We start from the raw sequence: 104,580 nt of genomic DNA on the forward strand, positions 1-104,580 counted from the left end.
AGTATGGCACTACTTATGTACTTATGTACTGCAGCTTGGTAAAACGGTCCCTGAGATTGTAAACAATAAATAGTGCTGAAGGTTCACGCTATCGTATTATCAGCAAAACTAAGTGAACAAAATGTAAGGGAACAGATGGGAAAACTGTAAAAATAACAATCAAACCTCCCAGACTGTGGTGGAAAAAAATAAATTTTAAATCAGTCAGATGCCTAGAAATGCAAAAAAAAAAAAAAGTGGCGATAAAGTTCTCAGTTAAATTCATCATAACTCTGGGGTCCAGTAAACAGCCCTAGAAAAGAATCAGAAAAAAATTCACATTTTAACAATAATTAGAAAATAGCAACAATATCAAATGTCCATGAAAACAAAAAAATTGTTAAATACATTTGCCAAAATCAAACTTATAAACAAATAATTATTTTATTTATTTAGATTTTGCTCATACCTTCCTCAGTAGTAGCTCAAGGTGAGTTACATTCAGGTACTCTGGATATTTCTCTGTACCAGGAGGGCTCACAATCTAAGTTTGTACCTGAGGCAATGGAGGGTTAAGTGACTTGCCCAAGATCACAAGGAGCAGTAGTGGGATTTAAACCAGCCTCCTCTGGATTGCAAGACCGGTGCTCTAACCACTAGGCCACACTCCACTCCTTATGAGCACACCTAACCCATTTGGAGACACTGCCTCTGAGGAAAACAAACATTAAGCAATTATCAGAACACAACCAGCATATGTACATCGTAACACTTGAAGAAAGACAAGGTAAGATATTATCTTTTGGGGAGATGGAAGTTCTCACACTTAATACTTATTATTTATACTGTGCCATCATTGTGTGCAGTGAATACTCCCTGCCCTCCAAAATATACACTTTAATCCTGAGGAGAGGGAAATGGAGTGACACACTGAAGACCTATGAGTGGAGAAGAAAGGAGACTTGAAAGAAAAGGTATTAATGTCTACTATTACAGTAGTTACATTAAGTTTTTACTTTCTGAAACTTTCCACAACAAAAGCTACACTGTGCAGATGGCGCCTTCTTGTGGTCTCAGGCATGAATGTATTCATCACTCGGATAGACATTTTTAAGCAACATGTTCTACATGTTAAGACCCCTGGTACAAGGGCTTGCCACGTGCCAATTAGAGAGTTGCACGGGGACAGAAATCTTACCTGTCCCCACTGGAATCTTACCCATCCCTGCAAGAATTTAACCCATCCCCGCAAGAATTTAATGGTACATTAAAATAAATTCCGGTCAGCTCTCTCGGTCTCTCTCTGGGTTCAAGCCGCAGCACTGCAGGCATGGAAGGAACAGAAGTTGGAACTTTGAACACTATGGTGCACACATTTAAGACTTGTCTCTGATTCACTGGCACTGTGTGCTGAGAGGTCGCCACATGCATGCGCCAGTAGATCAGGTGACATCTGATGCTTGTGCCTGTGTCAGAGCTGAGGTCTGTGCTTCAGCCCAGGAGCAGAAAGGATTAATAGTAACATAGTAAGTGACAGCAGATAAAAACCTGAACAGTCTAGTCTGCCCAGTAGTCATGCTCATTATCAATTCATAATTAAATCAATAATGAACGTGATATTATATACTTGATTATGGTCTTTCTTTGGCATTTCTAGGACATAGACCATAAAAGTGCACCCGGCCCTAACCTTATGTTCCAACTGGGGTCTGTTACTCTGCCATGTGCATAGGGAAGGCTTTGGTCAGCTTCCCAATCCCTTCCAGAAATGGATCTCTGAATGCAGCTGCCTCTGCTGGTCACTCCTCAGATATATTCAGTGCTTCAGCACCTGTGAGATCAATAGCTCACCCCTATGGAAATGTGCACCTCTGTGGCATCCTCCCAGGTGATACTTCCTAGTTATTCAGGACATCTTCCCTGAAGCCCACCAATGGGTACCAATGACATAGAAAAATATGGGAGGGAGGTTCTGGGAGCCAAATTTAGGTTCCTAGGTAGAAAGCTAAAATCTAGATCCTCCAGGGTAGCATTTTTAGAAATGCTCCCTGTTCCACGCGCAGGACCCAAGAGACAGGCAGAGCTCCAAAGTCTCAATGCATGGTTGAGACGATGGTGCAGGGATGTGGGATTTAGATTTGTTAGGAACTGGGCAATATTCTGGGGGAGGGGGAGCCTGTTCCAAAAGGATGGGCTCCACCTTAATCAAAATGGAACCAGGCTGCTGGAGCTAACATTTAAAAGGAGATAGAGCAGCTTTTAAACTAAAATGGGGGGGGGGGGGGGGGGGGGAAGAGACCAGTCACCCAAGAGCCCATGGTTTGGTGTGGAGTATCCTTGAAGGATACTATTGAAACAGAATCTTTAGGGAATCCCGATAGAGAGGTTTCAATAATAGTGAAAAAAAACTAGGATTGCTCAACAGGAGAAAAGAGTAAAGGATGTACATTATCCCCATTAACTTCAAAGCAGCGTGTAAATGCAAAGAAAAATGACAATTTGAAGTGTCTATAAACAAATGCTAGAAGCCTTAAAAATAAGATAGGAGAATTGGTGAATATAGCACTAAATTAAGAGATAGATATAATAGGCATTTCATAGACCTGTTGGAAGGAGGACAATCAATGGGACACTGACCTGCTTATTTTCGAAAGAAGAAAAACGCCCATGTTCGGGAGATGGGCTTCTGTTTCCCGTGGGCGGCCAAATCGGTATAATCGAAAGCCGATTTTGGTCGTCTTCAACTGCACTCTGTCGCAGGAATGAATAAAGTTGACGGGGGCGTGTTGGAGGCTTGGTGAAGGCGGGACTGGGGCGTGGTTATCGGCCAAGCAGAGATGGGCGCGCTCGGCCGAAAATGGAAAAAAGAAAGGCGTTGTTAGCGAGAATTTAGGACACTTTTTTTGGACACTTTTTTCTCACGAACAGGTCCCAAAAAAGTGCCCTAAATGACCAGATGACCACCGGAGGGAATCGGGAATCACCTCCCCTGACTCCCCCAGTGGTCACTAACCCCCTACCACCAAAAAAAACTCACTTGCAAAAACCTTATTTCCCAGCCTCTATGCCACCCTCAAATTCCGTACACACCTCCATGACAGCAGAATGTGTTCAATCCTCTCATAGCCTTTCCCTGGGTCAGATGTGGCTCTCGGGTGCACTGCGGGGTCACATCAGCATTGCATTGTGGTGGGTGTAGGGTATTGGGCTCCGTGATTTCACTAGCTTGTGTTACAGTCTCACGATGTTGGTAGTTGGTAGGCTCTTCTCCCATGGTGCTTTTCCCTCTGCTTACTGGGTCAGAGTGTGCCCTGTTTTGTTTCCGGTAGTCCACAAGGTAGTGGCCATTTTTGTAAGTCCATTTTAGATCCCTTTCGTGTGTTAGCCATGTTACAGAACTTAGTTCTTACCTTGAATGTTGCTGAAAGAGGGCATTGTACACCATTCTACTGCTAATCTTAGTACCAGGGAGACTCGTTGCCAGTGGGGCACAACCTCTGATCTGCAGTTAACTGTGAGTAAACGCGGTTATTGAAATAAAGGACATTTTCAGCGAGATTAGTCTTACGGTGTGAACTGCTGTGCCAAGGTTATACAGCAGCAACAAGTCCTGTCCCTGGAGCACTTTTAGTGGGTAATGCAGTGCACTTCAGGCAGGCGGACCCATGCTCATCCCTCCCTACCTGTACCACTTCTGGTGGTAAATGGGAGCCCTCTAACCCCCCCCCAAAACCCACTGTACCCACATGTAGATGCCCCCCTTCACCATTAAGTGCTATGGTAATGGTGTAGAGTTGTGGGGAGTGGGTTTGGGGGGGATTTGGGGGTCTCAGCACCCAAGGTAAAGGAGCTATGCACCTGGGAGGTAATTTAATGTTTTTTCTTATTTTTTAAAAGTGCCCCCTAGGGTGCCCTGTTGGTGTCCTGGCATGTGAGGGGGACCAGTGCACTACGAATCCTGGCCCCTCCCATGACCCAATGCCTTGGATTTGGTCGTTTTTGAGCTGGACACCGTCAGTTTCCATTATCGCTGAAAAACGAAACCGCCCAGCTCAAATCCGCACAAATCTGATGCATTTGGCTGGCACAAACCGTATTATCGGAAAAAAGATGGACGCCCATTTTTTCCGAAAATACGGTTTGTCCCGCCCCTTCACGTACCCGTTCTCGGAGATAGATGCCCATGGAGATGGGCGTTCACGTTCGATTATACCCCATCTCTTCCTTAGACCACAATATTGACGGGGGAGGGGGGACTTAAACAGATTCAGGGGAATCTAATATGAAACAAATAAAAAGGAAAGGCTTAATGCCCTAACAACCACCACCTTATATTTACTATACTGCTATTATGTCTCAACAATCTTTTTCAGACTTATGAATTCTCTCAATTGGTTTGGTACAAAAAATATATGCTTAATACCCTGATATTTAACAATGCATTTGCATGGATATGCTAGTAAAAAGGTTGTCCCCAATGACCTCATTTCTTCTCTCATTTCTAGGAATTGCTTTCTTCTTTGTTGTGTTATTTTTGTAACATCTGGGAAGATCCATAGTTTCTGACCACAAAGCTTTGCTGAGTATCCTTAAAATACAACTTTAAAATTGCATTAAAGTCTTGTTCGAATACAAAGGAAATCAAAAGAGTAGCTCTATTTGTTACCTCAGTTAATGAATCTTCCAAAATTAGTGAAATGTCTTTCAATTCTTCAGATTTTTCTTGTTCCATATCTCCAGGGATCCCATCTTGGTTTTTCTTTGTAGGAAGGAAAAAAATCTTATTTATTGGAGGAATATTTTGAGGAGAAAATTTTAAGTTTTCAACGGATGAAAATATGTTTAAAGAAACTAGGAAAGCTGGCAAAATGGGCAACATTATAATAATGGGTGATTTCAATTATCCTAATATTGACTGGATAAATGTTACATCAGGGAGTGCTGGGTGGGGGGGGGGGGGGGTAACATTTCTAGATGTAATAAATGACTGCTTCTTGGAGCTACTGGTCCAGGAACTGACGAGAGGGGGAGTTTTTTTGGATCTAATCTTTAGTGAAATACGGGGCATAGTGCAAGAGGTAGCAGTGTTGGATCTGCTGGGAAACAGTGCATCATAACATGATCGAATTTGAGCTGAAGTGACTTCACTAAGAAAACCTAGTGTAGAAGCTTTTTATTTTCGAAAGGGTGACTATGACAAAATGAGTAAAATGAATAAAAAGAAGCTGAAAGGGTTGGCCACAAAGGTTAGGACTCTGAATCATGCGTGGATGTTGTTTAAAAATACCTTCATGGAAGCCCAGAATAGATGTATTCCACGTATTAACAAAGGTGGAAAAAAGAGCAAACAACAAGTTGAGGCAAAAAAGGCTATTAGAGCCAAAAGAACATCCTTCAAAAAAATGGGAAAAGAATCCGAATGAAGAAAATAAGAAATACTGTCAAGCTAGAGGCAAAGCACTAATAAAGGAGGCTAAAAGAGAATATGAAGAAAAACTTGCCATGGAGATGAAAACTCATAGTAACACTTTCTTCAGGTATATCAGAAGCAGGAAGCTTGCAAGGGCATCTGTGGGACCATTAGATCAGGAAGGAGTAAAAGGGAGGACAAAGCCATAGTGGAGAGATTGAATGAATTATTTGCTTCAGTCTTTACAGAAGAAGATGTAAGAGAGCTACCTGCACTGGAAATGGTTTTCAGGGGAGATGATGGGCAGGAGCTGAAAGAAATCTTAGTGAATTTGAAGCTGTACTGAGCCAAATTGACAAATTAAAGAGTGATAAATCACCTGGACTAGATGGTATACACCCCAGGGTATTGAAAAACTCAAACGTGAAATTGTTGATCTGCTGCTAGTGATCTGTAACCTGTCGTTAACTCATCTGTAGTACCTGGAGGGTGGCCAATGTGACGCTGATTTTTAAAAAAGGTTCTAGGGTGATCCAAGTAATTACAGACCAGTATGTCTGACATATCAGGCATATGTCTTCTTTATCAGTGCTTTGCCTCTGGCTTGACAGTGCTTATGCTGGGCAAAATAGTGGAAACTATTACAAAGAATAAAATTACAGAACACGTAGACAAACATGGTTTAATGGGACAGAGTCAGCATGGATTTAGCCACAGGTTGTCTTGCCTCACCAATTTGCTTCATTTCTTTCACCAATTTGCTTCATTTCTTTGAAGACATGAACAAACAAGTGGTTAAAGATGAGCCCGTTGATGTAGTGTATCTAGACTTTCTGAAAGCTTTTGACAAAGTTCCTCATGAGAGATTCCTCAGAAAATTAAAGAGTCATGGCATAGGAGGCAATGTTCTGTTATGGATTAGGAATTGGTTATTGGACAGAAAACAGAAAATGGCCATTTTTCTCAATGGAGAAAGTGAATAATGGAGTGCTGCAGGGATCTGTACTGGGACCGGTGCTATTTAACATATTTATAAATGATCTGGAAATCAGAAAGATGAGTGAGGTGATTAAATTTGCAGATGACACAAAACTATTCAAAGTTGTCAAAACGCATGCGGATTGTAAAGAATTGCAGGAAGGCCTTAGGAAACTGGAAGACTGGGCATCCAAATGACATATGAAATTTAACGTAGACAAATGCAAAGTGATGCACATTGAGAAGAATAATTTGAATCATAGTTTATTGCTATGGTTCACTTTAGGAGTCAGCACTCAAGAAAAAGACCTAGGTGTCATTGTAGACAATACGCTGAAATCATCTGCCCAGTGTGTGGCAGCAGCCAAAAAAGCAAACAGGATGCTAGGGATTATTAGGAGGGGGGTGCAAAATAAGACCAAAAATATTATAATGCTTCTGCATCGCTCTATGGTGCGACCTCACCTTGAGTATTGTATTCAATTCTGGTCACCGTATCTCAAAAAAGATATAGCGGAATTAGAAAAGGTTCAAAGAAGAGCAACCAAAACAATATAGGGGATGGAAATGCTCCTGTATGAGGAAATACTAAAGAGGTTAGGGCTCTTCATTTTGGAAAAGAGACAGCTGAGGGGGGACATGATTGAGGAATACAAAATCCTGAGTGCAGTTGAACGGGTGTAGGTGAAATGGTTTTTCTCTTTCAAAAAGTACAAAGACCAGGGAGTACTCAAAGAAATTATATGGAAATACATTGAAAACAAATAGGAGGAAATATTTTTTCACTCAAAGAATAGTTAAGCTCTGGAACTTGTTGCCACAGGATGTGGTAATGGCAATTCGTGTATTTGGGTTTAAATTTCCTGGAGGAAAAGTCCATAGCCTGCTATTGAGAGGGACATGGGGGAAGCTACTGCTTGCCCTGGGATTGGTAGCATAGAATGGTGCTACTAACTGGGTTTCTGCCAGGTACTTGTGACCTGGATTGCCCACTGCTAGAAGCAGGATACTGGGCTGGATGGACCATTGGTCTGACCCAGTATGGCTGTTCTTATGTAAAGTTTCTACCGGATCTTCCACTGAGTCTTCTGATTCCAGAGTCCTACCCTCCTCCAAATCACACTCTGAATATAAATGTAGCCACTTAGCTCCTGACAGCCCCTCCTGAAGGATCATGCCTGCACTTGCTGCTTTTATTCCAGATCCAAACCTTTCTCTAAACAAAATGCCTGGTGCATGAGTAATATGAACTCTGGGCTAAACACCTGTTGCTGAATCTGTTTGCTTTTCTTCAGGACCATATTATCCAGGAGCTCCATGGGGGCCAACAACAGGGGGTCCCTCTTCCCTGCCCCAGCTAGTCCAAAAATGACAGTTTCTCACCAAAATTAGGTACCAGATTGTTCTTCTGCTCTCACTGAGCACCCACTCCGCATCTACATTGCATGCCACATTGCTGGCTGCCCTCTACTGCCTCCTAGAGCCACGCTGTGGGACTCCACCATTCATCTTCATTGCTGCAGAAACAGCCAGTTGCCAAAACTACTGTGTGATGACTGCTATAGGCTGAACAGCATCAGTCATGCATACTTGGAGCTGACATTTTGTGTTGCAGCTCTGCTGGTGCTGTTCTCAATAGTGGCACTTACAGTGGGGCTCTTAGAAATGGCCCCGAGACTTCCTCCAGGCTCTAGCTGTGTGACTCACTCACCATATTTAAACCGTTTGTTTTTCTGTTGTTTTCTGCTCCTGGTCTCAGGCACTCAAGGGACCCCTCCCAGGAGAAGGGGAGGAGGGCTAGGACTCCAAAATGAAGGACTTTACTGTCCTTATTGGGGGGAAGGGGGAATGGACCCAGACCACCACGTTTTGCATCCCTAGGGTGTGTGGTCCATTCCAGCCAACCTTAGCCTGCTTCTCATTGTTTTTTTCTAATGAGGTCCAAAATATCCCAACCAGAACCTGCCAGCAAAAGGTGGTCTCCCAATTACCCTCTCACTCCCCAGGCCAGATCCAGATGGCGTAGGCTCACTCATGTACCATCTGCTACAGAATGAGAAATTCTGGCTAGTTGCAGACTGCACAGGACTGTTTATAGGGTGAAGGTTTTGATGTGCAACTACTGAACCAGATCTACCCACAGCTTTAAGTAAACTGACTGCCTATCCAGTCTGCCCATCCATGCTACCTACTCCCTTTCACTCCCTTAGAGATCCTATGTACTTTTCATAATATCTAAAAAATAAGCAAAGTAACCAATCTTTATCCAGTGGCAATGCAAAATAACTTTCTTTAGGGAGACTTCTGAATCTGTATGTCTCAAAAATATACACCGATGGTTTTATTTTCATTAGCTAGGAGCGACTGTCTGGAATCAAATAAATAAAAGCACCCCCAAAGAATGAAAGTAATGATGATGTTCTTTCGCAGATGGAATAATTAATTCTATTGTCACCACATTTTTATCTTGTAAATGAAAGGAGCTGGTCTGCATCCAGATAACTACATCAAATTCAGAGTGTTTCAGGCAAAGCACAATCAACCAGGAAATTTGCAATGGTTGCTAGGCAAACTGATATCCTGAAATACTGGATAAGGTCTATTTTAAATGGCTTGAAATTAATTCAGTTTTTCAAAAAATGCAGACTCATGGCAGTAGCCCCATGGATAATTTATGACTTCATATGTTTTATCTAGTAATACACGTGAATTAAAGTAAAAAAAAAAAAACCTCACTCATACAATTTTACCAAATGTCTAGTGTTATTTATTTATTTATATGATAATGAAAACAAAGCAGTTCACAAATGAAATCACCACTGAAAACTTCCCTTTCCCACCCTCCTTAATAAAACCTTAATTTCCTGGTTACAAACATTTCCCCTATTTCCTGACCTATCTCAACATAACCCTTTATTACTATACAATAAAAACAACATAAAAACCCACACCTACCCCAGTATATCCACTATCCTGACATTATGGGTAAAGCCAAGTTTTTAGTGCTTTATGAAAAGACCCACAATAGTCCAGCAGGTGTAATTCAGGAAGCATTTTGTTCCACAGCATGGGCACCACTGTTGAGAATGCTCTAGACCTCCAGAGGTCATTGCAAGATTTGTAGTGATGGGCCTTCCAGTTAGCCCCTTTGTCTAGAGCACAGATTGCGTTTTGAAGCATAGGGCACTAATTACTGGACCAGATATCTAGGGGCACCATCATGAATAGCTCTAAATGACATGCACAGTATCTTGAATTGTGATCAGGCTTATACAGGTAGCCACTGCAATAAATCCAGTAGTGGACATGCTGAAGCCAAGTGTGGTACCCTGAAGATTAATCTAGTAGTTGCATACTGGGCTACCTGCAATCAGTGTAGTAGGCATCTAGTCAATCCCATATTAAGAGCATCATAACAATCCAAAATAGGAAGGTCTGATAAAGGGGGATTGGACTCCTTTCATATAAGGGAAGGCTAAAAGAGGTCAGAGCTTTTTAGCTTGGAAAGGAGACAGCTGAGGGGAGATATGATTGAGGTCTACAAAATCTTGAGTGGTGTAGAAGTGAATTGATTTTTTACTCTTTGAAAAAGTACAAAGACTAGGGAACACTCAATGAAGTTACATGGAAATCTTTTTTAAAAATAGAAGGAAATAGTAAACTTCAAATTCTAACAGACTTGATGTGTAACCATGATTTGATCTTGAATGTGGATATCTCATAAACGGCAATAAAACCAGAACACAGACCCTTGTAGTCTCACAAACAAATCAAACACAGCGAGGGCAACAAAATGACTGAACAGCAGACAATGTCCAATGTATTGAAGCTTTATTTACAACATCTGAGACTTGACACGAGTTGTGTTTTGGCATTGCCTCAGGAGTCTTCTATTGGATGTATGGACTTCCTAGCTAGCCTCTTTGAAAATACATATAGTGCTGTATACCTTACTGCTGATTCTCCATGAACAAGCGTTAATGCTGGAACTCTCAAGACTACAGGCTGAAAAAACAACATGTGCTATATGCAGTACCTCAATTCCTTAGAAAACTACTTCCATTACTGAATGATTTATAGTAACTGGATTCTCGGTGTGATGATGCTTTGAAATTTAACTTAGGGCTCCTTTTACAAAGCTGCGGTACTAATTTCCGGTATGGTAAATGCGACAAAGTCCATTCAATTCCTATGGGCCTCGTCGAATTTGCCAAGTGGGAATCAGTACCATGGCTTTGTTAAAAGGAGCCCTTAGAACATTGTGAAACCATGTTTGGGTTTTTTTCCCCCACCTTTGGATGATACATCAGTTAAAACCTACATAAGTACATAAGTATTGCCATACTGGGACAGACCAAAGGTCCATCAAGCCCAGCATCCTGTTTCCAACAGTGGCCAATCCAGGTCATAAATACCTGGCAAGATCCCCAAAAAGTACAAAACATTTTATACTGCTTATCCCAGAAATAGTGGATTTTCCCCAAGTCCAATTTAATAATGGTCTATGGACTTTTCCTTTAGGAAGCCATCCAAACCTTTTTAAACTCTGCTAAGCTAACTGCCTTTATCACATTCTCTAGCAATGAATTCCAGAGTTTAATTACACACTGAGTAAAAAAACATTTTCTTCGATTCATTTTAAATTCACTACTTTGTAGGTTCATCGCATGCCCCCTGTTTTGAATGAATGTAACTTATTGAAAGTAGTACATGCTTTGGTCACTAGCAGGTTAGAATTTTGCAATTCTCTTTTTCAAGGACTAAACAAAACTAGTCTACAAAGAGTACACTTGGTGCAAAATACCACAGCTAGTCTAATAAGTGGAAACAGGAAATATGATCCTCATGCCAGTTTTACGCCCATTACATTGGTTCCAGTGATGGCTCAAATTCTGTTTAAAATATTGTGTCTGGTCTACAAATCATTTTATCTGGGATTTCCAATTTATCTTTTAGAAAAATTACAGAGATATAAACCTCAATCCCAAAATTGTCTTCTACAGCTTCCTGCTCTTAAAGTGATACGGCTGTCTACTCATATAGGGCATTTGCTCTGGAATTCTCTACCTGATGAGATTCGTAATGTATCTTATTTCGATTTTTTAAAAATTTTAAACAATTTATTTCAACAAAGCTTTATTTCAATTGGTTAAATTTTATCATAATTTATTGAACATTCTCTTATACAGTATTGTAATTTTATATTATGTGCAGTGAACCATTTTAACACTTTGGTAAGAGGCAGTATATAAAGTTAATAAATCTAATCCAATTCAAACTGCAGAATTCTGAGGATGTTTTAGACTTTGTTGCTTGTAAGGGTCCACAGTTTGTGAAAATGGGGGCACAGGTTTTCTAATGAATAGTCCGAGTATGATAGGTATTTATATGAGAGTATGTTTGTTTTCTTATGTCATGTTTCTGTTATCTGAATGATTTTTTTAAATGTTTATAAGTTTCAACATTTTTATTGACAGAGCAAAAGAAACAGCACCAACATTATAAACATCTTCATAAGGCCAAGAATAAGTATCCCACAAGAACAACAGTTGATAAAGCACGTCATCAACTTTTAACAGTTTTCCCCCAAACTCCCCCTCCCCCTCCCCTATCTCTGCCAAAAATCCACTCCCGCCTTCTAGTGAGATAAGCAGAGTTGAACCTGTAAAATAACAAACTATCCCACTCCATAAAGTTACATTTAATTAAGAACCCCAACCTCACAACACCCCCCTCACATGAACAATTGGTGGCACCAACCGCCTGGTGTCTTATAGCGGATGGAGACCAAAGAATCTACACCAAACTAAACCCCAACACCCCCCCTCCCATTACCCCAGAACACAACCCTCCGAGCTGGAATTGTCGGTGTTACAAAAGACAAAACAAAAGACCAGGCCCCAAAGTGACAATATATCAAGATACGCCTCCCACACTTTGAGAAAGTGAATCTTCCTTTTGAAAAAACTCCTCGCCTTCTAAGAGGCAAGCAGATGGACTTGATTCCGCCAATGCCAGGTCGGGAGTAGAGGAGAAACCCAAGATTGCAATATAAATTTTTGAGCTACCAAAGTAAGCTTAAGGAACAACAAAGTGTGTTCCTTCAAGGTTCCTCAGAAAATGCCTGACTGATCCAATACCAGCAATTCCACTGAGCCTTGGATAGAACCAAAAATAAATTCCAAAAAGCGCAACACAGAAATCCAAAAAGCTTGAATCATCCTACAACTCCAAAAAGCATGTAAGAAAGCACCAATTGCATCCCCACATTTAAGACACAACAGTGAATGCCCTCTTCCCATCTTTGATAGCTGGAGCTGTGAAAAGTATGCCTTGTGAATTGTCTAAAAGTAACATTCCTGAAGCCATGCACCAGAAATAACCTTACGAATCCTGCTAATGGCAGTTTGTATATCCCAGCCAGCTAAAGCATGTCCCAAATCCTTTGCCCACTTATCTTTCAAGTCTCTACAACTTTGGTAGCACCCGTTGAAGTGCCTTATATAAGCTGGAAACGGAGATGCCCTGTGCTGCGATACTGTGAAAAAAATCCTTCAATTTGGCCCCCAAACCCTTCCACAGAGTTCCTCCCTCTAATGAAGCAACATAATGTTTAACCTGATGATGTGCAAACCTGTAACCCCAATAGACCTCCATCTGCTGCTGAAAATCCTCAAATGGAAGAATCCCACCCTCTGCCACTAAAACATGTTCCAACCAAACTATCCCGAAGTTCTCAATCCAGAAAAACTGAATTATCCATCCCAGGTGCAAAATCTCTATTCCCTCTAAACGGAAGTTGATCTATGACACTAGGATTCCCCCCAGCAGTTTAATAAGACCATTCCACACACATCTCTCAAAGGTTTAAGGAGAACACTGTGCCGCAGCCACCCTAAGAGTCTAGCTGACAGAGTGTGGAGCAGGTAAAGACAGTTGTAAGGGGCAAAAATCCTTGTTCCTATTCCAGCGGGGTGAACCTTTGCTTCAAGCATAACCAATTTCTCAAATAGCGCAGAAGGCAAGCCCTATTATACCATTTGAAATCCAGAAGACCAAAGCCACCCCTAGACCAGTTGCCCAACAAATGTGACAGCCGTACTCTCACCTTCCTACCCACCCAACAAAAACGATTTATAAGCCAATACAGACAATCCAAGTCTTTACATTTCAGACTGAGGGGAAGAGTCTGTAGACAATAAAGCCACTGGGGGAATATGATCATACGAATGAGGTGAATTCTGCCCAACAGAGACAATGGTAAGTCCCTCCAGCTCTCCAATTGCGAACACGTTGCCTCCAACACCCGCAAGATGTTAAGCGAATATAAAGTAGACAGGTCAATGGGAAGTTGAATGCCCAGATATTTAAATGAAACTTCAGCCCATCTCAGGGGAAACTGGGACTCCAAAGGTCGCAAATCTGCTCCGACGACGCCAATGCTTCGATTTATGTAGATTTAAACTAAAACCGGAGTAATCACTATATTCCTGGAAAAGTTCTAATAAAGCCACCATAGATTCCATAGGCTGGGTAAGATGAACCAATATATCATCTGCGAAAGCCGCCGCTTTAAAACAAACAGCACCAATGGGAACACCGCAGATGTCCGGACGGTCATGGAGATCTCTTAATAAAGGGTCCAGAGTCAACACAAAAAGAAGGGGAGATAACAGACAGCTCTGATGGGTGCCACATAAAATAGTAAAACAATCCGAGGGGCAGTCATTAACTGAACCATATGCTCTTGGATCAGAGTACAGAGACCGTCTCGCTAAGACAAAGCGACCCTGGAAACCATATGCCTCCAAAACAGAATACAAAAAATTCCACCTGACCTTGTTGAATGCTTTTTCAGCATTGACACTGATTAACAAAGATGCACTCTGACCCCGTACCCTCTGTTCCAATGAAAGGAGTATCTTGCAAAGATTTTCAGTGATAGAACATCTTTGAACAAAACCAACTTGAGACTCATGTAACAGGAAGGAAACACTTTGGCCAATCTATTTGCCATGATTTTGGCTAGCAATTTAGTCTCAAAATTGAGCAGTGAAATAGGTTGATATGATTCAGGTAATAACAAATCTCTCCCGGGTTTAGGAAGCACTATAATTTTGCCCTATTAAGCAAAAGGAGACACTTCTGCATCAACCATGACATTAAACATATTGGTAAGGGGTTTCACCACTTTCTCCCCAAGTAATTTATAAAATTTGGGCCGAAACCCGTCTGACCTAGGGGCTTTCATCAAGGGGCTAAGCTGAATAGCCTCCTGCACTTGTGTCCTGAATGGGTTCATTCAGGCAGGACAGCTCTGATGGCTGCAAGTTAGGAAGGGACAAACCCGAGAGATAAAAGATGAGCTTGAAGACCCTCATCCACAAGGCTGGAACATAAACGTGCATAGTAAGCAGCACTGCTGCCTAGAAATTGCTTAGTGCATTAAATACTGATATGAACCCCAGCAAAATACTCCTAACTATCTACTGTCTCACCCTACTCTCACATGCATACACAACCCACAACACAGACAACAACAACCCCACAACTCACAAATCGCACATCACTTACACACACACAATGCCCTCCCAAAACAATAACAAAGACCACGACAAACCTAACGCCCATGGACACCAACAAAGGACATCAAAAGAAGACACCAAACCCACACATCAAGAAAACAGACAATTGATAAAAATCACCACAAACCCAAACCCAAGGAAGCAACACCAATTAATACAATTAGGATACACTAACACCAGATCAATAATCAAAAAAACTACAACAATAACCGACTGGATAACGGCAGATAACCTTGACTTCCTTCTCATCAATGAAACTTGGATCCATGACTCCAAAGACCCAATAATCCTAGAGCTGTGTCCACCAGGATACAAAATCACTCATTGGACAAGAGAAGGAAAAAGAGGCGGAGGTATAGCTATAATTTATAAATCCCAATTCACAGTTACAACAACAGCTGTATCGATCCTCCCCCAACTCGAAATAGCCACAGTCAGAATCACTCACCCTAACCTACATGATCAACTAAATATAATCCTGTTCTACAGACCCCCGGCTAACTGGCAAGACACACAGATACACTTCACAGACTTCATATCAAATACTTGTTTGTCCTCTCAGAATGTCCTCATAGCAGGAGACATAAACCTCCTTCTTGAAGACACCAACTCAAATAACGTACACGAATGCAAGGAATTCCTCCAACTATGGGAGATCCACTGGCCTCAGAAGGCAAAAGTAGAGACTAATAGACGATTCACCACTGGAGACGTGAGTCCAACAGTCTTTATTATATCAAAGATAACGACCCCACACAGGCCGTGTTTCGACGCTAAAAAGCGTCTGCATCAGGGGTCAATAAATACACTACAAATCAAAACATATAACATATAAATAATGCCAATAAAAACATATACAGTGGTGGAAATAAGTATTTGATCCCTTGCTGATTTTGTAAGTTTGCCCACTGACAAAGACATGAGCAACCCATAATTGAAGGGTAGGTTATTGGTAACAGTGAGAGATAGCACATCACAAATTAAATCCGGAAAATCACATTGTGGAAAGTATATGAATTTATTTGCATTCTGCAGAGGGAAATAAGTATTTGATCCCCCACCAACCAGTAAGAGATCTGGCCCCTACAGACCAGGTAGATGCTCCAAATCAACTCGTTACCTGCATGACAGACAGCTGTCGGCAATGGTCACCTGTATGAAAGACACCTGTCCACAGACTCAGTGAATCAGTCAGACTCTAACCTCTACAAAATGGCCAAGAGCAAGGAGCTGTCTAAGGATGTCAGGGACAAGATCATACACCTGCACAAGGCTGGAATGGGCTACAAAACCATCAGTAAGACGCTGGGCGAGAAGGAGACAACTGTTGGTGCCATAGTAAGAAAATGGAAGAAGTACAAAATGACTGTCAATCGACAAAGATCTGGGGCTCCACGCAAAATCTCACCTCGTGGGGTATCCTTGATCATGAGGAAGGTTAGAAATCAGCCTACAACTACAAGGGGGGAACTTGTCAATGATCTCAAGGCAGCTGGGACCACTGTCACCACGAAAACCATTGGTAACACATTACGACATAACGGATTGCAATCCTGCAGTGCCCGCAAGGTCCCCCTGCTCCGGAAGGCACATGTGACGGCCCGTCTGAAGTTTGCCAGTGAACACCTGGATGATGCCGAGAGTGATTGGGAGAAGGTGCTGTGGTCAGATGAGACAAAAATTGAGCTCTTTGGCATGAACTCAACTCGCCGTGTTTGGAGGAAGAGAAATGCTGCCTATGACCCAAAGAACACCGTCCCCACTGTCAAGCATGGAGGTGGAAATGTTATGTTTTGGGGGTGTTTCTCTGCTAAGGGCACAGGACTACTTCACCGCATCAATGGGAGAATGGATGGGGCCATGTACCGTACAATTCTGAGTGACAACCTCCTTCCCTCCGCCAGGGCCTTAAAAATGGGTCGTGGCTGGGTCTTCCAGCACGACAATGACCCAAAACATACAGCCAAGGCAACAAAGGAGTGGCTCAGGAAGAAGCACATTAGGGTCATGGAGTGGCCTAGCCAGTCACCAGACCTTAATCCCATTGAAAACTTATGGAGGGAGCTGAAGCTGCGAGTTGCCAAGCGACAGCCCAGAACTCTTAATGATTTAGAGATGATCTGCAAAGAGGAGTGGACCAAAATTCCTCCTGACATGTGTGCAAACCTCATCATCAACTACAGAAGACGTCTGACCGCTGTGCTTGCCAACAAGGGTTTTGCCACCAAGTATTAGGTCTTGTTTGCCAGAGGGATTAAATACTTATTTCCCTCTGCAGAATGCAAATAAATTCATATACTTTCCACAATGTGATTTTCCGGATTTAATTTGTGATGTGCTATCTCTCACTGTTACCAATAACCTACCCTTCAATTATGGGCTGCTCATGTCTTTGTCAGTGGGCAAACTTACAAAATCAGCAAGGGATCAAATACTTATTTCCACCACTGTATGCACATCAATATAGAGATATAAAAATACAATAGACACTAACTTTCTGATCAGAAGTCAATATGCTCAAATATGCTTAACCATTAAAACAGCATACATATATTCCAAAGATTTAAAAAGTTTTTGGCTTCTGCTAATATAAATAAAAAAATATATAAAAATATGAAAATATAAATATTATGTGTATTCCAGGTATATGTATATAATTTTGGACTTATATGCCAGCTAAAATATGATGTATAAGTGGTTGTTAGAAAAAATGAAATAGGGTAATAAATATTAAATGCATGTGCACTTTTATATATTAGTATCATGCAATGACAATATACTAAGTAGTGGGTAAGCATGAGGCTTTGTTTTTAGTATATTGTCATTGCATGATACTAATATATAAAAGTGCACATGCATTTAATATTTATTACCCTATTTCATTTTTTCTAACAACCACTTATACATCATATTTTAGCTGGCATATAAGTCCAAAATTATATACATATACCTGGAATACACATAATATTTATATTTTCATATTTTTATATATTTTTTTATTTATATTGGCAGAAGCCAAAAACTTTTTAAATCTTTGGAATATATGTAAGCTGTTTTAATGGTTATTAAGCATATTTGAGCATATTGACTTCTGATCAGAAAATTAGTGTCTATTGTATTTTTATATCTCTATATTAATGTGCATATATGTTTTTATTGGCATTATTTATATGTTATATGTTTTGATTTGTAGTGTATTTATTGACCCCGATGCAGACGCTTTTTAGCGTCGAAACACGGCCTGTGTGGGGTCGTTATCTTTCATATAATAAAGACTGTTGGACTCACGTCTCCAGTGGTGAATCGTCTATTAGTCTCTACTTTTGCCTTCTGTGATTCGTCATCGTAGAGAACTTTTCCTGTTCTATACTTTAGATCCACTGGCCTAACATGCAACCCACCCACAAAAAAGGACACACACTAGATATCATAACTCACAAATTTTCTCAGAAGCGAACCTCATATTCAGGGATACAAAATGGATAATCACACCATGGTCAGATCATTACAAGGCAACCACCTCCCTCCTTTGGAAAACAAAAGAGAAACAACAAAAACAAGAAAAGAGAACCTACACTACGAGAGGCAAAATAGACCCTCTAATATTCTGGCAACAAATATATGCCGAGGAATGGACTACAACTACAGAATCTCCCCAATTTCTACAAGAATGGAATAACAGATGCAGAACAGTGTTAGACAAAATAGCACCGCTCCAAACTAGAACCTCACATAGGAACAACTCAATCCCAAGGTTTAACGAAGAACTGAAAGAACTAAAAACATAGGTCAGAAGACTAGAAAGAGCATGGAGCAAAAAAAAAAGATGAACACACACTCAGAGTGGAAACAGGCACAAAGAAAATACAAATATAAAATCAGACAGACCAAAAGAACGCATTACAAAACTATAATAGGACCAAACTACAAGGACACGCACAAACTCTTTTCACTTGTAAATAACCTCCTAAACACCACACAGGTCACCTCGAACAGCACAGACACCCCATCGGCAACCAACCTAGCGAACTATTTCAACGAAAAAATCACAAAGCTCCGACGCATGATACCAAGTAACACTACTGAGTACACAAGTACCCTTGAATGCTTAGACCCAAACCCTGGGGAATACCCAGCCGATCGATCATGGACCAATTTTGACCTGATTTCAATAAATGAACTCACACACTGGCTCAGAAAATACGCCAAATCTCAGTGCAAACTTGACATCTGCCCTACCAGCCTAATAAGATCCGCACCCAAACAATTCATGCAAGACCTCACGAACCAAGTAAACTATAGACTCATAAATGACCTCTTCCCCACGGATAATGGAAACATCCTACTCACTCCGCTGCCAAAAGATGCCAAGAAAAGCACAATGGACTTAACCAACTACCGACCAGTCGCTTCTATCCCACTCACAACAAAATTGATGGAAGGCATAGTGAGGAAACAACTCACGGAATACCTGACCAAACACTCAATTTTACATGAGTCTCAATCAGGATTTCGATCAAATCATAGCACTGAAACTGTACTAGTGTCGGCAATGAACTCATTCAAAAAAAACGATCGCAACAGGCAAGAACATACTCATACTACAAATCGACATGTCTAGTGCCTTCGACATGGTGGATCATGAAATTTTGTTACACCTACTAGAGTACTTCAGAATCGGAGGCCCAGTTCTCAAATGGTTTGAAGGATTCCTCACCACCAGATCCTATCAAGTAACAACGAATATGGACAGATCACCACCATGGATACCGGAATGTCGAGTTCCTCAAGGATCCCCCCTCTCACCAACTATCTTCAACCTAATGATGATACCATTAGCCAAACTCCTAGCCAACCAAAACCTTAACCCCTACATATATGCCGATGATGTTACGATCCATATCCCGTTCAAAAGTGACTTAAACGAAATAACCAACGAGATTAACCAGAGCTTCCAGATCATGCACTCGTGGGCGGACTCATTCAAGTTAAAACTCAATGCAGAAAAAACTCAATGTCTAGTTCTCACCTCCCAATACAACACAAACAACTACCCTACAATAACCACCCCCTACTGCACACTTCCTATCTCAGAAAACCTGAAAATTCTTGGAGTCACCATTGATCGAAACCTCACTCTCGACACCCACGCGAAGAATACAATTAAAAAAATGTTCCAATCGATGTGGAAACTCAAAAGAATAAAACCTTTTTTCCCAAGAAACATCTTCCGCACCCTAGTACAGTCATTAGTACTAAGCCACTTGGAGGCTTATTTTCAAAGCACTTAGCCTCCCAAAGTTCCATAGAAACATATGGAACTTAGCCTCCCAAAGTGCTTTGAAAATATGCCTCTTGGACTACTGTAACGCTCTGTACGCAGGCTGTAAAGAACAGACCATCAAAAAACTCCAAACAGCCCAGAACACTGCAGCCACACTCATTTTTGGAACACCTAAATACGAAAGTGCAAAACCCCTAAGAGAAAAACTGCACTGGCTCCCGCTCAAGGAACAAATTGAGTTCAAGATCTGCACGACTGTACACAAAATCATTCATGCAGATGCCCCACTCTATATGTTAAACCTAGTGGACTTACCGCCCAGAAATGCCAAAAGATCAGCCTGCAAATTCCTCAATCTGAACTTCCCTAGCTGTAAAGGAATGAAATACAAACAGGCTTATGCTACTACCTTTGCGTACAAAAGCACACAGTCTTGGAACGCACTACCCATGGCCCTGAAAACCATAACCAATCTAACCAGCTTTCGCAAAGCTTTGAAAACACATCTCTTCAACAAAGCCTACAAAAGTCACCCTCAATGAAACAAATCATTCCTTAAACCACCCAAGTACACCAACAAACACCTCTCACACGACCTTACCTAACACCTTCCATCTAAATCTTCTTTCACCTCTGCTTATGATCAACTATTTTCTAAATCATGTAACGACATTATCATATCTATACTCTGTAAGCCACAATGAGCCTGCAAAAAGGTGGGAAAATGTGGGGTACAAATACAATAAATAAATAAAGATTTTACTAATAGATGAGTCCCTTGTGGCCTGCCGGCCAGTCTCATCTTTAAGTGTCAATACCCTGCGGGTGCCCCAACTACAAGACAGTGACTTAGCCAAAAAGGAGCCCTCTTTGTTCCCAAATTTATAAAGCCGAAATCGATAAAAATTCAAAGATTTCTTTGCCCATTGGTGAAGAAGTTTGTTCAGGGCTATCTGCACTTCCACAAGTTGTTGGCGATTAACCAGGTAACGAGTGTGACCAAATTGTCTATGCAACCAACACAAAGAGCTTTCTAAATGCAAAATCTCTTGATCTCTGGCCCTTTTACAATGACTCACATAACTAATAATGTGGCACCTCAAAACTGCTTTTGCAGCCTCCCAGAAGAGAACTGAGTCCTGTTCATGTTGCTGTTATATAGTTTGTAATCCTGCCACCAGGACAGCAGTTCCTCTCTAAATTTATAATCCATATACAATGCCATCAGAAAGGTCCAAGAGCGGCACCTGGACAAATTGACCACAGATTCCCAGTCCATCCAAACCCAGGCATGATTAGAAATAGCACAAGGCCCAATCTCCACAGAAATAACTACAGGCAGGTGAGACTTAGAAATCAACAAATAATCTATCCTTAATTGTGTAGAGTGCACCCTGAACACATGGGTGTAATCCCTAAGGGGTGTAACACCCGCCAAACGTCCACATATCTAACACCAGACACATGTTGGGAAGGCCTATAGAGTCTCTACTTTTCTCCCCCCCCCCCCCCCCCCCCCAGAGAAGACTTGTCCAACATCAGGTCCCATACCATATTGAAATCTTCCCCCACTATAAGCAGGAGTGGTTGTAAGGACAACATGGTGTCAGCATTCGTTGTCTAGGCATGGTCCCGGGTCCAGTTCACAGAGGTAGTGGGTTCCCACAGAATACACAATCCACACGGGTTTGGATATATATAGAAAGTATATTGTATGTACATATATAGACTCACAGCACTTAGTACAGGGAAATAGTACAATGCTGTATCTGTGTTTAGATGGGCATCAATGAGAGAAAGGTAAGAATGGGGGGGGGGTATGGAAAAAGAGGGAAGATTTGAGGTAGGGCTGAAGGTGTGTGTGTGTGTATGTGGAAAAAGAAAGAAAGCAAGCAGAGCCATCTGCCCTGAGAAAGCGTTTGAGTAGGGCTACAGGAGAAAGGGGGGGCAGTGCCAGGGGCTCCGGTGGCTGAAGATGGGTGTGTGCAGAAAGAAAGAGAAGTGAGAGCAGAGCCCTGTGCTCTGCTTTATATATCTCAAATAACTTCTTTTCTTCCCAGCCTTTGATTTCAGCTCTTTCCTTTACAAACTCCAGTGTACCTTCTTGAGGCAAGGAAGGTGACCATTTTCACAGATTTTCCTCTTTGAAGTCCCTAGTTCTGGAGCCTGTCTGGCTTTGGTTGTTCTCAAGCCCTGCTCCCAGATATGACAAAAGGTATGTTAATCGGGAGTAATTAAGAAAACACTGGGCTAGCAGGCAGCTGAGCACCATTTGGTCCATTTGCCATCCTTAGTGATTCCTGAAGGAGGGGGGGAGTTCTCAGAAGTCAGAAGCTGGTTTCATCAATCCTGACATGCAGCCATCCTGACATCTCCACCGCTTTTTTTTTTTGTGCATGGAGGCAAGATGGAAGCAAACCTGGATACCTGATCTGTCACTGTAGTGATGACTGTTCATGTTCCCATACCTCCAGTTATATTGCTCCTGCTAATTCTAGCAGGTCCCCTGTCCTGCTTATTCATGTCTCCACAATAGTGAGATGTTTAAGACCCCTTATGCCTTATGAGTCCAAGCCTCATGCCTTAGGTTGGGCAGTGACTAGTGGGCGGGGATAACCCAATATGCCACCTCTTACCCGTCTTGGAGAATGGACAGTGCTTACGAGATGAAGGCATTTTGGAGGTTAAGGCCTACAGGTACCAGGATGCCCGGTATAAAAAGCCCAAATTAACCTGCCAGACTAGAGTGGCTCCAAAGTAGATGATGGGACTGTTAAAAAAAGCCAAATTATCATGCCAGATTAAAATGTAAATGCTGGGAAGTAGTTTAAAATTTTTTCAGATGAGAAGGAAAGTAGTGTGTGTGTGTGTGTATAGCTGCCTTATAGGGGTGAGGGTATTTTATAGGTTAAACTTTGCAAAGAGTTGTACATATGTCTAAGTTTACAACACATGAAAATCATAACAATGCATAGCAATACTTGTACACCAGTTAAAATGATAGGGTGAATTAAAACATTAAAGACATGATCAGCTGTAGGTGAATATCCAAAGAATTCCCATGCTGAGACATGGGAGTCTTATAGCAAATTTTGAACAGTTTGTCTAATTTGTCCATTCTCATAGGTGATGGTATGATTCACTTCTGTGGAGGTTGTTTTCAAATGGTCCATATAGGCATGGAGTTCAGTAAAGTTCATTAGTTTGTGTAAAGTCTCTTCTCCTATGCCCAGAGGGAGTGGATGTACAGCGTATGGAATAAAATCTGGAATGTCAATAGAGTCATTGGTAACCAGAGGTGCAGAATATGTTGTCTCATTAATGGTGATGGAGACCAGCGGTGTATGACTGCACAAAGTATTGTTCTGTAAACAGTTCGAACTGTACAGCAAAGTGTTCTTAGGGAGGCGGATGTCATGTACTTGGGGAGCAATGGAAAAAGAAATAGTTTGAGGAAAGAACAGATTAAAACAAAAGTGTGCAGCTCCAAGGTAGTACACCCTATGTGAGACAGTGGGTGAATACAAAAGTTCGGCAGTCACAGTACAGGAGGATGAATTGTTCCAGCAGGAGCTGTCACTCTCTTTAAACTGATGAGGTTGACACTGGAAATAAAAGGGCGTCTGCTGGCACAGGCTAGGGTCCATTGGTTTGAATGATGTCCAGTCATTGTCCAGGGGCTGCACCCATTCGAGATGGTCCAAAGGATACATTATCACATTATTAACTTGCACACCAATATTAACAACAGGGTAAATAACTGTATGTTGTCCTGACCATGAGATCAAAGTACAGATAGAGCATCCTTGTTGTAAACAGATTGGAACACTAACCGTCCACCAATCAAGGTGAGCTATAGCAAATTCTGGTAATTTGGTGCTAGCTATCTGAACAAGAGATGGTGGCCAGTGGCCTTAGACGTGATCAGAATTTCCTTTAAGATAGTAATAAGCTCGATCTGTATTTGGTCACAGGCCATAGCCCATGAAATATTCTTTCCCAACCTGTATTCTTCATGTGCTAAAGTCACAATTTTCTGTTCTATAATGGGTGATATAAGAGTAAAGGTTTCTACAATTACATTAGTTTAGCTGAAGCCTCATTAATAATATGTTGTGAGGTAAACCCTTCAGAAGCATGTTGAGCTGTGGATCCCATCTTATTCCGGAGCACCTCTATATCAATTGTATTAAGGGCTCCCAGTGCAGTTCCTGTGCCCCCTAAAATGGTATCCAATAATTCCCGCTTGTATCTAGAGGGATTGGCTGGGCGTGTGGCTGACTGCATATCTAACCACGTATTAAGCATATGTATGTGGTTGGCAACAAATTGAGAGCAGTTTGGATATTTGGTAGTGACTAGAAATATTTTAGGAAACAGATGCCAAGTAAGAAAGTGGTATTCTACATCATATAAAACATCATGGGGTGCATCGTATTTAATCTGAAATGGTTTCCCTTCTTGGAACAAATTAATATCTGAGAGGTACAGAATGGGAGGAGGGGTGGTAGGTAAACAAAGTACATCAAAAAAGAAAGAAGTCTCAGTAATGTGCCGTTGATTACTTTGAATCCACATATAAGTGATCTGCCAAGTCCCTTTATCCTGACAGGAAACATTGTACAGAATCAAGGCAGGAGGGCCTAGAAAGTATTTCTCTGGGGGTGCAATCAATTCTTGTGTTCTTTCTAGGGAAGTGGAAATTGGTGGAGTCCACTTCACGTGCGTGATGTTTAGAGAATAATAGACTGGTCTGTCTTGCACCGAACAGAAACTCAGGAAAACCAGGTCTTTTCCTTCAGGGAATGGTGGGGGTAGTTCTTGATAGCGATATACCCCATCTGTGGAATTGGCCCAACCAATTGTGCATAAAACAATCAACGAAACAACTATCTTTCGCAAATCCCTCAAGACGTATTTCTTCAACAAAGCTTACAATGAAAACCCAGAACTGTACTAATCCACCTCTGAAAACCCATCGTCTAAGAAAACCCATCGTTTAATATTCCTACTAAATTCCTTCCTTCTTCTCTCTACTTCTTCCCCTAACTAATCTCTGCACAACAATAATTGTACCTGACATCCAGGATTAACTGTGTATAACAAAACTATGTAAGCCACTTTGAGCCTCCAAATAGGTGGGATACAAATGCAATAAATAAATAAATAAATAAATATTCGGACGATAGTTCCTTTTTTCTCCTCCCTCTGAAGTTTCTACTGAGGAAACTGCCCTTCTTCTTTCCTCCTCTAAATGTACTACCTGTTCATCCGATCCCATCCCCTCATCTACTTAGCACTATCTCTCCTACTATCATCCCTGTCATCTGTCACATCCTTAATGTCTCACTCTCCACTGCAACTGTTCCTATGGCCTTCAAACATGCTGTTGTCACTCCACTCCTTAAAAAACCCTCACTTGACCCTACCTGTCTCTCCAACTATCGCCCCATCTCCCTTCTTCCTTTCCTCTCCAAATTACTTGAATGCGCTGTTCATCGCGTCTTGACTTCCATTCTTCTCAACCTATTCTTGACCCACTCCAATCTGGTTTCCGCCCTCTTCACTCTACTGAAACTGCACTTACTAAAGTCTCTAATGACCTGCTGCTGGCTAAATCCAGAGGTCTCTATTCTATCCTTATCCTTCTTGACCTATCTGCTGCTTTCGACACTGTTGACCACACCATACTCCTAGCTACGCTATCCTCGATTGGATTCCAGGGCCCTGTTCTTTCCTGGTTCTCCTCTTACCTCTCACTTCGCACTTTGTGTTCACTCTGGTGGTTCCTCTTCAACCTCCATCCCACTTTCAGTTGGTGTCCCCCAGGGTTCTGTCCTTGGACCCCTCCTTTTCTCCATCTATACCTCTTCCCTTGGTACCCTGATTTCATCTCATGGCTTTCAACACCATCTTTATGCAGATGACTCTCAGATCTACATCTCCACCCCTGAAATCGCAACCGTAATCCAAGACAAAATTTCATCCTGCTTGTCTGACATTGCTGCTTGGATGTCTCAACACCATCTGAAGCTAAACATGACTAAAACTGAACTTCTCATTTTTCCTCCTAAACCCACCTCCCCTCTTCCCCCATTCTCTATCTCTGTTAATGGCTCTCACATCCTCCGTCTCCTCAGCTCGTAACCTTGGAGTCATCTTTGATTCCTCTCTCTTCTTCTCTGCGCATATTCAACAAATCGCTAAAACCTGTCGTTTCTTTCTCTACAACATTAGCAAAATCCACCCCTTCCTTTCTGAATACGCTACCAGAACCCTTATCCAAACCCTTGTCACCTCTCATTTGGATTATTGCAATTTCTCACTGGTCTTCTTCTCAGCCATCTCTCTCCTCTCCAGTCTGTCCAAAATTCTGCAGCACGACTTATTTTCCGCCAAAACCATTATACCCACACTAGCCCACTCCTCAAGTCACTTCACTGGCTCCCTGTCCGCTTCCGCATACAGTTCAAACTTCTCTTACTGACCTTTAAATGCATCCATTCTGCAGCCCCCCATTACCTCTCCACTCTCATTCCTCCCTACATTCCTCCCCGTCAACTCCGCTCACTGGACAAGTCTCTCTTGTTGTCCCCCTTCTCCTCCACTGCTAACTCCAGGCTTCGTTCCTTTTCCCTTGCGGCACCTTATGCCTGGAATAGACTTCCTGAGCCTATACGTCTAGCTCCATCTCTACCTGTTTTCAAATCTATGCTGAAAACCCACCTTTTCACCACTGCTTTTGGCTCCTAGCCACTACTCAATTGCCTCCCCTTGTTCCTTCTCACCCAGTACTTCCCTCGACCTTAATTGTCTTGTCTGTCTGTATTATTTTAGATTGTAAGCTCTATTGAGCAGGGACTGTTGTGTCAGGTGTTCAGCGCTGCATGCGTCTGGTAGCGCTATACAAATGTTAATAATAATAATGAGCCTTGGGAAAAGGAGAACACATACCACACTAAACAGAAAATGTGCCATACTAGAAGCACACTGATTATTACAGTACAATAACTAATCTACTTACTTATATAACACCTCAACATAAATAAGGTTTACTATTGTTTACCAAGTATTATTTTCACTATTGAATGTGTGTATCAACTATACAGATAGGCTATACATCATGAGTGACTACTATAGTTACCACTCTTCCAACATCTTTTGTTCGGGGGGCAGCCTTCTGTGCTGTTTTCCGCAATCAGTCGTCTGTGCTGTATTCAGGTGGAATCTGAGAACAGACACTGGTAACCTCTCATTATCCATATGGTTTAACTGAGTGATGTTTCCAACATTGCTGGTTGTCTGGCCTTAGGATCTGATATAGGCTTGGGCCTAAGGTATCTGTAACCAAGTATGGTCCATCCCACTTTGCTATGCCAAAGGGGAGGTTTGGTCTAGGGTTTAGGAGCATGACCTTACTCCTCACTTTGAGTGGTCGTAAATCAGAATCTTTGGCCTGCACCTCCTGTAGATAATCCCTGGTCTTTTCTGTGTTTGCCAGCACAGTGGTCTGGATTTCTTTTAGGTGTTCTTGCAGGGATTTCATCCATTCATTTGCAAGAACTACAGTCTGATCCTCCGGGAGAAAAGGGTGTAGCAGGTTTTCCCATCGAGGCATTGGCCTTCCCATTAAGGCTTCATAGGGGGCAAAACCTGTGGACTTACAGACATTGGCTCTGATATGCATAAGGACCAAAGGGAGGGCCCGATCACGATTTTTCCCTGTCAGATTCAGCATAGGGCTGAGATGTGCTTTGATTGTTTCATTCATACGTTCTACCTGCCCCGCTGCTTGGGGATAGTACGAAATGTGCAATTGCTGTTCTATGCCTAGAAAATCAAACAATTCTCCTTGACTAGCTGAGAAACAAAAGCAGGACCATTATCAGACTCAATAGTCTTAGGAATTCCGCCATCCTGACACATGGTTACTGTTTTATAAAAGGTTCTATCAAATTGGTTGGGAGCATATATTGAACATAAGCGTCTGATGTACAGTAGAGACCTGACACACCAGAAATCGACCCCTCAGGTCTGCTCGCAATACTTCAATCTGTCCCATTGTCCCTTTTTGAAATAAAATCACCATACCTCCTTCTTCTCTTGGGCTGCCGCCGAGACACAGTCACCCACCCACCATCTCTGTAACTTAGCATGTTCTTCTGTATTAAGATGTTTCCTGTAAGAAGACTACATCCACCCGGATTCTCTGTAATTGTTGTAAAAGTTTTGGGCACTTTACCGGAGAATTAATTCCTCCAATATTCCAAGTAATAACCTTCAGTTAAAAAATATCCAGTACCTGGACCAACCAGAACAAGACCAAAGAACCTCTCAGGAAGAGAGATCATCCCAGCCTCCAGTCTCCCCAGTTCCCACGGCATAGAAAAGGCACAGCAGAACATTTAGCAAAAAAGAATCTATTCCAGCATCGGAGAAAGAAATTCAACAACAAACAAAACCACCCCAAAATATGACCCCCCCCCCCCCCCTCCAACACCCCTGTTCCGTCTTAAAGCCAGGCTCAACCTACAGGGCCCTCACATCAAACGCCAGCCCTCCTCCAATCCCATAAACTCTGACAGATTGTAGATCCCCCCCCACCACAGTCAGCTATCCGATATATATACACACATAGTTCACACATAACCACCCCTACATACACACAAGCAATTGCACAACCCCATATTGTCTGATATTACATATAGGCAGATCCGTAACCCAAAGCTGCGGGCCTGTGCTTGCCTACATAATAAATCCCCTCAAACACCACAGCCCCATACACACCAAGACCTTCAAACAGCCCTACAAGTGCCCCACCACCAACAGGGGCTGCCAGCTTATCTGGAGCAGCAAAAAATTGTGCCATACTGCTCAGCTCAAAGATATCAGAGTGGAACCAAACCAACATTTATTTGTAATAGACATTCAAACCCATACGGACTCCATCCAAAGCAAGCACCCAAAAGTCACACACAAATAAAAACAAAACTGCAGAAATGTCTTTGACCACTGAGGACCCGACTACGGTCACACAGGACCAGAGACTCCCAGTACTACCAAAAATCCTTGTCTCTCCAGTTGGCAGCAGTCCAAAGGTCCTTAGTCCGTTAGACAGAAGCTTCCCCAGTATTCAACGGTGCACTCAAAGACCCCAGAAATGTCTGTGCTGCGTCTGGTGTAACTATAAAGTGCATGCGCCCCTAATATGTGATTTTTAGGCATGCTGGATACTGTAGGGCGAAGGGGATCTTCCTCTCGAACAGCTGGGAACACACAGATAAAAAATGCTTGTCTTCTAACAGCAACCCCCACAGAGTAATCCTGAAAACAAAGGATTTTTCTATTCTCATAAGAAAGCGTTTGCCCACCATGAATAGCATGCAAGATGGCCACTTTGTGCATAGTTCAGGACTTTCAGTATGACCACATTGGGGCGCACACCAGAAGGCTGTTGGGTTCCCAACATGTGGGCTCTCTCAATACATAAAGGACCCAAATGGTCAGATAAGTTGACTTCTCTCATAAACCTGGCCTCCAAAAATCTAAGGAGTTCAGGTTCCAAAACAGACTCTGGGAGCCCAACTAGGTGCAAATTGCTCCTCTTGGAGTGATTTTCCAAATTTTCCAAGCGCTCATGGTAGACCTCGAGGACCTTCTGTGTCTGTGAGAGCAATTCTTCCGCCACCCGGACTCAGACCTCCAGCTCCCCGGTAAGCTGCTGTTGCTTTAAGAATTCATGTACCAAATCCTCCAGCATTCCATGGACCTTGCTAAGCTTATCTTCTAGTGGCTGCAAGCGTTTATCCAACGATGTCTCCATCAATGAATGTATCTTCTTAATGAGATATTGCACTCTCCAGTCACCCAGCTCTGAGATACTTCTGTTCAACCATTTCCCACCTCTGCAATAAAGCTGCCTCTCTTCAGATTTCTACCTCCAACCACTGATACAGCTCTCAGAATTATGGAGTCTCTGTGCCCTGGGGCAACACTTCTGAACATCATGACTGTGAGTAAATTATCTGTATCAGAAAATAATAGAGACTTCAGGTGTGCTCTGGTGTGCCAAGGTTATACCAGTAACAAGTCTTAAGAGGCTTGACAGTATCATCAACAATGACTCCTAGATCCTATTCCTGGTCGGTGACTCCTAACATGAAACCTTGCCATCACGTAGCTATAGTTCTGGTTCCTCTTTCCCACATGCATTACTTTGCACTTGCTCACATTAGACATCATCTGCCATTTGGATGCACAGTTTCCCAGTTTTGAAAGGTCGTCTTGCAATTTCTCACAATTCTCTTACAATTTAACAACTTTGAATAACTTTATGTCATCGACAAATTTAATTACCTCACTAGTTATTTCCATATTGAGATCATTTATAAATATGTTAAAAACTAGCGGTCCCAACACAGACCCCTGCAGAACCCCACTATCTACCCTTCTCCATTGAGAATACTGACCATTTAACCCTACTCTCTGTTTTCTATCCAGTTTTTAATCCACAATAGGCCACTACCTCCTATTCCATGACTTTCCAATTTCCTCTGGAGTCTTTCATGAGGTATTTTGTCAAATGCCTTTAGATACACAATATAGACCGGCTCACCTTTATCCACATGCTTTTTCACCCCTTCAAACAAATGTAATAGATTGGTGAGGCAAGATTCCCTTCACTAAATCCATGTTGACTTTGTCTCATTAATCCATGCTTTTGAATATGCTCTGTAATTTTGTTCTTTAAAATAGTCTCTACCATTTTGCTCGGCACTGACGTCAGGTTCACCGGTCTGTAATTTCCCAGATCACCTCTGGAACCCTTTTTAAAAATCGGCGTTACATTGCCTACCCTCCTATCTTCCGGTACCATGATTGATTTTAAAAATAAATTACATATTACTAACAATAGTTCTGCAAGTTCACTTTTCAGTTCTATCAATACTTTGGGATGTGTACCATCCAGTGCTGGTGATTTGCTACTCTTCAATTTGTCAAATTGTACCATTACATCTTCCAGGTTTACAGAGATTTGATTCAGTTTTTCTGACTAATCAGCATTGAATACCATTTCTGGCATTGGTATCTATCCCAAATCTTCCTCAGTGAAGACCGAAGCAAAGAATTCATTTAATCTCTCCACTATGGCCTTGTCTTCCTTGAGTGCTCCTTTTATCACTCGGTCATCTAGCAGTCCGATTCTTTTGCTGGCTTCTTGCTTTTAATATGCCTAAAAAAAGTTTTTACTATGCGTTTTTGACTCCAACGCAATCTTCTTTTCAGTCTCTCTTTACCTTCCTTATCAGCGCTTTGCTTTTGACTTGCCATTCTTTATGCTGTTTCCTATTATTTTACATAAGTACATAAGTAATGCCATACTGGGAAAGGACCAAAGGCCCATCAAGCCCAACATCCTGTCCCCGACAGCGGCCAATCCAGGTCAAGGGCACCTGGCAGCTTCTCAAACGTACAAATTTCAGTTGGATCCTTCTTCCATGTTCTGAAGGATTCTCTTTTAGCTAATAGCTTCCTTCATCTCACTTTTTAATCATGCTGGCTATCGTTTGGTCTTCCTTCCTCCTTTTTTAATACACAGAATATATTTGGCCTGGGCTTCCAGGATGGTATTTTTGAACAGCATCCATACGTGATGTAAATTTTTGATCGTCACAGCTGTTCCTCTAATTTTTTTCACCATTCTTCTCATTTTATCATAGTCTTCTTTTTGTAAGTTAAATGCTAATATGTTGTATTTCCTGTGTACTTACTCCAGAACTTATCAAATCTGGTCATGTTATGATCACCGTTATCAAGAGATTCCCAGCACCATTACCTCCTGCACCAGATCATTCGCTCCACTAAGGACTAGATCTAAAATTGTTCCTCCTCTTGTTGGCTCCTTATCCAGCTGCTCCATAAAGCAGTCCTCAATTCCATCAAGGAATTTCACCTCTCTAATAAGCATTAATGTTATGTTTATCTAGTCAATATTGGGATAATTGAAGCCACCCATTATTATCATGTTCCCCAGTTTGTTAGCCTCCTTAATTTCTAATAACATTTCTAGATGTCTGTTCATCCTGGCCAGGTGGACGAAAGTACACTCCTATCACTATCTTTTCCCCTTTACACATGGACTTTCAATCCATAGGGATTCCAAGATGTGTTTCGTGTCCTGTAGAATTTTTAGCCTATTCGATTCAAGGCCCTCCATAACATACAATTCTACCCCTCCACCAATTTGATCAACCCTATCACTACGATATAATTTGTATCCTGGTATGACAGTGTCCCACTAGTTATCCTCCTTCCACCAGGTCTCAGAAATGCCTATTATATCTACTTTTTCATTTAGTACAATATATTCTAACTCTCCCATTTTATTTCTTAGGCTTCTGGCATTCGCATATAGACATTTCAAACTGTTTGTTGTTCCTATTACATCTTTCTTAGTAGATGACAGTGATAATGAGCAATCTTGAAAATATGTCTGCTTTTTATTTAAAGACACCTGGTCTACTATGCTCTCTATTGCAACTTTGCTATTGGGATGCCCTATCTTCCCCTTTGAAAGATACCTTATTCCGAACCATGCGCTTTTGAGCGACTGTTGGCCTTCGCCCAGTTTCTAGTTTAAAAGCTGCTCTATCTCCTTTTTAAGTGCCAATGCCAGCAGCCTAGTCCCATCCTGGTTAAGGTGGAGCCCATCCTTTTGGAAAAGGCTCTCCCTTCCCCAGAATGTTGCCCAGTTCCTAAGAAATCTAAAACCCTCCTCCTTGCACCATCGTCTCATCCACGCATTGAGACTCTGGAGCTCTGTCTCTTAGGCCCTGCAAATGGAACGAGAAGCATTTCTGAAAATGCTACCCTAGAGGATCTGTATTTCAGCTTTCTACCTAGGAGCCTAAATTTTGCTTCCAGAACCTCCATCTCACATTTTCCTATGTCATTGGTACCTACTACTACTTATCATTTTTTTATAGCGCTACAAGGCGTACACAGCGCTGTACACTATACACAAAAAAGACAGTCCCTGCTCAAAGAGCTTACAATCTAGATAAGACAGGCAGACAGACAGAACAATTAAGGGTAAGGGAATAAAGGGGTGAGGATACATGTACTAAGGCAGCTGGCTCCTCCCTAGCACTATCTAAAATCCTATCCTGGTGACACGTCCGCCACCTTCGCACCAGGCAGGCAAGTCGCCAGGCAATCTTGACGTCCACCAGCCACCCAGCTATCTACCTGCCTAATAATCGAATCACCAACTACAACACCCGTCCTAACCCTTCCCTCCTGGGCAGAAGCTCCTGTAGACACATCCTCAGTACGAGAGGATATTGCAGCCTGGCTGGTCCTGGCTACAAGATTATTTCCAACTTCACCAAGGTGATGCTCTCCATTTAAGAGGCCTCTCTCCTCCAACGCAGCATAGAGACTGTAGGCCTCCTCTATGTACCTCTGTCTCCCTCAGCTCCTCCAAGTCTGCTACTGTAGCCTCAAGAGAACTAGATTATGTAGCCTCAAGAGAACTAGATTTGTAAGAATTTCATCTCTACAAATACACTAACTCTAATGTGGTTTTGTAACCTGAAAGTTGCAAGTTAATCAGTAGCTCAGAAAGATGAAATGCGGCTGTGTTCTTCATCCAGAGAGAACTGTGAATGACCCTTCAACCTTCACAGCATCTGGTACAGGTCACAGATCCTGCTATGTGAAACACTCACAATCCCCTCAGCAACCTGTGCTTAATGTACACAGATACTGCAAATATATATATATATATATTTTTTAATCTACTGTTTTTCAAGATATCAGGCTTTTTGTCTGTCATTACGCTATACAATACAGTTTTATCCTCTATCTTGTTTAATTAAATCAATAAGTATGTATGACGTATACACTGGATAGTTTGACCTTTTCTGCTGAAAGATACAGTCTCACTTCATATGAGAGAAGGGTGGAAATATGTCAAGCAGGGGCTGGAGTTTTTCAGCTCCATTAAATAATTCCTGGAAATATCAATAACAACACATTTTTCCCATACAGAGCTCAACTGATTTTCCATTTTATGAAAACTAGCAAAACAGCTAAATTTGACCATTTTGGTGCATTTACAGTCCTTACCTTTGCCTTTCCCCTGCCACCTTTTATCTTCTATTCTTGAATCTCCAAGAAATGCTGTGGAATTTGAACATCCAGTCACATTTCACACATGTTTTCACAGATTTATAAATGTTTCATTATATTTGCAAACATAACTGTGAAATGAAAATGTTTCATTTACACATAGCTTAAGTAATAAGAATAGAAAAAAACCCCATTCATTTACAAATGAATTACTGAGAATATATCCACATCTCAATGCCAGGTATTAACATTTTAAAAGGGTTATCACACATTGCTCTCTAATTTAATTACTTATCTCTGCCCCAAAGTCAATACAAAACTGCATTTTACAAAGTGTATTAAATCGTTTCACCAAATAGATATGATATCCATCAGGTCAGGCCTAGTGCAACAGTATTTGGTACTAGAGAATGACACGGGGACAAGTTTTGTCCCTATCCCAGCCCCCATGGGTTCTGTCTCCATCCCATCCCAGCTCCGTCCCCATGGGCTCTGTCCTCATCTGCAAAAGCCTCAAACAATTATGATTTTATATTTAAATCTTTTTATTAAAGTATAAAAGGAACAATATGCTGTGCAACTATTGTGTATAAATTATAAATAGAAAACAATAACAACAGTGAGCAGCTATAATAAACCTCCTCACCCCCACCCTCTACCCTTCCAACCCCAATAGCTAATTTATACTACCCGAAGGAATCCTAATCCACCATGTTAAAATGTCCAAGGGTACAAAATACAACCCGTTCTGTATGCCCTAGAGGGGAGAAATATGTCCTATGAAGCACTGTTATGATTTTTTTAAATCTATGGATGAATAAGAAGTAATCAACAATCTCAGGATTCAGTCTAGCTTTCCTGTCTTCCACGGTCCTTCCTGCAATAGATGTCTTCTTAGATTTGCTGGTAGCAGGATGTACAGGATTCCCCATGCAAATATTGCTAGTTGTGGCCGACATGTTGGCTTGTTTTTCCGAAAAATCAAAATATTGTCTGCGTCACTCAAACATAATTAACAGTCCAGTTCATTAACAGGCTTCAAAGTAGAAAATGACACAGGGACAAACTCGTGGGCTCTGTCCCCATCCCCATGGTATCTGTCCCCATCCCCATGGCATTCTCTATTTGGTACTCCTAGGTGAACCTTCTGCCTTACAACCTCCTCAATTAAATGTCAGGCCCATAATCTACCCCCCAAGAAATCATGCTTTTAAATATTAAACTTTGTGTGTATATATCACATGCACACAAATAATAAGTGTAAATTCTCGAATAGTCATTTAATCAGTCAAAGGGGCAATCTGAAAACCACCAGCCCTTCCTGAGGGCAAGTACTGATGGATTTTTGAATTTCTATAGCTGTCAAGATCTATCGTTTTGCTTTGAGTACACTTGCTCTTTGCTGCCCTCCAGCAGCGGTTGCCTAGTCTTGTCTGATGTTTGGACCAACCCCAAAATCCACTGCACTACAAGACGGCGCAATGTTTTCAGCACTAACATAAATGAAGTCGGCCCTGCAGCAGATTTGATTTCACTCGTTGGCTGGCTGCACAAGAAAGTTACAATCTGTCAGGGCTATGCATTTACGCCAACGAAGGATTATCCGCAGTTGATCCACTGCCTCTGTTTTGTGCTTCCCTCCATTGAAACCAACTTCTTAAAATTACCCCTTCTTGCACAAAGTGAAGGCATTTGCTCAATATCGGGATCCTCAGGCACCCACACAGCTAGCAAAATGCCTCCCTCGTAAGTCGTCAGATGAGGAGATGGTCTCTGGATCTCAACAGTACGTAAACTATAAAAGAACAGTGCCAATTCTTAATATCCAGCGGCAGTGCACCCACCCTAGGAGAAGGGGCTAATATGCAGCTGCTGGCAAGTTTCCTAAGACAGATTTTATTTATTTAGATTTTGCTCACACCTTTTTCAGTAGTAGCTCAAGGTGAGTTACATTCAGGCACTCTGGATATTTCTCTGTCCCAGGAGGGCTCACAATGTAAATTTGTACCTGAGGCAATGGAGAGTTAAGTGACTTGCCCAAGATCACAAGGAGCAGCAGTGGGATTTGAACCGGTTGCAAGACCGGTGCTCCAACCACTAGGCCACTCCTCCACTGTTTCAAAAGAAATTTGCCAGAGGTATCGTATTTTGCACCGATAGAGATCGGTAGCTAAAATCGTGCAGTTTGGATCCCCGAAACAGGCTTCTCCTGCAGTGCACGCACTGCTTCTCTTCATAAACGCCGGCATTTCAAGGTGACTGGGGGTGTCAAACACAATACAGATTACCCCTCCCTCCCAGGACACAGTGTAGGTGCTCCCTCCTTCTACCCGTACTCAGAGTTGGCTCCTAGTTCTCCTCTTGGCCCTTTAGATCTAACTTGGCTTCTTCAATGCTGAAAAAGAAAGCTGCCAAGGGCTTCTCTGCAGCACACGCGTGCCTCTGGCTTTCTGCGCCAGTGGGGGCTTCTCCCCCTCTGCCTCTCTCGTTGCTATGCTGCCCCCCCTGACTCTGCACCACCACCGAGGCTTCTCTCCCGTTGCTACGCGGCTGCCCACCCCCACTACAGACAGACAGGTAACACTGCAGCTTAGTTGTGCTGCTGAAGCATCAACCTAACAAACTTCACAGAAGCGCCCTAAATTCTACGTGCGCTCTAAGCAGCGCCCTATGGCTCCCAGATCGGAAGTGTTCGCCGCTTCCAGATTCCTCGCGAGCTGCGGCCGGAAGTGCGTGTCCCGAGGCTCCGTGCACTAGCGCGACTCGGTACCTCAGGTTCCCTGGCAGGGGCGGGGTGGAGACGTGGCTCCAGCGGGTGGGAGGCTTGGCTGTCCGGCACACAGGGCAAAACACTACAGCTGCATGGCAGGGGCAGAGTGTGATTCTCAGCACGGTAAGAACAGAGAGGATACTGTACATACCACCCTCTCCCTTTCTCCTCAAATCCACTACTTCCTCCTAATTTCATAGTCACCTCTGAACCCCCTCCTGTTGTCCTCTGCAACTTCTCATCGTCCACTGATCCTTCCATCCCATCCACCCTCTGCTGTATTTTCCATCGCCTTTCTCAATCTCTCTTTCAGACTTTGATTTCTCTCTCCTCTCCGACCCATTCTTCCTCGTGGTCTAGTTTCTTGGACTCCATCTGGCCACTTTTGTCCTCCTTAACTTGTGATGCTGATGATGCGAGGAAGAGACACCGAGTGGTTAAATCAGCAGGCTGAGAAGCAGTGTTCAAATCCCACAGATGCTTTGTGTTATTTTAGACAAGTCGCTTAACTCATGCCTCAGGAACAGATAGATTGTAAACTCTTTCGGGACGGGGGGGGGGGGGGGAGTAATACTTAGCTTACCTGAATTTAACGTGCTATGAACTACTACTGAATAGATGTGAGCCAAAATCTCTGAAATCCCCACTCCACATCACACAGACGTCTGCTGTCCAGGTACATCATTTTTTCCACTGTTTTCTCCATCCATTATTGAAACATAGGCAATGATGGCAGATATAGATAATAACGCCTATCCAGTCTGCACATCCACATCATTTTTTTTATCCCATCACCCATCGTTTCAAAGCCTCATTTCTGAAAAAGACTTATCTCTTCTTCATTTATACCTTGGAGGTGTTTAAATGTCTGTATCTTATCTCCGTTATTCTGCCTATTTTCCAGTGTACACGTTTAGATCTTAAAGTCTGCCCCATATATTTTATGAGGAAGACTGGTGACCACTTTAGTAACCACTCTCTGGACACACTCCATCAAGTTAATATTCTTTCAAAGGTACTTATCACCTGGATTAGCCACTGTTGCTTAATATGAAGTATTGTGTGGTGAAAAATGAGGAACAGTCATTTATTTGGCAACTACCATGTGGCATTCCTCAGTGTTCCTTATTTCCTCAGTGCTATTTAACATCTTTATGAACGCTTTTGGCAGAGGGGGGAGATGGGAGACAGCTTTTATTCTTATGCTGATGACATCTTTATATTTATTACTGTTTATCAGGATTTAAAACAAACATATGCAAAGAAATCTAACTGTATTGATAGAATTAAAGTTTGAGTACTTTGCTAAAGTTGAATACAAATAAGATGAAAATTCTTTGGTTTAGTGGTTCTCAGGAATTTATTCCTACCACTATTTCATTATGTCAGAGTGAGTTTCTAACAATGGATCAAGTTTCTAAAATTTTGGGAGTAATTTAGCTTCTTTGCTATTAATGGAACCTCAGGTAAATAATCTGATTAAGAAAGGGGTTTTTTGAGGGGAGGTTAATGCTCATACAGTTTAGAATTGTATGTTCGTATTTTTACAAGTGTGGTTTACATCGATTGGATTATGAAATTGTAACCTTGTATAAAGAGATTAAGCAGTAAGTCTTAAGGGAGGTAATAGCATAATTGTAAGGAGTTGATAGGCCGTCTTTGAGGAGTTAAGAGTGTGGGGCAGAGAAGGAAGATCATCTAGTGCATTTTGGGAAAATGAACATTTTATCACTTTGCTTTGTTGGTTTAGAGTTTGAGATTTTCTCAGACTGACTACTGTAATTCTGTAGATATGTGAATTTCTGATAAGCATTGTAAGAAACTTCAACTTTTATAAAATACAGCTGCAAGTTTGATTTTAAATCAAAGAGACATAACAGGGTCACTCCACTATTATTACAGTTCCACTGGTTTTCCTTTCCAAGCTTGCATAACTTTTAAGATGGCCTGTTTTGCTTTTAAAACCTTACAGTCTGTCTTACAAAGGTGATAAGTGCATCATCCTGCAGACATAGTTTTCACATGTCAGATCATTGCTTGTTAATTTTTCCCTTGACTAAGGGGCCCTTTTACTAAGGCACATTGCCTAATGTGATAAAAGGACACTACCGTGGAACTGGCTGAGGTATCCCGCTGTAGTTTGAGCAGCAGCGCTCACAATGCCTGTGGTAAAAAATGTTTATATTTTGCCACGAGAGGCATGTGTAGGGGCAGAGAGTAGGTGTGCCTGCACTAATCGGGTATCATGGGCATATTACCACATATTATCTGATTAGTGCACAAGCCCTTACCGCCTCCTAAATAGGTGGCAGTAAGTGCTCCCAGTGGTAATGGCCACACACTAATGGGGAAATCAGTGTGTGGCCATATTTTTTAAAACCCTACCGCAGCCATTTTTCAGACACGCTGAAATTGACCGGAGTATTCTTATCCTTTTATCCTCACCTCTTTATTCGCTTACCGTTAATTGTTCTGTCTGTCTGCCTGTCTTATCTAGATTGTAAGCTGTTTGAGCAGGGACTGTCTTTTTTGTGTATGGTGTACAGCGCTGTGTATGCCTTGTAGCGCTGTAGAAATGATAAGTAGTAGTAGTATGTGGCATGGCTTAGTAAAAGGACCCCTATATGTTTTAAGAAAGTTTGGGGTGACTCTTTTTCCTTCCAAGCAACTCAAATTTGGACTGAGATACCCCTATCTGTTAAGCAAGCAGTCACTTCATTTTCTGTTTCAGAAACATTTAAAAATTACTAATTTTGTCAGTTTTGAAGTGTCTGTTCTTTTTTAAGCAATTGTTAATCCCCAATATATATCTGGTTAATCTTATGTGAACTGCTTTGGACCTATTAATGAGGATGAGTGGTCTGTACATGCCAAGATTAGATTAGGATACTGGGCTTTATAGAACTTGGTCTGACCCAGTATTGCAATTCATATATTCTTATATGTGGTGTCCAGAATTGCAGACAGAACTCTAAATGAAATCTCACCATAAAGTTGTACAGAGGCACTATTATCTCCTTTTTCCTGCTACTGTAGCTGTTCTGCTCCTTATGCTTCTAAGAATGCTTCTGGCTTTTGCCGTAACCTTTTCACTCCCTTTTCTCTCAACCATTATTCCCTCCTTTTCCAGCTTAACAGGTCTCCAGAATCCTGCATGTTGCCTAATGTTGTTTACTGGTTCCACATTTGCCTGACAGATTGGTCCAGTACTGGGTTTACCCCATTGCATGCAGGGACCTGTAGTTCTGATTTCCCAGTTGCATTCCCTAAGAAAACAAGTCCCTGCATATAATGGGGTAGACCTCGGCCTGGATCAACCCTGTTGGGTGAATCTGGAGCCAGTAAATTCTACCCAGGTGACTTTAAAAGTTCTTTAGCCTTTTTTCTGGGGATGGGTAGGTGAGCAATAGTATTTTATTCAGTCTTAGGCGGTAGTCTGAGATGTTTAAGGATCCTGTTAATACTGGTGGATTTTTGATGCAGTTTGTTTCTGGTTTTCAGGCACTGGTGAGTCTGCAGCAGAGGTCCTGTGACGTTTGGAAGGATGGGGCAGTTGTGTCCCATACTTTTGCTACTGCTGTTCTGGCTCTGTCCAGAATGCTCCCCTTGTATGGAAGGGTCCAGTGCCAGCCAGTTGTGTGAAAGGGGCCAGTCATCCTGGGCAGATCTGTTCAGTGCAGAGCGACTGGATGCTTGGGTATATTCTCTGCTTGGCTCTCTTGTGGTGGGGCTCAGTGGGGTTCTGCCTCTGCTCGTGATTCCCATGGAAGCTGGAACCACTCTGAAATCCAAAGGTGAGACATTGCTTCTTCTGACCGTGGTTGCTTTTTCACGACCACAACACTTTTTTAAAGTTGAATTTCTCTTTTTCTTTCAGAAGGGTCCCAGAATTTGAAACAGCTTCTGAGTTTTGCAATTGGTGGGCTTCTGGGTGATGTATTCCTGCACCTCCTTCCTGAAGCTTGGGCATACACCTGCAGTGCCACTTCAGGTCAGACATCACTTCTTCCATTGTACACCTCTGCCAGTGCATACTATATGTGGGCTCTAACCTGCCTCTGTCCTTCTCCTCTGCAGTATCACCACAGGGAACTTCTCTCCTGTGACTCAGTTGCAAAAGGAAGGAGTGAGTGATAGTTTCTCTGTTAGTCATTCTGTACAGTTAGGACTTGTAACCTGGGATAAGCCCAGTTTGGTACTTCTGCACATGACTGATGGTCTTTGGAAATAATTCATTCGTTTCCATACTGTGACCTACTTGTGAATGCTGTAAATATATTGTTGAATCAAATCAATATGGCTTCACTCTAAACAAATCCTGGATTTCGCCACAAACACACCCTGGATATCAAATACTCTTCCAAGATACCTGTAAATCCAGAAACAACAAAACTCAATGTGTTGGTTAGTGAACCTCAGTAGTAATACGCTGTGCCTGGTCAAGATCTTGACCACATTTGGCGAATGTTGGCAAGATGAATGGTGGCTGATATTAGGGGACATTCTTGAAAAAGCATTCCAACGAAACATGTGCTGTGCTGGAGAAGAGTGCCCCTAAGCCAACTATAAGTGCTGCATTTTAAAAATGAGTACAAAGTAGTATAGAACAGTATAAAGCAGTCTCTTAAGACCATTCTAAAAAGCATTTCTTGAACAATCAAAAAGTGTGTAGGATGGTGGCGGCTATTGAACCAGTGACGATTTGAATATGTAAGACACTGTACATAAGTCTATAAAGGTACAGCGCGTTACTACTGATGTTCATTAACCAACACATTGAGTTTTGTTGTTTCTGGATTTACGGGTATCTTGGAAGAGTATTTGATATCCAAGGTGTGTAAATATAATGTTGGCACTTTGCAAAACTCTAGCAGGAAATCCATAATACCATGTACATAGTTATGAGTGTATGTTTGTATGTATGTGTGATGAGAGGTAGAAAGCAGAAGGACAGATACCCATCTCTTCAGTTATATGTCCTTTTTAAAAGCTAACCTCTGTATTGTCCAGCTCACTTTTATCCACATGTTTATTCACATCTTCAAAGAATTCTAATTGACCACAAAGACACAACCTCCCTTTTCAAAATTCATGCTGGCTTTTCCCTGTTTGTTCATATATAACCAGTAATTTCAGAGTGGAGGAGAAGCCTAGTGGTTAGAGCACTGGGTTTGACTTCCAGAGGTGCCTGGTTCAAATCTCTCTGCTGCTACTTGTGATTTTGGGCAAGTCACTTAACCCTCCATTACCTCAGGAACAAAAATTAGATTGTAAGGCCTCAAGGGATAGGGAAATACCCAGTGTACCTGAATGTAAATTACCTTGAGCTACTACCGAAAAAGGTGTGAGTAAAAGTCATATAAATTAAATAAATGAAAATATCATATAGTCTGTACATATTTGCATCATTTCAGTGGAGGACAGGAAGCATCTTTTCCCTCAGTCACATTATAGTATGCACAGGTGCATATCTGGTGGGCAAGAGCTTGTAGGGATGAGAATGATGAAGGGGAAGACATTGCTTTCTTGTTAGGAGGGGGAAAAGCCTTGGAACATGTTACATGAGCTGGATAAAACCTCAAGAAGGGGAAAAGCATAAGGTTAAATCTAATTGACCTTTTCAGAATGGGTAACCAGAGCTGGAGGGAGGTGAAAGTACTGAAGACGGTCCTAATGAGGTGCTGTTTATTTCCTCATCACACAGGAGGCGTACAGACCTTGCAGCAACAGCAGCTCCTGGGCCTCTGGGTGATCGTTGGTTTTGTCAGTTTTCTCATTCTGGAGAAGACTTTCCCAGATGAAAGGTCATTATCTGAGCAGCAGGAAACTACATTCTCAGCATTGGTGAGTCTATATAGAACAGGGTACAGATCTGTAGGTAATGCAGGCTGGACATCGTTCCCAAATCTCCCTGCCTCTCTAAGGCCAGGAGAGAACCACACCCTGTTGAGACTCTGAAAGGAGAGAGCTGGTGGCACAGGCTGGGAGGCCAGGTTTTGAAAAAAAAAAAAGTTCAAATTTCATCTGTTGTGAAGAATAAACAAACCTAATATAAAGACCACTGGATCTCTCTCTGCTGCTGTAACTTTCCAGGGCAGAGCACATGTTCTCATCTATGCTCCCTGCTAGGTTTCATACCCACTGCAGTATGAGCAGCAACAGTTCAATTGTTCTTTGCCATTTTGTCTTTCTGTTCTTCAGAGTTTTTCCAGCATAGCAGACATGTTTTCAAATAGACCCTGCTTCCAAAGAAAAGAGATCATCAATCCCAGGAAAGCAAAGGCCAACAGCGAGCACTGCAATGGTTCTTCACGGCAGCCCCAGCATACACACCGGCAAGACAAGATTAAGGTAAGTGACATCCACAGGGGCTTGGCTCATAACAGTATTTTCTTCTACCGTCCTCCCCCAAAACGGATCTCACCGCCATTTCAGTGTTCATACACATGTTCCTGCTCTACTTTTCCTTAGGATCTAGCCTTCCCTCTCTTTAGCATTGTTTCTGTTTTTTCCCATTAGATAAGTGGATACCTTAACCTTTTGGCTAACATCATTGACAACTTTACACACGGAATGGCTGTGGCTGGGAGTTTTCTTGTCAGTAACAAGGTAACACAGCAGCATGGATTTTCTGTAGAGTGTATTGTTTAAAAAGAGTGCCTTGTATTCTCCCCTTCAGCACTAGTCCTTGATTGAACATTCACATGCACACACGGGTTGCTCTGATATATGTGTAGAGAGATGGGCAACATTTGCTCACATACACAAGTATTCACAAACACACATTAGGTATATATACCACTGTACCACACTTAACGATTATAATTAGGTGTGTAATCACATAGAATGCATAAATAAATATGTAAGTGTATTGAGACAGGCTCAACCACATCTACTGAGATGGGTGGACACTCAGATATACACACAGAGAGACATGTAAATACTTGGTAAGACTCCCATTTATGTACAGGTAGGCACTTGTACATACATGTATGGAAGCAGGAGGGAGCTTATTTAGATATGTAGAGAGCGGTAGACACACAGATGTTTAGAGACAAGGAAGCAGTTATGTGCACATTTGATAGATTCATTTTCTGCTCTCTTTTCCAATTTATTAATTAATAAGTTAAATATACCACTCCCAGCAGAGATTGCCTCTTTCCATTGGGAAAACTGACTATTTAATCTGGTGCATTTTGCTTCCTGTATTTTAACCTGTTGGCAGTCCACAATAAAATATTGCCTCCTTTTACCCTATGACTCTGATTTCCTAAAAAGTCAGTCATGAGAGACTTTATAAAATGCTTTCTTAAAATCCAGATACATAAACATTGACCAATTCATCTTTGTCCACATGCTTATTTATACCTTCAAAGAATTCAAATAGATTTGTTATGCATGACCTTCTTTTTCTTTATCCATGCATGCTGTTCCCCATTAAGCAATTGTTTATTCATATGATCATTAATTTGGTTCTTAACAATAGCTTCCCTCATTTAGCTTGACCCAGATGTCAGGCTCACTTTTCTTTAACTTGGGTAAACATAGCAAGTCTTATTTGAGTTCCTTTAGAACTCTGGAGTTAATAGCATCAGATCCCAGTGATTTGATACTATTTAGTTTGGTCTAGGACCTCTTCCAGATTCACACTGATTTATTTTAGTTTATCAGAATCATTTATTTATTTTATGCATTTGTATCCCACATTTTCCCTATTGGTAGGTTCAGTGTGGCTTACATGATTATGAAGTAAATTGGCTACAAATAGAATAGAACAGGTTACAATTTAAATGGAACAAGAAAGTCTGTCGTAGTTTTGTTACAGTTTGTGTGGTGCTGGGGTATGATTTTTTTTGACCAAAGGGATTGCATCTAAGACAGGTTAGTGTGTTTATGTTTGTGTTGGGTTAGGTAATGGGCTTGGTTCAGTGTCCAATTCGGTAGTCTAGGTATTTAAGTTGTTTCAGTTGGAGTGAACTTTCTGAAGAAGTGGGCTTTCAGATGTTTTCAGAAGATTAGGTAATTGTCCTTGAGTTTTAGGTCTTTTGGTAGTGTGTTCCAGAGCTTAGTGCAAACATAGGAAAAGCTGGAAGCGTATGATGATTTGTATTTTAGGTCTTTGCGTCTGGGGAAGTGGAGTATTAAGTAGGATCTGGCTGAGTTATTTGTGTTCCAGATTAGTAGGTCTATTAGATCGGTCATGTAGCCTGGTGATAGGCCGAAGATTATTCTGTAGACCAGGGAACAGATCTTGAAGGTTATTTGTGCCTTTATCCAGTGTAGTTTTTGGAGAAGTGGTGTAGTGCTTTTGAACCGGGTTTTTCCAAAGATGAGTTTGGTTGCTTTGTTTTGTGCTGTTAGTAATTTTTTTTTTATTTGGTCTTTGCATTCTGTGTAGATTCCGTTGCAGTAGTCTGTATGGGCCAGAACTGTGGTTTGGATCATGTTGCAGAATACATCTTTTGGGAAGAGTTGTTTTATGCATTTGATTTTCCCCATTGTGTGGAACATTTCCTTTGTAGTGGCCTTAACTTGGTGGTTCCGGCATGGGCATCTCACCACAATCCTCCACATTAAAGATCAAAGCAAAGACTTCATTTAAAATTTCTTCTGTGGCTCTATATTCCCTGAATGCACTTTTTACCCCCCCCCCCCTTTTTTTTTTATATTAGGTTTTGCCTCTTTAGCAACTTTTTCCTCAAACTTTTTGTTGGTCTGCTTTAAGAATGCTTTTATATCTAATTTGCCAGTGTTTATCTGCCTCCTGAGAGCATAAGATGAGCTATGCTGAGCCAGATCAAGGTCTGTTGCACAAAGGATAAGTGATCACTTTCACAAATCTGCTGGGCTAATACTATTTTATGAACTTTTTCTCCAAGAACTTGGACAAACCTCTTTTTAACCCTTCTATGTTTGTCGCCTTGATCACATATCTGTTTGCTGTCTTCTAGCCACAGTAGGGCATTATCTCCTATCCCATGACTTTATAATATCCTGAGAAGTCTCTCTTGAAGGACTTAGGCATACCTAACCCATTTTAGAACACTAGCACAGAGTTATTTTGACATGTCATAATTTAGGCACACTCACTCACAACAGGTCAGTGGTTGGAGTAGACTGGCACAGCTAAGTGCACTATGCAATGCCATAACTGATAATGTTCTATAAGTTGTGGACATCAGTTGGGGATACACCCACGGCTACGCCCCCTCGCAGTTATACATTAAAGACTAGATTCTATATTTGGTGCCTAAACAATCAGCACTGAAACGAAATACACCTAGGCGTACAACACGAACAGACCCACCAATATAAACACCCCAGACTACACCCTTCCTGTCTCAGATAGCCTGAAAATTCTCAGAGTCACAATCGACCGAAACCTCACGCTAGAAAGCCAAGCGAAAACTACAAAAAAAATGTTCCAATCAATGTGGAAACTCCAAACGAGTAAAACCTTTCTTCCTGAGGGAAATATTCTGCAGCCTGGTGCAATCAATGGTACTAAATCATTTAGATTACTGCGATGCAAAGAACAAATCATTAAGAAACTCCAAACTGCCCAAAACACCACAGTCAGACTCATATTTGGAAAAACAAGATTCGATAGCGCCAAAGCCCTATGAGAAAAATTGCACTGACTCCCAATCAAAGAACGAATAGCGTTCTAAATTTGCACCCTGGTCCATAAAATTATTCATGGGGAGACCCCGATATACATGGCAGACCTCATAGACTTACCAACCAGAAACACAAAAAGGACAACACGCACATACCTAAATCTTCACTACCCAAGCTGCAAAGGACTAAAATATAAATCAACCTACGCATCCAGCTTCTCTTACATAAGCACGCAACTATGGAATGCACTACCAAATGTCACGAAAACAATGCATGACCTAACAACCTTCTGGAAATCATTAAAGACCAACTTGTTCAAAAAGGCATACCAAAACAATCCAACTTAAACACCAGAAACATGCAACACAACAAAACCTATAATAGAACTGGACAAAACTCAACTCCTCTACTTAATTTACTATACCACTCTTGAACTCTAATGCAATTACCATTCTTGAATTCTATACCACCCTTGAACTCTAATGCAATACCACTCTGTATTTCTCATACCAGAACTGGCGATCACCATCACGGTACTATGTAAGCCACATTGAGCCTGCAAATAGGTGGGAAAATGTGGGATACAAATGCAACAAATAATAATAATAATAATTCTATAAAATATACCCAAAATTTAGGTGTACTTTATAGAATAAGCCTACATTTCCTCACGGTTTGTAGAATATGCCAAGCGCCTGTCCACACGCCTAAATATAGTCGCAGGCAGTTACACCAAGTAAAACTTGGTGTAAATGCTGACACCTTAATTATGCGCGGACAGGGTGTATTCTGTAACCATGGGCATATATTTGAGAAACGCCCATGACCTGCCCATTCTATGCCCATGGCCACACCCCCTTTGTAACTATGCGACTTAGAATTTACATGCATCATGTTATAGAATACGCTTAGACAGTTCTGCGTGTAAATTCTAATGCCAATTGTCAGTAATTGCTTGTTAATTGGAAATTATCAGCCCTGATTGGCTTGTTAACTAATTAAGTTGCGTGCGCAAATGCAGACTATGATTGATTTTCTGCATGCAACTTAAGAAAGAATCCATGGGTAAGTGACTTTGTTGCATACTTTGTACAATCGCACCTAACACTTACACGAAAAGCCAATTATTTATGCCTCTGACATTAAGTGTTAACATTCTTTAAACCACATGTGCACTTGGTGTCTAATAGTAGGTGCTGAGTTACAGAATGAGGGGCATATTGCCATACCAACACCACTTCTGTGCTATCCCACTGGTAATCTTTTCGACTAGGCCTTTGAGATGCTTATTATTTCAACATCTTCAATTAATGTCATATGTTCCTACTCCTGTAATTTTTTTAGAAAGATAGGTGCTTGCTCAGACAGGTGTAGGGATAAGCGGGCACTTGCTCAGGTGCATGTAGAGAAACGTGGACATTCGTTAATGTACACACATACACATGTGTAAATACTTGCTGAGACACATGTGTGAGGAGACAGATAGGCCTTCATCCAGACACACATGTAGAAAGTAGGTTGGCACTGCTCTGACACATATATAGAGACAGCAGGCAAGAATACATGTTTAAACACATGAAGAGACAGGTGGGCACTTATTCAGACACAGATATGTACAGAGACAGGGAGACACATATAGAAACATATGTGCCTATACATGTGCATCCAGAGCACACACATGCAGGGTTCAGGCACCTGCGCTAATTTGTTAAATGCAAGCTTCTGAAAGCTGTAACTCGCTTCCCCAGCCTGCCTTCTGCTAGGACTGTAGAGATTACGTGAAGTGTTGGTGCCTGGATTTGGGAGAGGTCTTGATCTATGTTTTTTCAGTTTTTTGTGCCCTTTCATATCTCATATCACAGTGTGTCCTTCAGTAGAATAACCAATGTTTAGAAAATGGATCAGGACAAGGAAATCATAACACTTTCAGCTCCCAGTGTATACTGGGCAGATTTATCAAGCAAAAATTGGTCCAGGTAGATTAATGAAGCTTTTCCAATATGGGAAAAACTGGAGAGAGATTTGAATATGTGTTTGTCTCCCAAAGCGTACTTTGTGAAACAAGCTTCTCTGTAGTCTGCATATGTCCTTCTGTTCCATACAGGTTGGGATATTGACCACGGTAGCAATTTTACTACATGAAATTCCTCATGAGGTGAGTTATGGGCTGTACTGCAACTTTTCAAAATTCATCTCGTCAACTATTCCTCCATACAGAAGGGGTAGTGTTTCTTTCATTGTGATCATGTCTCTCTTGTGTCCCCAATTTCTCGTACAGGTGGGCAATGTGTGTGTTTGTCTCTCTCTATCAGTATGCATACTCTTATGTCACTTGCTTGTAAAAAGACTGTTCAAATTCTGATGTCTTCTCAGTATATGTGACAAACTTCCTCTATTACTAGACAGTCTGCTGAGTAACCAAACCCCACAAAGAACTTGCTCAGCACCTTATAGTAAACCTGCCATACTAGAAGAGCACTAATTTTCAAGATTCACAACAGCAACAACGATACATGTGGAATGGCAACACTGCAAATACTACAGTGGGTACTAGGACACCACTTGTTTGGATGCAAATTGGAAACAAAAAAGGCCAGACTGCTACACCTATCTACAGAGAAACAGCATGTCTCTATCACATAGCGGAAGACAGACAAGCCCTCACCAAATAAATATTTAGTGACCACGAGTTAGAAATATGCAGCCAAAAACTGAACTGGAAATAATGAGAAGCTAGACTGTGTGTGAGAACAGAAATAAATATTATGGAAAATACAAAGACAGCAGGGGCTGATACAGACAAGCCAAGTCTTCCCACTGATGGATGAATGGGCAAATCTCTGTAAAATGCTGAAGGAATCGAGAGAAACGGCAGTTGTAGCAGCAGTGTAATGTTGGGCCCAATATTCAAAACCAGTTATGTGTTTACCAGTGGCTGATAAATGTACAACTGTCCTATCCATGGATTTTCATGGATAGTATCAGCCCGCAAATCTGTCTGAACAGCCCAATACTATCTGTATAATCAAAGGGTGGAGTGAGGGCAGGTATAAATGGCTAAATTTAGGCCGTCTGGATACTCGGCACTGCTGCTTATATTGCATCCCCCTCATTTTGTAATCTTGTACGCACATTTTCACGCACAGCATGCAAAATTGCGCACACACATTATAGAATAGTGCCAGATATGTGAATAATCGCTGATAATTGGTGCTAACTGGCACTAATTTTTATTCTAGAAACGTAGCGTGCAAAAGCTGTAGCATAGGAGGGGCATGAGCTGCTCAGCACTTATGCACTAAGATTCTAGATTACTGTCTATTATGTGTACAATTGCAACATTTAGTCATAAGAACATAAGAATAGCCATATTGGATCAGACCAATGGTCCATCTTGCCCAGTGTCCTGTTTCCAACAGAGGCCAATCCAGGTCACAAGTACCTGGCAGAAACTCAAACATGCTACCAATCCTGGGGCAAGCAGTGGCTTCCACCATGTTCATCTCAATAACAGATGTGGACTTTTCCTCCTTTTTTAAACCCGGATACACTAACCGCCTTTACCACATCTTCTGACAATGAGTTCCAAAGGTTAACTATTCTTTGAGTGAAAAAAATATTTCTTCCTATTTGTTTTAAAAGTATTTCCATGTAATTTTGTTGAATGTCCCCTGGTCTTTGTACTTTTTGAAAGAGTGAAAAATCGATTCACTTCTACCCATTCTACATCACTTAGGATATTATAGACCTCAGTCGTATCCACCCTCAGCCATCTCTGTTCTAAGGATTGTCCATACAGACTTGCTCCCAGTTTGAGGAGGTGCGCAAAGCTTTGTCAAGCCATTATGCCATTACCCCCGAGACTTAGACTAAAAGTTCCGGACTTTGCAAAATGGGGCGGATGATACTCACAGCGAGTTTGTGATTCAGCTAAGATACCAGCTCAGTGGAGCTGAAGTTAAAACCCTAGAGGACTGCCAAAACCTGATGGTCCTGGAGCAGTTTCTGCAGTGTTGTCGTTTAGAGGTGAAGGAACATGTTCAAGATCACCAGCCCCATACTCCAGAGAAAGTGGTTGAGTTGGCCGACATCTTTATGGCTAACCATCCCTGGTTGGCAAAGAGAAGCTGTCCTTATCCGCAGCAGCCAGGATCTAAGGGCAGCCAGAGCCCTAAGCCACATATCCCTGCAACCTCAGAGACTGTCAGCAAACCCTCCAGTGTTCCCCAAAAACCTAAAGACTTCAGGCATGAACGTCCTTGTTACCAGTGTGGGTACACAGAACATTTCAAAGCGGATTGCACAGATAATACCAAGCCTGCACTAAGGAACATTCCAGTTCCTGCACCTAAGCTGGCGGCTTTCGTGGGTGGCTCCAGTACCATGAAGGAGACTCGCACAGTTGCCACAGCACAAAACATTACTGGCCATTCATCATGCAAGGAAGGAGATGGACGTCCCCAACACTACAGCACCCCAGTAACTGTGAATCAGACCCAGCTGGCTGGGCTTGTGGACACTGGCTCTAGTATAACTTTGTTATGACCAGAGTTAGTGCCAGAAGATGCTATTCTACCAGGGTGCACTGCAGAAGTAGTGCTAGCCAAAGGATCCAGAGAAACTGAATCCATTGCTCTAGTATTCCTGGATTGGTGTACCAAGCCTGGATACAGAGAAATAAGCATAATGAATAACATACCGGTACCAATGCTGTGTGGGACCGACATGGGTCCAATAAAACCTTGATAGTGGAGTCAACATTTCCGCTATGGTGACTCTTAGTCTGGCCTCTGCGGCCCAACAAGCAGAAACAGCAGAAATCACCTCTCCAGTTCCAGATCCTGAGCCAGTCCAGGTGGGACCAGCTGACCAAGTGACAGGAGGAGGCGCTCCAGTGCTTCCAGCAGCACCAGTTCCAGAGGTGACTCAGGGCCATGAGTATGGAACAGCCTGACTTAACCGACACACCTATTGATCAGACTGATGACCCTGATTTGTCAGAGTCACCAGCAGAGACCCTTCCAGATATGGATACTGATATAGGACAGAGACATGTTTTTCAGGAAGCACAATGCTCTGACCATGACCTGGAAGTCCTGAGGCAGAGGACTGGTCAGCCAACCAATGAGACTGGTAAAGATTGTATCCTATGGAAAGGGAGCTTGTGGTACAGATAAACCGATCCTGCTGATCCTATTAGGCCCTGGACAGCAGGCAAGCAGTTTATAGTGCCCTGGGCATACAGAGAAGAACTTCTACAGATTGCACATGATATTCCACTAGCAGGACATTTGAGCACATGCACTAGAATGACCCAGAACTATTGCTCAGGAGTATCTCAAGCCATAGCTGACTATTGTCGAACCTGTGATGCATACCAAAGAGTGAATAAGACCCAAGATCACCTCCGAGCTCCCCTGAAACCTTTACCCATTATCAGTGATCCCTTTGAAAGAATAGCTAAGGATATAGTGGGCCGCTAGCTGTCCCTATCCAAACTGGGAAAAGATATATATTGACAATGGTAGACTTTGCTACCAGATATCCTGAAGCAGTAGCCTTATCCTCCATAGAATCAGAGAAAGTTGCTATTGCCCTGCTAGAAATATTTTCCCCGGGTAGGATATCCATGAGAACTAATCTCAGACCAAGGGGCACAGTTTATTGAGTTGATCCAGAATCTTTGGGCACACTGTGGAGTGAAATCTGTACGAACCACACCATATCACCCTGAAACTAATGGGTTGGTGAAGAGATTTAATGGTACATTAAAACACATGTTAAAGACTTCCGTAGAATCAGGAGACTGAGACTGGGAATACTCTGCCTATTATTTTCCTAGAGAGAAGTACCTCAGAAGTCTATAGGGTTCTCCCCATTTGAGTTGCTTTATAGCCGGAGGGTGAGAGGGCCCCAACCTAATAAGAAAACAGTGGGAGGGAAAAGTTGATACCTCTGACACCCCTGTAATTGAATATGTAGTTAACATGCGGCAGAGATTAGAAGAACTTGTGGCTTTGTCAGAGATAACTTGCAGGCAGCCCAAACTAAAGACCTGGTATGATCATAAGGCCCATAACAGAGAGTTTTATGAGGGCCAGCAGGTACTTGTTTTAGTCCCAGTTTGTCAGAATAAACTTCAAGCTACTTATGACCTTGTAAGGTCCCTCCCAATTAGCTTGAATTGGGAGGGACCTTACAAGGTCATAAGGAGCCTGAATGATACAAACTATGTTATATCTATGGACTCTCAAGACAGAAAGCAGCATACTTGTCATGTAAATATGTTAAAGGCCTATGCAAATCGCACTGCTGTGGTCCTAGCTGTATGCAGTCTACCAGAACAGTGTCAGGATAGTGAGCCCATACCTGACCTCTTAGCAGACACCTTACCAGAGGGATCTATACAACAAATTGTAGTGGGAGAGCAATTAACCCCCACCCAGAGACAGCAGTTAGAAGTAGTATTGCAAAAGTATGCTGATATGTTTTCCACTAAACCAGGACTTACCCATTTGGCTAATCACAATGTAAACACGGGTGACCATGACCTGCTTAAGCAGGGTCTCTATCGAATATCTGCTGAGGTGGGGAGGCAAATGAAGAAGGAGATTGACGAGATTTATTTATTTATTTATTTGCATTTGTATCCCACATTTTCCCACCTATTTGCGGGCTCAGTGTGGCTTACAATACATTGTAAAAGATGGAAGTGCAGTTGGTTGCAGTACAATACTGGAATACACTACCCCGCAGCCTGAAAATGACCTACAAACTGACCGACTTCCGCAAACTACTAAAGACTTATCTCTTCGAGAAAATCTACGGCAAGGATCAAAACACATAAAGCCCATACAATCTCATAGACACGCACCAATACACTCTCTGAACCTCTACTCCCGCGCTCTCACAACTTTTAAACCCTACCCACTGACAAAACTGTCAGACCTCCCTGTTCCCTCGATTATGTTTTGCCCCCCTCTCAACTCACCCCTGTTATATTCCACTGTTCGATCCCCTAAGAATATCCTGAACTTACTCTGTCTTATATAATTCTTCACAATGTAACCCATAATTGTGTGCTCATGTATGTGAAAGTCGATCCGTGCAGTGCTTTGTATTTTATGCCTTTGCATTTAGGGAAATGGAGATTGAGGAAGGTTCGGGACGATCTTTTAGCGTTTCTGGGTGGCAGGTCAATTAGGTCGGACATGTATGCAGGGGCTTCACCGTGAATGATTTTGTGGACTAAGGTGCATACTTTAAAAGTGATGCGTTCCTTGAGTGGTAGTCAGTGTAGTTTCTCCTGTAAGGGTTTTGCACTTTCGTATTTTGGTTTTCTGAAGATGAGTCTGGCTGCTGTATTCTGGGCTGTTTGAAGTTTCTTCAGTATTTGTTCCTTGCATCCTGCGTATAATGAGTTGCAATAGTCCAGGTGACTGAGTACGAGTGATTGCACTAGACTACGGAAGACAGATCTTGGAAAGAACGGTCTAATTCTTTTCAGTTTCCACATGGAGCAGAACATTTTTTTTGTTGTGTTGTTCGCATGAGTCTCGAGAGTTAAGAGGCGGTCGATAGTGACTCCAAGGATTTTTAAGGTTTCTGAGATTGGCAGATTTAGTTTAGGTGTGTTGATGGCGGTAAATTTGTTCGTGTTGTATTGGGAGGTAAGTATGAGGCATTTAGTTTTTTTCTGTATTCAGTTTCAGTCGGAATGCATCTGCCCAGGTATTCATGATGTGTAGACTTTGGCTGATTTCGTTAGAGATTTCATTGATGTCTTTTTTGAATGGTATATATATCGTTACATCATCGGCATATATATGTGGATTGAGGTTATGATTAGATAAAAGTTTTGCCAGGGGGGTCATCATTAGATTGAAAATAGTTGGTGAGAGGGGGGATCCTTGCGGTACTCCACAATCAGGTGTCCATGCAGCTGACGTAGTTGAGTTTGATGTGACTTGATATGAACGTGAGGTTAAGAACCCCTTGAACCAGTTTAGAACATTACCTCCGATGCCGAAGTATTCGAGAATGTTTAGTAGGATTTCGTGGTCTACCATATCAAAGGCACTTGACATGTCAAATTGTAGTAGGAGTATATTGGTGCCGGTTGCAATCATTTGTTTGAATTTGTTATCAAGAAGTCTTATAGTCCCTGGGCCTCTCCTGTAGTTCTGGTTCCCAAAAAAGATGGCACAACCCGCTTCTGTGTGGATTACAAGAGACCATAATTGTACTGTATCTGACGCCTATCCGATGCCTCGGATGGATGAGTTACTAGACCATTTAGCTGGGGCCCAGTACCTGACTACAATGGGCCTTAGCCGAGGGTACTGGCAGATCCCCCTAACAGCTGCTGCTCAGGAGCGATCAGCATTTATTACCCCATTTGGTTTGTATGAGTTTACTGTAATGCCTTTTGGAATGAAAAATGCCCCTGGTTCATTTCAGTCCTTAATGAATTGTCTGTTAGATGGACTCTAAGAGCATGCTAGGGCTTATCTTGATGACATTGCTGTTTACAGTCAGACTTGGGATGACCACCTGATCCATTTGAGTGGAGTACTGGACCAGATCAGGGAGGCCCGTCTGACTATAAAACCCAGCAAATGCCAGATGGGGATGGCAGATGCAATATTTAGGGCACAGAGTGGGAGGTGGACAGCTGAAGCCTGAACCAGCTATACAAACTTGGCCCACTCCTCAAACTAAAAAACAAGTGTTGGCCTTCCTTCGAACAGCGGGGTATTACAGGAAGTTTGTGCCTCACTACAGCACCACAGCCAAGCCCCTAACTGACCTGACTAAAAAGAGACTACCCCGAATAGTTACCTGGTTGCCAATGTGTGAAGCAGCCTTCCAGTCATTAAAGACAGCATTAGCTACCGATCCAGTACTAGCTGCACCTGACTACCAGCAAACGTTTGTGGTACAGATGATGCCTCGGCATATGACATTGGGGCTGTACTCAGTCACGTGAATAGCAGAGGGGAGGAGGACCCCATTGTGTATCTAAAATGCAAGCTCCTTGACAGAGAGGTAGCCTATGCCACTATTGAAAAAGAGTGTGTGGCCTTAGTGTGGGCCCTCAAGAAGTTATAACCATATCTGTATGGGCGAGACTTTACTGTCATCATAGATCACAATCCATTGGTCTGGCTGAAGAGGGTCTCAGGAGATAATGGGAAGCTATTCTGGTGGAGCCTGTCCCTGCAAATGTACAACTTCACCATACAGCGCCGGAAAGGCAGTGAATTCGGTATTGCTGATGGCCTCTCCAGAAAGGAAGAGCCAGAATCACCCTGACTGGACTATCGAGACCCGATCAACGGTCTGTAGAGGCTGCAGTCTGGAGTCTCTTAAGGGGGGGAGGTATGAAGAAACAGTGTTTTAAGCCTGTAAAATGTATTGGATAGTTCCCTGTTTTAATTATGTCTGAAGTGTATTTCTCCTATTTGGCCAAGAGATGGTGCATGTTTATGCTTAAAGCTGTTATAGGGAACTGAGTGTTCTTTTTCTTTAACACAAGCAGGAAGCAAGCAGCAGTATACATTTAAAACTTGTTGACTGGGCCTGGAGTTTGAAATTATCCAGTAATGCTGACTGTTGCTTCAGTCTTAGCCTGGAAGAAGAAAGAGGCAGATCTTTGTGCTAAGGCTCTGTGAACAATTATATGTCCTGATCTTCCCAGGTACTCTTTAGACAGTATGCAAATGTTTTAGGGCATTTTTTTACTAAGGCGCGCTCACGTTTTTAGCGCATGCTAAAATTGTGGGCGCGCTAAACTTTAGAGACGCCCATAGGAATGCATTGGCATCTCTAACGTTTAGTGTGCGCGCCAAAAACTTGTGCGCCTTAGTAAAAGACCCTCTTAGTTTTCTAATTGATCCATACTTCAGTTACCTGTTATTGTTTGCCAATTGCACATTTTTGTCCACTGTTCCAAGTTCTGAGAATAAACACATTTGTTTGTTCATTTTCCCTGTCTGGACTGATAAAGAATCCTGGTGGTTTGTGTGTTGGGTCTGTGAGTGCTTTCTGGGAACTGTGGGACCACTGGGATTGTGGCTCCAGTAATCTAGAAATCACTGAGGCTAATTTGTGAGCAGGAGACTTGCCCAGAGGTGGTTGTGACCCAGTTGGTCGGAGTGAGCTGCAGGTGCAGGCAGACCTGAGGTGTTCTGGGAATAGATCTTCCAAGTAGCCGTGGGGTAACCCCAGGTGGTTGGCTAGGCATTTTGTGACAGAGGGCAATCATTTTTCTTTTTAAAGTATCTTTATTAAGTCAAAGGTAGGTACAATACATTGCAACCAACCATCAACGAAAATACAAACATATCCGTACACAAACCTTGATGTGCAAGAGTACAATAAAAATATGAACATTAAAGTGCAAATATGATGAACCTCCTCCGATCAATTTCTTATTTCTCCCCCTCCCCCACGCAGCAGAACACATACCCCCCCCCCCCCCCATCCAGGTCTCCAGCCCCAGACAAGGTATTGACAGATACTCAAATGCCCCCTAAGTCTTCAGTGGGTTCTGTCGGGTACAACCTGGAGTACTGCTCCAGAGGTCTCTATACAGGTGGTGTCCCCTCAATACTGTGAAAGAATACTGGAGAGACACCCACTTCACCATTTCTCTCATTAGATTGTGCCACTTAGTATTCGGAGGAGGCACCGGGTCTGCCCAAGAGTGTAAAATGTTTTTTAACTAACAGTTCCGCTGCAAGAATAAACCTGCATTCAACCCATTTCTCCTTAACTTCTCCCCACAATAAAGAAGTAGTGCAGCATATGACCTTTGAAAAGGGCACTGCAGGGTCTTCTCAAGAACTGCAAGAGAAGGGTAAAAGTGCTGGACATTCCAGGAAAGAATGGAGGAGAATGCCCCTGGCAGAATGGCACCTCAGGCAAATGTCATCATCCCAGTGACCCATGTCCCTCCCCCGCTGTTGTGTAATGTATACTCTATATAGAATTTTATATTTGATATCCTGAAGCGCAGAATTTGCAGTAATCTTAGGGATATTCTCAAATGCTCCCCGCAAAAGATCCTGGGAAATCTCTTCTCCCAGATCATCATTCCAAAGCTTAGTCAACTGTTCCAGATGAGGAGCTGGCCTATTATCCCCAATTAGGTGATATCATTGGGACAATATGTTTAAAGAGGTAGGAATGCTCAAAAGCATTTGGTCCAGTTGGGTAAAGCGCAGTGGGGAACCCACACAAAGCACCACGGAAGAATAATCTCTCATCTGGAAAAAATGAATAAAGTGTGAATTTGGAAGATTCCTCGTTTGCTTGATTTGGTTAAAAGAGGGGAAGTGGGAGCCACCCAGTTCAGTCAGATGCCCTGGGTATCGGCAGCCACCCCGTTACCACTGCTGAAAAACACCCTGTCCCATACCAACCAAGAAGTCAAGATTGTTTACCAAGGGTAAAAACGGATTCACCTTCCCCACCCCCACCCCAATAGTAATCCACCACCTCCATGCCTTGCCCAACGCTAGAATAAACTGATTTCTACCCAAGGGACCCAACTTACAACTCAGCAATCTGTTCAAAGCCGAGAAAACATTGAAAGGGGCACACCAGCTATGCCAAAATCCAGAAGGAACATAATGTGCAGATGTAGTGTGCGATTCATGGATCCAGCGCATTAATGAAGCTACATTGTAAAGTCTAAGATCTGGAAGCCGCACTCCTCCTTTGGCTCTGCTATGTGTCAATTTAGAGAAGGCAATACGAGGCCACTTAGAGTTTCAGAGAAAAGAGCTAGTGACACTGCGATAGAGCCCCTCCTCCTAGCCATCCACAGGGGTAGCATTTAGAGCGGATATAACAGCTTAGGAAGGAGAACCATTTTAGTGAGAGCTACCCAGCCTAAAAAATTCACTGGAAAATCATTCCATTGTACACACAACCAATGTACCATCTCCAGTCTCTCTATGACATTTTTCCTGTACACCCACTCGAATCAGCACTCAAATGGACTCCCAAATATTTAATCTCTGTATGCGCCTATGCCAATGGGAAGTCTTCAAGGGACGTACACATACATGGGTTTGTAATAGGAAGGGCCTTGTATTTCCCAAAGTTGATTCGTAAGCCTGCAAAATTCCCAAAGTTACGTATTATCCACATAACAATCGGGAATGTGATGGTTGCGTTATTAATAAGTAATAGCATGTCGTCAGCAAAGAGATTTATACAATATTCATGTTCCCCCACACGAATGCCCTCCAACCCAATCTCCTGCCGAATCCGAGCAGCCAGAGGCTCCAGAGAGAGCACAAACAAGAGAGGGGAAAGAGGGCACCCCTGGCCTTGTTCCCTTACCCAGAGAGATAGGATCCTTAAGGACATTGTTAATAAGAAGTTGAGCTGCAGGGTTGTTGTACAGCACTCTCACCCAGTCCAGAAAGGCCCCAGAGATGCCAAACTGCTGAAGGACCCAAGACAGGTATTGCCATACCACTTTGTCAAACGCTTTCACTGTGTCCATACTGGCTAAAATCGCATCTCCCCATCTTCCTACCCCTCCTGAAGTATTTGACAAACCTTTAAGATATTAGCCGACGCATATCTACCAGGAACAAAGCCCACTTGATCAGGGTGGAAAAGGATTGGAAGGAACTTCCCTAATCGGGCTTCTAAAACCGCCGCCAGAATCTTAAGATCTTGGTTCAAAAGGGAAATAGGCCGAAAAGAACCAACCAACTCAGGATCCTTCCCGGGCTTCGGTATCACAGAGATGTAAACATGATTCAAGGTAAAACCCATGATCTGAGATTCCCGAATATCATCACACATATGGACAAAGGGCGGAACGAGAAGATCTTGAAGAATGTTATAAAATTCTGAGCCCAACCCATCTGGTCCTGGGGCTTTGGCCAATTTTAAATGTTTAGTAGCCTCCTGCACTTCCCTCCCATCTATTGGGGCATTAAGAGCAGTCGCTTGTTCCACTGTAAGACTCGGTAATTTCTAGTGTCGGAAGAACGTGTCGCAATCTGGACCAGAAAAAGGGCCCAAGTCATACAAAGAAGTATAAAAACAGGTGAATTCCTTTTGTATATCAGGTAATGTAGTGCATGTATTCCCTTTAATCCTTGTAACTTTTATTGGATCTGGATCTCACGCAAAATGCTAATAGTTTACCCGTTTTGTTGCCCTACGTATGTAATCTATATTTATAGCGTGATGTTATACAAAGCCCACGTATCCAACAGACTCTGCAATTCCCTTTTCTTTTCAAAGTACAAATTTCGGTTCTGTTCCATAGGCCACAACATAGAAATTTGGTGCAATTCACGTAACCTAGGTGCTACTGTTAGTATATCCTGCTTCCTCTTCTTATGACGTGCCAAAGTGACAGCAAAACAGCAAAAGTAGAGGCTGACAAATGTGCAAACCAATAGGGAGATAATCTCAAAAAAACAGTTTATTCAGAATATTCATATCAATATCAAGGACCCGACACGGTCCGTGTTTCGGCGCCAAAGCGCCTGCCTCAGGGGTCACAATCAACTTTCTACAAAAAAAACAGGACAAATTAAAAACATAATATTAAGAGATTTCAAATAAAATATATCCGCCTTAATAAATATGTAGCCAAACATATACGGACATTCATAATGTTATTTTAAATTTGTGAATGTATACTGATAAATTATGTAAAAAAAGTTAATATATTATAATTATGTGAGCAGATATTGTGGACAGAGAAACACCAAACAATGAAAAGTGATAACTATCAAATAAATGAACTGATAAATGAAAGGCATAGGTCGGGCTGATGAAACATCAACATATCTACATATATATTTATCCTGATCTAATAGTAAAAAATACATTCATACAACTTGAACAAGTAAAATGCTTCAAGACATCATGATCCGACACCATTTAAAACTACATTACATTTACATATTAATTATAAATATAATTCAATGAAATAATGTCAAACCTCTGAGGAGAAGCTGATAGGCTTGAATTCCTTTATATATGCAAGTTAATCCACTGTAAAAGGATAAAAGCATTTTTAAAAATACTACAGAGGGATAAAATTCCTGTTATTTCATAAAAATGTAAATAAGTTAAAATGGGCCAATCTATATATATATATATATATTTAGACCATCATCTTTATGCAAAACATAAGTGTAAAGCATGTATTTATGTCTAAACAGGCAAATGTGTAAGTAAACTATTGGAATGTGTTGTGCACTGTAATACCTAAAATTGCTGAATATGTATCATTCGCATGAAACATTCCAAAATAGAGGGATAAAGAGTATATGTCACCTATTGACACTAGCTCACATTGCCATCAAGATGTGAAGAGAACGGGAGAGCTATACAGTACACCAAAAAATATAGAGTGCTAAATGAAATGACTGAAAAAAAATAGTATAAATAAAATGCCTTCCACAAAAAAATGTATATACACAAACATACCAAATGGATAGGTATACAGAGAAAAAAACATACCGAATAGATAGGTATACAGAGGAAAACTACAAACAGACCCATTGCACCAAAAGGCAAACAAAGTGTGACCAATAAATGGTTGAAGAACAGAACATACTCTGAGTCTAACTTAATTCGATAAAAACAATGAAGCAAGAAATAAATACTCCAAAAAGGGTAAGAGAAATGAAGACCACAAAAACAATCCTGAACAAACAAAAAACTTGGTTTGCGCATTTGTCAGCCTCTACTTTTGCTGTTTTGCTTTGACTTTCCGTGGAGGCTCCTCCTGTCTTCTTGGATGTGCCAAAGTGACAGCAATAATTTTTACCCAGATAACCACTTTAGTTGCTTCCCAAAAAATCTGAGGTCCCACATCCTGTACCTGATTATCTGCCAAATAGTCTAACCAGGCTTTTCTAAGGTACACCTTAAAATCATTGTCCTGATAGGAGGATTCATTTGCCACCATGGAGAATGAGAGAAGTCACCCCACACTGGGGCGTGATCTGAAACCTCAGCATCACCTATCAGTGCCCACACCGCAGAGCGGAACATCTTCCGAGAAACCAAGACATAATCCAAGCGAGCGTGAACCTTGTGAGGGTGAGAGAGAAAAGTAAAATCAAGTTCCTCCATGTGAAGCAACCTCCAAACATCCAACACCACCAACTCCTCGATCAAGTAGTTGACTCCCTTGTGTTTGTGATCCCCCAGGGGCTGTCTAGGTGGTCTACAGGTTAATAAGGGGTCACTGGTGATGTTAAAATCTCCCCCTATGATAAGCGAGTAATCATCAAACATTGCTAAGCGTACTCGTATGTGACTGAAAAATGTATGTAAACGTTAGGGGCGTAGATACTACACAGCGCTACCTTGGTCCCCAGCAACACCACTGTCACCACTACAAATCTCCCCTCAGGATCTTGATAAGAGTTATGAAGTGTGAAAACCAGAGTCTTTTTAATCAATATGACCACCCCCCCCCCCCTTTGCCAGTTGTTGAATGCTGCATAAGAAAGCTTCCCAACCCACTCCTGCTTCAATTTCTAGTGTTCCAGTTTATTCAGATGTGTCTCCTGCAGTAGCGCCACATCCATGCGCATTCTCTTCAAGGCTTGTAAGAGCCTGGTCTGTTTAGGGAGTGTACACCATCCACATTAAGGGACAAAACACGTAAACTAGCCAAGCTTATAGGTTATATCTACCAAACACAGCTCAATGGTTATATATATCTGACGCTCCGAAGGGGCCTCCCAGCTAGGCCCCGCCCCCGGCTCCTGATTGCCCCTCAAGGGCACGCAAGACAAGCAATGAAAAATTGCATCAGTCCATCTACAGAATAGGCCACAGCTGGAATTGTGTAGACCTGGAAAATCTGAAAGAACCTCCTCCCCTCCCCTCAACACCTCAAATTTATCTATGTATTTACCTATGTAAGATTTTGTTTCATTCGCATAGACTCCTGAGGCAGGCACACATGTGCCGAAACCTGGTACCGTGTCAAGTCAGATTTAATAAACATCCATATTTTGCTTTGGCGTCCTGAGTCTGTTTTTGAAGAACCTGATCTGGTTCCTACTCCTTGCGTTTTGAAGCCAATAATCTGGACATTATTACACCAGCTCCTGTTTTCCAGATCATCTATTAATTGTAGCAATTGATGATTCCGAGACTGTGCTGTGGCAAGATGGGCCTCCATGGATTCAGTACGCGTCTCCGCCTGTTGAATCCTCAGGGCTTGGCATTCCAAGTTCTCTTTAATATCATCAACTGAGGCTTGCAGTTTGGAGAGTCGATCATCTAGTACTGCTGTAAGCTGTTTTGTGAGCTCCAGAATCACCTCTTTTTGTAAGATAATCACAGAGTGTGCTGCATCGGCATCTTGGGGCTCACGGTCTGCTTGCAGTCTTTACCAGGCCGTGTTGTTTTCGCCAGCATGCCGCAATGATCAGAGATCAGGATCTTCGATAGCCCCGCCAGTAAAGTCCCCGCCAGGGAAGTCAGAAAAATATGCAGGTAACAGTGTGAGTAGAGCGAAGCAGAGCTGACGAGCATCTACTCAGCCAAGTCACATCACGTAACCCCGCTTCACTTTTCTATAACAGCTTTAACATAAACATGCGCACCACCTGCTGGCCAAACTAGAGAAATGCACTTCAAGGTTTAATAAAGGCAATTTTACAGGTTTAAAACACACTGTTCAGTCACACCTCCCTCCTCAAGAGAGAGACCCCGGACTGCGGCCTCCACAGACCGCTGATTGGGTTGCGATAGTCCAGGGTGGTTCTGTCTCTTCCTTTCTGGAGAGGCCATCAGCTTTGACACGTTCATTGCCCTTCCAGTGCTTATAACAGAAGTTTTTAACCATACTCGGTACACATTAACAGTTTAATCCTGTATGCTTCATTTTGTGGATAGTGAGGAGTATCTTCTGACAGAAGCTTTTATTACATTCAGCACATGTGAATGGTTTTACTCCTGTGTGTATTCTCTGGTGCTTTGTTAGTGTAACATGGGGTTAGGGAAAGAAGAAAAAAACAAAGTGGTAAAATGTGGATTTACTTGTGCTGACCGCCAGTCAGCAATGTAGCTTAGAATTTTGAGAAGGGTTTTGGAATGGGAAGCTAAGGAGGGGTTACCTGGGAGACGGGGCTGGCTGGCAGTTGCAGAGAGGTTCTGGCAACTGAAGAGAGTGGATGTGCTGTTTGATGTGGGACAGGCAGTGTGGAATTGAAGGAAATTAAAAGTTTTAGGAAGTGAGTTTGGCTGGCAGTGAAAGTATTTAGGTGAGAGTGATAGTAAAAGTGAGATTGAGAAAGGGAGATTTGGGAATTTTGTGTAAATGTGGAGTGAATGGTGAAGAGAGTGTGTTGGACAGTCTGAGAGAGAGAAAGGTGTACTTGGTGATGTGGAGAATTTTATGGTGTTTGAGAGTTTTTAATTTGAGAGATTTTATAGTGAAATTGGTTAAGGCTTAGTGGGAAGGTTACAGGTTAAAAGAGAAGATTTTTAGGGTGTTTTAGTGGGAATTTTGGGATTTTTGGGGTTAAGGGGCTAATTATAAGGGAAACAGGGGAAGGGTCTAGAAAGGATTGTTTAGGAAATAGTGTATTTAAGCAAGAGTTAAGCATATAGAAATAGGGGTTAAGTAGGGGTTAAGTTGTGGGTTAATAGGGGCACAGCTTAGGTTTAAATTGAATGGTTTGTGAAATGATGATATGTATTGTGAATAAATGGTGAAAAGAAGAAAACTGCCAAACACACCTATGTTAGTGCTAGTTAGGGAATAAAAAAAAGTTTAGGTAGAGAAGGAAAGGATCTGACAGAGAGGGAATTTGAAATTATTTTTTTATTTCTTCAGCTAGAAGGCCACAGTGAAAAAAAAACATTTGCTTCCCTGAAGTGCAGAATCCTTATTGACTTAAACAGAGTAGATAGGGTCTTGCTTCCATTTACTTTAAATTTAAGGAAAGGTTTAGGAAGAAGAGTCGTGCATACATTCTTCTGAAGACGACTGCAAGGGCCCCTACGCAAGAAAGATTTCGCTGCACGTTTGGGAGAAAAGAAGTCTGAAGCATCAGCAGCTAAGTGACTGTGGGGGGAAAACAGGACTGGGGTAAAGGATAAGGGAAAAGTGAGAGAGACTTACCTGGGAAGGGAAAAGGAAAAGAGAAAGAAAATAAATAAAGCACTTACCTGTTCCTGTAAAAAGTGAGTGGAGACGTCTCCTGAAAAACATAAAAGTTGACACAAAGTATCAAATTCAGAAAGAAAGTTAACCAAAGGGGCATTAAGAAGAGTTTAAAAGGGAAACAGAACTAAGAAAAAAGAAATGTAATACTTATCTGACTTCTTTAATCTGATGCAGAGGTGTGAACTCCTGGAAAGAAAAGAAAGTATTTGTTTTAGTTAACTGTTGGGTTTGTTGTACAAATTTTAATTGCATTGAAATTACTTTGTCTATTTCACTGAAAAAGGGATACTAATAAATGTTACTTTGTTATTGATAAAAAAAAACCTGTTGCTGTCTGGGTTTGTACGCTCAAGCAAGCAAGTATCCTGAAATTTAGTTTCATTTCCTCACTGAGTCCGAGTGGCTGAGTGACGTGGTTAGTTATTGTACCCACTCCTCATTCTTGGTGTCAGGTGTTCCGACCAGGCTGGCACGACTACAACCATCAGGCTGTTGGAACACCGTCATCTTATACGTCACACTCAAGAGTGTGGGGGTGGGTAACATTAGCTGTGATTTATGAATAAAGTTTTTTTCTACATTCAGTGCATGTAAACGGTTTCTTCCCTGAAGGGATTCTGTGCTGCTTTGACAATAATTTTTGGCAACTGACACTTTTCTTACGCTCCGTACTTGAAACGTCTCTCTCTTGGGTGAAATTTTGCATTTCTTGTGGAGCTTTCTTCCTGGTTGAAGCTACTGTCATAACCAGGACATGAAGATATTCTATTATTAGTGTTTTTCTGATATTCTGTAATGTTTGCTTTATTGATACAGCTTTCCCATATTCTATTCTTGTACATATTCCAGTTTCTTTACTATTTTTCAGGTGCTGCATTAGCTCCATTTCCATACTGAAATCTTTCTTATACTCAGAGAATGTAAAATGTGTTTCTTTTATACATGTTTCCTGTTGTTCTAGTTACCTATTTTGACTGAAATGTTTCCACAGTGTGTACATGTAGATGGTTTCTCTTCAGTGTCAGATCCCTCTGGTAATGTCTCTGCTAGGAGGTCAGGTATGGGCTCAATATCCTGACACTCTTCTGGTAGGCTGCACACAGCTAGCGCCATAGCTATATGTTCTGCATAGGCCTTTAACATATTTACTTGAAAGGTACGCTGCTTTCTATCTGGATAGTCCATAGATATAACATAGTTTGTATCATTCAGGCGCTTTGTGACCTTGTATGGTCCCGCCCAATTAGCTTGAAGTTTATTCTGACAAACTGGGACTAAAACAAGTATCTGCTGGCCCTCATAAAACTCTCTATTTTGGGCCTTTCAATCATACCAGGTCTTTTGCTTAGTCTGAGCTACCTGCAAGTTAAAGCCACAAGTTCTTCTAATTTCTGCCACATATTAACTACATATTCAATTACAGGGGTGTCAGAGGTATCAACTTTTCCCTCCCAATGTTTTCTTATTAGGTTGGGGCCCTCTCACCCTCCAGCCATAAAGCAATTCAAATGAGAACCCAGTAGACTCCTGGGGTACTTCCCTGGATGCAAACAGTAGGTAGGGTAAGTATTTTTCCCAGTATCGGTCTCCTGTTTCTACGAAAGTCTTTCTCATGTGCTTTAATGTACCATTAAATCTTTTCACCAATGTATTAGTTTCAGAGTGATATGGTATGGTATGTACAGATTTCACTCCACAGTGTGCCCACAGATTGTGGATTAACTCAAACATAAACTGTGTCTCTTGGTTTGAGAGTATTTCTCGTGGATATCCTACCCGGGGAAAATATTTCTAGCAGGGCAGTGGCAATTTTCTCTGATTCTATGGAGGATAAGACTACCGCTTCAGGATATCTGGTAGCAAAGTTCACCACTGTCAATATATATCTTTTCCCAGTCCGGATAGGGACAGCTAGAGGCCCTACTATATCTACAGCTATTCTCTCAAAGGGATCACTGATAATGAGTAAAGGTTTCAGGGGAGTTCGGGGGTGATCTTGGGTCTTACCCACTCTTTAGCTCACTGATAATGGGTAAAGGTTTCAGGGGAGCTTGGGGGTTGATCTTGGATCTTACCCACTCTTTGACAAACATCACAGGTTCAACAATAGTCAGCTACGGCTTGAGGTACTCCCGGCCAATAGAAGTTCTGGGTCAATCTAGTGTGTGTACGTGTCACCCCCTGCTGTCCTGTTAGTGGAATATCATGGGCAATCTGTAGAAGTTGTTCTCTGTATGCTCTGGGCACTATAAGCTGCTTCCCTGTGGTCCGGGGCCTATTAGGATCTCTCTGTACAACAAGCACCATTTCCATAGGATATGATCTTTACCAGTCTCATTGGTTGGCTGACCAGCCCTCTGCCTCAGGGCTTCCAGGTCAGGGTCAGAGCGCTTTGCTTCCTGAAAAGCATGTCTCTATCCTATATCAGTATCCATAACAGGAAAGGTCTCTGCTGGTGACTGTGATAAATCAGGGTCATCAATCTGATCAATAGGTGTGACAATTAAGTCAGGCTGTTCCATACTCATGGCCCCGGTCACCTCTGGAACTAGTGCTGCTGGAAGCACTGGAGCGCTTCCTCCTGTCACTTGGTCAGCTGGTCCCACCTGGACTGACTCAAGATCTGGAACAGGAGAGGTGATGGAGGTCTTTGCTAATGTTAGGTAGCATGTAATGTTAGACTTATAGTGGCCATTTGAAATTTGTCATTGTGTCTCATGTTTCTATTCTTCAGTATTTTGGATCCTTGTGGAAGAAGACTTAATCTCCCTGACCAGGTTAGAAGTGTCAGGGTGCTGTCATTAAGTTCAGTTATTTATCTCTGATCCCCTCTTTTTCCAGGTAGGGGACTTTGCCATCCTGCTTCGGGCTGGCTTTGATCGCTGGAGTGCAGCCAAGATGCAGCTTCTCACAGCTCTGGGGGCGATCTTGGGAGCCTGCTTTGCTGTCTGTGCTCAGTCCCCAAAGGGAGCAGGTAAGGAGCGGAACTGCTTTGTTTCCAAAAATGGAAGGGCTGAGTATGGAGATGGTCAGGGTAAAGGGGAGTTTGAGATTCTTAACAAGCCCTATATGTCTGGAAAAAGTTTAGGTCTGTGTAGGGAGACCGTTGTTCCATTCTTTGTTAGTTCACAGTTAAAATAGTGTTTTCAGTTCAGAGTTCTTATGTTACCTAGAAGTCACACACGTGATATATTATTGTGATTTTTCAGGACCCTAGGTCAGTATGGCTGGGATACCTGGAATTTGGTGAAGGGCCTCTTCACTGCTGTCTGTGGTGGAGAGTGGACATTAGCAGGTATGCTTTTCACTTAGTCAGTCATCATCTCCTTTCACAATTGGCAGGGGAAACCGTGGCCTGGATCCTACCATTCACTTCAGGAGGATTCCTTTACATTGCACTTGTGAATGTGCTGCCTGATCTCTTGGAAGAGAAAAACCCAAGGTGAGTGGATGCTTAAAGTGAGCAGGAGAGGTCTGCACATAGCAATCGGCATGGGAGCTGTATTCATAGCACAGAGATATAATGTTTCACAAAGAATATGATAGCAGATAAAGAATGTAAGGCCCAGCTCATCTGCCCAATTTGCCTTCTGGTGCAGTGCAAAAGCTGGGCTGGCATAACCATCAGGCAAACTAGGCAGTCACCTAGCGCAGCAACTTCTGGGAAGGAGGCAGTGAAGAGCAGTATCAATCAAAGTAAAACAGTAGATCTGGACAGGCACACAAACTCTAAGGACCATGAGTATATACTTTACACACAGGAAGGGAGAGCAGTCTTTAAGCAGGCGTTTACCCATGTCATCTTCACTATGTATATAGAAAACAAAGTTTAATATTTCAAAGTATGATTTCCAGTCGTGTGGTTTTACAGGATCTCTTTGGGAGGCTGTTCAATTGATCATGATGGCTGAGTTTAATTATCAAGATCTTGGAAAAGGAGAGCTAGGGCCTGAAACTTATTGGGGGGGCGGGGGAGTAGGGTGCAAGGCTAAAGGCTCACCTAGGCTCCTAATACCCCTGTAGTAGGTAAAGGTTAAAAGGTCATGGATTTGATATACTTCCTTTCTGTAATACAACCAAAGTGGTTTATGGGTTATTATATGCAACTACTAAGATTTTGTACCTAGGGCAATGGAGGGTTAAGTGACATGCCTAGGGTCACAAAGAGCCAAAGTGCGAATCAAACTCAGTTCACCAGGTTCTCAGGCCACTGCGCTAACCATTGGCTACACTCCCTTCATTTCTTCGCATGTAATCTACAACAAACACTGGAATGAGCAGAATATACATTTTTAAAAATTAATAAATAAGTCTCTACCCACCTTCTGCTTTCTTGAATTCTGTTGCTGCGTTGGCCATGATCACCTCTTCTGGGAAGGCCATTCTATGTATCCACAAAGAATAGTAACAACTTTTCTTTACCCTGTGAAAAGTAAAAATAAAACTATTGTTTGAAAAGTTAACAGTTTTCAGGATATCCCTAATGAATACAGCAAAAACAAGAGAGGCTCCTCTGATCAGGTGCCTACTTTTTGGAGGTGTGCTTGAGTGCCTCCAGAGACAAGATAAAAAAATAAACAAAAAGAAACTGAAAGGATTGGAAGTCGTCATCTGCTGCAGCAGCCCAGGGCAATGCTTGCAGTTTGGGGTTTTTTTGGGGTGGGGGGAGGTGGGGGTAGATACTTGGTTCCCGAAGCTTGTAAGTTGTAGCATACTCATTTGTTCAAATTCGACAATATGACCAACGCTGCACACTATGTGGCACTTGCCACGCTGTTATTTTTGCTAGCAGCTGATGCGATGTGTGCTGGCCATCAAGACAGTTTCTGCAGCCAGCATGGCTGAAGAGGAAGGGCCATGTGAGAGTGAGGCATTCTGCAGTCATATTGAGCAGAGTTTAAAAAGGGGTTGGATGGTTTCCTAAAGGACAAGTCCATAAACCGCTACTAAATGGACTTGGGAAAAATCCACAATTTCAGGAATAACATGTATAGAATGTTTGTACGTTTGGGAAGCTTGCCAGGTGCCCTTGGCCTGGATTGGCCGCTGTCGTGGACAGGATGCTGGGCTCGATGGACCCTTGGTCTTTTCCCAGTATGGCATTACTTATGTACTACATATGCAGTTAGAGGAGTGCTGAAATGGCAGAGGACCTGTCTCAGTTATGGTCCCCAGAAGTTGGATGTCAGTTTTGGCTCTTGTCTGGTTCTGGGTTCCTTTCTTTTTGTCTTTGGTCCACTTCTTAGTGGCAGTGGGTTTTGTAGCACCATAATACAACATACAGGTGTTGCTTGGAAAAAGGTATTTTATATAGAAATAGACTTACAGCAGGGCAAGAAGATATTGCAGTACTGCTTCAGTGTGTCTTTTTGGCTGTTTCTGTCAGTGAATTAACATCTGTCTTTCTGTCGAGGATCGGGAGGAAGATGTGTGTGAAATGGCTCTCCTAGAAAGAAGGTCTGCAAGAATGATGGGATGTGTGGATCTGAATGTGTGCTTGTCTCCTGGGTGTGAACTGTTCTTCTATATCCCTGAACTCTTTATGTGGCATATTCCTGTGCAATAATTTGGTTTGTTTGATCTGATGTCTCTTGATTACCCAAGAGGTGTGGATTCCTTTGAAGCCAGTTTCTTGGAGACCAGTTGTCAGGGTCCTATTGTTCTGCTGAGCAGTGGTTTTGGTTTGTTGCTTTGAAGCACAGGTTTTAAGACCTGTAAACTACACCCAAAGGGGGTAGGAGATACCTGTCTATCTATATTGACATCACCAGAGATCAGACTAGAAGGGGGGGGAGTAATATCATAGCTGTTTGCATTATTTCCCAGAGGCCTCTGGGTAGGGCCTGAATCTCCAGTTAGGCAAACTTTTGGGCTCTGAACAGCATAATGCTGACAACCTGTTCCTTGTCATCAGTAGCATATGATTCCAGGAACTGGTGGATTTATTTATTTATTTATTACATTTGTACCCCGCGCTTTCCCGCTCATCGCAGGCTCAATGCGGCTTACATAGTAACAAGAGAATGCAATCTATAGTAAACAAATCAACAAAGGGGGTATGTGATAGGACAAATGAGCAAGGAGTAAATGGGGATAGAAGAGGTATGAGAAAAAGGATAGGGATAGGTAAGGCGGTGGAGCGATTAAGGAGAAAATGGGAAGAGCATGGAGGGTAAGAAGGTTGGTAGGAGATATTTCTGAGTCATTGTAGATAGTGGTTATTTGAACTGGTAGATAGATGGTTTGCTTATGTTTGTTTATGATAGGTCAAGTCACTTGGGTAAACCTGTTTGAATAGATGGGTTTTCAGTTGTTTCCTAAAGGGAAGATATTCATTAATTGACTGAATGTATTTAGGTAGAGCATTTCAGAGCTGGGATCCCAGGAAGGAGAAGTTAGATGCATGGTAGGTTTTGTACTTTACTGTTTTGCAGTGAAGGTTAAGGTATGATCGTGAAGATGTTGACATGTTTCTGTATGGAAGGTTTATTAGATTGACCGTGTAACTTGGTGACACTCCATGGATGATCTTGTGGATTAGTGTGATGGCCTTAAAGTTGACTCGAGATTGGATAGCAGAGCCGGTAATGGGAGGCGGGGCAGACTTATACGGTCTGTGCCAGAGCCAGTGGTGGGAGGCGGGACTGGAGGTTGGGAGGCAGGGATAGCGCTGGGCAGACTTATACGGTCTGTGCCAGAGCCGGTGGTGGGAGGCGGGGATAGTGCTGGGCAGACTTATACAGTCTGTGCCCTGAAGAGCACAGGTACAAATCAAAGTAGGGTATACACAAAAGTAGCACACATGAGTTGTCTTGTTGGGCAGACTGGATGGACCGTACAGGTCTTTTTCTGCTGTCATCTACTATGTTACTATGTAAACAAGAGCAGATCACAAAGAGAGAAACTTGAACAAGGTTCCTTTATTCATAAACGCATCCAATGTGGCCATGTTTCACCCACCACTGGGGTATAACTAAATCACAACATATAGAAATATCATTCTGAGAAAAGTTTCAACAAAAAAGTACACTAAAAAAAGATAGAGCTAAATAACAATAATACATACATAGTGTTTGGGAACTTGCTGATAAAGTGTACACAGACATGCTATAAAATATAATACATAAACAGTTCAATAAAGATACAAAATATGACATTCATAAAACCAAATAAAATGATTGTGCAGCATGACATGCCCTCTATTCTGTGTAAAAGGCACCGTTGCACAAAGTTAGAACAAGAACAGACTTGATGCACCTCCTAAAACTTCAGTTCATTGCTAGTGTGTGACATTCAAGTTTACAAAGAGGGACGTGCACAGTGTTTCTTACTTCTCAGCGTAGGTGGTAAAAAAAATTGAAGAATATATAAATGAATAAAATGTATACCAGTTGGAGGGTAGAAAAGCAAATGCAAAAGTAGCCAAGAAGTGAAAACACAAATTGTGCTAAAAGGCTGATAAAAACAATAAGTAAAACTGATTAAAAGGTTAACATTAAGAAGCAGAATGTACCTAAAAATTAAAAAAGGAAAAAAAACGAGTAGCAAAAGATCTTGAAATTACCAGGCAAACTGTAGTCAACTCACTCAGCAGAGGAATGCAATTATCTGTGCAAACAAGAGGGACTACTGGGAAGGCTTGTGGGCTCATTTTCAAAAGAGAAGGATGCCCATCTTTCGACACAAATCGGAAGATGGGCGTCCTTCTCCCAGGGTCGTCCAAATCGGTATAATCGAAAGCCGATTTTGGACGTCCCCAACTGCTTTCCGTCGCAGAGACGGCCAAAGTTCAAGGGGGCATATCGGAGGTGTAGCGAAGGCGAGACTTGGGCGTGCCTAACACATGGACGTCCTCGACCCATAATGGAAAAAAAAAGGGAGTCCCTGACGAGCACTTGGACGACTTTACCTGGTTGTGTTTTTCTTACGACCAAGGAGAAAAAGGTGGCCGAACTGACCAGATGACCACCGGAGAGAATCGGGGATGACCTCCCATTACTTCCCCAGTGGTCACTAACCCCCTCCCATCCTCAAAAAACATCTTTAAAAATATTTTTTGCCAGCCTCAGATGTCATACTCAGGTCGATCACAGCAGTATGCAGGTACCTGGAGCAGTTTTAGTGGGTGCAGTGCACTTCAGGCAGGCGGACCCTGGCCCATACCCCTCCCTACCTGTTATGTTTGTGGAAGAAACAGCGAGCCCTCCAAAGACCACCAGAAACCCATATCTAGGTGCCTCCCTTCACCCATAAGGGCTATGGTAGTCGTGTCCAGTTGGGGGTAGTGGGTTTTAGGGGGGGGTTGGGGGGCTCAGCAGACAAGGTAAGGGAGCTATGTTTCTGGGACCATTTTATGAAGTCCACTGCAGTGCCCCCTAGGGTGCCTGGTTGGTGTCATAGCATGTCAGGGGGACAAATGCTGGCTCCTCCCATGACCAAAGGGCTTGCATTTGGTCATTTCTGAGATGGGCGTCCTTGGTTTTCATTATCGCTGAAAATCAGAAACGACCAAGTCTAGGGACAACAATCTCTAAGGACGACCAAAATTTCAAGATTTGGGCGTCCCCGACCGTATTATTGAAATGAAAGATGGACGTCCATCTTGTTTTGCTAATACGGGTTTCCCTGCCCCTCCATCAGGACATTTTGCGAGGACGTCCTCAACAAAACTTGGGCATCCCTTTCGATTAAGCCTTTTCTTGTTCATGTACTACATCCTGGTTTATATGTACATAGCTAAACAAAAAAAACAAACAAACTTTAAAAATTGCTTGTAGCCAATTGAGAAAGCCAGTAATTCAAAATGCAGTAAAGGCAGAACCAAAACACCAAAAAACTGAATTGAAAAATCTAAAAACAAGTAAACAAGTGAAAAAATGTGAAAAAATGCTGGGAACGCCATGCGTTCCACACATTTCATATGCATTCCAGTGATGTCATATGCAATGTGTCCAACCAGGCAGCATAAAAAATGATATAAAAACTCAAAAGATATATCTTAAATAATAAATAATGAATGCAAAAGTATAAAAGTATATGTAGTGTTCTGACTGAATTTGAAACAGGATTAAACCATACCATATATGTGATTGAAGTCTGTTTCAAACTCATGTATATAAAACTAGTAAAGATAACTGTGGTAAAAGGGGCCCTGCAGTAGCATCAGCGCGTGGATTTGCCGCTTGCCGAGGACCCGCAGCGGGTAAAAAGCTAAAAAAAGGAAATAGCTGTGCGATAAGTAAACACTTGCTGTGAGGCCATTTCCAGGGGGGAGCCCTTACCACTACCTTTTTAGGAGGCAATAGGGGCTCCTACGCTAACCCGGTGGTAACCAGGTAGTGATTTTAAAAAATCCCATGGTGAGCCAGCAGTAGTTCTGGATTGGCGTACGACAAAGCGGCAGTAGCTCTACTGCCGCGTTGTAAAGGGGCCCCTTATTTATTTATTCTTCAATTTTTTTTTTACTACCTACGCTGAGAAATAAGAAACACTTTGCGAGTCCTTCTTTGTAAACTTGCTGCACAATCACTTTATTTGGTTTCATGTATGTCATATTTTGTATGTTTATTGAACTATTTACGTATTTTTTATTATTCATATATTTTAGGTCATATCTGTGTATACTTTATCAGCGAGTTCACAAACACTATGTATGTATTATTGTTATTCAGCTCTATTTTCTTTTACTGTACTTTTTTGTTCAAACTTTTATCAGAATGATATTTCTGTGTTACGCTTTAGTTATACTCCTGTGGCAGCCCTATGGTGGGTGAAACATGGCCACTTCGGATGCTTTTATGAATAAAGGAACCTTATTTGAAGATATCCGGCATATTTTCAAAGCACTTAGCCTTCCAAAGTTCCATAGAAACCTATGGAACTTTGGAAGGCTAAGTGCTTTGAAAATATGCCTTTGTGATCTTTATTAGGGGTATCCTGAAAATCTGGCCCTTGAGGACTGAGAGTGAAGACTAAATGAGTGATTGCTAAGACTTTATATAATGATTAACTATTTCATATTTAAATCTCTAAGGTTGAGATTGCTTTAGTCTCTTTTGTCCTGTTGCTGAAATAGGTTCTAAACCCAGTCCTCGGGGTACATCAACCAGTCTGGTTTTTAGGTTATCCACACACCCAAATTACCATTTTCTTGCCGCATTAAAAAAAAAATTTATTTTAATTATATACCCCCAAATTCTATAAAAAGCACTAAAATTTGTGTGTGCAAGTTAATTGAATAATGAGCCAATTAGCACTGATAATTGAGATCTTAAGCAATTATTGGTGCTAATTAGATTTAATTAAAATTTATGCACATAAATTTAGGTGCAGGATCTGTGCAGTGCCGCTGAGAGGGGGGCTTGGGGGCAAGCTTCCCCCGGGCCTGGCCTCAAAGGGGGGCCTGGCCATAAGTGTTGCTGTAGGGTAGCATAAATGCAGACCAACATTAAATTCTCCCCTGGGCAGTGTTCCTGCAGGCTACTGGCAGCATCAAAAAGAAAGCAAACTGCCTCCGGCTGAAATCGGAAATGTTCCCTCTCTGACACAACTTCCTGTGTCCACACAGGCAGGACACACAACAGAGGAAACACTTCGGAGGGGGCCGAGGAGGTAAGTTGCTTCTTTTTTTTATGCTGCCTGCAGCCCCCAGGAACACTGCCAAGGGGAGGAGGGAAAGACACGAGAGATATTGAACTGGGTGAGGGGGCAGTGCCGGTGGTGGGCAGGTAGGAGTGCAGTGGTGGCAGCAGTGAGCAGGCAGGGGACAGCAACAGCGGGGGGGGGGGGGGGGGGGGGGGGCAGCACATTGTTTGCCCCGGGCCAGGCTTTGTTTCTCGACAGTCCTGGATCAGCATGTAAATTTTATGCGTGGGTCCAAAAAGAGGTTGCAGCCATTGGTGGATCAGGGGCATTCTTTTAATTTACGTTCGTTGTTATAGAATAAAGGGAATCAGGTGCAGAGATTTACAGCAAGGTTTTGTTGGTGTAAATGGTCACGCCTAAATGTGGTCACAGCTCCCAGCACTAAACGCTGTTCTATAAACTGCGTCTAACTTTAAGCACCGTTTATAGAGAAGTGTTTGGCACTATGTTTTTTTGGCGCCAGTTATAGAATTCAGCATCCCAGTAGCAACTGAGCCACACTGAAATTGCAACGTAGAGCTCGGTATCTGTGTTTTATGCTGTTTCACAAATGTAGCAAAAAAATCCGCGATCATATACGTCACGCCATTGGGGCAGACTCCTGATGCAGGCCGGTAGGCCGAAACACAACAGTTGTGTCGAGTCTTTTCATCAATAAAGAAGTTTCTTAAGATATTTGTCTCCAGGATTTGTATTTCCGTGGTCAAAACATCCCACTTTTACCTGTACTCACAAATGTAGCATGCATTTCTGGCTCAAACAGGAAGACACAAAGAATAACATTAAATAAGCAGAAAGTTTTAAATAGAATTAAAATGAATAGCAGTGATACTGAAATTTCACATTGCAAACCATTTTGCACACCACTGTAGCAACAAGAAGGTATGTGTGCTAAAATTGCCCACCCACTTTACAATTTATGCATGTGTACATTTCAAAATACAGAGTTTGCAAGTTGCTTTGCTCCCCTGATGTAAGCCCCCTGCCCTACCAGAATGTCTCTTTATAAACCAACTAAAAATATGTGCTACTTCTAGTTGGGCAGAGGAAGGTAAGTTTCAAACAGACTCTAGGTAAATGGCTTTGAAAATTGCCCTCATGGTGTGAGTGCTTGGCAGTGACTGTAGGCCTCAAACTGTCATTGCTAAACACTTGTTCTTGATCTCTTCACTGGAAGTCACAGCTCTGTTTCAGATATTCACTATGCTGACTTGTCAATGTCTATGTCTCCAAGTACTCAGCACAACTATCACATTTTGTGTGCCCCAAGTATCCCCAGCACAGCTGTGCATCAGCAAATCTGATTGTGCCATCTGTCTCCCCATTGCTGCCAGGGATGTCTTTTACACTCCCTACCCCCATTCCCCACATTTCCTCTGGTACTGAGGGCAAGATGCACTAAACGAGCCTTTAACGAACAAGTTTTTAACCCTGGCATGTATTAAAGCCCAATTTCCGACAACGGTAGCAGCAAACGAAAACGGAATGCAGATGAGCAAATTGTGTAGAAACCCTATTGAAATGAGATGCATCAAAGTTTATCGCTTGCCCTAACGCTGGAAAACTCTGGGAAAGCTAACGAGAGGTCTGTACCTCTTGTTAGGGCTGCCCAGCTTTAAAAAGTAAAATGTTAAAAAAAAAAAAATTGTGGGAGGGACAAAAATGCTCGTCAGGAGCGTCCTTTATGGACAGCCTTTCACCCCCCTGCCTGAGGTCGCCACTGGTCCCCGCTCCCCCCTGCATTAAAAAATCAAAACTTTAGGCAGCCCCGGCCCCCCTCCCTTCCTCTCTTTCTCAGCTCCGCCTCCCGCCATCCTCCGCCCCCGTGCCCCCCCCCCCCGAGGTCGTCACTGCCACTCCCCCCCTCCACCGGGCCCCCCTCCGTCTTACCGGGCCCTCACAGCGCCTCTCACCTCTGTGTGAAGGCGCTGCACAGCACGGGGAAGAACAGCTGATCACATCACATCTTTGGACGTCAGACGAGGGCGGGACCAGGAGGGACGTCCGAAGATGCGATGCGATCAGCTGTTCTTCCCCGTGCTGTGCAGCGCCTTCACACAGAGGTGAGAGGCGCTTTGAGGGCCCGGTAAGATGGAGGGGGGCCCGGTGGAGGGGGGGAGCGGCAGCAATGACCTCGGGGGGGGCGGGGCACAGGGCGGAGGATGGCGGGAGGCAGAGCTGAGGAGGAAGGGAGGGGGGCCGGGGCTGCCTAAAGTTTTGATTTTTTAATGCAGGGGGGAGCAGCGGCGACCTCGGGCGGGGGGGGGGGTGCAAGGCCATCCATAGTGTTTGTTTTTGGGTTTTTTTTTTTTACGTTTGTGGCATGCGCAGAGCAGCCAGCATAACGCTTGGCCGCTCTGCGCATGCTTTAAGGGCCGATTACCGACGGTTTTAACGAAGGGTTAGTGAATGCAAGTGAGCTGCAACGAGCAGCTCATTTGCATTCCCTTTCCTTCGTGCATAGCCGTTCCGTACCGATTTGTTATGGAATTCAGTACGGAACGGCTCTAACGAGGACTTTTGTGCATCTTGCCCTTAGTAACCTCAGTGACTCTCTCTGACTCCTCAGGCCCCAGTGCTGCTTTCTCACCTCAGGTACAGGCAGCACTAACTCTCTCTTTGAATCCCCTGTGCTGCAGGGAATGTCTTTCTTTTCTCTCCGCCCCCCCCCCCCCCCCCCCCCCAACCTCCCATTCCCCATATTTCCTCTTGTACTTGATAACCTCAGTGACTTTCTCCCTGACTCCCCAGGTCCCAATGCTGCTTTCTCACCTCAGGTACAGGCAGCACTAACTCTCTCTCTGACTCCCCAGTTCCCAGTGCTGCTTTTTCACTCTCTCTCTTTCTCCCCAGGTACTCCCTGTCACAGGTCTGCCTGTTGTGTGCTGGGATTGCAGTGATGGTTTTATTATCATTCACTGCAGAATGACCTTTTCTGAACTGTTCATGCTGCTTCACGGACCTGGATGGACTTCTTGACTGTTACTTAGCAATAATAAACACTAATTTAAAACAAGGAAGTGTGCAGAGTGCAAGAGAAACCTGGAATAAGTCACATTTTTTGGCTTCCCGTCATCCTGTGCCTGAACTCCTCACTCTTCACTTCCACCAACTGTTTTGTCCTAACATTTCATTCAACTGAATATTTATAAAATTTCACCAAAGATTTTCATTTTTGCACCAAACTACAGTATGTTACTGACAGAATACCACACCAGCGGTAAGAACCTCTCTGCACAAGTCCACGCTAGTGCCATACTGACAGAAAACCACACCAGTGCCAGGGGCCTCCCTGCGCCAGACCAGGCCAGTATTATGCTCACAAAATATCATACCAGTTACACAGGCCTCCCTCCACCAGACCAGGCCAGTGTTATGCTGACATAATACCACACCAGTGGCGCAGGCCTCGCTGCACCAAACCAGGCCAGAACTCTACTGACAGAATACAACACCAGCATCAAGAACCTCCCTTCACCAGATGTCACTGTTATAATGTCTGGATGCCATGCTAGCGTCAGGAACCTCCCTACATTGGACCATGCCACTGTTGTACTGATTGGATGCCAGAGCAATGGTAAAAGAAAGTGGAATGAGACAAAGACTTATTATTGTCACTCAGCGGGCAAGATAAACTATCAAACATTGTTTTAAACAAGATCAGGTACTTGCTAACCAAAAGGTACAAAAGAGGGTTCAGGTTCAGTAAACGTGCAGGAGCCACTATTTGGCAGGTTATTTGTTGTGAGAGCAGAGGGGCTGCAACCTCTTCCTGACTTTCAGCGTATCTGTTCTCAATGTAGCAGGAGGGCGGCAAGCAGTTATCTTCCATACCAGTGATATATCCAGAAAGTCCTAGTGTCTACAGAATTTCCCAGCACCTGTGGGGTTTTCACATTATCAGATCCAAAAATCCCAATACTGCTGCCTTTCCTGTTGCTCCTAGAAATCCCAGTGCACACATTCTTGCTGTAAGAAGGCCTCTTCTGAAATACAGAGATTGTTTTACAGGAACGTAACAACTGTTCTCTGTTGAGGGGTTGGAGAGGGACAGTGATTCTGCACCCTCTGGTAGTGGTGGGGGGAGGGGGCAGTGATTTTTATCCCTGAGGTACTCTCTGGTGGTGGGGGGCAGTGACTTTTGTCCCTGAGCTGCTCTGTTGTGGGGGGGGGGGGGGGGCATGACTGCACTTCCTGAGCTGCGCTGTGGTGGTGTTGGGGGGGCAGTGACTGTACTCCCTGAGTAGCTCTGTGGTGGTGGGAAGACTTGACTGTACTTTCTGAGCTGTTGTATGATGGGGGAGGAACAACAACTGATCCCTGAGCTGAAATAGTGGAATCTGGAAACAGAGAATCTGGGCTACTTTTCCTTTCTGGTTATTAAGTCTTTGCTTAAGGCTGGATTGTTCTCACAATGCTTCAACACTCCGCACCTTCTGAAACAAAATATACTTTTCCACATGTTTATTCTTTGTATATTTTTTTAAATGCTCATTGCAGAGTTTAATTGTTCTTATGTAATTGGGTGTATGTATGTGTCTATATATATGGACACATACACAAACTCACATTTTGCATGGGCTTATAGAGTAAATAAAGCAAAGGTTATCATTTTTACCTGTCTGATTTTCTTGGTTATATGGAATAAAGCTTGCTTCTTTTTATGTTTTAGATGTCCTTTGCAGGGGAGAGCTTGTTATATTAACATGGATTTCCATTCTTGTTCCTTTTCATCTTACATGCATAACTTTCTGCTTTCAGGAAGATTACAAGGTCACTGTTAAGTGGGGTGGCTGATGTGTAAAGATTTTCAGCTAGCCTGTCCAGTAAAGATGGACCGCTGAACTTGTGGTTCTAAATATAAAGAACTAAGCTTTCCATTTCAAGTTAGGACTGCTAGATATGCAGTCCACTGAAATGGATGAAATCAACCAGACAGTGGCTGAATACGTAGTACCTTCCAGGGAATTATATGGAGAAAAAAATCAAAATGATGTAAAATGAATTGGTTGTATTAGGGCTGCATTTCAATTAAAATTTGTAATCACAATTAATTGTGGGATTAAAAGACATTTTAATCACACAGTTAAAGAGTTTTATTACTTTATTTATTTTTTATTTCTCACTGCAACTCTTGTGACTCAGAGCAAGTCACTTAACCCTCCATTGCCCCAGGTACACAATAAGTACCTGTTTGTAATATGCAGCACCTTTTCCATTCTCTTCTAAAATTGACCCATGGACCCCAAGTTTTAATGAAAGAGCTCAGGCTCTACACACCAAATCTGCCTTGTCATAGATTCTGTGACTGGTTTCAGGGGGCCTGACTATTGTAGGATGGGTCCCTCAGTGATCACCTCACCCCTGAAGGGTGGCCTAGCATTTGAGTACCGGCACCTTTTTTGCTAGAAAAAAAACACACTGCTAATATGTAAACTGCTTTGATTGTAACCACAGAAAGGTGGTATATAAAATCGCATCCCCCTTCCCTAAAGGACTGATGATCTGCCTTCCTCCCACCCGCACCTCCTCTGATATCAAAGGTGGTATATAAAATCGCATCCCCCTTCCCTAAAGGACTGATGATCTGCCTCCCTCCCACCCGCACCTCCTCTGATATCACTTCCTGTTTCTGCATGGGTGGGTCGGGTCAGAGGGAAAGCTTCAGACCAGGCCACAGGCAGCATATGTGCTAAGCTGCTGCTGCCAGGGACCAACAAAAGACCACCTTTAAGATAGACCGGCATAGAGGGGGGTGTTGAACAGGGGTTGGGAGTGAAAGAGGAACTGAAGAGATGTTTGGAGGAGACAGGAGACACTGCAGTGCGATTCATTTTTTTTAAGCACCATTAATAATTAATTAATTGCAGAGTTAACTGTGATTAACTTGCAGCCCTAGTTTGTATGTTTTTATACAGTATTTGAAATTCTTAGAAACACATGCAGATATTTAGCACATTATAAATGTTAATAATGCTTATATCATGTTCTTATCTCACTCCGCCCTCTAGCCAACCACCACCACCCTCCCCTCACCCTCACCCTCAGACCAGATCCAACCACTTTCTCTCCTGTTTCTTCCTAAACTGGATACCACCTCTCTCACCTTTCCACAAGCCAGAGATCACTACAGTCGCTCTCCTACAAGTGCCTAATCCTCTGATTTCTATCACAACCAACACCCTTGAATTTTCCCCAACTCTCTCCCTCTTATTTGGCCCATCACAGCTTTCCATGGGCCAACATATCCTTCCTCCATCCATCTACAGGGGCCAGCACAACTTCCTTTTCCCATCACCTTCTTGTCTGTGCTCTGGGGAATTAAACAGATGAGTGTGATTATGTGTTCTGTGATCAGTTATGTACAAAATTATGCAGACACATAATTGCATAATTCCTCAGGGTGTGATCCAGAAAAATATTGCTCAATTTATCTTGTCAATCAGCCTCAGCACCACTCTAGAATCAGGTGCATTTTGGGCATGCTTAGCATTAAATGGTTTATACTTTGCAAAACATAAGCAAAGGAACCCACTGTGAGGACAGAGTGAAGACAGCACAGGTGAAGCCACTATTCATAGCCACTTTTAGAGGCCCTTTTACAAAGCAGCATTATAAAGTGGCCATAGGGTGCCCTTATGTGGGTCTTTCCTGCTTTTTAGTGATGCAGTAAAATGACTGATTTTTTTTTAAATTTTTGGCAGTAACGGCCAAGTGGGCCCTTAATTCCACCTATTTTGTAGGCAGTAAGGGCTCATGCACTAATCCATATGACAGTGCTGCCATGCTGATATAGACGTGCCCACTCCCCAGACACACACCCCTCAGTGAAAAAATAAAATATTTTTTTAGCACGTGCACATTTGAATCTTATTGCAGGATGCCTCAGCACACCCCGCAGTAAGCCCTTTTAAGCGGGGCCGGTCTTATGCAGGGGCAACAGGAGCAGTTGCATAGGGCCCCGCGCCTCTGGGGCCCCCGCTGCGCTCCTCCCATTCCCTGCTATTCGATCCTAAGCGTTCCTTTCAGCCTGCCCTGTGTTTAAAAATTCGCAGTGGCGGCAGCATCAGCAAAAAAGCAGGCTCGCCTTTTATCCTTCCCTTCTCTCTCAGTGTGCACTGTGCCACCTTCGTGGAAACAGGAAATTGCATCAGAGAAAGGTGGCACAGTGCACACTGAGAGAGAAGGGAAGGTTAGTGGTGAGCCTATTTTTTCGCTGTTGCTGCCGCCACTACAACTTTTTAAATGCAGGGTAGCTGGAAGAAAATGAGGGCTGTGGAAAACTGAGGGCACAGGTGGAGCTGGGGTTGGGAACTGAAACTCGGGGGCTGAAAAGGGGGGGTAAGTTGGGGGTTGGGGCGAGTCACTGGACATGGAGGGGAGGGCAGAAGAGAATCACTGGACAGGGAGGGGAGGGGACAGAGGAGAATCACTGAATGTGGATGAGAGGGGAGGACAGGGGGCAATGGAGAATCACTGGACATGGATGGGAGAGCAGAGGAGACTTGCTGGACATGGATGGGTGGGGAGGGCAGGGGAGAGAGGAGAGTTGCTGGGCATGGATGGGTGGTGGAGAGGGCATGAGAAATGCTGGACATGGATGGAGGTGAGGGAAGACAGGAAGGAGATGCACATGGATGGAGAGGAGGGGAGAGAGGAGAAATACTGGACATGGATGGAGTGGAGGGCAGAGAGGAGAAATGGAGGGAAGGAAAGACAGAGGAAGGAGATGCACACAAATGGAGGGGAAAGGAGCAGAGAAATGCGAGACATGGATGGAGAGGATGGAAGACAGAGGAAGTAGATGCACATGGATAGAGGGGAGAGGAGAAGTGCTAGACATGGAGGGGATGGAAGACAGGAAGTAGATGCACATGGATAGAGGGGAGGGGAGAGGAGAAATGCTGGACATGGATGGAGGGGAGGAAGACAGAGAAAGGAGATGCACATGGATAGAGGGGAGGGGGAGAGGAGAAATGCTGGACATGGATGGAAAGGAGGGAAGACAGAAAGTAGATGCACATGGATAGAGGGGAAGAGGAGAGGAGAAATGCTGGACATGAATGGAGGGGAGGGAAGACAGAGGAGGAGATGCACATGGATTTAGGGGAGAGGAGAAATTCTGGACACGGATGGAGGAGAGGGGAGAGTTGAAATGCTGGACATGGATGGAAGGGAGGGAAGAGAGAGGACGTGAGATGAACATGGATGGAGGGGAGGAGAGAGAGGAGAAATGCTGGACATGGATGGAAGAGAGAGAGGAAGGAGATGCATATGGATGGAGGGGAGGGAAGAAAGAGGAAGGAGATGAGATGAGGGAAAGGGAAAAGAGGAGAAAAATTGCACATGGCTGGAGAAAATAGGCAAAAGCTGGATCCACTCTAAACCTCCTCCAGTCAAGTCCGCGGAGGACCCAGCTTTTACCTATGGATGTAGGGCAAAAAATGAAGAAGAAAGAAGGAAAGTAAAGAAATAAATAGAAAGGAAGCCCTGGAAGTGGAGTTAAGGGAGCAGATAGCAGCAGAATCAGAGACTGGGACCAACATGATCAGAAAAACAAAGTCACAAGACAACAAAGGTAAAAAAAAATCATTTTTATTTTAGTGTTTGGAATATGTCCAATTTGAGAATTTACATCTGCCCCCCTTCAATCTCATTTCATGTCCTCTCGTTCTACCGCCTTCGCACCTCCGGAAAAGGTTCGTTTGCGGATTAATACTTTTCAAATATTTGAACGTCTGTATCATATCACCCCTGTTTCTCCTTTCTTCCAGAGTATACAAGTTCAGGTCATCAAGTCTCTCCTCATACGTCTTGTAACGCAAATCCCTTACCATTCTCGTAGCTTTTCTTTGCACCGCTTCAATTCTTACGGCCTCCAAAACTGAACACAATACTCTAGGTGGGGCCTCACCAACGACTTATACAGGGGCATCAACACCTCCTTTCTTCTGCTGGTCACACCTCTATACAGCCTAACAACCTTCTAGCTACGGCCACCGCCTTGTCACACTGTTTCGTCGCCTTCAGATTCTCAGATACTATCACCCCAAGATCCCTCTCCCCGTCCGTACCTATCAGATTCTCCCCGCCTAACACATACGTCTCCCGAGGATTTCTATTCCCTAAGTGCATCACTTTGCATTTCTTCACATTGAATTTTAATTGCCAAACCTTAGACCATTCTTCTAGCTTCCTCAGATCCTTTTTCATGTTTTCCACTCCCTCCTGGGTGTCCACTCTGTTACAGATCTTAGTATCATCCGCAAATAGGCAAACTTTACCTTCTAACCCTTCAGCAATGTGTCTCACAAATATGTTGAACAGAATCGGTCCCAGCACTGATCCTTGAGGCACACCACTACTCACCTTTCCCTCCGAGCGAATTCCATTCACCACCACCCTCTGGTTTCTGTCCATCAACCAGTTCCTAATCCAGTTCACCACTTCGGGTCCTATCTTCAGCCCATCCAGTTTATTTAAGAGCCTTCTGTGGGGAACCGTGTCAAAAGCTTTGCTGAAATCTAAGTAGATTACGTCCATAGCTCGTCCCTGATTCAATTCTCCAGTCACCCAATCGAACTCAATGAGATTCGTTTGGCACAATTTCCCTTTGGTAAAACCATGTTGTCTCGGATCTTGCAACTTATTGGCTTCCAGGAAATTCACTATCCTTTCCTTCAGCATCGCTTCCATTACTTTTCCAATAACCAAAGTGAGGCTTACCGGCCTGTAGTTTCCAGCTTCTTCCCTATCACCACTCTTGTGAAGAGGGACCACCTCCGCCGTTCTCCAATCCCTCGGAACCTCTCCCGTCTGCAAGGATATATTAAATCTTTAAGAGGACCCACCAGAACCTCTCTGAGCTCCCTCAATATCCTGGGGTGGATCCCATCCGGTCCCATGGCTTTATCCACCTTTAGCTTTTCAAGCTGTTCATACACACTCTCTTCCGTGAACGGTGCTCTATCCACTTCAACCTCATTTGTACTTTTTGCAGTCCATCGCGGTCCTTCTCCAGGATTTTCTTCTGTGAAAACAGAAAAAAAGTATCTATTTAGCAAATTTGCTTTTTCTTCATCATTTTCCACATAGCAGTTCGCAGTATCTTTTAGTCTCACAATTCCCTTTTTAGTCATTCTCCTTTCACTTATATACCTGAAGAAATTTTTGTTACCCCTCCTTACATTTCTAGCCATTTGTTCTTCCGCACACTATTGACAGCCAAGTTCATACAAAGTTAATTATGTTCAGTGGAAAATAAATCTGTTGGCTCAGGCTGCTTGCTATCTGAATATTCAATCACTGTTTCATTATTTCTACCAAGTATTACATATTAAGCGGATTCGTTTTAATTCATTTATCCAGTCCTTACGTGCACGTGGTTTTGCTTTTTAAACCCAAAGGTTTCCTAGTATAGCATTTTTCATGTTTGAATTAGTTTTTGTATACAAGTTTTGCTTGATTTGTCTTTATTTGAAATAAAAGAAAATGTTTAAAACATATCTTGTTAACAAGGGGCGGGGCTGGGTGGGGGCAGGGCTAGGTGGGACTGGGGGTGGGGGCAGCGAACTAGTCTACACAGGGCCCCACAATTGCTAAGACCGGCCCTGCTTTTGAGCTGTGGCAAAATCAATTTCTAATGGAAAAAGAGATTTAAGCAGTGTGCAAATCTTGTGTCGAGGTCCCAGGATTCAACCTAAAATACTGTCAGTGTACCCATCAAAGAGATATTGTCTGAGCATTCATCTGCTCTGACTAAATTACTTCTGTGGCAGTCAAAGCTCCCTTAGGCCCATCGCTGTTGTAGCTCCTGTGTGCTGCTATTCTACATAATAGCCATTTTGGTCCTGGAGAAAATTGAAGTCTTAATAGGTTGTGACACCTTTTAAAAGGACTTTAAAAAAAAGACTAAAAATTGTTACAGTACAGGAGCTTTCCAGTAGGGTTGTGCAGTCCAAAAATATTGTTGGCAGGGCACCCTCTTTCTAAAAGAGGACACGCTGTTTTCCAATAATGTACGCATACACACTGTTCGTGCCTGCATAATGGTGTGTGCTTGCACACTGTCAGGAGAGAGGATGTCCTTTTTTGGGAAAGAAGACACCCTCTTCCAAAAGAGGGTGCACTCTTCATAAAAAGTGCACAGTTGTGAAAAGTGTGCACTCTTTTAGAAGAGTATGCACTATTAATGACATTAAAAAACTGTTGTGTTTTCCTGTCTTTTCGGGCAGAAAAATGACATGAAACAACATGGAAAAGTCTATTGCTCATGTCATTTAAAAAGAATGCACTTCCCTACTTTTCAGTCCACACTGCTCTCTAAAATGTATGTACTGTGATATTTCCCATTGGGGCACCCCCTTTTGGTCCTAGGTATAAGGCTTTTACCCTCTGCTCTGGGACACTTCCCCCCACCTTTTTGGGCTACCCACAATAAGACACAAACTTAAAGACCATTCGGTAAGATGCAGGTTCTTTAATATGTCTAAACTAAATAGCATATAACAGAAATTGGGTCATCAAAATACATTCCACATATTCTTGAATCTCTTACTTAAAGCTCCTGCCTGACCTTGCTCACACACACAATCCAGTCCAGTTTTTTTTTTTTTACTAGTCCTATACAGCATAGCTTTAAGCAGGCTCATTTTACAAAACAAGCAATCAATGAGATATTTTCCTCATATTATTTACAATAAGGATTAAATCACATTCTTTTTCAACCATTCAAGTAGCTATGGAGGGTATTTCTTAGTAACTGACTCTTCCCCCACTGTGCTATGAAATTGGTAAGTGGTCTTGGACATAAAACATATAAGAACAGGCTTATGAACCTCAACATATATATGCTGGAAGAGAGGAGGGACAGAGGAGATATGATAGAGACATTTAAATATCTCAGGGGTATTAATGTACGAGAAGTGAGTCTTTTTCTAATGAAGGAAAACTCTGGAATGAAGGGGCATACAATGAAGCTAAGAGGAAATAGACTGAGGGGGAATCTAAGAAAGCATTCGTTCACAGAAAGGGTGGTGGAAGCATGGAATGGCCCCCCGGTGAAGGTCACAGAGATAGGACTGTGTCCGAATTTAAGAAAGCATGGGACAGGCACGTGGGATCCCTTAGGAAAAGGAAGAGTGAGTGGTTAGGGACAGAGGCGTAGCCAGGTTTTGATCTCAGGGGGAGCAGACTTTTATAAAATAGGCGCCAGTTGGTGTCAGCTAGACAGCAGTGTCTGTGTTGTTGCTCAGGGGCTGTGGCGGGCAATGATTAATACAGGCTGTCTCTGTTGCGTCCTGCCTACAAGGAAACAGTAAGTTACATCAGTAGGCAGGACACAGAAGAGGTCCCTGGACTGGCCAGAGCAGGCAACCTGTCTTCTTAACTTCAAATAAAAATATTCAAATCGTGACCATCACCTCAGGAATAGCACACCCAGTCCTTCCACTGCTAGACACCTTGTTTAAATCAGATGGGCTTTTGTTTGTGTGGCGACTCTACTGGATGTGAAGAACACTAGTCTTGAGCATTTTTATCTTGGGTGACCTTTGGTGGCCCTTGCCCCAGAGCCTACTTTCAAATAGGGCTAGACACTTTGTGAAATAACAAACCCCTGCAAAAAGACACCCACAACCTTTACTGAAAACTTACCACACCAAAACAGCCCTGACCTACCTATGAAAAGACAATGCTATAAATATTACAGTGGGACCTAGAGAAGTGTTTCCCTAGGTGGTCCTGAAGTACCCCCTTGCCATTCAGGTTTTCAGGCTATCCACAATGAATTGCATGAAAAAGATTTGCATGTAATGGAGGCAGTATATGCAAATCAATGTCATGCATATTTATTGTGGATATCCTGAAAACCTGACTGGCAAGGGGGTACTCCAGGACTGCCCTAGAACACAAAACTTACCACACCATAACAGCCCTAAACCAGTGCTATATATATATTACACTGGGCTCCGGAGCACCAATATACCTACTATTGGGAAACTGGAACAAGCTGCACTGTTACACATTCCTACATAGATACTACATGCTGGCAGAATCATTCACCTCAGTCACACATGCAGAACATTGACAGACCCTCATCTATCTATATAACATAGGAGTAGCCATACTGGGTCATACCAATGGTCCATCTAGCCCAGTATCCTGTTTCCAATGTGGCCAACCCAGGTCACAAGCACCTGGCAGAAACCCAAATTGTGACAACATTCCATGCTACCAATCTAATGCAGATTAGGGCACCACAACCCCCACCCCCCCCAAAAAAAAAAAACAATAACAAAAAAAAATTGAAATAGAGACCCCCTGCCCAACGAAGCCAGACTCTAAACAGTGCAATACTGGTAAAAAAAAAAAAAAAAAGAGACAGAAACGCATTTTCTCCTGTACTTTGCAAAATAAAAATAGAAAAAATGTACATTTTACAAAGCAGGTACATCTCAGTGCTTACAAAGTATTAAATAAAAATAATTTTTTTCTACCTTTGTTGTCTGGGAATAGTCTTTTTTTCCATGTTCCATGAGTCAGCCTTACAAATTCTTTTCCAGGTTGACCTTTCCATTTCTTCTCTCGCCTCTTGTCTTCTTCCTTTCATTCTCTACATCTGTTTGGCACTGATCTTTCGTTTTATGTCCCCACTATCAAATAACTGTGTATAGAGCTGCAAAGTGATCCAGTTCCAGAAGGGAGATTTTTTCAACCAGTCCTAGTGTGAACTCACATCCCAAATTCATGTGGGATTTGCAGTCCCTGATTCTACCCATCAAAATCTGTGCTGCAGTACATCCAAAATGACTTAAGAAAATGCACTCGGACCCCTCTACTGTTGTTTGAACAATTTATTTTCTCATTTGCTTTGGTCCCACTGTCTCTTTTCTGTTTTTCTTTGTTTCTTCTGCCTTTACAGGGTCGCTTGCCCATCTGACATTTCTTCTGTCTCCAACTGCACCATCCTTTTTTCCTCTGCACCACTATTTGTCCTGTCTAGCATCTCCCTTCTGTGTCCCTTGTCCCTATCCTACCCCCAAGTTCAGCATCTGCCTTTTCTGTGTCCCCATCTCCCCCCTTTTTCAGCTCAAGCCTACCTGGTCTCCTCATCTCCAGCATCTACCGTCCTGGTGTCCCCACCTCTCCCTTTTTCTAACATTGTCCTGTGTCCCCATATTCCCCCTTTTCCAGCATTACCTCTGTTACCATCTTCCCCCTTTTCCAGCATTACCTCTTTGTCCCCATCTCACCCATTTTTCACCATTGTCTCCATATCCCCCGTCCAGTGGTGCCCCTCTCTGTCCCTATCTCCTCCTCCCCTTTCCAGTAGTGCCCTCTTTGTGTCCCTATCACCTTCCCCTCCCATGTGATAATCTTTGAATAACTGTCTATACTTATGGCTATGATTTCTGAACATGTGGTATCATTAAAGGACAAACTTTTAAATGCCCAGTTGGGTATATATGCTAATCTCAACTTTGTTAAATGTTTCAGACACATCCATCTATTTATTCCCATGATACAACTAAATTCTATTATTCTGTCTCACTGTATTTTCAAATGTAAGCCACACTGAATCTGACTTTGCTTGGGATAATGTGTGATATAAATATTTTAAAAAATCCTTTATCCTCCACCTTTCAAGACACTGCCTATCCTCCACCTTTCAAGACACTGCCTATCCTTCTGGTTAGGGAGGATGGGCAGACTGGATGGGCCATTTAGCCTTTATCTGCCGGTCATGTTTCTATGTTTCTCTAAACTCAGGGTTAAACACCATTTCTTTTCATCCTTTAAATTAGCTACATGGGTTTGGCTTTTCCACTAGCCTTTCCCCTACTATGCTATCATAACCAGATTATTCTCTGTACCCTTTTTCCCACAAATTTCAATGTAACAGACCCCTCTCCCTGCAGCTCAGTGCTATACCCCTTTGAAAATCAACCCCCACTGTGCTTGCTCTGAATATAGCAGAAATTGGTTGCCATACAGCCACAAACATATATTGCAGGATACTGGATACACCTTGGGACTAGATAAAACAGAGATAAGTATGGATCCAGCTCTAAAGGTGAGTATATTAAAGTAGGATTTGGCTATAGGTGTCATCTTATTTTTTTTCATGTTTTATTTTGTTATATTTCTATTGATTACCTTTAAAAGTGGACTAACACGGCTACCACACCTCTCTTCTCAGATTTATAAAATAAATTATATAGACACACAAGGAAAGTAAAAAATATTATTTTGTATAAAGTGACACAAAATGTATATAATTTAGTAGGCACATACATTCAGATGTGTTACAGAATACTAATTTTTTCTGCCATAAAGTTTTCTAATTAAAGAACAGAAGTTAATCCATGCTAAGTTAAACCAGAGTCCATGGAGCCCAGCATCCTGTCTCTGACTGTGACCATTTCAATTCTTAGCACAGACTCAAGCACTCTACTGTCAGAGGGAACTGGACTCTGTATTTATATTTAACTCCACACCATAGACAAATCCATACGTATCTCTGTTTTATCTAGTCCCAAGGTGTACCCAGTATCCTGCAATATATAAGTTTGTGGCTGTATGGCAACCAATTTCTGCTATATTCAGAGCAAGCACAGTGGGGGTTGATTTTCAAAGGGGTATAGCATTGAACTGCAGAAGTTAGGTGGCTAAACCCAACATTTTGAAATTTTACCCTTACAGATTGGCTAAACATAGCTTCCCAAATTCACTAGGTAGCTATATTTTATCTGCTAAAAATATAACATTCCTGGGGGTGTAGTTGGATTAGGGAAAAACTTAACTACCTTCTGTTAATTGTCAGCATTAGCCAGCTAAGTGTAACTGGCTATGTCTATGCATATGGTTAGGAAGTTTAAACCAACCAGCTACCCCTCAGTCAGATTCCTCCCATGGTGACTTGGGAGGAGGCACAATGTGTGATTGACAAAGGGGCATGTTACTGGTGGAGGGGGGTGGATGCTGTGATCTGTATAAGGATTATCTTGCTCATTAAGGGCCCTGTATTATTAAGCCGTGCTAGAGGTGCATTAGCATTTTTAGCGTGCGCTAACCATGTAGATGCCCACGGTTAGTGCATGCTAATTTTTTTTTTTTTTATAATTCACATATTTTTATTCATATTCAAAATGTATACAATATAAACCTCTTTTATTTTTTTTTTTTTAAGTTATATTTTATTGATGATAGAAACTTTACAATAAATCCTTACATTCAAAATGATTTACAACAGTAGTTTACCATGCCACTTGGTGTTATAGTCTTAACAGATTCTAAATATCATCATTACATTTTTTCTTTTTACCCCCCCTCCCAAACCCCCCCTTTCCCCCCCATTTCCCCCTTCGCCAGGTTGCTATATGTTGTTACAGTATTTATCCATTTATCCATTAAGCACTCTACTACGCGCTTTAGGTGTCAAGGTGTCCAGGAATGGTAACCAACATTGGAGATACTTCTCGCCCTTTGGAGTGGCTAAGTCTTGTACTGCCCTGCGTTCCAGGGCACTCAACGATATCATGTATGCCCTCCATACTTGGGCAGTGGGTTTTTCCTCCTGGATCCAAAGTTTGAGAATCGTTTTCTTCCCCATCAATACAGCTCGGCGTTGAAAATAGCGAAGTCCTGCTTTGGATGGTCCATGGATCGTGAAGATATTGAATAAAAGTCCTGGGTGTCTGACCCATTGAACCTTCCACATCATAGATACCTGTCTACAGACCATTGCCCAGAATCCCAGTATTGGGGGACAGTGCCAGAACATATGGCCCAGGTGTGCTCCTCCCCCTGTACATTTCGGGCAATCATCTGCTGGTCTTAAAGTAGCCCTGAATGCTCTATGAGGGGAAATAAATAATCGCATCACAAATTTATACTGGGTTTCTCGCAATTCTGCACTCCCACTCTCTCTATAGCATGTTTGCAGGTATGTCTGTATCACATCTTCACCAATTGTCAACCCCAGTTCCTTTGTCCACGCCTGTGCCAGTTCCCGATATGGTGCTAGAGGCATAGCAGCTCGAATCTGCGCATGATAGTATTTTAAGGGCACCGCCCGCTTTGCTTCTAAGTCAAAAATTTCTACCAACTTTACCCACACTTCATAGTTAAGCGCTGCCCCGGGGAGAGCTTGTATATAATGCTGTATTTGTGCATAAGCTAAGAAGTCCTTGATCTCTAACCCCTGGCGCCTCTGCAAGACCTCTCTTGGTTGTAATGTTCCATCTCTTTTAATAATCTGGAATAAGAAGAAGGTCCCCACCTCTCCCCATTGTGCAAAAGTACGCGATGACCTGCCCACCGGGAAGTCTACATTTCCCCTAATTGGCAGAAATGGGGAGACCTCTGCATCTAGCCCATACAGTCTGCAGACCCACTGCCACGCCCTCTTTAATGGTGTAAACAAGAATTTGATATGCTTTGGTGTTCTTATTTTACCTGGTCCCGCGTGTAGCCAACAGCTGAAATGTATATTCCCGAGCATCCGACATTCTGCCTCTGGATATGTGAAATGTCCTGTTCCTCTAAACCAGTCTCCTATATGTCGCATGCAACCTGCAATGGATAGCCATTTGACACTTAGCACTCCCAGCCCTCCTTTATCTTTAGGTAAATATGTTTGTTTTAAGGATACCCGGGCCCTTTTCCCATTCCATAAAAACTGTTTAACTATCCTATGTAATGCTAATTCATCCCTGCGGGTCAAGAGAAGTGACAGTACCTGCGTTATGTACGTCCACTTAGGAACAATTATCATATTATACACTGCTATTCTGCCCCACAGTGATAAGGTCAGTTTCCGCCACATTTGTAACGTTTCTTTTGTGGATTCCCAGAGTGGTGCCAAATTAGTTTGGTGTAGTTGATCTAAGTTAGTAGGGAGATATATTCCCAGGTATTTTATTTTTTCTTCTTTCCACTGCAGGGGGAATGGCCCGTGCCACTGTGACTTTATCCTTGGTGTAGTTGGCAGGGCCACTGATTTATGTCTATTTAAAGTGAACCCTGAATGATAGCCAAATTCATCTATCAACTCTAATAGACTTTGCAGTGACTGTTGTGGTTGTGTTAGTGTGAGTAGGATATCATCTGCGAAGGCCAGCACTTTCGTGGGAAGACTGGGGATTGCAACTCCTACTATTTCCGCGTTATTCTCTACTGTTCGTAGGAACGGCTCTATGTATAGTAAGAATAAGAGTGGTGACAATGGGCACCCCTGTCTCGTACCCCTCTGCACCTGGAACGCCTGAGATGCCATTTTGTTTACCAATATCCGAGCTTGTGGCTCCGTATATAAAGCTGTGACAGCACGCAAGTACCAGCCCCCCAGACCCACATACTTTAGTACTTCAAAAAGGTACCCCCATCTCACTTTGTCAAAAGCTTTTTCGGCATCCAGGCCTACAAGTAGAAGAGGGTCTCCGGCCTCCCGGCTATGCGCTAACGCTAGCAAAGCTCGCCGAACATTAAGACCTGGATGCCGGCCTCGTACAAACCCCACTTGGTGTGCCCCAACTACATGGGGGAGGTGTACCGCCAATCGATCTGCTAGTATTCTTGCTAATATTTTAAGGTCAACATTGAGGAGAGAAATTGGTCTGTATGCCTCTAGGTTTTCTGGGTCTTTTCCGGGCTTTGGTATCAAGGTTATGAGTGCCTCATTCACTCCTAGGGGAAATCGTTCCTGTTCCACCACTTCGTCAAAGTATTTAGCCAGAGGCACACATACTCTATGAGATAACATCTTATAGTATTCTGGGGAAAATCCATCAGTTCCGGGGCTTGTGCCTCCCGATAGCGACCCTATCACTTTTTGTATTTCCTGTGCATCTAGTGGGGCGTTAAGTTGTTCTCTCATTTCTAGTGTTAGACTTGGGATTCCTGAGTCTTCCAAGTAATCCCGTATTGCTGTACTCTCAGACTCTGGCTCTGCCCTATATACCCCAGAAAAATAATCTCTGAATAGATTCAGTAGATCTAGGGGTCTATGCTTTCTGACTCCCGCTGGAGTCTTCAGCACAGAGATGTAAGAATTCCCTGTCCACACTCTAACTATCCGCGCCAGCAATTTCCCCGTGCGGTTTCCAAATTTAAAATATTGAAACCGTCTGCTAAATAGGTATTTTCGTGTTTTTTCATGGATTAATGTGTTAAGTCCTGCTAGATTTGCCATCATTTGGTCATAGTGAGCCTGAGATGGCCGGTGCTGGTGTTTCTGTTTTGAAATTCTATACTGGCGTTCCAGTTGCACTATACCCTGCGTTAGCCTTTTATTTCTCGCCGCTACATAGCTAATGATTTCTCCCCGCAGCACTGCTTTTGATGTTTCCCAAAATAGCCCAGGTGTGTCTTGATGTTGATCATTCATCTCTGCATAGTATTCCCATTTTTGTTCTAAATAAGCTCGAAAATCTGGGTCTCCTGCTAAGTATGTAGGGAATCTCCAGCGCGTATGACATTCCGCTGCTAGTCCCAATTCCATATCTACCCAGATTAGGGTGTGATCGGATATTGCCATTGATCCTATCTCTGCTGTGTGTACAATTTCAAACAGAGTTTTTGTCACTAGTATATAGTCTATGCGGGACCACGTGTGATGTGCTTTAGATAAATGCGTGTACTCCCGGTGTGTTGGATGCAGGAGGCGCCAGGGGTCTACCAATTCCAACATTTTACAAAGATAATCTAGCCCTGTACCTCTCCTGAGCGCTCCCCAGGCTGTATTGGATGACCTATCTAGATCCGGGTCTAGCACCTGATTAAAGTCTCCTAACAATATCCAAGGGGCTGTGTCATATTTTGTCCCTAGCTGTACTAATGATTGTAAAAATTGTGGGTCTCGCGTATTGGGCCCATATATCCCACAAATGTAGTATTCCTTCCCTTGGTAACTTAAATGTATCAGCACAAATCGTCCAGCTGCATCTGTTTCTACCATGCGTGTTCGGCCCGCCAGGCCCTTTTTTATAAGAATGGCCACCCCTCCCCTACGACCCTCTGCTGAGGAAGAGGAGTAACACTCTCCCACCCATTGCTGTTTTAGTTTTTGGTGCTCCTCCTCAGTGAGCTTTGTTTCTTGCAAACATGCTATAGATACTAGATTCCGTTTCAAATGGGCTAATATCTTGGTCCGTTTAATTGGGGACGTTATCCCGGATACATTCCAAGATGCCATGCGCAATGGTATTGGTTTAGCCATTGCTTCTCATATAATATCTGAATTCAAAATTCTGATATACTTTAAGGTTCTGGGTCTCCCAGCCTCGACCCGTCCCCCCCCAGAGTGGTATAGATATGTTCGTGGCGTCATCTATGTGGTTCATTGTATAAATAACTTGAAAACCTGGCATAGGGTTAACCCCCCTCCCATTCTCCCTCCCCCCTCCCCCCTGCTCCCCTCCACTCCCTCTGCTCCCTCTTTCCCTTTCCAGCTCGCTCTTTGTGGCAAGCGGGTCCGTTAAACACATCCAGAGCCCGCCTCTAACCCCCTGAAATTATGTGAATCATTTCTGTCTCCCTTCAACAAAACACACCATATAACATTTTAACAGTGTAAAACTTACAGCCATTAACTTATAGAAATTTGTCCTTCATCATGTAGCTTTGGCAATGTTGCCTGTCTCCTCCTTTTCCCTGTTGCAAATGGCCATTGTTCTCCGCGCTTACTTTCACCCCGGTGAGGAGGTTATCCATTCTTGAGCTAAGGCTGGAGTTGAAAAGTTCTTCCATCCATTACTTGTTTGTATCCTTAAAGTAGCCGGGTATTGCAAGACAAATCTTTGTTTCTTTTCTACCAGCTGGGTACAGATTGGTGTAAAGGCCCTTCTCCTTACTGTCAGAGATGCTGAATAATCTTGGAATATTCTTATGGGCCCTCCCTCGAACTTGGCTTCTTCTTTATTAGCTTTGTAAAGTCTGAGGACTGCTGCTTTCTGAGTATATCGGTGAAACTTTGCTATAATCACTCTGGGCCGATTTTCTCGAGGCGCTTTTTGGCCTATCCTGTGTGCCCTGTCCAAGTGTATTTCACCTCCCTCACAGACTTCTGGGAATCGCGCTACCAGCCATGTTTCGAGGGTAGCCTTAATATTATTCTCTGCCAGCGTTTCAGGGAATCCCACAAACCTTAGATTTTCCCTCCGCGCACGGTTCTCAAGGTCATCCAGCTTTTCTTGGTATTCTTTTGTCAGCTGTTCCAGCCGTTCCATATTTGTTCCCTGCTCCGTCTGGATATCTTCTACTTCAGAGACTCTTGCTTCCAATTCACCGGTTCTTCGGCTCAACTCTGTTGTGACCGCCGTGATCCCGATAATTTGCTCTGATAGTTGTGTGAAGCGCGAGTCAAGTGCCCGTACCACCGCGTCAGTGATTTCTGATACCAGCGATTCGCTTGGTTCTTGTGCTCGAGGAGCCGGCGGTGTAGCGGGCGCCATTTTGTTTTCGGCTCCGCGGAGCCTTTCGTCCTTTCTTTTTGCTGGTTTTACTGCTGCTGCCATGGCGTGCTGGATTACAAATTTGTCCATACACGCCTTTCAGGGAAGTGCAACGGCTCCGGTTGTGTTTCGCCGTCTGGGCTATGTAAAATTCGGGTTTTAAAGCGGGCTCTGGAGCAGACGATGTATCACACGTCCACCGTCGCTCACTGCGTCACGTGACCCCCGTGCATGCTAATTTTTAACATGCACTAAAAACACTAGTGCACCTTAGTAAACAGGGCCCTATGCAAACTAAAGTGTGTAATTTTAACCTGCAAAAGTCCAGTAATACTAAATTTTCAAAATAAAACAAACCAATTCTGGGATGCTTTTTTCCTTTAAAAAATGGAATCCATCTTGGTAAAGTATGCAATAAACTGATTTATGTCCAGTTAGTGGAGGCTATTGGAGCTTTAGGTGTCCCATATGCCTCTCAACATTTAACATTGAGGCCCTTTTACTAAACTGCCATAAGCACTAATGTGTGCTTAACAAAGGAAAAAAAGATTTACCGTAAAACGTGTTACAGCATTTTGCTGGAATTTGTGAGCGTGTGCTAATGGCACGCTCTTTACGTTTTAAAAATATTTTTCAGGAGGAGGGGTGTCATAGGTAGCGAATGGGCATGGAAGCATTATCCAGCTAGCTTAACCCCTGGATTCTATATATGGCAACTAATTTGAATATGCAAATCAGCGCACGTAGCCAATTTGTGCACGCAGCTTAATTACTTAACAAGCTAATCAGTGCCGATAATTGGCCACTAACAATTATTGCCACTAATTGGCACTCATTAGAATTTACATGTGCAGTTTTCTAAGCGTATTCTGTAAAGTGGTGTGTGTAAACTCTAATGTACAGATCACAAGAGGGGGTGTGGCATGGGAGGGGCATGGGTGGGTCATGGGAGTTCCTGAAGATTGCACGCACTGTTATAGAATATGCCCGATCTGCGCCTAAAGTAGGCCAGGTACTTGTACTTGTGGCCTGACTTGGCCACTGTTTGGAAAACAGGATACAGGGCTAGATGGACCATTGGTCTGACCCAGTATGGCTACTCTTATGTTCTTAGGCATTTACACCAAGTGTTAGTTGGTGTAAATGGTTGCACCTAAGTTTTAGTCACGGGGACAGGCGCTATGCGTATTCTATAAACCGTGCCTAACTTTAGGTGAAGTTTATAGAATAGGGCTAAGCGCAGGGGTTTTTTGCTGCCAATATTTTTAGGTGCCATGTATAGGATATAGTCCTAACAGGATAATACTGACTTAACGTGGGAGCATTTAGTGCCTCCTAAATAGGAGGTGGTAAGTGCTCCTGTTTTAATATTTTTGCAGGTCTCATGCACTAATGGGAACATTAGTGTAGGACCTGCAAAATAAAAAAAAAGCTCTGTTTTAGGAAAACATTAGAAATGGGTTTAGCACAGGGGAAATCCCAGGTTAAAACACACTAAGCCAATTTCTTAGTGCAGTTTAGTTAAAGGGCCCCATTGTTCCTCTTCTTCAGGAGCATCAGCATAGCAGGACGTGCAGTGGCCCATGAGTAGAGACATCTGCACTGGGCCAGTAATGCTCCTCTCATCCTTCAATCTGAGGGTCCTTCCCTCACTTTTTGGGGGAAACTGAATTATCTGGGACACCCTGCACTCTCCTAGGATTGACAGAGTCCCCATCCAGGACTAAGGTGACATAGATTATGTAAGGGCTTTCTTGAATGTGATGTTCTTCATCTCAGTGTTTAGGAGTTGTAATTGTACAAACTAACCTACGAAGACCTGCGCTGATGGGCGAGTTGAGAAATTCTAGGGCTGATGCAGAAAGGATCGCGGTAGAGCTGCACATGGATGTCTGAGTGCATGGCTTCTATTGCAAGTGAAATACTGTGCCATACAGAAAGCTAAATATATGCAGATTTATGTCTGGAAAACTTGCAGCTAATGGGGGGCAGACACATGCGCACAAAGGTTTTGTGGTAACCGTGTCTTTCATGCACATGTGCAAACAAAACTAAAAGTGTGAGTAGCAGTATTGTCGTCTGTTTTCAGTGTATAAATATGAGCCTCATGAAAATTTATGGGCATAGTACAGAAACAATTATAACTTTGTTTTTGAATGAGACATATGAAATTCCTGAATCAGGAGATGTGGCATTGGCAATCACATTATATTTAGCATCTACTTTTGATTTGATGGATAATAGGCTTCCGATTCAAAGATTGAATTCTGTAGGGATTAAGGATGTAGCCTTATCTTGGTTTTCATCCTCTCTCACTCAGAGAAGATTTCAGGTCTTTGTTGGATCTACAAGGTCAAACATTTTTCAGTTAAAATGTGGAGTGCCACAGGGGTCAGCACTTTCACCAATTTTAGTCAACTTATTTCTTATTTCTCTGAGTGAGAAAGGATGAAAACCACGATAAGGCTACATCCTTAATCCCTACAGAATTCAATCTTTGAATTAATTGAGATCATTCAAAATTTCAGGCTTCATGTATATTGTTATGCGGATGATATACTTATTGTTGCTAAGGTGAATATGTTGAAGCCCAATTTGTCAAATCTGCACTCAGGATTGTTGGCGGTGGCCAGTTGGCTACAGGAGCATAGGATGATTAAGAAAAACGTTGGATTACTGGACAGTTGCAACCTCCCAACATTAAGCCTATTTTGTTTGGTAAAACAATGGCCCCAGTGTGCAGTTTTAAACATCTGGGGGTTATTGTGGATGCTAATTTAAGCTTTGATGAGCACATATCAAGTGTGTTTAGAAAGGGCTTTTATGTCCATAGACGATTAAGATCAGTGAAACTTGACTATCCATTATCAGGTGGCTGTCTAGCTCGACCCCAAGGATTTTCAGGCTATTCAGGATGGGAAGCTTAAAGGCATTGACATTGAGAGTGGTGGGAATAACTTTATTGTGCTGGGACGAAAGCAGAAGACAATGTGTTTTTTTCTTCATTGATCTTGAATTGAAATACATTTGCCCAAGAGGTTAAGATGGAAAAGCTAGCCTCGATCTTCTCATGGATTTCTGTCAAAGCTGAGTTAAAAGGGATGTAGATGGTTACATCGGCTGCATAAATAAATGGGTGAAGATCCTGTTTTGCAAGCGCTTCCGCCAGAGGGGTCAGCATCAGGTTGAAGAGGGTGGGAGAGAGGGGAGATCCTTGGGGTACTCCACAGTGACTCCCAAGGTGCAGAAATAGTTGTATTGGCTTTAACTCGGTACGTTCGTGATGCCAGAAAACCCTTGAACCAGTGAAGCATGTTGCTGCCAATTCCAAAAGTGTCCATAAGGAAGGTCAGAAGCTCATGATCCACCATGTCAAATGCACTAGACATGTCAAATTGTAACAATAATATTTTCCGACCCAAAGAAATTTCTCTCTTGAAATTGGACATGATGGTAACAAGAACTGTTTCAGTACTAAATTGCGGATGAAATCCAGATTGAGAGTAGTGTAGGCTATCAAAGTTGGTCAAATTACTACTACTACTACTACTATTTAGCATTTCTATAGCGCTACAAGGCGTACGCAGCGCTGCACAAACATAGAAGAAAGACAGTCCCTGCTCAAAGAGCTTACAATCTAATAGACAAAAAATAAAGTAAGCAAATCAAATCAATTAATGTGTACAGGAAGGAGGAGATGAGGGTAGGTGGAGGCGAGTGGTTGCGAATGGACTAGACTGTCCATTGTTTTGACCAATAAAGGAATTGACGCCACAAGGCAATAGTTAGAAACAACATCCGCTTTGAGTTTTGGGTTCTTAGGAATAGGCGTTAGGAGGATATGTCCATGCTTTGAGGGGAAGAGCCCATTGCCAAGCATGAAGTTTAAATAGGTTGTAAATTCCTCTAGGAAGCAGTGAGGAGCAGTTTTGAGCAAATAGTTTGGGCAAGTATTGAGGCCACAGTGCTTATTAGCGAACTTAGAAAGTGTTTTAGAAACCTGGTCGACTGTCAGACATGAGAAAGTGGTCCAGGAGCGATTCGCCGGACACACTTCAATAGGAAAGGCGAGGGTGTCAAGGAAGTCGTCAACGGCAGTTGTGCTACTGTGGAAGCAAGCACGCAACTTCTTGATTTTATCGTTGAAATAGAGAGTAAGTGTATCTGCAGAAGGAAGGTCCGCTTGCAAAGACGTCGTCCTATTGGTATCTAGGAAGGAGTTTAAGAGAAGCTGTAACTGCCATGTGTCTTTCCCGATTGACTTCAATTTGTCAGCAAAAAATGAGCGCTTAGCCTGCTTGATTGCATAATTGTACTTGCGATGACTATGCTTCCAATCATTCAATGCTTTGCCCGATTTGTGTTTGCGCCAAGCTCTTTCTAGCCATCTAGTTTGAAGCTTAAGCACTTTCAAGTCCTGATGAAACCAGGGCGCAGATCTGCGATTATGAGACGTTTTGAGTTGCATCGGTGCTATATTCTCTAGGACGTACTTACAGCGCTCTTCCCAGGCAGTGAGGAATTGGGATGATGGTGTTTGAGGCACCCATTTAAGATCATAAACTGAGTGCCAAAACACTTGTGGATCTACAATGCCCCGGGAGTAGTAAGTAGTTGAGACACTTGGCTTAGAAGTTCCTGAGGTTGCCCAGTGCAGGACAAACTGCAATTTCAAGTGGTCGGACCAGGGCGTTATAATCCAATGGAAGTTGTCCAGTTTGAAAGTCAGGTCATCCGGAAATCGATAGGAGAGAAGATCAAGTGAATGACCTCATGAGTGTGACGGGCAGATGCTGGGGCAAATCAGGTCCCAGAGGTGAAGGAACTCCAAAAATTGCTGAGCAGCCGGTGAAGTCGGATCATCTAGATGCAGGTTAAGATCTCCAAGGAGTAGGATGTATGAGTGAGCCAGGCAGACGGCTGAGATGAACTCAAGAAGATCGGATTGGCAGCTAGACCAGGAGCATGGATGCCTCTAAAATAGTATACAAACAAGATGGTTGCGTAACGTGCGGTGATGAATTTTTACCGTGGCTATTTTGAGGGATGACGTACAGGTAGGATCAATGTATCACTGCTATTCCTCCTCCTCTTTTCTCAGTCCTATCCCAGTGCACTATCTTGTATCCAATTGGACAGAGGTCTAACAGTATTGGATCGTTGGGAATTCGAAGCCAAGTTTCAGATATGAAGAGGAGATCAAAGCCATCTGTTATAATCCAGTCTGAAATCAGGTCCGGCTTATTCTTTACTGAACGGGCATTAATATAGCCCACATGAAAACGACGAGAGTGGTCAGATTCAGGTCTCATCCGAGGAACTGTCAAAAGACATCTCGGCGGTGCTGTGGTTGGTGCAGATGAATCTTGAGGAAAATCATGAGGAGAATGCTGGGCTGGCAATCGTCTACCTCTGATGATGATGGGTACGCAATTCAAGTACGGGTCCTCAGCAGACAGCGTTGAGTATATTAAAATAGATATGGAAAAAATAAGGAACAGAGTGAAGGAGTAGGACATGGCAGGCAAGACTGGGAGTTGTTTGCTGTGGCAGGTTTTGATGGTAGGTAGGTGACGATAATATAGGAGATATGGCAGCTGTCAGAACCAGATGGATGGGTGAAGATGGATGACAGAAGGAGAAGCTGAAAATGACCCAGGTGCCACAATGAAAAGCCTTCTTCCTAGGAGAAAGGCAGCTACAGCAGGCTGACAGTATAAGAGGGGTTTGGCTGCGCTGACGATGCCCCACTATGCTGGCATTTCTCCAGCGAAGATGCAGCGCCATGTGTTTGTAGTTTCAAGGCTAGATTATACAACTGTAGTGTATGCAGGATTGTCTCAGGCAAATTTGAAGAGACTTCAAACACTTCAAAATATGGCTGTTAGGCTGTTAGATAACCTTAAGGAATGTGATCATGTTACACCTTTATATAAAAGTTATTACTGGTTACCTATAGTGCAAAGAATTAAGGGGTCCTTTTACTAAGGTGCGCCGAAAAATGGCCTGCGCTGTTGTAGACGCATGTATTGGACACTTGCAGGTCCATTTTTCAGCGTGCCTGCAAAAAAGGTCTTTTCTTGGGGGGGCCGAAAATGGATGTGTGGCAAAATGAAAATTGGCATGTGTCCATTTTGGGCCTGAGACCTTACTGCCACCCATTCACTTAGTGGTAAGACCTCATGCATTATCCAGGCAGTAATCATCATCATGCGTACAATGCCGATTACTGCCTGGTTAGTGCCGGGTGCCGGAAAATGTTCGGCACGCCTACTGCACGCACGTACAAAATGAAATTACCACCCAGGCCACACAGTAGCCGGGCGATAGTTCTGAATTGGCACACATTGGGCGTGCGTAGGCAGCTATGCAGCTTAGTAAAAGGGCCCCTTAATTTAAAGGTGTTTGAAGTTGGCGCATTCTGCATATTATTACTGCCAACCATCTTATTAGCATGCACTGGCATTGCCATATATTTCCAGTAGGGTGTTAAGGTCTGCACAAGACCATAGAATGCTTATGCCTCACCAAACTAGAGTTTTAGGGGAATGGAGCTGGAAGAGGGATTTCTTTTACCTAGCACCAAATTGGTGGAATAATTTACTTAAAGAGATTCAAGGTGAAACTGATGCAAAAACATTTAAAGTAAGGTTAAATACATTTTTATTTACTCAGATTTTTGGAAGTTGAATGGCTGTGTTGAAGAGTGAGCCCAGCGACTCTATATAACACATGTAATTGACTGTTGTTTTGGTTGTGTGCTTGTGAAAACTGTATTCTTCTGCTGTGTGGTTAGGCTTTTCTATCAAAGAAATGGTATTCTTTTTTGGTAATTTTAATTTTTAAATGTAAACCACTTTGTATTGAGGCAAGATAAGCGGTAAATCAAATGTAAAATAAAACATAAACATATTTAGGTGCAGAACAGATGCCAACGATGTCTGCTTTCACTTTTGGTTTTGTTTGAACATGTGCACATGTCTATTACCTCCTGTCTGCTTTTGAAACTTGCAGACATGCGCTTCTGGTTGTAAAAGAAGACAAAACTGGTTGTTAAATCTTAAAATCTGGCATGAAATCCTCTTCGCTAACCCTACTACACTGCCTGGGATCTGGCGAAAAATTTCTCCCGGTATGCATGTGTCAGAAGCTATGGTTTCCTCTTCAGCATTCACGGAATATTTAAATGTGCTCATTGCCATACATTTTTCCCCCGACTCTATAAAGGTTGCCAAAAATTGTGCGTGCAAATTTATGTGCATTCCCGATTTGCATGTGCAATTTAATAGAATAGTGGGCCAATTAAAGCCATGTGAATAAAAGGCCCGAGAGCTTGTCTCGATGGGCCCAGTTAAACACGGGCTGGGCCCGTTCGGGAAGGTTCTGTGGGCGGGGGGGGGGGGGGGAGAAGAGCGTGTGGTTATGGGGGGGGGTGAGGCGTCATGCTTGGATTAGAGCACGAGGGCAGCTGGGATTGGTCAGCTCAATAGAAGCTGACAGCCCAGACACGATACAGGCAGCCGATTGGAGAATAGGTTGC

The 104,580-nt window shown here is 42.7% G+C and overlaps 1 protein-coding gene across 3 annotated transcripts; it reads left to right on the top strand.

Moving 5' to 3' along the window:
* The first annotated feature begins 36,927 nt into the window (after nt 1-36,927).
* On the top strand, nt 36,928-79,740 carry SLC39A13 (solute carrier family 39 member 13). 3 transcript variants are annotated; one of them, XM_030200924.1, is made up of 10 exons: nt 36,928-36,946; nt 40,641-40,933; nt 41,017-41,130; nt 42,844-42,983; nt 43,341-43,490; nt 43,659-43,748; nt 48,865-48,915; nt 67,786-67,918; nt 68,287-68,386; nt 78,442-79,740. In XM_030200924.1, the coding sequence occupies exons 2-10, from the start codon at nt 40,684-40,686 to the stop codon at nt 78,515-78,517; spliced, it is 1,104 nt and encodes a 367-aa protein (XP_030056784.1). In that variant the 5' UTR covers nt 36,928-36,946; nt 40,641-40,683; the 3' UTR covers nt 78,518-79,740. The 3 variants fall into 3 exon arrangements, with proteins under 3 accessions (XP_030056784.1, XP_030056783.1, XP_030056785.1); XM_030200923.1 differs by lacking the exon at nt 36,928-36,946 and adding an exon at nt 37,146-37,262; XM_030200925.1 differs by lacking the exon at nt 36,928-36,946 and adding an exon at nt 37,146-37,262 and having other exon boundaries at nt 41,017-41,125; nt 42,839-42,983.
* Nucleotides 79,741-104,580: the final 24,840 nt, after the last annotated feature.

Source organism: Microcaecilia unicolor, chromosome 4 (genome assembly GCF_901765095.1).
Source record: "Microcaecilia unicolor chromosome 4, aMicUni1.1, whole genome shotgun sequence".
Lineage (NCBI taxonomy): Eukaryota > Metazoa > Chordata > Amphibia > Gymnophiona > Siphonopidae > Microcaecilia > Microcaecilia unicolor.

What these genes read in the sequence shown, in the direction of transcription:
- SLC39A13 (XM_030200924.1), top strand. Translation starts at nt 40,684, where the DNA reads ATGGGGCAGTTGTGTCCCATACTTTTGCTACTGCTGTTCTGGCTCTGT. An exon ending in CACCTGCAGTGCCACTTCAG is followed by an intron (nt 41,131 to 42,843) that starts GTCAGACATCAC and finishes CTCATCACACAG; the next exon opens with GAGGCGTACAGACCTTGCAG. An exon ending in TACATGAAATTCCTCATGAG is followed by an intron (nt 48,916 to 67,785) that starts GTGAGTTATGGG and finishes CTCTTTTTCCAG; the next exon opens with GTAGGGGACTTTGCCATCCT.